The sequence below is a fragment of the Stegostoma tigrinum genome, chromosome 4 (genome assembly GCF_030684315.1).
Source record: "Stegostoma tigrinum isolate sSteTig4 chromosome 4, sSteTig4.hap1, whole genome shotgun sequence".
Classification (NCBI taxonomy): domain Eukaryota; kingdom Metazoa; phylum Chordata; class Chondrichthyes; order Orectolobiformes; family Stegostomatidae; genus Stegostoma; species Stegostoma tigrinum.
Window position 1 is genome coordinate 30,270,369 of NC_081357.1, and position 144,179 is coordinate 30,414,547.

At 41.8% G+C, this 144,179-nt stretch overlaps 1 protein-coding gene across 2 annotated transcripts; it reads left to right on the forward strand.

Annotated features, from left to right (window-relative positions):
- The first annotated feature begins 14,915 nt into the window (after positions 1-14,915).
- Positions 14,916-104,295, forward strand: hace1 (HECT domain and ankyrin repeat containing E3 ubiquitin protein ligase 1). Of its 2 annotated transcripts, XM_048531115.1 has the most exons (25): positions 15,009-15,054; positions 21,460-21,603; positions 30,850-30,904; positions 31,366-31,455; positions 32,151-32,255; positions 33,695-33,770; positions 35,429-35,560; positions 43,539-43,621; positions 50,224-50,320; positions 52,630-52,731; positions 55,886-55,992; positions 56,823-56,973; positions 61,887-62,233; positions 66,912-66,980; positions 67,060-67,147; positions 68,857-68,968; positions 76,009-76,106; positions 77,040-77,127; positions 77,324-77,473; positions 78,374-78,570; positions 84,464-84,595; positions 93,757-93,855; positions 95,132-95,202; positions 101,225-101,338; positions 103,424-104,295. In XM_048531115.1, exons 3-25 carry the CDS (start codon positions 30,876-30,878, stop codon positions 103,524-103,526), a joined length of 2,640 nt encoding a protein of 879 aa, XP_048387072.1. In that variant the 5' UTR covers positions 15,009-15,054; positions 21,460-21,603; positions 30,850-30,875; the 3' UTR covers positions 103,527-104,295. The 2 variants fall into 2 exon arrangements, with proteins under 2 accessions (XP_048387071.1, XP_048387072.1); XM_048531114.1 differs by lacking the exon at positions 21,460-21,603 and having other exon boundaries at positions 14,916-15,054.
- The last annotated feature ends 39,884 nt before the right edge of the window (positions 104,296-144,179 follow it).

The following is a 144,179-nucleotide window of genomic DNA, read 5'->3' on the forward strand; positions in this document are numbered from 1 at the left end:
GAAAATGACATCTTAATCTGGAAGAAATGTTTTGCATATTTGGTGTGGGATTTGGGTTTCCAAGCGTTATGTAATACTCTTGTACCTCTGGAACTTCTTGACTGGAAAGGTCCTCCCATACATTGTCTGGACTAGATAACAATTGAATAACTAACAACAGGAGTGGCGAAGGCAGGCTTACATATTTTCACATGAGGATCCAAGGTAAAATTTCAATATCATGAAGTTTTAACTTGTTTTAAAACTCAAAATGGATATCACCAATTTTAGAAACCATAAGACCATAAGACATAGGAGTGGAAGTAAGGCCATTCAGCCCATCGAGTAACTCTCTGCCATTTAATCATGGCTGATGGGCATTTCAACTCCACTTCCCTGCACTCTCCCCATAGCCCTTGATTCCTTGTGAGATCAAGAATTTATCAATCTCTGCCCTGAAGACATTTAACGTCCCGGCCTCCACTGCGCTCCGTGGCAATGAGCTCCACAGGCGCACCATTCTCTGGCTGAAGAAATGTCTCCTCATTTCTGTTTTAATTTTACCCCCTCTAATTCTAAGGCTGTGCCCACAGGTCCTAGTCTCCCCGCCTAACAGAAACAACTTCCCAGCGTCCACCCTTCATTGTCTCGTAAGTTTCTAATGGATCTCCCCTCAACCTTCTAAACTCTAATGAATACAATCCCAGAATCCTTAGCTGTTCATCGTATGTTAAACCTACCATTCCAGGGATCATCCGTGTGAATCTCCGCTGGACACACTCCAGCACCAGTATGTCCTTCCTGAGGTGTGGGGCCCAAAAATGGACACAGTATTCTAAATGGGGTGTAACTAGAGCTTTATAAAGTCTCAGAAGCACATCACTGCTTTTATATTCCAACCCTCTTGAGATAAACAACAACATTACATTCGCTTTCTTAATCACGGACTCTACCTGCAAGTTAACCTTTAGAAAATCCAGGACCAACACTCCCAGATCCCTTTGTACTTCCACTTTATGAATTTTCACACTGTTTAGAAAATAGTCCATGCCTGTATTCTTTTCTCACCTCCACCTCCTCCTACATCACATCTGAACCACTATTATCTCTTTCTCGTTACCTGTTTAAAAATCTGTCTAACTCAAACTGTTAATCAATCTGCATATATCATTGAAACAGATTTCAGGGTTTCTTTTTGACCCAGTGTGGAATACACACACTTCCACCTAGATAATCTGTTTCATTCACCCAAATTGACGTTGCACAGGCATAGATTTTCAGACCCAGCACCACTGGAAAGCACCAAATAAAACCATGCACCATATCAGGACAGGTCAGTTTTCTGTTGCTTGTACAGATAGGAACACTTATTCTTTACAGAGATATCTGAAACCACATAGGAAGAATTTCAGCCTTTAACAGTTAGGTCTACATCTGATTGACTTTGAAAAGTAAACACTTTGGGCATATTTTCATGTGTAGAAGACTGAAAACAAACATTTGTTCAAAATTCCATCCCCTATTCCCAATTCCTCCGCCAAAATTCCATCCCCTATTCCCAATTCCTCCGCCTTCGCCGCATCTGCTCCCACGATAAGACATTCCACTCCCGCACATCCCAGATGTCCAAGTTCTTTAAGGACCGCAACTTTCCCCCCACAGTGATCGAGAACGCCCTTGACCGCGTCTCCCGTATTTCCCGCAACACATCCCTCACACCCCGCCCCCGCCACAACCGCCCTAAGAGGATCCCCCTCGTTCTCACACACCACCCTACCAACCTCCGGATACAACGCATCATCCTCCGACACTTCCGCCATTTACAATCCGACCCCATCACCCAAGACATTTTTCCATCCCCTCCCCTGTCTGCTTTCCGGAGAGACCACTCTCTCCGTAACTCCCTTGTTCGCTCCACACTGCCCTCCAACCCCACCACACCCGGCACCTTCCCCTGCAACAGCAGGAAATGCTACACTTGTCCCCACACCTCCTCCCACACCCCTATCCCAGGCCCCAAGATGACATTCCACATTAAGCAGAGGTTCACCTGCACATCTGCCAATGTGGTATACTGCATCCACTGTGCCCGGTGTGGCTTCCTCTACATTGGGGAAACCAAGCGGAGGCTTGGGGACCGCTTTGCAGAACACCTCCGCTCAGTTCGCAACAAACAACTGCACCTCCCAGTCGCAAACCATTTCCACTCCCCCTCCCATTCTCTGGATGACATGTCCATCATGGGCCTCCTGCAGTGCCACAATGATGCCACCCGAAGGTTGCAGGAACAGCAACTCATATTCCGCCTGGGAACCCTGCAGCCATATGGTATCAATGTGGACTTCACCAGTTTCAAAATCTCCCCTTCCCCTACTGCATCCCTAAACCAGCCTAGTTCGTCCCCTCCCCCCACTGCACCACACAACCAGCCCAGCTCTTCCCCCCCACCCACTGCATCCCAAAACCAGTCCAACCTGTTTCTGCCTCCCTAACCGGTTCTTCCTCTCACCCATCCTTTCCTCCCACCCCAAGCCGCACCCCCATCTACCTACTAACCTCATCCCGCCTCCCTGATCTGTCAGTCTTCCCTGGACTGACCTATCCCCTCCCTACCTCCCCACCTATACTCTCCTCTCAACCTATCTTCTTTACTCTCCATCTTCGGTCCGCCTCCCCCTCTCTCCCTATTTATTCCAGAACCCTCACCCCATCCCCCTCTTTGATGAAGGGTCTAGGCCCGAAACGTCAGCTTTTGTGCTCCTGAGATGCTGCTGGGCCTGCTCTGTTCATCCAGCCTCACATTTTATTATCTATTTCCTTGGACTGTGAACCCTGCTTCCAGATATCCCTGTCATCGGACAGATCCTTACTATGATATCGCCCTCATTTGTCTCGACAACAGCAAATATAATCCTAACTGATTTAACCTTTCATAATACATAAGTCCTGCTATCCCAGAAATCAGTTTTGTCCACCTTTGCTGCACTCCCTTGATAGTAAGAATATCCTTCCTCGGATAAGGAGGCCAAAACTGTACGCAGTATTCCAGATGTGGCTTCACTATGACCTTGTTTGTTTTTTCTCATCCATTGAATGTGGGCATCACTGGCTCGGCCCATCCCTGAGAGCCAATTAAAAGTCAAGCACATTGCTGTAGGTCTGGAGTCATGTAGGCCCCATCAGGATAAGGGCAGCAGTTTCCTTCCCTAAAGTGACATCAATGAACCACATGGGCTTTTCCCAGCAACTGACAGTGGCTTCATGATCATCATTATAATCTCAATTTCACATTTTTGTTGAATTTAAATTTCACCTTCGGTCATGCTGTGATTTGAACACAAGTCCCTAGTACATTACCTGGCTCTCTGTCAATAATACCACTAGGCCATCACCTCCCTATATAATTGCAGCATGACATCCCTGCTCCTGTGCTCAAATCGTCTTGCCATGAGGTCAACATATGATTTGCCTTTCGACTGCTTGTTGCACCTGCATGCTTACCTTCAGTGACCAGTGTACAAGGTTACTCAACTTGTGATCATTCAGATAATAATCTGCCTTCTTGTTTTTGCTACCAAAGTGGATAACCTCACATTTATCCACATTATATTACTTCTGCCTTGCATTTTTCCACTAAATAAGCTTGCCCAAATCACACTGAAGCATCTCTGCATCCTCCCCACAGCTTACTCTCAAACCGAGCTTTGTGTCTTCTGCAAATTTGGAGATATTACACTTAGTTCCCTCATCTGAATCATTCATATGTGTTGTGAATAGCAGGGGGCCTAGCAACTGTTAAAGTGTGTTTTATGTTCCCCACAAGCTTATTCTTGCACTCTATTTCCCCTTTCCTCATCAATTTCTTTGTCATCCTTCGCTGAACACTGACTTATGCACGCTCTCCAGGTCTCTGGTGTTTCCTGGATAATTTGTATGCTTCTTTCTTTCTCATGCTATCTCTGAGTTCTCTATGTTTTGCCACTTTTCCTCTTTTGCTTTTGCATCAGACAGGAACAGATAATTGTTGCAGTTCACCCTTGTGCTCTTTGATTATTGGCCGTTGCCTTCTGGTGATCATTACTGAAAAGACTGACACTTAAAAGAAAGTCCACCAATCTATCAATGCCAATGTGTGCCTCATATCATTGTAATTTTCTTTATTTAGATTCAAGGTTCCAGTCTCAGCATCAACTATGTCACTGTCCTTTATTTACATATTTTTAATTTCTCATTTAATGCCATTCCCAACATCACCCCTACAGTTTGGGCATTTATATACAACTCCCATTTTTTTTTTGCCCTTGGTGTTTCTCAGTTGTATGGATTTCCCTTTGTTGGGGCTAATATCCTTCCTCACTATTGCATTAATTTCCTTTTTAACTTGCAATGAAACTCCACCATCTTTTCCTTTTGGTATGTCCTTCCTAAATGCTAATTACTCATGGAAATTCAGTTCCTATCCCTGACATTCTGTAGCCATGACTCCCTAGTCCCAACCATATCAAATCTGTTTTCATCTATCTGTGCAATTAATTCATCTGCAGTATAGTCCATGCATTCAGCACAAAACCTTAAAGCTCATCTTTTTAATGCTTTTTGTCCCATTCTTTTTTTGTTTACTACAGCCCTATTTGATCCAGGCTCTTGATTTCTCTGCCTATCATCTCTTTTTAAATTCCCGTTTTTATATATTTTTTCTTGCCTTTGATCCACTTCGTCTAACTCCCTGCATAGGTTTAAATCCCCTTTCTATTTTAGTTTAAAGCCTCTCCATCCATTGTAGTAAATACTCCCCTGAGGACATCAGTCTTGTTGTACTTTACAATTTTCAAACATATCAGTTTAATGTTTCTTTTGGATGAGATGTTATGCTGTACTTCCAAATCTATAAAGTGTGGTCCCATTGAACAAAAGTTGCACTTTAAATTGCATTTTTCCCCAACTCCTTACCACAATTTGAAATATTCAGTATGCTTGACCATATGAATTAGAAGCAGGAATAGGTCACATAGCCCTTCAGGCCTGCTCTGCCAACTAATATGGCCATGGCTGATCTAAGCAAACCTCATGCCTGCCTACCTCCAAAAACATTTCACCTTCTTATCAAGAATTTATCAACCTTTTCCTTAAATTATTCAAAGATTGCTTACACTAAATTTTGAAGAAGATTTTCACAGACTCATGACTCACCACTTAACGCAATTGGTATGACAGGTCGGCACAACATCGAGGGCCAAAGGGCCTGTACTCTGCTGTAATGTTCTATGTTCTACGTAAGCGAGCAGGTGCAGCAGGTGGTAAAGAAAGCAAATGATATGTTGGCCTTCATTGCAAGAGGTTTCCAGCACAGGAGCAGGGACGTGTTGTCGCAATTATGCAGCGCCAAGGTGAGGCCACAGCTGGAATGTTGTGTGCAGTTTTGGACTCCTTTTCTGAGGAAGAATGCTCTTGCTCTCGACAGAGTGCAGCAAAGGTTTACCAGGCTGATTCTGGAGATGTCAGGTCTGACATATGAGGAAAGATTATCTAGGTTGGGATTTCGCTACAGTTCAGATGAATGAGGGGGGACCTCGTAGAGACTTATAAAATTCTAACAGGACTGGACAGAGTAGATACAGGAAGGATGTTCCCAATGGTAGGTGTGTTCAGATCCAGGATTCGGGGTAAATGATTTAGGACGGAAATGAGGAGACATTTTTTCATCAAAAGAGTGGTGAGCCGGTGGAATTCATTACTACAGGAAGTAGTTGATGCCAAAACAATGAATGTGTTGAAGAGGCAACTAGATATAGCATTTGGGGTGAATGTGATCAAAGGTTATGGGGAGAAAGCAGGATTAGCTATTGAGTTAGATGATCAGCCATGGTTGTGAAGAATGGTGGAGCAGGCTCGAAAGGAAAAATCACCTCCTCCTGCTCCTATCTTCTTTGTTTTTACAAGAAAAAAATTTCTAATTTCGGCCTTAAATAGCAACCCTTTATTTTTAAACAATGACCCCTAGTTCTAGAATTTCCCATAACAGAAAACATCTACTGAGTCAGTATCCTTCCGAATTTTTTAAAAAAATATTCATTTAGTGGGATGTGGGCATCTCTGGCTGGCCAGCATTTATTGCATATCCCTAGTTGCGCTTTAGAAGGTGGTGATGAGCTGCCTTCTCGAACCGCTGCAGTCTACCTGCTGTGGGTTGACCCACATTGCTATGAGGGAGACAATTCCAGGATTTTGATCCAGTGACAGTGAAGGAACAGGGATATATTTTCAAGTCAGGATGGTGAGTGTCTTGGAGGGGAAGTTGGATGTGATGGTGCTCCCATATATCTGCTGTCCTTGTCCTTCTAGATGAAAGTGATCATGGGCTTGGAAGGTGTGGTCTGAGGAGCTTTGGTGAATTTCTGCTGTGCATCTTGGAGATAGTACACATGCTGCTGCTGAGCGTTGGTGGTGGAGGGAGTGGATGCTTGTGGGTGCAGTGTCAATCAAGCAGAGTTGGTGTCAAGTTCCTTGACTGTTGTTGGGGCTACACTCAGCCAGGCAAGTGGGGAATATTTCATCACTCTCCCAATTTGTACGTTGCAGATGGTGGACAGGCTTTGGGGAGTCAGAAAGTACTTGACACAGTATTTCTAACTCTGACCTGCCCTTGTAGCCATTGCAACTATGTGGCGATTCTAGTTATGTTTCTGATCAATGACAACTCCCAGGTTGATAGTAGGGTATTCAGTGATGGCAACACCATTGAATGTCAAGGGGCAGTGGTGAGACAATCTCTTGTTGGTGATGGTCATTGCCTGGCATTTGCGTGCGCGAACGTCACTTGCCACTTGTCAGCCCAAACGTGGATATTATCTGATCTTTATGCATTCGGACACAGACTGCTTCAATGTCTGATGAGTCATGAATGGTGCTGAACATTGTGCAATTATCAGGAAACATCCCCCCTTCTGACCTTATGATGGAGGAAAGGCAATTGACGAAGTAGCTGAAGATGGTTGGGCTTACAATATTACATTCAGGAACTCCTGCAAGGATGTCTTGAAACTGAGATGACTGATCTCCAACAACCATGAACACCTTGCTACCTGTCAGGTGTGACTCTAAGTACCATAGAGTTTTCCCTCTGATCCCCACTGCTTCCAGTTTTTCTAGGGCACCTTGATGTCACACTTGATGTCAAGGGCTGTCACTCTAACCTCAGCTCTGGAATTCCACTTTTTTGTCCATGTTTGAACTAAGGCTGTAATGAGGTCAGGAGCTGAGTGGTCCTTGTGGAACCCAAACTGGGTGTCACTGAGCAGCTTATTTCTGAGCAGGTGCTACTTGATAGTACCATTGATGACACCTTCCATTACTTTACTGATGATCGACAGCAGACTGATGGGGCGGTAAGTGGCCAGGTTGGATTTGTCCTGCTTTTTATTTACAGGACATACTTGGGCAATTTTCCACATTGCTGGGGAGAAGCCAATGTTGTAACTGTACTGGAACAGCTCAGAATAGGAGAGCCGCAAGTTCTGGAGCACAACTGTTCGGTCTTTTGGCTGGAATGTTATCAAGCTTTTGCAGTATCCAATGCAAACAACCATTTCTTGATATCATGTGGAGTGAATTGAATTGGCTGAAGACTAGCATCTGTAATACCGGGGACCACTGGAGGAAGCCGAGATGGATCATCTGCTCGGCACTTCTGGCTGAAAAATGTTGCAAAAGCTTCAGCCTTATCTTTTGCACAAATGTGCTGGGCTCTTCCATCATTGATGATGGGGATATTTGTAGAGTCTCCTCCTCCAGTGAATTGTTTAATCATCCACCACTATTCACGACTGGATGTGGCAGTACTGCAGAATTTAGATCTGATCTGTTGGTTGTAGGCCACTTAATATTGCTTCATAAAAACCGAAAGAACTGCAGATGATGTAAATCAGGAAGAAAAACAGAAGTCGCTGGAAAAGCTCAGCAGGTCTGGCAGCATTTGAGAAGAAAATATCAGAGTCCTGAGGAAGGCAAATCTGCCAATCCTGCTGAGTTTTTCCAGAAACTTCTATCTATCACTTGCTGCTTTTGTTGTTTGGCTTGTAAGTAGTCCTGTTTCGCCAGGTTGAATGCCTGGTGCTGCTCCTGGCATGCCCTCCTACACTCTCTATTGAACCAGTGTTGATCCCCTGGCTGGATGATAATGGTTGCGCCGGGGATATGCCATGTCATGAGGTTATAGATTGTGCTGGAGTGCAGTCGTGCTGTTATTGATGGCCCACAGTGTCTCATGGTGTCCAGTCTTGAATTGCTAGATCTGTTTTGAAGTCTGTCCCATTGAGTATGGCAATACTGCCATACAAAATGATGGAAGTTATTTTCAATGTGAAGTCCTTCTTTGTCTCCACAAGGACTGTGTGCTCTTACCGATACTGTGGTGGACAGATGCATCTGCAGCTGGCAGATTGGAAAGGATGAGGTCAAGTATGTTTATCCCTCTTGCTAATTCCCTCACCACCTGCCGCAGACCCAGGCTAGCAACTATGTCTCTTCGGACCCAACCAGCTTTATCAGTAGAACGGCTGCTGAGCCACTGTTGGTAGTGGACATTGAAATCCCCCATCCAGAGGACATCTTGTGCCCTTGCCATCCTCAGTGCTTCCTCCAAGTGCTGTTCAACGTGGAACAGTACCGATTCCTCAGCGGCGGGAGGATGGTACATGGTAATCAGCAGGAGGTTTCCTTGCCTGAAACCTGAAGCCATGAGACTCATGGTGTCCAGAGTCAATGTTCAGGACTCCCGGGCCAACTCCCTTCTGACTGTATACCACTGTGCCGCCACCTCTGCTGGGTCTGTCCTGCCAGTGTAACAGGACATATCCAGGGATGATGTGAAGGTGCTGGTGTTAGACTGGGGTGGACAAGGTCAGAAATCAACAACACCAGGTCATTATCCAACAGGTTTGTTTGAAAACACAAGCTTTTGCATGAGTCCGAAAGCTTGTGTTTTCGAATAAACCTGTTCGACTATAACCTGGTGTCGTATGATTTCTGATCCTGTCCAGGGATGGTGATGGTGGTGGCTGCGCATTGTCTACAAGGTATGATTCTTTGAGTATGACTACGTCAGGCTGTTTCTTGACTAGTCTGTGAGACAGCTCTCCTGATTTTGGCACTAGCCCTCAGATATTTGTCAGGAGGACTTTGCAGGATCATCAGGGCTCTTTCTGGTGTTGTCTTTTCCAGTGCCTAGTTCGATGCCTGGTGATCCATCCGGTCTCAATTCTTTGAGACTTTGTAGTGACTGGTATAACTGAATGGCTTGCCGGGCCATTTCAGAGGGCAATTGAGATTAACACATTGCTGTAGGTCTCGAGTCATGTGTTGGCCAGACCACACAAGGACAACAGATTTCATTCCTTGAAGTTCATTCGTGAACCAGTTAGGTTTTTCTAACAGTTGACAATGGTTTCATGGTCATCAGCAGATTCTTAATTCCAAATTTTAAAAATTGAATTCAAATTCTACCATCTGCTGTGGCGGATTCGGACCTGGGTTCCCAGAACATTATCTGGGTCTCTGAACCAGTACTCTGGCAATAATACCACTAGGTCATCGCCTTCCCTTATATTTCAACAATCTGCCTCTAATTCTTCTAAATTCCATCAGGAACAAGGCTACCTCTTTGAATCTTTTTCCTCAGGAAGACACCTCCCCCATTCAGACATTAGTCTATTAAACAATCTATGAACTGCTTCCATACTTAAGTAAGGAAGCCAATACTATATACACTACTCCAGGTGTGGCCTCATCAATGCCATATAAATGAAGAATAACTTTTGTCCTCAATTCAGTCTGATAACAGAAATAACATTCTATTAGCTTTCCTAATTGCATTCTGTACTCGATACTAACCAATGCTTGTGATTCATGCACTAAGATGCCCTGATCCCTCTGAATCTCAGAGCTCTATAATCTTTTTCCATTTAGATAACATGCTTTTTTTTACTCTTCCTGCCAAAATGGAAAATTTCACATTTTACATTTCATTTTCCCGATCTTTGTCCACTCATTTAAGCTACCTGTGTTCCTTAGTAGTTTCCTTCAATCCTCTTCACAATTTATTTCCTGACTAAGATAACAAAGTGTGGAGCTGGATAAGCACAGCAGGCCAAGCAGCATCTCAGGAGCACAAAAGCTGACGTTTCAGGCCCAGACCCTTCATCGGAGAGGGGGATGGGGAGAGAGGGCGAGGCGGACCGAAGATGGAGAGAAAAGAAGATAGGTGGAGAGGAGAGGATAGGTGGGGAGGTAGGGAGGGGTTAGGTCAGTCCAGGGAAGATGGACAGGTCAAGGAGGTGGGATGAGGTTAGTAGGTAGGAAATGGAGGTGCGGCTTGAGGTGGGAGGAAGGGATGCGTGAGAGGAAGAACAGGTTAGGGAGGCAGAGACAGGCTGGGCTGGTTTTGGGATGCAGTGGGGGGAGGGGACGAACTGGGCTGGTTTTGGGATGCGGTGGGGGAAGGGGAGATTTTGAAGCTGGTGAAGTCCACATTGATACCATTGGGCTGCAGGGTTCCCAAGCGGAACATTAGTTTCTGTTCCTGCAACCTTCGGGTGGCATCATTGTGGCACTGCAGGAGGCCCATGATGGACATGCCATCTGAAGAATGGGAGGGGGAGTTAAAATGGTTTGCGACTGGGAGGTGCAGTTGTTTGTTGCAAACCGAGTGGAGGTGTTCTGCAAAGCGGTCCCCTAGCCTCCGTTTGGTTTCCCCAATGTAGAGGAAGCCACACCAGGTACAATGGATACAGTCTACCACATTGGCAGATGTGCAGGTGAACCTCTGCTTAATGTGGAAAGTCATCTTGGGGCCTGGAATGGGGGTGAGGGAGGAGGTGTGGGGGCAAGTTTAGCACTTCCTGCAGTTGCAGGGCAAGGTGCCGGGTGTGGTGGGGTTGGAGGGCAGTGTGGAGCAGACAAGGGAGTCACGGAGAGAGTGGTCTCTCTGGAAGGCAGACAAGGGTGGGGATGGAAAAATGTCTTGGGTGGTGGGGTCAGATTGTAGATGGCGGAAGTGTCGGAGCATGATGCGTTGTCTCCGGAGGTTGGTGGGGTGGTGTGTGAGAACGAGGGGGATCCTCTTTGGGCGGTTGTGGCGGGGGCGGGGTGTGAGGGATGTGTTGCGGGAAATGCAGGAGACGTGGTCAAGGGTGTTCTCGACCACTGTGGGGGGAAAGTTGCGGTCCTTGAAGAACTTGGACATCTGGGACACCACCTCCTACCGTCCCCTCGATCATGACCCCACACCCGAGCACCAAACCATTATCTCCAACACCGTTCATGACCTCATCACCTCAGGGGACCTCCCACCCACAGCCTCCAGCCTCATTGTTCCCCAACGCCACATGGCCCATTTCTATCTCCTTCCCAAAATCCACAAACCTGCCTGCCCTGGTCGACCCATCGTCTCAGCCTGCTCCTGCCCCACCGAACTCATCTCCACCTATCTGGACTCCATTTTCTCCCCTTTGGTCCAGGCACTCCCTACCTACGTCCGTGACACCCACGCCCTCCACCTCCTCCAGGACTTCCAATTCCCTGACCCCCAACACCTCATTTTCACCATGGTCATCCAGTCCCTATACACCTGTATTCCGCATGCAGATGGCCTCAAGGCCCTCCGCTTCTTCCTGTCCCGCAGGCCCGACCAGTCCCCCTCCACCGACACCCTCATCCACATAGCCGAACTCGTCCTCACCCTCAACAACTTCTCTTTTGATTCCTCCCACTTCCTACAGACTAAGGGGGTTGCCATGGGCACCCGCATGGGCCCCAGCTATGCCTGCCTCTTTTTAAGTTACATGGAACAGTCCCTCTTCCGCACCTACACAGGCCCCAAACCCCACCTCTTCCTCCGTTACATTGATGACTGTATCAGCGCCGCCTCTTGCTCCCCAGAGGAGCTCGAACAGTTCATCCACTTCACCAACACCTTCACCCCAACCTTCAGTTCACCTGGGCCATCTCCAGCACATCCCTCACCTTCCTGGACCTCTCAGTCTCCATCTCAGGCAACCAGCTTGTAACTGATGTCCATTTCAAGCCCACCGACTCCCACAGCTACCTAGAATACACCTCCTCCCACCCACCCTCCTGCAAAAATTCCATCCCTTATTCCCAATACCTCCGCCTCCACTGCATCTGCTCCCACGATGAGGCATTCCACTCCCGCACATCCCAGATGTCCAAGTTCTTCAAGGACCGCAACTTGCCCCCCACAGTGGTCGAGAATGCCCTTGACCGCGTCTCCCGCATTTCCCGCAACACATCCCTCACACCCCGCCCCCGCCACAACCGCCCAAAGAGGATCCCCCTCGTTCACACACACCACCCCACCAACCTCCGGATACAACGCATCATCCTCCGAAATTTCCGCCATCTACAATCCGACCCCACCACCCAAGACATTTTTCCATCCCCACCCCTGTCTGCTTTCCGGAGAGACCACTCTCTCCGTGACTCCCTTGTTCGCTCCACACTGCCCTCCAACCCCACCACACCTGGCACCTTCCCCTGCAACCGCAGGAAATGCTACACTTGCCCCCACACCTCCTCCCTCACCCCTATCCCAGGCCCCAAGATGACTTTCCACATTAAGCAGAGGTTCACCTGCCCATCTGCTAATATGGTATACTGCATCCACTGTACCCAGTGTGGCTTCCTCTACATTGGGGAAACCAAGCGGAGGCTTGGGGACCGCTTTGCAGAACACCTCCGCTCGGTTCGCAACAAACAACTGCACCTCTCAGTCGCAAACCATTTCCACTCCCCCTCCCATTCTTTAGATGACATGTCCATCATGGGCCTCCTGCAGTGCCACAATGATGCCACCCGAAGGTTGCAGGAACAGCAACTCATATTCCGCTTGGGAACCCTGCAGCCCAATGGTATCAATGTGGACTTCACCAGCTTCAAAATCTCCCCTTCCCCCACCGCATCCCAAAACCAGCCCAGTTCGTCCCCTCCCCCCACTGCACCACACAATCAGCCCAGCTCTCCCCCTCCACCCACTGCATCCCAAAACCAGTCCAACCTGTCTCTGCCTCCCTAACCTGTTCTTCCTCTCACCCATCCCTTCCTCCCAACCCAAGCCACACCCCCATCTCCTACCTCCTAACCTCATCCCACCTCCTTGACCTGTCCGTCTTCCCTGGACTGACCTATCCCCTCCCTACCTCCCCACCTATACTCTCCTCTCCACCTATCTTCTTTTCTCTCCATCTTCGGTCCGCCTCCCCCTCTCTCCCTATTTATTCCAGGACCCTCACCCCATCCCCCTCTAAGATGAAGTGTCTAGGCCCGAAACGTCAGCTTTTGTGCTCCTGAGATGCTGCTGGGCCTGCTGTGTTCATCCAGCCTCACAGTTCATTATTTTGGATTCTCCAGCATCGGCAGTTCCCCTTATCACTGACATTTGCTGAGGTTGCAGCTCCTCCCCTTCTAGGTCCCCTTTCATACTTCATTCAGTCACGTCCTCCTGTCTGTGACCACCGGCCAATTCAGAGGACCCTATTCTGTGAAGCATGATTGCTTCCAGGAATAGTGCCCCAGGTAACTTCCCTTACCTAATGTGTTGGTGCTCCCATATCCCCCTATTGAAGCACATCATCTGTGTTGACACACTTAGTGTTAATTCATTTACTTTCTTTTTACTACCCCCAATACATTTTAATCCAAGAAATCCAGACGCCCAAGGTACTCCTATAAGCAAAAGGCTTCCACTTCTATGGCTTTTGATGGGAATTTAAATCCTATTTAAATTTCCAGAAGGTACAACTAGACCCACAGTTACCATTATTAAAGTTATCACTTACTACTGTAAATCCTATCTGGGTCACTAAATTCCTTCAGGGAAGGAAATCTGCCATCCTTACCTAGTCTGGACCTACTTTTGACTCCCTGCCATCCTCTAGTTTGCAAGGGTATTTGGGGGTGACAAAATAAAAGCTAGTTTAAATGAATTCCATAGCCCTTGAATGAATAACGAAAAACACAACTGACACTGCAGTTCAGTAATGGGCGAGTACTGCACTGTTGGAGGTACCGTTCATCAGATGGATTTTTTAAAAACTGAAACCTAGTTTCAGGCCACTTTTTATTTTGAAGAGGGATTCTCCTTGATCTGCTGGTCGATATTTCTCTGTCGATCAACAGCACGTCAAACAGATCACTTGGATTTATTGCATTGCTCCATATCAGATCTTGCTACGTGTATACTAGCTGTTGTTGCAATTCCATATTACAGCAGTAGGTATATTTTCCAAAGTAGATAATTGCCTATAATTTGCTTGAAGACTTCCCAAAGTTGTAGAAGAGGCGAAATGCAAACTGTTCCTTTTTTAAAAATCACATCTTCAACAAAGCATTTTCTCACCTATTCTGAAATCCCTTCTGCGGCAGTGCCAACTTTTGCTAATGTTCTCGTGAAGTGCCTTGGGATACATTACAATTTTTTTTTAAAAGAGCTTCAGAAACGTCATTTGAAAGTCTGTTTAATTGCAAGCCCGGCTTTTTATCATCTTTCAAAATCCCTGCTGCTTTCCTTCGGCAAAAGACGAAGTCAACGACGTAACATCGCCCTTGCGGGCGGGACATCGCAATGGAACCTGCAGGGGACTACAACGTCCAAGATGCCATTTGGCCCGCTTCCGGGTATTCCCGACGGACCAATTGGACGCGCCGCTCAGCCGGAAGTGGTGTGGAAGAGGGTGACGGTTTAACGGCAAAGGGGGTTCGGATTACCCTTTGTACGTGGGGAGGGAAGCGCGGGAGGGGTCCAGCCAATCGAAGCCACGCGATGTGGATGGTTGAGGGGCCAGGGCGTGCGGACGTTTGGCAGCCTCGGTGGTGAAAGTGGGAAGCAAGCGGAGAGGAGGAGGAGGGGGTCGGGCCGGGGGGGCCGGGCTGGGCCTGTGCGCTGACCTCAGTCCTCTTCCCCTGCTGAGTAGCTGCGGCTCTAGATGATGGAACGGGCGATGGAGCAGCTGAACCGACTGACCCGCTCCCTCAGGCGGGCGCGGACTGTGGAACTACCCGAAGGTGAGTCCGGGCTTTTATTTGGAGCGTGGATCAGTCTAATTTTATGTTGTGTAATCTCATCTCACTTCGATTCGAAGTGGAAAGTTTAACAGAGGCCACCTTTGATAATTTCTTCAAAACATCTCGTCAAGCAGCTTACTCTATCTGATCCATTTCTTTGCATTTTTATGTAAATAAACTTAACTGTGCTGTATATTGCCAGATGAGAGAGGGTTAGTTCTTTGTCCCTTGTCAAATCAAATCAAATCAAACCATGCTGTCGTATCCTTCTAACTTTCAGTCATGATCTTGCAGTAAGGAATACATTTCTGAATGTGAACTCAATAATTTGCAGTTTCACGCGCCAAGGTCATATTTCCAGTATCCGATATATTGCAGTTAGTGGAAGTATCAAATCATTTGAGCCTGTATTCGCCATGTTTAAGGCTGCTGTACACTTACTTTGCTGTCCTGTCAACCAAAGTGTTGAATTTTTTTTGTCTTGTGCTGAATTTTATTGATTAGTACTCATCTGTTTGTTTGGCTTCCCTATTGTACTACGTACAGGTACTTAATGTTGGCTTTGTTTTTCATTTTTAATTTGGCAATTTGACCTCATCAGCTGTTAATTGCTTTAATCCTACTGTAATTGAAAATGTACAACTTTTTTAAACCTGTATTTTCACTTCCTTACTAACATTTTTTTCTGATTTTGTGTGCTTGGTTGTACTAATAAATGTTATCCCACTATCTCCTTTGATTCTGCTTGTTAAATAATTTCATTGACCACCATCTTTGTTATATTTTGTACTGCATTTAAGCCTTTCTTATGTGTGATGTTGTACAAGATGTCTTGCAGTCCTAATAAGGTTCCTTCAACTGTCAGGTTCGTTTTCGGAGACCTTCACGGACTTGGTGTAATAGCAAGACACTGACCTGGCTACAAAAACACAAGCCTTTATTATTTAGCAAGTACAAGCTGTGGAGGATCACTGTATTCGCTGTTCCCGGCACAGAGCGCTGAGTTTCATAAGCGAATCTCCCCAAACAGCGGACAGTCCCTGCTTTTTATACTCTGTGTATGAATTGGCTAATACACAAAAAAAACTGCATTCGGAACTTAAAGAGAACAGGATACAGCATTGATCGTTCGCGAAGTGACTGATAATGGCAGGATGCGTTTTCAAGTTGCCAAGTGACAGAATGCGATTTCAAGCCACCGAAGTGTCTGGCTTGAATGAAAGGTCACTGACCTGGCCACTTCAGTATGAACAGAAGTTTCATCTCCTTTTACAGAAATTTCATCCCCTTACAGAATTACAGATGTCTCGCACCTTTTATAAACGTTTCCCACCCAATCCTATTCAGGCAGGAAGTTTAAGACAGTTTCCACATACACCTGTGTCGCAAGATAAGGAGAATAAATATCACTGGGATGTTATCCAAGTAACATCTCACAACCACAGTCTGTAACATCTTCAAAAAATAGTAGTTTTGTTGAACGTGACCTGCTTGATGGTCTGAACACAGCAGGCCAGGCAGCATCTTAGGAGCACAAAAGCTGACGTTTCAGGCCTAGACCCTTCATCAGAGAGCTCTGATGAAGGGTCTAGGCCCGAAACATCAGCTTTTGTGCTCCTAAGATGCTGCTTGGCCTGCTGTGTTCATCAGCTCCACACTTCGTTATCTCTGCTTGATGGTCTTCATGGTTTTAGTTGCTTTTGAAAGTCTGTGAGATCATTGGTAAAGTTTTATCCATGACGGACATTGCAATCATGAGCTTTTTCTTCTAAATCTGTTTATTGCTTTGTTATTGGTAGGTGGTATGTTCTTTCTCTTTTGTCCTTTGCAGTTACTAATTGTAATACCGCCATAAAGATTCCTGCTGAAAGCTGATTAATATTATAGAGTTATACAGCATGGAAACAGACCCTTCAGATCAACCAGTCCATGCTGACCATAATCCTGAACCAGTCCCATTTGCCAGTCCTTGGCGTATATCCCTTTAAACATTTACTCATGTAGTCTTTTAAACTGTACCCGCAGTTCATTCCTCACACACAAACCACTCTGTGTCATAAAAAACCTACGCCTCATGTCTCTTCTATATCTTTCTTACACCTTAAAAATATGTCCCCTACTCTTGAAAACTCCTACTGTAGGGGAGACCTGGATAGGGAGACCAGAACTGGACGCAGTACTCCAGAAGAGGCCTCACCAACATCCTGTACAACCTTAGCATAACGTCCTAAATTCTATCCTCGACAGTGTGAGCAACGATAGCAACTGTCCTAAATGCCGCCTTAACCACAGTGATGTCAACAATATTGTTAACAGTTAATGTTCAGACTGTCTTCTCTTTGCCCGATATCTTCAATGATGTAATCAATGGGAAGTTATTAATTAGTCTATGGTATAATGTTTACAATGAATAGAGGCTGCCTCTGACTGCAAAGAGATATCTAAGTGAGAAGAACTGGCTTTTGTAGTTTGAAATATTTTCCTATCAGTTTTGAGCATAATCTGGGCACATTATGAATATTGTATTGATGTTCCTTGCTCCTCTTTGATAACTTCCCTTCCACTGTATTCTCAATAAGCAACACCATGGGAGATGTTTGTTATATCTCAAACCTATATGATTTTTCTGTACTGATTTGACTTTGGTGCTTCATAATGATAAGTATAAAACATCAATTGTTCTAAAACTTAATCTGGTTCACTCACTTCATTTAGGAAAGAAAATCTGTCATCCTTACCTATGAGAGATGATGGGAACTGCAGATGCTGGAGAATTCCAAGATAATAAAATGTGAGGCTGGATGAACACAGCAGGCCAAGCAGCATCTCAGGAGCACAAAAGCTGACGTTTCGGGCCTAGACCCTTCTTCAGAGAGGGGGATGGGGAGAGGGAACTGGAATAAATAGGGAGAGAGGGGGAGGCAGACCGAAGATGGAGAGTAAAGAAGATAGGTGGAGAGAGTGTAGGTGGGGAGGTAGGGAGGGGATAGGTCAGTCCAGGGAAGACGGACAGGTCAAGGAGGTGGGATGAGGTTAGTAGGTAGCTGGGGGTGCGGCTTGGGGTGGGAGGAAGGGATGGGTGAGAGGAAGAACCGGTTAGGGAGGCAGAGACAGGTTGGACTGGTTTTGGGATGCAGTGGGTGGGGGGGGAAGAGCTGGGCTGGTTGTGTGGTGCAGTGGGGGGAGGGGACGAACTGGGCTGGTTTAGGGATGCAGTAGGGGAAGGGGAGATTTTGAAACTGGTGAAGTCCACATTGATACCATATGGCTGCAGGGTTCCCAGGCGGAATATGAGTTGCTGTTCCTGCAACCTTCGGGTAGCATCATTGTGGCACTGCAGGAGGCCCATGATGGACATGTCATCTAGAGAATGGGAGGGGGAGTGGAAATGGTTTGCGACTGGGAGGTGTAGTTGTTTGTTGCGAACTGAGCGGAGGTGTTCTGCAAAGCGGTCCCCAAGCCTCCGCTTGGTTTCCCCAATGTAGAGGTAGCCGCACCGGGTACAGTCGATGCAGTATACCACATTGGCAGATGTGCAGGTGAACCTCTGCTTAATGTGGAATGTCATCTTGGGGCCTGGGATGGGGGTGAGGGAGGAGGTGTGGGGACAAGTGTAGCATTTCCTGCGGTTGCAGGGGAAGGTGCCGGGTGTGGTGGGGTTGGAGGGCAGTGTGGAGCGAACAAGGGAGTCACGGAGAGAGTGGTCTCTCCGGAAAGCTGACAGGGGAGGGGATGGAAAAATGTCTTGGGTGGTGGGGTCGGATTGTAAATGGCGGAAGTGTCGGAGGATGATGCGTTGTATCCGGAGGTTGGTAGGGTGGTGTGTGAGAACGAGGGGGATCCTCTTGGGGCAGTTGTGGCAGGGGCGGGATGGGTTCATTCCCAATTCCGCCGCATCTGCTCCCACGATAAGACATTCCACTCCCGCACATCCCAGATGCCCAAGTTCTTTAAGGACCGCAACTTTCCCCCCACAGTGATCGAGAACGCCCTTGACCGCGTCTCCCGTATTTCCCGCAACACATCCCTCACATCCCGCCCCCGCCACAACCGCCCCAAGAGGATCCCTTTCGTTCTCACACACCACCCTACCAACCTCCGGATACAACGCATTATCCTCCGACGCTTCCGCCATTTACAATCCGACCCCACCACCCAAGACATTTTTCCATCCCCTCCCCTGTCAGCTTTCCGGAGAGACCACTCTCTCCGTGACTCCCTTGTTCGCTCCACACTGCCCTCCAACCCCACCACACCCGGCACATTCCCCTGCAACCGCAGGAAATGCTGCACTTGTCCCCACACCTCCTCCCTCACCCCCATCCCAGGCCCCAAGATGACATTCCACATTAAGCAGAAGTTCACCTGCACATCTGCCAATGTGGTATACTGCATCGACTGTACCCGGTGCGGCTACCTCTACATTGGGGAAACCAAGCTGAGGCTTGGGGACCGCTTTGCAGAACACCTCCGCTCAGTTCGCAACAAACAACTACACCTCCCAGTCGCAAACCGTTTCCACTCCCCCTCCCATTCTCTAGATGACATGTCCATCATGGGCCTCCTGCAGTGCCACAGTGATGCCACCCGAAGGTTGCAGGAACAGCAACTCATATTCCGCCTGGGAACCCTGCAGCCATATGGTATCAATGTGGACTTCACCAGTTTCAAAATCTCCCCTTCCCCTACTGCATCCCTAAACCAGCCTAGTTCGTCCCCTCCCCCCACTGCACCACACAACCAGCCCAGCTCTTCCCCCCCCCACCCACTGCATCCCAAAACCAGTCCAACCTGTCTCTGCCTCCCTAACCGGTTCTTCCTCTCACCCATCCCTTCCTCCCACCCCAAGCCGCACCCCCAGCTACCTACTAACCTCATCCCACCTCCTTGACCTGTCCGTCTTCCCTGGACTGACCTATCCCCTCCCTACCTCCCCACCTACACTCTCTCCACCTATCTTCTTTACTCTCCATCTTCAGTCCGCCTCCCCCTCTCTCCCTATTTATTCCAGTTCCCTCTCCCCATCCCCCTCTCTGATGAAGGGTCTAGGCCCGAAACGTCAGCTTTTGTGCTCCTGAGATGCTGCTTGGCCTGCTGTGTTCATCCAGCCTCACATTTTATTATCCTTACCTATGACCTTGGATTCCAAACCCACAGCAATGTGGCTGACTCTTAAGTGGCTTATGAGGCCAGTTCATTCATGGGCAATAAAACTGGCCTTGTTAGTAACACCTACGTTTCATGAAAAAATTTAAAAAAAAAACTTGAATTTTTTTTGCCCGTCAGACACTCATAATTTTCTGAAGTGTTTCACAACCAATTAATTACTTTTGAAGAGAAGTAAACATTCTTTTAATCATTTTGGACCATCTGACCGGAACAGTTTTCATTGTGGGAACAAATGTCATCCTGACATCTTGCGAACTTACTGCATTGTCACATGTTGTGGTTGCACTTGGAAGACCGCTGTTTTTCCAAAACTTTGCTTTGCGTTCTAAACGCTGTTGATGTGCTTTTTGAGCTATATTGACTCTCACCAGAGCCTCCTTCATTGTCTCTGTCTCCTCCTTCATGCCTAGATCTCTCCAAGATGTCCGCTTTCAATACTGCCATCTTGCATATGCCTAATTTTAAAATTTATTTTGAACAGTAGAATCCAATGCCTCTGCTCTCCCTGTTACCACTGTCAAGAAGTATGTATGTGCCTGCAACAGTAATGTTAAATGCTTGATATCAGAGAATTGAAGGTGAAACTTTATTTTGAATGAAGTGGTGTGCCCTTATTATAAAAATAATAATCAAAGCTTTCCTTTCTGAAAAAATGGTGATTGGAAATAAAGAAGACCTAGAGGTCTAGTAATTCACGAGAAGCATGAAAACCTTTGAGTTCAGTTGAAACATTCTTTATCACAGTGAACCTTGAATCCATTAGTAATGAGATGCAACAACAGTAATGGTGCACATAATTGCAGCCTTCAGAGATAAGTCATATAAAATTGACTCTTAAATACTATACTTTGGTGTTCTCAACATATCCCTATTTTATTGCTGTTTCAAGAATTGTGCATGTAAGTGTTGAGCAGTTGATATTCTATGACTGAACCTGTAGGCAAAGTCCTTCCCCAAACCATTTTAAATGTTTAGAGAGTATTTACGATATTTACCATGTTAGCATCTTTCCTCATCATTTTAAAATACTAAAATTGAAAGTTATCAGCAGAATTTGTTCTGATTATTTTGAAGTTGCTTCATACTCATAGAAATTTTGCATTTAATGAATAATCATAGCACTGCCATTTATTTGTTGATCTGTTGATTTTAACTAGGTGATTGAAGGTGCATTGTAGAAAGAAACAGTTTGGCCCACTGTCTCAAATTCCAATCTTGTCTTTTTTCTCTTTGCAGTGATTGGGTCCACCAGGTGGCTATCAGAGAATGAGTTCCTTCATTGAATCTGGTTACAGCCCTAATCAGCAGGTCCTGGTTGACAGATATAAACAGGAGTATAAGAGTTCAGTTCACACTCAGAGCTGGCTCAGAATTAGCTGGGTCAGTGTCTTGTACTGTTAAGTGTATAAGTAAAGGGTGACTTAGTGATGGGATACTGGCATCCATGGAGTTATTTTAGTAGTGACGAGCGAAAAACATGCCACTTAAGAGATTCGCTCACAGCAGTTGTCTTTGAGTTGAATTAAGCATTTCTAGCATCATGCTACTGTTTGGGAACCTCGACTTGTTTAATCCTGCCATTGAAAACTGGGCCTCGTACGTTGTAAGAATGTGTTAGTTTTTCCAGGCACAATGTCATGTGGGCAGATGCAAAGCAAAAATTAAATCTTGTCAGCTTGTGGGCCCCCAGCTTTTTCAGTTATTAGAAGCCTAACATTCCCAGAGGCACCAGATACTAAAACTTCTTAAGAGTTGACAGATTTAGCTGAGGAATACTACAAGCCCAAGCCTCTTCAAATTCTGAGGTGTGATCAATTTTATTCATCAGTTTTAGAACTAGGGAAGCTGTATCAGGATTTTTGATGAGGTTAAGAGAATTGGCAGAGGCATGTGATTTTGGTCTAACCCCTAAATGAGATGCTGAGAGATCTTTTGTTATGTGGGATTAATGATGTGACCGTGCAAAAATGCCTAGTAACTGAAGCCCGACTGGCTTTGTCATCAGAAAATGTGGCAAGTGGAGCTTATGAGTTAGAGTATTCCAACTGAAATGGACACCCTTGTCAGACAAACTGAGCCGGGGGAACACTATTTGAGTGAAGACAATTGCATAGTCTCACCTAAGACATCCTGAATGATCCAAATCAGCCCAAAGCAAAACTGTAAACAAAGCCAAGCCTCAGCCAAATGGTTAAAATTTTCTGGGGCCAGGGCCAGCAGACCCTTATAGTTGCTGCTGGTACACGGTGAGAGACAGCAGAAGAGTCCCAATAGGCCAGTATCCAGGTGAGTACATACCCTGGAAAGTCCATTTGTAGCTGGTCTGCTTCATCTTTTTGTTTTTAAATCCCTCTGGACCCTCAACAAAGACATATGTTGTGCCTTTGACAGTATTAAACCTCTTGAAGCATTTCACGGCACTGGTATAAAGAAGATTGACTGTGAAGTCAAGTGGTGATAACTGGAGTTAGGACCAAAAGATTTGTCATGGATGTAGATTCTAACAACCAATTATGAGATGTAGACAGGAGAGCAATAAGGAGGCAACTTAAGGCATATCTGCTAGTGCTGCAGCAGTTAGGAATTGCTCAGCAGCATCCAAATCAGAACCAATCAAAACGAACGTCTGGTTAAATGGTCACCTGGTTCTAATGGAGGCTGATGCCAGTGTGGCCATATCAGTGATTGCGGAACTAGTCTTTACCCTGTAGAACTCTGAATATTTGCTCTCGACTGCAACCCTTATATTTGCATATGACCTTGACTAGGCTGAGAACCTATCAGGGAAGACCTACAGATTAAGGATACAAGTTTGGTTGTGGTCTCTTCTAAGAAACAGCTGGTTCAGTTACCACTGATCATAGATGAAGGTTCAGGCCCAAGCTTAATGGGGCAATGTTGGTTGAGAAAGATTCACCTTGATTGGCTCAACATTTTTCAATTAGAAAATGACTCCCTGAGTTTTAACTAAATACCTGGAAATTTTTCAGGAAGGTCTAGGGACTATCAAAGAGGACAAGGTTACATGTTGTCCAAGAAGCAATTCCACAATTTTAAAAAGGTCTGCCCAGAGCCATTCGCTTTACGTGCCAAAGTAGAGACAGAAATCAAAAGGTGAGAAAGCAAAGGACTTGTCAAAGCAGAGGTAGTAGGAACTGCTGATGCTGGAGAATCTGAGATAACACTGAAGCTGGATGAACACAGCAGGCCAAGCAGCATCAGAGGAGCAGGAAAGTTTGATGTTTCAGGTCAAGACCCTTCTTCAGAAATGGGGGAGGGGAAGGGGATTCTGAAATAAATAGGATGACGGGGGAGGTGGATAGGAGATGGATAAAGGAGAAGATAGGGTAAGAGGAGACAGACAGGTCAAAGAGGCGGGGTTAGAGCCAGTGAAGGTAAATATAGGTGGGGAGTTATGGAGGACGAACAGGTCAAGGAGGCGCGATGAGGTTAGTGGGTAGGAGATGGGGATGGGGCTTGAGGTGGGAGGAATGGGGAGGGAGGCGGGGACTAGCTGGGCTAGTTTTGGGATGTGGTCGGGGGAGGGGAGATTTTGAAGCTTGTGAAGTCCACATTGATACCCTTGGGCTGCAGGGCTCCCAAGCAAAATATGAGGTGCTGTTCCTGCATCTTTTCAGGTGGTGTCATTGTGACAATGCAGGAGGCCCAGGATGGACATGCCATCCGAGGAGTTGTGGGGGGGCAGTTGAAATGGTTCATTACTGGGAGGTGTAGTTGTTTGTTGTGAACTGAGCGGAGGTGCTCCGCAAAGCGGTCCCCAAGCCTCCGTTTGGTTTCCCCGATGTAGAGGAGGCCGCAACGGGGACAGCGGATACAGTATATCACACTAACCGATGTGCAGGTGAACATCTGTTTGATGTGAAAAGCCTTCTTAGGGCCTGAGATGAGGGTGAGGGGGTGGTACAGGGACAGGTGTAGCACTTGCTTCGGTTGCAGGGAACAGTGCTGGGGATGGTGGGGCTGGAAGGGAGTGTGGAGCGGACAGGGGAGTCACAGAGAGAGTGGTCTGTCCGGAAAGTGCACAAAAGTGGGGAGGGAAAACGTCTTTGGTAGTGGGGTCGGATTGCAGATAGCGGAAGTGTCAGAGGATGATGCTTTGGATTTGGTGGTTGGTGGGGTGGTACATGAGGACGAGGGGGTTCTGTCTTGGTTATTATTGTGGATAAGGGGGCTGCGGGATGAGTTGCGTGAAATGTGGGAGACACGGTCGAGGGCATTTCGATCACTGTGGAGGGGAAGTTGCGGTTCTTGAAAAAAGAGGACATCTGGGATGTTTGGGAATGGAATGCCTCATCTCGGGAGCAGATGCAGCGGAGGCGAAGGAATTGGGAATAGCGGATGGCCTTTTTGCAGGAAGGTGGGTGAGAGGAGGAATATTCTAGGTAGTTGTGGGAGTCGTTAGGCTTAAAATGGGTATTGGTTTTCGGGTAGATGCCAGAGATGGAGACAGAGAGGTGCAGGAAGGGGAGAGAGGTGCCAGAGATAGCCCAGGTAAACTTAAAAGTTGGGGTGGAATGTGTTGGTGAAGTGGATGAACTGTTCAAGCTCGTCGTGGGGACACGAGGTGATGCCGAAGCAGCCATCAATGTAATGGAGGAAGAGATGGGGGATGGGGCCAGTGTAGCTTTGGAAGAGGGATTGTTCCATGTACCCTGCAAAGAGGCAGGCATAGCTTGGGCCCACGTGGATACCCATGGCCACCCCCTTTGTCTGTAAGAAGTGGGAAGAATTAAAGGAGAAGTTGTTGAGGGTGAGTACGAGTTCGGATGAGGGTGTCGGTGGAGGGGGACTGTTTGGGCCTGCAGGACAGGAAGAAGCAGAGGGCCTTTAGGCCACCTGCATGGGAAATGCAGGTGTATAGGGAAGAGACGTCCATAGTAAAAATGAGGTGGGAATTGGAAGTTCTGGAGGAAGTGGAGAGCATGGGTGGTGTCACGGATGTAGGTAGGGAGTTCCTGGACCAAGGTGGAGAAAATGGAGTCGAGATAAGTTTGGGGCAGGAGCAGGTGGAGACGATGGTCGACCAGGGCAGTCAGATTTGTGGATTTTGGGAAGGAGATAGAAGTGGGTGGTGTGGGGTTGGTGAACGATGCGGTTGGAGGCTGTGGGTGGGAGGTCACCTGAGGTCTTGAGGTTGTTGATGGTTTGGTGCTCAGGGGTGGGATCATGATCCAGGGGATGGTAGGAGGTGGTGTCGGAGAGTTGCTGCCTGGCCTCAGCGGTGTAGAGGTCAGTGCGCCATACTACAACTGCGCCTCCCTTGTCTGCAGGTTTTATGGTGAAGTCGGGAGGGGAGCGGAGGGCTGCACGTTCTGCGGGGGAGAGGTTGGAGTGGGTGAGAGGGGTGGAGAGGTTGAGGTGATTGATGTTTCAACGACAATTAGAGATGAAGAGGTTGAGGGAGAATCGGAGGCCTTGGGGTGGTGTCCAGGAGGAGGGGGTGCATTGGAGGTGGGAGAAGGGGTCAGTAGAGGGAGGGTTAGGCTCACGGTTAAAGAAATAAGCGTGGAGGCGGCGGAAAGACTGCTCAATGTGCAAATTAGAGTTATATTCATCGATGTCCAAATGAGACTTGTCAAAGCAACATAGTTTGTAAAGGCAGCTCCAGTCATTCTGATTTTGAAACCTGACTGGTAGGTTTACCTTTGTGGTGGATTTCAAACAAACGGTAAATAGCTTTTTGCAGCTGAATAAATACCCAGTCTCCTGAATTTGTACGCAGAACCGCTGTGGGTTGGGGAGTTGGCCTTCATGAAGCTGGATGTGAGCCATGTGTACCTGCAATTATGATTAAGCGAAGATTCTATTACGAATGACAAATAATACCTTGGGGGTTTTTACCAATATACAAGACTGCCGTTTGGGGTACCATCAGCTTATGCCATTTTCCGGCAGGCAATGGAGAACGTTTTACAAGGTCTACCCTGGGTTGCCATTTATCTGGATGATGTGCTAATAACCAGGCAGGCTAATGAAGAGCAGTTGGAGAACTTGGACGTAGCATACACGTGCCTAGGAGAAACATTTGAGTACTGCGAAGGGCGAAATTTGCAATCCAGGCACTCCAAGTGACCCACTTGGTCAACAGAGTCATCAGGACTAGGTTACATCCACTGAATGATAGTGAGGGTGATCAAAGGTGCTCTGACTCTCGAATCTATCGGACCTTGGGCCTTTTCTTGAGTTGGTGAATTCCTCTGGGAAATTCATACTTAACCTGGCCTCCATCCTGGCACCCTTACATCTGTTGAAAAGGGGTCAGCTTTGGAAATAGTTTTGTAACCAAGATACTTCTCCTTTCGCGAAGTGAAGAAACGAGCTGAAATCATCTAAGGTGTTGTTGCACTATAATGCCAAGTGAGAAGTTGACCTGACGTGTGATGTCTCCCCGTACTGTATTAGCTCCCAGATGGCCCCATGGAGCATATGCTTCCCAGACTTGGGTTGATGCTGAATGAAGATATGCCAAATAGGGAAGGAAGGTTTGGTGGTGATCTTTGGTGTGAGAAAATGCCACCAGTACATTTTACTGATGTAAATTTGTAATTGTAAAGGACCACAAACATCATAAGCGATGAGGTCTGGTGCTGTGATGTACTGAATTCGGGTAGGAGAGGCAGTCCTAAACAAGCATGTGGACTACGTGAATGCTGCCACCTCAAACTGAGCAGGAGCAAAATTTACTCGGCCCCTCGGAGCATTTGGCAAGGCAATCGGAACCCATGGGTTATCCCTCTACCTAAACTCAAAAAAACCTCTGAGGATGAGATGGACATGGCAGACGTCATAGTCTCGACACCATAACTGCCTGAAGCAGACAAATTTTCGGCTGAGATGTTCCACGCATAAGAGGCAGGCTGCGGTCTGGTATATGCTGCCAGTGTCCTGGTGCAAAAAAGCCTCCAGAGAAGCTACAGGACAAAGAACAGGCCTACGTCTCAGGACTTGGAGGAAGAGAAGTGGTGATTGGAATGAGGTCAGCTTGGTGGTTCTCTTTCATTGGGGTTGTTAACCTGGTCCAATCCAAGAGTCCTGCCTGGCTGATTTATAAACAGGAGAGTCGGGTTCAGTTCACTGTAGGAGCCAGCTCTGAGCCAGCTGGGTCAGTGCCATGTACTGTACACACGTGATTAAAGGCTAACCTGGAGGAAGGATACCAGCCTTCGAGGAGTTTTTTTTAAAATATGATCTTACATTCTTGTTTTTATATTCCCACTTAATTGATGTCATTAGTTCAGATTTTGAGATGAAAGTATTTGTATTCAGTAGCTAACACGGTGTGAAGCTGGATGAACACAGCAGGCCAAGCAGCATCAGAGGAGCAGGAAAGTTTGACGTTTTTTTCCTGAAGAAGGGTCTCGGCCAGAAACGACAAACTTTCCTTCTCTGCTGCTTGGCCTGCTGTGTTCATCCAGCATCACACCGTATTATCTCAGATTCTCCAGCATCGGCAGTTCCTACTATCTCTGTATTCAGTAGCTAATCTGTTAGATTCATTAGAGTGCGAGATCAAAGTTTCCAAAAATAACTGGTCCGTTGCCAGAGTTGAGGAGTGAGTTCATTAACAATCTATTGCTCCTTTCTTCAATGAACGATGTTGACTCCTAGTTGAGCAGGTTCTTGTGATTTTAAAATTTTCATCTTTGTTTGTAAATCCTTCTTTAGCCTCAACAATGACATATATAATATATCTTTTGACAGAATTAAGCCTCTCAAGGCATTACACAGCCCAGTTATCAAGCAAAGAGTGACTGCGAAGTCCAGTGGTGATATTTGGAGTTAGGACCAAAAGATTATCACAGAGGTAGATTTTAACGAGCAGCAGTGAGATGTAAATGGCAGAGCAGTAGGGAGGGAATTTGAGAGCTAAGGCAGCATGTCTAACAGTGCTGGACCAATAAGGATCAGGAATGCTCATAATCAAAAGAACACCAGATAACTGTGAAGATGGTGGAATTGGAAATTTTGGAGGTGAAGACTGGTTGAAACCAAGGAGAAATTTTAAAAACATGGATTATTTTAAAATCAGTGCTTAACTGCGAGTCATTATCCCTGTCTGGCTGACCAAGAATGAATGAATGGGACATTGTCCAAATAAAAACGTGGACAGTACTGTGTTGTGAGACCTCTGAATTTCTGGAAGGTTTAGTGTGGAGGGTTGGCCAGGAGTGGGCTGGGGTAGGCATATTTGGAATAAATAAGACTTAATGTGGATTTATAGCTGCAGAACAGTGGAATTAAGTTGTGTTTCAGAGGTGGAAGTAGGTAGCTTTAATGAAGACATGTATGTGGTCAAAAATCCCACATGATTAATGTATTTTCTTTTTCACATGCCCGCTTTGCCTCCCCAGGAGGAGACAATAACCTGGTGGCGTTATCACTAGAATATGGAGTAGGTGATGGTCTAGTGGTATTTGTGAAAGACACCCAGGTTCAAATTCGGCCATGGCAGATGGTGGAGTTTGAATTAAATAATAATAAAAGTCTGCAATTACGAGTCTAATGATGAATGTGAATCCATTGTTGATTGTGTTTTTAACAAAAACCCACCTGATTTACATATGATCTTTAGGAAAGGAAACTACCATCTTACCGGGTTTGGCCTACATGTGACTGAAGACCTGCAGTTAAAAAATTAATCTTGGCTCTGTAGAATGGCCCTCGTTCAGGGTCCTACAGACTTGCTTTGTTGTAACTCACGCCCATTCATCATCTTATCCAAGATAGTTTCTTGCTATATTACTTCTTCTATCTCATACTAACTTTGCTACCTCACCACCCACTTCTTCCTACGTATTCAGGTGTACATGACTTTCAAAAGAATATTTTAATTCCCAACTTTGATCTCCTTTTAACCATGTTTCTGTAGTTACGAAAAGATCATATGCATTTACCTGTGATTGTGCCAGGAATTCATTTTATTTTATTTAAATACTGTGCGTGTTCAAATAAACAGCCATTAATTTTGGCTTTTCACCATTTTCTCTCTTCCTCTCCCCCCCCACCCCACCCCCAAAATCTCCTTACTGTTTTTGTTTGTCCCTTCCAGCCCCATTCTGGGTGTTGCTATCCAAATAGCTGCCCTGTAATGCTGCTACATTCTTTGTTTTGTAAGCCTGCATTTCTCTGCTCCCTTCCCCCTCCCAATTATTTTAAAGCACTCTCTACAGCTCTAATTATTCAATTGGTCCCGTTAGTAGTCCTAGCAGAGTTCAAATGAGGCCTCTCCCGCCAAGAAAACTCCTTTCCACTCTCGTATTGGTGTGAGTACTCCACAAACTGAAACCCATTCCACCTGCGTTAATCTTAAAGCCACACATTTAACTCCTTGCCTATATTTACTATCTATGCTAGTTTGTTTGCAGTTCAGGTAGTAATCTAGAGATTATTACTTTGGAGGTTCTACTTTATAATTTAGCTCTAATATGTTCAAAATCTTTCATCAGAACTTCTTTTCTAGACCAAGCAATGTTATTCGTACCATTAGTAGGGCAGCACTGGATCCTTTTCCTCTCACTCAAAGTTCTTTTTTAACCAGGCAGATAACACAGCTTTCAGAGCTCCCACCCATGGCTGCAGAGAACGGTATCTATCACTCTATTTATATTGCCCCTTACCACTACTACACTGCCATTTCCTACGCCCATTCAAATGGCTTCCCGTACCAAGATGCCATGGTCTGTTCACTCATCCTCCCATCCCCACTGTTGCCTACGCAGCCTATAAGAGCCTCGTAGCTGTGGGACAATTGCTGTGGCTCAATTGCAACCCCCAAGTTCTCATATCTCCCTCATCTGCACTGCAGTGGTTTGAAGAATACCGAAATGTTCAGAAGAAATACTTTTTCAGTTTCAATATCGATCTTGGTAGCCAGTATCTTGAAAGATTTATTACTGACTTAACACATTCGAAATTTAGTGGAGAAATAACTCCCTTTCAACCTGCTTCCTACTCTGAAATTTGGGATCCAGTTTATTCCTCCAAAATGTTTTCATGGATTGAACAAGAAAGAAATCCTTCTGCTTAATATCAATGCAATAATTCTATGAGCTGCTATGCAAAGTAATTGTTTCCAATACTGTGGAAAAGTGATAAAAGAAAATAATGAAGAATATGTGCAAATCGTGGAGTTATGGAACAACTTGCCATCGCCTTCACCAGGGCAATTAGAAATGGGCAAAAATGCTAGACCCACTTCTCTTGGACAAGTTAAAAATAAAGTAGCAGGTAAGTTTGCATTTGTAAAGAGGAAAGTTAGGATATGAATCTGATGAAGGCTGTATGACCAAAACACCATAACCTTGTCTTTTCGCTTTTGATAAAGCTGACCTGACTGTGTGCATTTCCAGTTTTTCTTTTATGTTTAGCAGGAGTGGAAAGATATTGGGAATCAAGGAATATTGTGTGGTTGAGTGCCTTTTTTGCTTAGTCTGTTGAGCTGTGCCACATACCTGTAAGCAATGGTTTTTCAATCTTGCTGTCTTATTTAACTGTCTCTCAGTTTTGAAAAAATGAAAACAAGCAAGTATTAGATTGCTGCTTTAGGGATGCTCCGTGGATCATCACACGCAGGCTGACAAACCTTTTTTTCACTTCACCACACAGATAATGAAACTGCAGTGTATACGTTGATGCCGATGGTAATGGCTGATCAGCACAGGTGAGCTTTGTTTATTCTCCCATATTCATAAAGAAGTGTTGAACATGAGGTTGTTTCTGATAATAGAATAATCTAATGGCAGGGATTCATAATGCAGTTGGGTGTAAGCCAGTGCTTGGAGCATTTTATACTTTTTTTCAGACACAGTAATTCAGATTTAAAACTGCCATTGAGAAAGGGAAATTCCGTGTCACAGTGATACTTTGTGTTTGACTTTCTTTGAAGTAGAGTGAGTGCAGTTGCTTTGCTGCTGACTGCAAAATCAGCCCATTGTGTATAAACTAGTTCTATTAATTTTATTATAGATCCTGTTTTCCTAAGTTTAAGTCCTTTAAGGATATATGCACTGCTTGTATTCATATGCTGTTTGTTACTTCGGTAATGCGAGGTTTCTTCGTGACAAATGGAATTAATCTGCAAAGTCATTCCCTAACACAATGTATAACATATTTCTTCCTAAGGTCTGTTTCGGAGTTGCTGACAAATTCCAAGTTTGACGTCAATTACGCTTTTGGTCGTGTCAAGAGAAGCTTATTGCATATAGCGGCAAAGTAAGATTTTGTATTACTAGTAAATTGACTGAATTATGTACTACAGGAATGAACATTTATTTAAATGATATAACCATGGGTCATGTGCACAAAGTAAATGTTGGTTAGGGCACTTTGACTAAGTATGGAATGATGCTATGGAGTTATCATTATCTGTCTGAGTGGAGGGCACCTGGGCATAAGGTTTTACTTGAAAGATGGCACTTTGGGTCATGCAGCAAATTCTTCAATAGATTAGTCTGTAAAATGTTTGATTTCTGAGATGAAGTATTGTGCCAAACTGTCAGTTACAATACAGTTTAGCACAGCAACTTGAAGAAGGATGTATCTTGAATTTTAGTTTTTGACATTGATGCCAACAGTTTTGTATCTGTTTATTATTTACTTTGTGCTGTTTCCTTTAGAGTTTATTGCAGAAATGTCATTGTATTTGACCAAAGCGAATCACACTTTTGTTTACAAACTTGAGTGTGCTTTGATGATAGTAAAGCTTTATTTAATGCTATTATTTAGTTGCTGTTTTGTATGAAAGTAGAAGCCCTTTTGACATGTTAAAGTCAACAGATTTAGTTGAAATTTAATGCAAGTGAATTGAACATTAGTTGTTGTAAATTCTTTTTGTTATTTCGGTGATAAAATTCAAGCAAAGACCCAAGTTTTCCTGATTTGATTTGTTTTGTAAATGTCTGGTACAGTTGTGGCTCTGTTGAATGCCTTATTCTACTACTGAAGAAAGGAGCAAATCCAAATTACCAGGACATTTCTGGGTGTACACCCCTTCACTTAGCAGCGAGGAATGGGTGAGTTTGCTAAATATTGTCAATCCTTTGAGTTATTTAAGAAATAATTAGTATTCCCTCTTCATTGAATATTAAAAAGATTAGTACAACTTCCAGGTAGTTTTGCAATGCTGAAGATTGTGTTTATGTTTGGGTAAAACAGATGAAAATATTAGTGTTGTGCAACATGTTTACTCATTTAGATATTTCCACACTCATGGTTAGTGCAGAGGAGTTTATAATTGGTGAAACAACTAATTAATAGTTTAAAATGTTGAAGGAAGATACTAAATACTGTAAGGTAAAGAATTGAGCATTGAACAAGAGAGAAAGAGGAAGAAGTGTAAAATTTCAAATATGTGAATAAAAGCATAGTCAAACAGGAAGTTTCGTGTTCCTTTTAAAGACTGAAAGTTAGCCATTGAGGCAAGGAGAGAGGCGGTCCCAAGGACTGACTTAAATTCTTCAGAGCTGAGGAGCCAGTTATTGTGAGTAAAATAGAATTTGCATCCAAGTGCACATCACTGATAAGATTGGGGAAAGAGTTTGAATGTTAGGTAACAAAATAGAATTAATTCAGTGGAACAGGTAGGTGTTGTCAACTACAACATCACTGGAATAAGTTTGGTAAGGGCATGGGCTGCAGCATTCTCAAAGAATGGCAATTTTTTAAAGATAGATGCTAACTAAATGGCCATTTGAGAAAATGGTTTGCCAATATTATCGGTGTGTATTAGAAATTCTGTAGCCTGAGGATTATGTAGCGGGACATTGTTCTAAGGGGGTCAGAGAGTGATTTTTCTCTTTGTTGTTGCAATCACTCAGTAGTTACAAAACCAACATTCAACTCTTTGGATCTGCACTGGCTCACTGAATGAATGCTTCATTTAGTGCCATGCTCTGTCCTACTCAACCCTGCAATTTCTTTCTTTTCAGGTAACAGCCTAATTCTCTGTTGTACCAACTGAACTTGCCTACACCACATGTTCAGGCAGTGTATTCTAGATCTTAAAACTCACTGTGTGATTAAACCTTTCCTCCTATCGCTTTTGCTTCTTTTACCAATTACTTTAAACCTGTGCCATTTGATTCTGGATCCTGATGTGCAGGAACATTTCTTCGTATTTGCTCTGTCCAAACCTCTTGTAGTTTTGAATGTAAATGACAATGGACTTTGATTATCAAGCAGAATGCAGAGTCTGGACTTGAAGACTGTCTGTCTGAGCAACCAGTTTGGTGACATTGAGATTAGTTGCATGTAGGTGCAAGAAGGAGGTCAGGATGGTAGGATTCACTTGACTGTCTTTTGAATTAATTTGGGTTAGGTAAATAGATGGAATCATGGCCTTTGAAGGAAACATTGATTAAATTTTGAATGTGTGAAAGTCAACATCATGTGCCAAGTGCAATGTAACTTCTAATAATAGGTATGGATGACAAAATTTATGTCCTGTTTGTAGGCAGAAGAAATGTATGGGAAAACTGTTAGAGTATAGTGCTGATGTGAATATCTGCAACAATGAAGGACTGACTGCGGTAAGGCTGTATACTTCAGGATTGTTGGTTTTCCCTGCTTGTTTGTTTTGGGGGTCGTGATATTCAATTTGGAATGGTGTAAGTTTAATTATCTGTATTTAGTCAGTTTCACTATCAAGTTTGTTTCATTTTCACGCCATCCGAATAGCACAACGTGCTTTATAGCCCAAATGATTACTTTTGATATTTGTTTTGTCACTGCTATAAGAGTCTTATTTTATGTAAGAGATTCCAGTTAACCCCCTTGTTTCACTCTGCATTTCTTATGGCAACCTAAAATAAGGTTGATCATTTTAAATATACTTCAATTCTTCTTGCCTTTTCTTTCATGATGTACACAGTTTTCTATTTGAGTAAATTGGTTTTAAGCTTTGAGACTTCTTCCAAAATAGCTTCTGAGGGTATAATATTATAAAATTGGAAAAATGAGAGTAATACTTTTAAATAAGAAATTTTCAAATGTAACACATCTGGACTTTGAAGGGACAGAAGCTTTAGAAACTATTTCACTACTCAGATGGACTTCTAATGACTCAGCACACTTTATACCAATAGAAATTCCCCCACTTCAACCTAATTGGCTAAGGAAACTTAATTCAGCTACAGGACTAGGAGAAATGTTCCCCCCAGATCTCTAACAAACAACCGAACACCAATCATTCCTTATAAAAGGATATCAAGGAGTCGTTGTGAAGCTACCTAATTCCAGGAAAATGTATTGAAGTTGCAATTCCTGGTGAAAAAGCAAAATATTGCAGATGATAGAAAGTGAAAACAAAATTCAACAAAACTAGAAACGCTGAGTGAAACTCTGTCAATGGTGAACACGGTCAATCCTCAGGGATAATGTTAAACCTGAAATATACTGATTTAAGAATTGGGGGGTGGGGGAGTGGTTCTTAGCAATCTATAAAATTCTAACAAGACTAGACAAGGTAAATGCAGGATCTTCCCAATGGCCAGTGAATCCAGGACTAAGGTTCACAGAAAATGAATAAGGCTAAAACATTGAATAGTGTTAGATATAGCTCTTGAGACTGAAGGGTGCTGAATTGGATGACCACCCATGATCATTTTAAATGGCAGAGTAGGCACAGAGGGCCAGATAATGTACTCCTGCAGTATCTCTTTGTTATTTATTAGTTGGATGATTGGTTAATTTGGTGGTTGGATTTATCTATTTTGAAAAGAGCTGGTTTCTTCTAGTGTTGCGGTGCATTATTTTCCCCCTCTGTAGCCCTGCCAACACAGCTTTCCTTTAAGTTTTTTTTAAACAATCTGGTCAGAGATGTCATGACTAACCTCTCAAGCAGGGGGACTTGTCCCCAGACCTTCTGGCCCACAGATAAGGAGGCTACCACCACAAGGCAAGAGCCCCAGTCTTTCTTTATTTTTCTTTTGTTTTTGGGTTATTGTTCACTGGTCAGTGTTAGTAATTTATTGATTTGTTACTGTTTGTGATTGGGTTTATTTTTACAACGAGCTGAGTTCTCCCTCCGTGAGATGTGGTGTTCTGGACAGGGCAAGAGTCAAACGGAGGGGAGTGGTTGTTGTAATAGCTTTAAAGTAGAATGAGAATAATTATTTCAACTGAATACCTTGCTGTTTAAAGAATAACTACAGCTTCGTCATGGCATGAAACACATCTTTTGCCACAGATTCATTGGTTGGCTGTAAATGGACGCACTGAGCTTCTTCACGACCTGGTGCAACATGTTACTAATGTGGATGTCGAAGATGCAATGGGTCAGACTGCTTTACATGTAGCCTGTCAAAATGGCCATAAGACGGTGAGTATACATGTCTTGACAGAAATTACTATCAGGCATTTAGAATTTTTGTGTGAACATGATAAATTTTATAGTGTTTGATTAAATTTGGTTTGGAATAATTTGAGTTTCTTTTGCAACATCAAAGAGCATGAAAGTGTTGATTTTAGCATTTTTTCAAATGTTAAGCTGAAATCCTTGCCCTGCAATCTTTTTTGATACTTTGAATAAACGGCAGCATAGCCATGTCAGTTGAACGTTTGTGTACATCAAGAATATGGTCTCAATTATTTTAGCTTGCTAAACTATATTGCAATTACTAGTCCATATGTGTTATAAGGGATGAATTTTCTCAATCCTGTTGGGGATGGGACAAAAAACATTTCTTGATCCTTACTGTTGTGCTCTTACTCAATTGTGATACAGTATGTTTTAGTTGTTGATATATTCTTCAACCTAAATGGGAAGGTCTCATTTGCTATTCTCTGCATTTCTTTGTCATTGCCTATTGTAATGTATGGTGTGACTGTAGGTCTTGTACTTTAAGTAGGCTGCAAAATGATGCTCAGGATTGAATGTGAACTGACTTGATACCATGAATTTTTAAAAAAATTCATTCACAGGATATGGGTGTTGTTGACTGGGCAGAATTTATGACCCATCTGTAATTGACCAGAGGGCAGTTAAGAGTCAATCACATTGCCATGGGTGTGGAGTCACATGGTGGCCAGACTGGATAAGGATGGCACTTTCCTTCCCTAAAGGACATTAGTGAACCAGATGTGTTTCCAGCACAGATAGCAAGCCAAAGTAACTGTTTGCTTGCTGCACTGTTCAGTGTTCTATATAGAATGAAATCTAGTGTTGGACCCTTTTGCAAGTATGGGCTGGTTTGGTGCAGTCAATACCTTGCTTTTGTAAACAGTGGAAGAGACATACTCTTTGATATTCTCCGTCAGCCTTTGGGACATTTGACCCACGTACCTGGCATCATACCGGCACCAAAATTCATGTACTGCATTATATATTTGTTTGGCCTTTTAGGTTTGACGACAACATTCTGTTAGTGGCAAGCGTCATTTTGTGATGTTAACATCAAACTGCGAACTTCACCTGTTGCTCAGTCTTTTTGAGATATCTTGTCTCCCATGATATCTGAAGTAATTGCCTACTCCTGTTCTTGTTTCTTAGGCTCTCTGTGTCAATCTGTTTAAGTCACGTTTCTCATGAAATCTAGCAAAACCGTTTGTGAATGCTGGACTTTGTGGGGGTCTCATGATAGACGTGTTGTTAAAACAGAACTGAAAGTGAGTTTTGAGAAGATTTGTAGTTCAGGTTGAGGTTCTGGATGTGCGTTTGCTCGCTGAGCTGGAAGGTTAATTTTCAGACGTTTCGTCACCATTCTAGGTAACATCATCAGTGAGCCTCCGATGAAGCGCTGGTGTTATGTCCCACTTTCTATTTATCTATTTACCTTGACTGTTGGGGCTGCACACATCCAGGCAAGTGGGGAGTATTCCATCGTACTCCTGACTTGTGCCTTGTAGATGTTGAACAGGCTTTGAGGAGTCGGAGGTGCGTCACTTGCCACAAAGTTCTAGCTGATGGCCTGCTCTTGTGGCCACTCAGTTGATGTGGTGAGCACAGTTGAATTTCTGGTCAGTGATAACACACAGGATGTTGACAGTGCGGGATTCTGTGATGGTAACACCATTGAATGTCAGGTGACAGTGGTTAGATTGTCCCTTATTGGTGATGGTCATAGCCTGGCATTTGTGTGGTGCGAATGCTATTTGCCACTTATCGGCCCAAGCTTGGATATTGTCTAGATCTTGTTGCATGTGACCATGGACCGCTTCAGTATCTGAGGAGTCATGAATGGTGCTGAACATTATGTAATCATCGGCACACATCCCCACTTCTGACCGTATGATGGAGGGAGGTCATTTGAAGCAGCTGAAGATGGTTTGGCCTAGACACTACCCTGAGGAACCCCTGCTGAGATGATTATTGGCCTCCAACAACCAAGGCCATCTTTTGATTGTGTCAGGTATGAGGCCAACTACTGGAGAGATTTCCCCCGATACCCATTGATTCCAGTTTTGCCAGGGCTCCTTGATGCCACAGGTCTTCAGCACTATTGCCGGAATGTTGTCAAAGCCCATAGCCTTTGCAGTGTCCAGTGTCTCCAACGGTTTTTTGGTATCACGTGGAGTGAATCAAATTGGCTGAAGACTGGTATTTGTAATGCTGGGCACTGCTGGAGGATGCTTAGATAGATCATCCACTCAGTACTTCTGGCTGAAGATTTTCTGCGAATGCTTCAGCCTTATCTTTTGCATAATGTGCTGGGCTCTTCCATCATTTGGGATGGAGCCGCCTCCCTCGGTGAGTTGTTTAATTGTCCACCACCGTTCATGACTGGATGTGGTCAGATCTAAACTCTGCAGTCCAACCGGTTTGGTTACGGGAACGCTTGGCTCTGTCTATCACTTGCTGCTTTCGCTGTTTTGGTACATGTAGTACTGGCTTCACCAGGTTGATATCTCATCTTCAGTATGCCTGGTGCTGTTCCTGGCCTCCCCTCCTGCACTGTCTGTTGAACCAGGTTTGATCCCGTGGCTTGATGGTAATGGTTGAGTGGGGGATATGTTGGGCCATGAAGTTATAGATTTTGTTGAAGTTCAATTCTGCTGCTATTGATGGCCCACAGCGCCTCACGGATGTCCAGTCTTGAGTTGCTAGATCTGTGCAAAGTCTGTCCGATTTAGTATGGTGATAGTACCACACAACATGATGGAAGTTACTTTCAGTGTGAAGGTGGGGCTTCATCTCCACAGGGACTGCACCAGGGTCACTCTTACTGACACTGTTGTGGACAGATGCAGCTGCAGCTGGCAGATTAGTAAGGATGAGTTCAAATATGTTTTTTCCTCTTGTTGGCCCCCTCACCACCTGCTGCAAACCCAGTCTAGCAGCTGTGTCCTTTTGGACCTGACCAGCTCACTCAGTACTGCTGCTGAGCCACTCTTGGTGGACGTTGAATCCCCCACCTAGAGTACATTTTGTGCCCTTGCTATCCTCAGTGCTTCCTCTAAGCCTTGCTCGACAGTGAGGAGTACCGATTTATCAGCTGAGGGAGGACAGTATGTAGTCACCAGCAGGACGTTTCCTTGCCCATGTTTAACCTGGAAGCCATGAGAATTCATGGGATTCAGAGTCAATCTTGGGTACTCCCAGAGCAACATCCTCTTGAATTTATACCACTGTGCCGCCACCTCTGCTGAGTCTGTCCTGCCGCTGGGGCGACATGTCCAGAGATGGTGATGGTTGTGTCTGGGACATTGTCTGTAAGGTCTGATTCTGTGAGTATGACTATATCAGACTGTTGTTTAACTAGCCTGTGAGACAGCTCTCCCAGTTTTGGCTCCAACCCGCAGATGTTAGTGAGCAGGACTCTGCAGGGTCGACAGGGCTGTTTTTACCTATTGTCCATTTTGGTGCTTAGGTCGATGCCATTTCTTTGAGGCTTTGTAGCGATTTGTATAACTGAAAGGCTTGCCATTTCACAGGGCAGTTGAGTCAATCACATTGCTTTTGGTCTGGCGTCACATGTAGACCAGACTCAATGAGGGGTAGCAGATTTTCTCCCCTGAAGAACATTAGTGTACCAGATGGTTGTTGGAAAAACCTGGCACTGATTTTATGGTGATCAGTAGATCCCTGATTCCAGATTTTTTTTCCTAAGTATTGAGTTCAAGTCCACCATCTACCATGGTGGGATTTGAGCCCCTGGTCCCCAGAACATTAGCTAGGTTTCTGGATTAGTACCACGAGACCATCGCCTTGGTATTATCAGTTTTCACTTTGCCTTCACTGCGAAACCATAGAATAATGAAATGCAGAGGGTGACCATTTAAACGTATTGTGCAAGTGAAAGAGATATGCTATTAGTTCAATTCCCTGTACTTCCCAGTATCCTGCAAATCTTTATCCTTCAAGAAGTTAACTAATTCCTTTTTGAAGTTAACTATTGAATCTGCTCCACCATTCTTTTAAGCTGTGCTTTCCAAATTATGGTGTGCAAATTTATTTTCCCTCATCCCACCTCTGGTTCTTTTCTCAATATCCTTAAATCTGTGTCCTCTAGGTACTTACCACTGCTATTGCAAACAAATTCTGTTTATTTACTCAATGGCATTTCTTCTTGATTGTGAAGACCTCAAATAAATCAGAAATTATTTTTAGGTGAAATGCTACATCGACTACTAGCCCACTTTCTCCAGTGGGGATAAAGTATTCTGTGTTTTATGAAGAAAAGGGAATTCTCTCAATCTTTTGGCTAATATTTATCCTTCAACAAGCATTGACTGATGACAGTCAGTTTTATTTCCTCGTGGAACTTGTGGTTGTCTGTTCTCTGCCGCGTTTAACTACATTACCAAAGTGATAGCTCTTCAAAGGTATTTCATTGTCTGCAAAACAACTTATTTTATTGGTGCTGAGGAAGTGTGTATTGCAGGCAAGGCCAGCCCTCATTGTGCATTCTGAATTGCCCTTGAAGTCACTGGTGCACTACCTTCTTGAGCTGCTGCAATCCGTGGGCAAGTTGTAGCCACAATTCTGTGAAGCAGGGATCCTTTTGAACCAGCAACAATGAAGGACAGTGTGGTCAGAATAGTGTATGACTTGGAACAAAGACAAAGGATTAAAAATCCAAGCAGGCCCAGCAACATCTGTGGAGAGAAACATTAATGTTTTGAGGCTAATATGACTCTCCTTTGAAAACTGAAGAGAGATGTGGGGGTGGGGGCGAAGAGGAGGTGTGGGAAATAACAAGAATAGGAGCAGGAGTAGGCCATTCAGCCCTTTGAACCTGCTGCGCCATTCAGTAGAATTATGGCTGATTATCCAACTCTGTATCCTGTTCCTCCTTTCTCCCTGTACCCTTTGATCTCTTCAGCCTTAAAAGCTTTTCCTAACTCCTTCCAGAAAGCATTCAGTGTTCAGGCTCAACCACTTTCTGAACTTCTAAAGATTCCCCACTTTCTAGATGAAGAGATTTCTCCCCTCAATCCTAAATGGTCCACCCCGTATCCTTAGACTCTAACCCCTGATTTTGTACTCACTGGTCATCATGAGCATCTCGGTATATTAATGCTGTTCTAGTCCTGTTAGAATTGAATAGGTGTGTGAGATATCACCCCCAAACAGCCTTTTTTTTTCAAACTACATTGAATATGGTCTTAATCAATCTAGCCTATCTTTGTAGGTTAATGCTGTCGTCTCAGGACTTAGCCCGGTACACTTGACTTGATTTTACACTTGAAGTTCGGGAGGAGAGACTAGAAGTAAAGGCAAGGGCAGAAAAACGTTAAGAGGGCAGAGATAATTAGAGGCACAAGTGCCACAAATGAAAAAGGAAAGGGAGTAGTAATGTTATAAAGAAAAGAGAGATATAGAGAAGATGCTAATAGGTTTTCAGTTTGATGGTAGGGACTGAAGGTTGTGTAAGGTGGGGCAAAACAAAATGGAGGAATGAGGCCATGGTTTGACATTATTCAGTTAAATGTTGAATCCAGAAAGCCACATAGTGCCAAAATGGAAAATGAGTTGGTGTTCCCACAGCTTGGGTTGGTCTTTGGGAAATTGAGGCTAACCTAGGATAGAAAATGGGAGCACAAAAGCAAGCTGGTGCAATAAGATGACAAGTGCCTAAAGGTTGGAATCGTACTTGCAGACTGAGTGGAGAGGACTTGTAAAGTAATCAAGACTGTACTTGATTTCTAGGCACATGCCTTATGAGTGGCACATACTAAATCAATAAGGTTGCCTGCAAAGTATTGAGCTTGGAAGGACAATCAGATGGGAGTCTTGAATACATGAGCTAAACCTCTTTAAACAGCAGGTTTGACCAGCAGAAGAGAGAGAGAGAGACATGTTTGTTTGTAACAGCAAGGACTGAAAGTCTCTGTCAAATTGGAAAAATTTCATTGAGAGAGCTAAAAGATACCTACAGATTTTGGTACTGCTGTAGATACAGGTTGATCATTAAACAAATCTACAACCCATGAACTCTGAAAGTTGCTGACAAGGGTGATGCTGTTGTTGTCTGCCGGACTGATGCCTACATTGCAGAGGCTGAGCGTCAGCTCTCGGGCACCACTTTCTGCCTTCTAGGACTGAGACCCCATCGTGCCATTATGCCCACTATGGTCACTAACCTCATTGCATTTAGAAGTCTGTCTGTCCCCACAACCGCCCACGTTGTCTCCAAGTTCATAATCTCCCAACTCTGCACAGCTTGCTCGTACTTCTGACCTCCTTCCCAAAATCCACTAACAGGATAGCCGGAGCAAATCCATTACTTCTGCCTCCTCTTGCCCCACAGAACTCGTCTCTTCCTACATTAGCTCTTTTTTTTTGTCCTCCTCTTGTGCAGTTCCTTCCCACTTACACCTGCGATTCAGTTGAGGCTTTATGTCAGTCTCAGAATTTTCAGTTTGCAAGCTCTAGCCACATCCTCAAGGTGGACTCGGGGCTCCCCACTTCATTCTGGTGGGGGGGAGAAAAGGCTTGAACCGTCCCTATTCATCATCACCCTCCACCGCCTGGTTGAGCATATCTTCACTCTGAACAACTTCTCTTTTAACTCCTCTTGCTTTCTTCAAGTCAGGGGTGGCCATGAGTTCTCGCGTGGGCCCCAGTTACGCTTGTCTTTTTGTGGAGTATGTGGAACATTCCTTGTTCCACTCCTATTCCAGCCTGCACCCTCAATCTTTCTCTGGTATATCAACGATATTGTCTGTGCTGCTTCCCCATTTCATCTGGAATTGGAAAAGTTTATCAATTTTGTTTCCAATTACCACCCTGCTGTCACCTTCACCTGGTCCATCCCTGACTCTTCCCTCCTTTTCCCTGACATCTCGGTTTCCATTTCTGGGGATAGGCAGGCCACTAATATCCACTTAAAAATCTACCAACTTTCCCCAGTTACCTTGACTATATGTCCTCACTCCCTGCTTCCTGTAAAGACACTATTCCATTCTCTCAGATCCCTGTCTCCGTTGCACCTGTTCTGATGATGCCACTTCGACCAGGGCCTCTTTGAAATGTTCACCTTCTTCCTCAACTGAGGATTCCCCAGGACTGTCGTTGACAGGGGCCTCTGCCAGGTCTGAGCTATCTCCTGCACTTCAATCCTCACCCCCTCATTTTCCCCCCTCACAACAGAGATGGAGTCCGCCTATACTCACCAACCATCCCACCAGCATCCATATCCAGAGGTACATTAACCCCATTTCTGCCCATTCCGGTGGGATGCCACCACCAGGCACACATTCCCTTCCTCTCCCTTTTCAGGCTTCTGCAAGGACCATTCCCTCCGGGACAGTGGTCCACTCCTCCTCCTTCACTCCCAATATTGTGTTCAACAGGGCTTGAGATACCTTGCCGTCATCCCCACACACCAGGCCCTTGTAACCACATGGTCTGCTGTTACACCCAACCCATTGTTAGCCACTAATTTTCCACATTTGTAGCTGTTCATTCTGATAGCCTGATCGTTATCCATTCCTTTGTCGTCCAACAGTTCTTCTGTCTCTTTGGGCGCCATCTCCACCTATCATTAACTCCCTATCCGCATACCCCAACCCATCTTCTGCATTTAAAAAAGCACTTTTTCCTAGCTACCATCGGTTCTGAGGAAGGGTGACTGGACCTGAAATTTTAACTTTTTGATTTTTTTTTTCCACAGGTGCTGCCAGACCTACTGAGCTTTTCCAGCATTTTCTGTTTTTGTCTGAGGTTTCTGGTTACTTGTGACTCCCAATTACTGTTACTGTGGGATCCAACAATGTTAATACCATTTGAAAGTTATGCGGAGGTGCTTAATTTCTCTACTGTCTGGCTCTTACGTGAGCGTAGTTTTCGATGTCTGTTGAGGTCTGCTTAGTCATTTTTTTTTTCTCTTCTCTCCCCCCCCCCCCCCTCTCCACAGACAGTTCTTTGCCTTCTTGAAAGTGGTGCAGATATCAACCGGCCTAATGTTTCTGGAGCTACCCCTTTGTACTTTGCTTGCAGGTATTGTGGATTGTCTTTTTGAATTCAACTTCCAACAAGCTTATTTAAACGTGTTAACAATTTCTGTCCAGCTGGGTTTGAGAACATTTAAACCCAAATCAAAATTCCTTCAGTTCATTTTCATTGAAATGGAATAAATGCTTGAAGAGGAACAATTGGAGTTGTGAATAATTCCAATTACTGATTGTATGGTTGAGTTGGAGTATCTATCTGTATATTAGGTATGAGTTCTGATTGTTGAGTGAGAGCTGTGAATTAAGCATTGTGAGATATTACAGATGGTGTCATGAGAAATTGCAGTGGCAAATCTTAATTATCTGAAAGAGTTTGTTCATCTTTACTTTTCTGCACTGCAGCCAGGTCTTTAAATGGAGTCTCCAGGAGCCCAACCACCACCTGTCAAGCTGTTTCTCGTAGAGTCCATGAAAAATCTTTCAGCTCCCTGTGGAAGATGAGCACCTCTCTTGCCATCTCCACCACCGCCAACAACAACATCCCTGTCATCAAGCCTGAGATTCCTCCCTTCCTTGTTGTTCTATTCACTGTACTTTTTCTTCCTGCCTAACTATTGAGAGATGGTTGCTGCCCTTCCTCTTGTAATAGTGCAGTGAGGGAAAGCTACCTTGAGGTCCAGTTTAGATGCATGACATGCAAGCCTCACAGACTGCTAGCCACCCAATCAATCAGCAACAATTCAGTTCCACATTGAAATCATTTAGATGATTGGGTTGCATATTGTTTGTATGTAGCCTTCTTTAACAGGATAATCATGTCACAACTCCAATGCTTTAAAATTGACTTAGTCATTCTTTTCTCAGTTTTCTGAACAAATGTTTCTAGCTGTCCTAGTGGAGTACCAAACTAATTCAGTTAAAAGCTGTTTCACACAGAGCAGAAAGAATTCTTTTTTTTGGTCCCTGTCTCTGAATTAATGAGTTGGTGTGGATTTAGCACCATTATTGGTCAAAGGCTCCTGTTTCAAGTTTGGAACCAGTCATCATTTCTGCTCTCCCTCTGTGCGCCTCAGCAGAGGTCACCGGAAAATGAACTGAGCCTGAATAAGGCTTTGACATGGTAGTGTAGATGAGCAGAGACATCTCGGTGTCCATGTACTTGAAAGTTGCCAGCCAGGTTGACAGGGCTGTTAAGAAGGCATACAGTGTTTTAGCTTTTATTAATCGAGGGATCGAGTTCCGGAACCAAGAGTTATGGTGAAGCTGTACAAAACTCTGGTGCGGCCGCACTTGGAGTATTGTGTACAGTTCTGGTCACCGCATTATAAGAAGGATGTGGAAGCTTTGGAAGGGGTGCAGAGGAGATTTACTAGGATGTTGCCTGGTGTGGAGGGAAGGTCTTACGAGGAAAGGCTGAGGGACTTGAGGCTATTTTCATTAGAGAGAAGAAGGTTGAGAGGTGATTTAATTGAAACATATAAAATAATCAGAGGGTTAGATAGGGTGGATAGGGAGAGCCTTTTTTCTAGGATGGTGACGGTGAGCACAAGGGGGCATAGCTTTAAATTGAGGGGTGAAAGATATAGGACAGATGTCAGAGGTAGTTTCTTTACTCGGAGAGTAGTAAGGGAATGGAATGCTTTGCCTGCAACGGTAGTAGATTCGCCAACTTTAGGTACGTTTAAGTCGTCATTGGACAAGCATATGGACGTACATGGAATAGTGTAGGTTAGATGGGCTTGAGATTGGCATGACAGGTCGGCACAACATCGAGGGCCGAAGGGCCTGTACTGTGCTGTTATGTTCTATGTTCTATGTTCTGTGTTCTGTGTTCTAGATCTGTGAAGACTGTGGCAGAAAGTAGCCGAGAAGAGATCAAAATGTTACGACCATCAGTCACTGGGAGAGAGAGAGGGAGGAAATGTGATGTAGTATCACAAGTAGTGGTGACGGGACTGCTACAAGACAAGGTGAAAGGGTGCAGTGATGAGAGACTAGAACACAGGAATTGGAAGATGAATGGAAAATTAAAGGAGGGGATTGAGGTGGAAACATGGTATTATGATGACCCTAGGAAAATGGGACAGGTTGAAGTAAGAGGATTGCATTTTCTTTTTAAAGTTGAGCATGCATTTTACCGGTGACACATAATGAACCAAATTATGATAACAGTGCTGAAGAGTAATTTAGCTTTCTTTTTGTTTTGAAAAATCGGGGTTTAGTTGTCTCATCAACTGGCACAAATAACAATAAAGAACAAAAGGGAAAGAAAATTTAAGCGACTGCTGGACATGCACATGGACAGCAGTGAATTGAGGGGAATGTAGGTTAGGTTATTTTATTTTTGGATTAGGATTATTCCACGGCACAACATTGTGGGCCGAAGGGCCTGTACAGTGCTGTACTTTTCTATGTTCTATGTTCTAAAATTTTGAAACCTCTGCCAGATAATGTCCCCTCAATGTTAATCAGCCTTTGTTCTTCAGAAGCTTGACTAGAGAAACTGGTGTTGTTTTTCTTGGAGCAGGGAGACTCCAAGGAGACCAAATGGAAACCTTCGAGGTCATGAAGGGTTTTGATATTGTAAATGAATTGTTTCCAGTGGTAGAAGTGCCAGTAATCAGAGGACATAAATTTTCAGACGAGACAGACATGAGATTAAGTCTTTATGCAACAACTTGTGATCAGGAACACGTTACCTGAAAGAAGGACAAAAGTAGATTTGATCATTTTCAAAAGGTAACTCGACAAATATTTGGAAGGGTTTGAATTTCGTGGAATCATGTCGTGCTGAAGAAGCCCTTCAGCCCATTCAACCTGTACCACTTAAACTACGCTAAATGGACATTAGTCCCATTTTCCAGCGCAAGGCTTGGAATATTATGACATTTGAAGTGCTCATTCAAGAACATTACTTAAAAAAAAAAGTGTGAAGTTACCTGCCTCAACTACCCTCCCAGGCAGAACATGCCTGACTTCCTCCACTCTCAGGGTGAAAATCTTTCTGGTTGAAAACCCCCTCTAAATGTCCTGCCTTCCACTTTTTAAAAAGTGTGTCCATTGTTACTGACCCTTCAACTAAGGGGAACAGCTGCTTTCTATCCTTTCTGCCAATGTTTCTCATAATCTCATTCACCTGTATCAGGTGTCCCCTCAAATTTCTAGGCTCCAGAGAAGAAAACGTGCTTATCCAGCCTCTCTTCAAAGCCAAACTATTCTATCCCAGGCAAGATCCTGTTATATCTTCTGTGATCCCCCTCAAGTGAAATCCCATCTCTTCAATAGTGTGGTGACTAGAACTACACACGGCACTCTAGTGGTGGCCTAACTAAAGTTGTGTACTGGGCTTTGAAGGCCAGTGTCTTATGTGCCACTTAAGTACACGTGCATTAATAGTGTAATTATTATCAACATCCCACCCCAGAGCCCCCTCGCCCCCTCTCTTTGTCACTCTTTTGCTCACACTCTGCCTAACTCTACTCATACTTGCTCTCTGTTGTCTGCCCCTCACTGGTGCTCTTTGTCCCCCCGACAGTTCCCTTCAGCCACTTCCACCCCACCTTCCTTGTTCACACCCACTTGCTCAGCTCATCTCCCTTTCTCCCTCTTCCCTCCATGACAACTGAAACAGAATTGAAGACTATAGGCAAATTCTTCTATTTAAGATCAACAGTCTCAAATGAAATTAAACTGGAAAAAAGATGTACCCTGGTTGAGTGCTACAACATTTGGAGAGCTGGTGGAAAAACCCTTCCCTCTCAATTGCCCCATGGCTGTGAATTTATACTGCCTCCATAGCAAGTAGACTTGAATTATATCCGAAGCAGGAAGGCAGGTTGGATTTATTTCATGTGACATCAGAAACAGTCTTCAGAGCCATTGGCAACATACTGTCCTCACTGCAACTTTCTAACTCTGTTATGGCAGTGTTTAACTGGTGTTGTCTTCATTGGCTAGTGCATGGATTTAAGTCATGAAAGGCCATAATTGCTCAGTACTGGTGGACCAGGCCTCAATCATTAAAGATCACCAACCTGTGAAATGTTATAATTTTATTTCCTAAAAACACACATCTGTAATTCTATGCTGCCTAATTCTGAAGTGAGCTGGCATCATCATGTCTCATCTGTATGGAGACAGTTTTGCTGACCTGTGGTGTCCTGAGTAGCCTGCTAAACTTTGAACTGAGCTGATTTGCAGAGTTCCATTTCAGACACAGGAAGGTCTGCTATAACACTTGTTTCGATAACACAAGCTTTTTTTTTCTCTTTAATGATTTCCCTATAGCACAAGGTCACATAAGAATGCAGCTGAGATAATGGGAACAGCTATTGTGTTATAGGAGAACTACCTGTATCTGGTAATGATCTCAATTTAGACATTCTGCCTGATTTTCTCTTGCCCTCCTGTCCCAAAACACAAGATATTTAGGGTTAGAGTATTGCAGTAACCAAGGGCACTCTTTGTGTTTTATTATATCTAAATCCTGGATTTATTTATTTGTTTGAGAGAGGACTTATGCTCCAAAACCAAAAAACGTTCCATTCATATTCTCAGTTCTATTTTGTTCTCCAAAGTATGAATTAAGAGCAGCAGTTGGCTTTTTACCTCCTTAGACTGCTCTATTAGATGAGATTATGGTTGATTTCTTCAAATTCTCTGTTCCTGTCACCTGATAACTTTTTTGATTTTCTTATCTTACAAGTGTCTATGATTCACCGCCTTGAAAATGTTCAATTATCCAATTCTGCTGCCTTCTAAGGCAGAGGGTTCCAAAGTTTCATAACTCAAAATTCTCCTTATCTCTGCTGCAAAAAGGCGACCATTAACTTTCAAATAGTTTCCCCAAATTCTGGATTTCTCCACAGGAGAAAACATTTTTCCCATGATCACCTCGTCCACACCATTCAGGACCTTGTATACTTCCACTGAAGTTATCACTTGCTCTTCCAAATTTCAACCTCTCCAACATATCCTCAAAAACACTGGCTAATTCCGGCAATCAATCTCTTAAACCTCCTCTGAACCGCCTCCAGTGTATTTACAAGTTTTAAATAAGGAGACCAAAACTACAGTGTTTGAGATGAGGACCCACCATTCTGACATCATCTTGTAAAGTTATACATGTAAGCATGACAGGATATTGAAGGTATTGAATCTGAGTATGCATGACATTTGTAACAGAATTACTGAGTTGTTAGCACTGTTAGAAATAACGATATATGACCAGGGAATTACTAGAGATGTGGTGGAAGATGACCACAACTGAAATATTAAAGATCATTTGACATTCAGAAATGAAGCTAGGAATAGCTGATGCGAGCTTTTAAATGTGGTGTCCTTGAATTTTGATATAACATTTTGGTAACATGCCACATCGTGCATTGTTGCACAAAGCAAGAACTTCAGGTGTAGGGGGTCATCTATTAGCATGGATAAAGGTCAACAGGAAGTACAGAGTACGGATAAGTGTCTTTTTTTTTCAGATTTACTGGCAGTGAGATGCCACAAGGATCAGTCCTAGGGTCACAACTACTTACAATTTATGTATATAACTTAGATGTGAAGGCCCAAATGTATGGTAACTATGTTCAATGATGATATCAAGGTGGTTAGGAGAGAAAATTATCAAGAGGAGCTAGAAGGTTCACAAAGGGATACAGATTAAGTGAATGGACAAAAGTAAGGGAGGTGGGTTTATAATGTGGGAAAATGTGTATTTGTTTACTTTGGCAGGCAGAATCTTACAATTGAATAGGTTATGCCTATACCCGTTGGACTTTAGAAGGGCATGGGACAATCTTATTGAAGCATAACGTCCTGCAGGGTCTTGATAAGATAGAAACATAAAGAAAAGGAGCAGCAGTAGGCCATTTGGCATTTTGAAAAGCAGAGCAGGCTCAATACGTGGAACAGCTTCACGCTTCCCTCCGAGCCACTCACCATCCTGACCTGGAAATATATCACTGTTCCTTCTCTTGCTGGGTCACAATCCTGGAATTCCCTTGCTAATGACATTGGGAGTCAACCTAAAGCAGGTAGATTGCAGCGGTTCAAGAAGGCAGCTTACCACCACCTTCTCAAGGGCAAGAAGGGATAGGCAAATAAATGCTGACCAGCTAATGATGCCCAGATCCCACAAATGAATTTTAAAAAAAACTGAGTATCCTGTACCTGCTTTTCCCCCAGAACCTTTGATTCCTTTAGCTGTAAGAACTAAGAAGATAAACATTAAACAGACCTTTCCTGTTATGGCGAGATTAGAACCTGGGAACACATTTTAATAATATGAGATTTGCTTTTTAAGATGGGTGAACAAAGGGTTTTTTTTTGGGATTATTAGTAAGTAGAATTTTCTTGTCCCAGAAAGTGACAGAGGCAAGATTATTGAATTTATTTAAGGTCGAGTTAGGTTTTTGATGTTGAGATTGAGGCTTTTAAGAGACAGGCAGAGCGTAAATTTGAGATAACAACCAGATGTGGATTATTCTTACAGAATGATGAAGCAGGCTTGAAGAGCTGAATGACCTATCCCTACTCGCTCGTTTGTTCCTTGGGGAAAAGAGCAGAGTTAATTTGAAACATTAAGAGCGCAGTTATTGGATATACATTTTCGAATTGACTAATTCTAATTTTTTATTATTGCAGTCATGGTCAAAGGGATACTGCTCAAATTCTGATTTCAAGGGGAGCCAAATACTTACCTGACAAAAATGGTGTTACTCCACTGGATCTCTGTGTACAGGTGCAAACTTTTTGGTTCTGGTATTGTAACTCAGAAAATGTACTTGCTGCTTTTCTTTTGAATCCAAAGGAGGAATAAAAACTTTTTTTCTAGATTTAACAAAGTTTTTAGTTTTCAGGAGTAGAATAAATTCTATTATGTAGATTTGTAATGAATTTGGAATCTGAAATGATCGATTAAGGTATTTTCAATTTTATTTGTCCATCTTTCGCCAGCAATTTCACATTACCTATTGGAATAAATTATTTATGTACAGTTTGTTCTGGGTAGACCAAGTAACCTTATTTTGATTTCATTTTCTGCACTTCACAGTGGAACATTTTCTTTGAAAGTGCTTCACCTTGCTCTTCCCTATAGTACTCCTCTAGTCACTGCCTGCTGTTCAGAAAAATGTACGTTTATTCCTACTCTGTTTCTTGTCTGCTAACCAATGGTCTATCTATCTCTGAGTGAAAGGAAATATTGCTATTAATATGCCTTAAACCAGCCTCTTGAATATCCCTGATAACAAAATGTGAAGCTGGATGAACACAGCAGGCCAAGCAGCATCTCAGGAGCACAAAAGCTGATGTTTCGGGCCTAGACCCTTCTTCGGAGAGGGTTCTGAAATAAATAGGGAGAGAGGGGGATGTGGACTGAACATGGATAGAGGAGGAGACAGATGAGGAGTTGGGGAGGGAATAGGTCAGTCTGGGGAGGACGGACAGGTCAAGGGGGTCGGATGTGGTTAGTAGGTAGGAAATGGAGGTGCGGCTTGAGGTGGGAGGAGAGGAAGAACAGGTTAGGGAGGTGGGGACCAGCTGGGCTGATTTTGGGATGCAGTGGGGGAAGGGGAGATTTTGAAACTTGTGAAATGCACATTGATACCATTGGGCTGCAGGGTTCCCAAGCAGAATGAGTTGCTGTTCCTGCAACCTTTGGGTGGCAGCATTATGGCACTGCAGGAGGCCCAGGATGGACATTTCATCTAAGGAATGGGAGGGGGAGTTGAAATGGCTTGTGACTGGGAGGTGCAGTTGTTTATTGCAAACCGAGTGGAGGTGTTCTGCAAAGGAGTCCCCAAGCCTCTGCTTGGTTTCCCCAATGTAGAGGTGGCCACAACGGGTACATCCTCCAACACTTCCGCCATCTACAGTCCGACCCCACCGTCCAAGACATTTTTTCCATCTCCACCCTTGTCTGCCTTCCGGAGAGACCACTCTCTCTGTGACTCCCTTTGTCCTCTCCACGCTCCCCTCCAATCCCACCACACCCGGCATGTTCCCCTGCAACCGCAGGAAGTGCTACACTCGCCCCCACACCTCCTCCCTCACCCCCATCCCAGGCCCCAAGATGATTTTCCATATCAAGCAGATCTTCAACTGCACATCTGCCAGTGTGGTATACTGCATCCACTGTACCCATTATGGCTACCTCTACATTGGGGAAACCAAGCGGAGGTTTGGGGACCACTTTGCAGAACGCCTCTGCTCGGTTTGCAACAAACAACTGCACCTTCCAGTTGCAAACCATTTTAACTCTCCCTCCCAGTCCTTACACGACATGACTTAAATGGCGGAGTGGACTTGATGGGCCAAATGGCCTTACTTCCACTCCTATGTCTTATGGTCTTATGGTCCACCCTGGGCCTCCTGCAGTGCCATAATGATGCCACCCGAAGGCTGCTGGAACAGCAACTCATATTCTGCTTGGGAACCCTGCAGCCCGATGGTATCAATGTGGCTTTCACAAGCTTCAAAATCTACCCCCCCCCCCCCCATCCCAAAACCAGCCCAGCTCGTCCCCGCCTCCCTAACCTGTTCTTCCTCTCACCTATCCCCTCCTCCCACCTCAAGCCGCACCTCCATTTCCTACCTACTAAACTCATCCTGCCCCCTTGACCTGTCCGCCCGTCCTCCCCGGCCTGACCTATCCACTCTCTACCTCCCCACCTATGCTCTCCTCTCCACCTATCTTCTCCTCTGTCCATCTTCAATCCACCTCCCCCCCTCTCCCTATTTATTTCAGAACATCCTCACCACCTCTTCCTGATGAAGGGTCTAGGCCCGAAATGTCAGCTTTTGTGCTCCTAAGATGCTGCTTGGCACAAGATTCAGCTTCACACTTTGTTATCTTGGATTCTCCATCATCTGCAGTTCCCATTATCTTGAATGTCCCTGCCAGATCTTAACAGGTGATGATGAGGGAAGATGATGAGCATGGTAGTAGGGGCTGTGATTTGATGGGTGGTGGTCTGGAAACATTACTGCTGTGCGGTAGTAATGTTCATGAATCAAATGTAATTTCTTATGATTATTTTGCTTGTTTAGGGAGGGTATGGGGAAACATGTGAAGTTTTGATCCAGCACCATCCCAGACTCTTCCAAACACTGATTCAGATGACACAGAATGAAGATATCAAAGAGAACATGGTAAGGTTCTTTCAACTTGATTCACAAGATCAGTTATGAATTTTAAGAGTACTTGTGTATAGCTTTTTTTTTATACAACAGTATAGCATAAAGTGTATGAATTTTGAACAATGGTGGAAAAAGCCCATCTGTCAGGTCCCATATATTATCGCCTATACATTTACAATACACATGATTTGATTACCTGATGGGGACACAAAAACAAATGTAAAGCTCAGGACAAAATTGGAAATTGCTAGAAAAATTCAGCAGGTCTGGTAACATTTGAAGTTGGTCTGAAGCAGGCTTACTGGACTTGAAACATTAACTCTGCTTTCTCTCCACAGATGCTGCCCTACCTGCTGAGATTTACCAACAGTTCCTGATTTTGTTTCTGATTTCCATCATTCACAGTTCTTTGTTGTATTTTTGAAACTTGGTGGGGTAAATAGGACATTCTTTTTGCTGCAAAACAAAAATGGTGATGTAATATTGACTACAAAATCATTCTGGCCTCCTCAGTCTTTTGTATTATGTGCCTTTTTACTTTGCCAGCCTGCCAAGTTCAATTGTTTCTGAAGAAATACAACAAAATTGATGCCAGCTGAACAAGGCAGTAGTCTATTTTAGGAGTCTACTTTTACAAAAATTTAACTATGCCTTGACATTTGAACCTAAATCTGGGTTAATCAACTGAGGATTGCAATTCCTTCGTCCTCGCTAACCTACTAGCGTGTAACAAAAACTACTTCTCAACTTAAGTGCCAATGTTGTCACCGTCTTCATCCTATAAACATCACTCATCTCACTATCATTTTTTTTTTAAAAACTGTTTTAGTTTCTGTTCTGGATTAGTTTGCTAGTCTGTTTTTAACCCTCCGCTTCAGACACCATATAGGGAGACTATTGTAGTTTTCCAATGGAGCCCTGACCAAGATCTTGTGCAGAAATAAATTCTTGTAATAGAGCTTTATAACGTTGACACTTGCCCAGGTGGTTTGCAGAGCAATTATCAAATATAATTGAACACTGACAAATTGTAGTCCTTGAAGTAGGTTTGAAGGAGCAGCGTAAAGAATTAAGGAAGAAAAGGAGGGTATTGCAGAGCTTATGGCCCAGCAGAATCTGTGACCAGCAGTGATGGAGTGATTAAAATCAGGGACATTTGGGCCAGAATGGAAAGCAACATATTGAGGAATATAGGGCTGAGAGACATTGCATAAGTTAGAGAAGCATGACGCTGTGGAAGGATATGAAAATCAGATCAGAATTTTGACATTGTAGGCCAGTGAGTCATGGAGGTCAGTAGATGAATGGAACTTGGTACAAGTTAGGTTGTGGGCAACGGAGATTTGAATGAGTTTAACTTCTATAAAAGATGCAAGGCAGAAGGCATAGGAATACTCAAATGAAAAGAAAATTTTGAGTTGGAAGATCTGGATGATTGTTCAACCAGGAAATTTGCGAAGGTAGCATATAAAATGGGCGGTGTTAGAGGTAGAAGTAGGTGGTCTTAGTAGTGGGCAGTTGTGTGGTCAGAAGCACCCCTTAGGATAAAGCATAATGCCAAGGTTAAGGCATAGCTTGTTCATCTTTGGACTGTCGCCAGGGAGGCGAGTTAATGCTGGCGTTTGAAAACGTGACTTCAGTCTTCCTAATGTACAGTTTGACAATATTTCTGCTCAGACATCTTGGACAAACAATTGGAAAATATACAGACAGTGGCTAAGTCAAGCAGGTTGTGCTGGGGTTGAATTGGATGTCTTGCATATGTATGTCGAATTTGCTTCTGAAGAAAATTAGAGGGCAAAATAGTATGCTTTGTCTTATTCAAGTATCCTTTAAATAAATATTCTGAAACATGCTGTGCTTTAATTATCACGTTATGACACTGTTTGTGAATCTTCAGAAATCTATTTTCTAGAACATCCAGATCTCTCTCTCCGCTTCCTTTAGTGCTAAAATGTATATGCAAATTGAGCATTTGTCCTTCCTTGGGCTGAAAATAGCATGTTTTCAATCTAAACATCATTTCACAGTCAAAGAGTCCAAATTCCCCCAAAATATTTGGCCTGTCTGAAGAAGCTGAACATTGTTTACATTCTAATACTTGCAGAAAGATTGCATCATTAACATATTTGTCAATCATGTTTCCTTTGATTACATACAGTTCATGACTAAAATCAGGAAAGAATGATAGTTTTTCAAAACAAATGCCTGTGGGTCACCACTGGTAACCAGTCCCAAACTGGTGCAAATCCATTTGTAATTACTTCCTGCCTACATGCTTCCAAACAGACTTCAGTCCAGTTCAGTCCTTATGAGTAATGTAATGTAAGAGGCTTCTACCTTGAGTGTAAAAGCTTCTTATTTGTCGAAAGCTTAGACAAATGCAGTAGATCTCTTGGCAATATGTTGTTGTAATGGCATTGCTTAATATATTGAGGCTTCATACAAACTATAAATTTATATTATTGATCTATGTAATTTTTCAGCTTTCATTGCGATTGCACATTTTTAAAGTCTTTAGATATGAAAATAACCAATTTAGCTGTGTCTGCTGAAATCGTTAATAACGTTTATAATCCTTTTGAAATTAACATGAAAAATGTAAACTGTAATTAATAGCATTGAAAGTTAAATTTCTTGAAAATGGAGACATCAGTGAAGGTGGTTATCTTAATGTGGAGGTACCGGTGTTGGACTGGGGTGGACAAGGTCAGAAATCTCTCAACACCCAGGTTATAGCCCCACAAGTTTATTTGAAAACACAAGCTTTCGGAGCCTCACTGTAACACCTGAAGGAAGAGTGAGGCTCTGAAAGCTTGTGGTTATCTTGACAGTCATCCATCCCTTTTAATGCAATTACAAATTAAGATAAGCCTCACAGTAACTTAACGGTACTGCTGCCACGACATTTTAGGTTACTGCGGCTATCTTATGTTTTACTGTAGGGTGGACACTTCTCTTGAATTAAGAGAAGAATAAATCTGCTTCCTAACAGTATGAAATTTATAAAAATGACAAACGCATCAGCATGAAAACTTGCAAGCTAATTTTAATTTTGTGCTACCTGCCACCTTGTAGATAGCTCCATTATATGTCATTCATGTTGTGTGTTTTATAGGCTTTTGAATAAGCACTTAAGGTTAGATCTGGTTTATTTCACATTTAGTTGCGGCAAGTTCTTGAGCACCTATGTCCTCAGAATGAAAGTCTGTATCAGAAGATCCTGACCAGTCTTGCTGAAGTTGCTACAACAAATGGTCACAAGTTGCTTAGGTAAGTTGGGGTCTGAACCAAGTGTGGACTGTAATTTCAGTCCCTTCAGCACATTTTAAGATCAGTTAAAGGGAATTTGTGTAAAGTTAAATATCAGCATTAATTATTTATATTCCCTCATTGGGAAGTAGCAATTTTTTTCTCATTTGTTCAAGCCTCATGCACAAGTCTGGAGCACTAATTCTCAAAATGTACTTCTGTGCTGGATGATCAAACAACCATCCATTCAACAGAGTAATGAAGAATCAATGTTGGTTCACTTACCCTTCTGGCTGAAATGATTGTGATATGTGAAGTTATGGTGTTGGGCTTTAATAGAATATTAGTAAATATTTACGATAGAGTTGTCTGTAAATTATTGAATATTAAGGCTAACATTGAGCATGAAAGTGCCTTTTGTTTCATTGCCATGCCCTCCATCAGGTAAAAATGACAGCAGCAGTATTGTCACATTATTATAATGAGCGGTTTATAGACTATAAACTTGTTTTCATGCCAAATTATCTTTCAGATATGAATAAAATGGTCAACCCGTGTGATTAATACAGATACTGTTCAGTGATATTTACATGAAATGAATAATGATGGAAAAAGTCAGCAGGTTTGACAACATCTGTCGAAAGAATTCAGAGTTAAGGGACACTGAACCTGAAGTGAACACTCTCTGACTTCTCGCCACAGATGCTGCCAGACCTGTCGACTGTTTCCAGTTACTTTTTTTTCTGATTTTCAGCATCTGCAGTTCTTTTTCTAATTGAAAAATGTTACTGTCTTGCAAAATAACAGTTGCTGGTCAAAATATTAGATTTCACTTTTTCCTCTGTCCTCAGTATATCAAGTAACTATGAAGCTCAGATGAAGAGTTTGTTGAAAATAGTGCGTATATTCTGTCATGTATTTCGCATCGGCCCAACCTCACCCAGTAACGGAAATGATATGGCTTACAATGGGAATAAAACACCAAGAAGCCAAGTCTTCAAGGTCAGAAAAATATGATATAATAAGGAAGATTGAAGTAAAAGAGATATATTTAATAAAGCACTCAAACATTAACCAGACAGCTCTTGAAAGAGAAGTTTGGTTGACAGAGTATATACACAGTCACAAAATTTGTTGCTTGGTATTTCATAACTAGGTTATGGTTGAAATGAGAAACGCTTTTCATCTTGCATTCTTCATGATAAATGTTAAAACCGAATTTCAAATAATCACAGCACTTTATGTTGAAGAGAGAGGGATGGTGATTGTTGGGCATGTCAAGCCTGATTTGCCAAAGCATTGCCGTGGTGAAAGAAATGTTGAAGTTATAGACTCCCAAGTTTCCAGGCAATGCAGGAATAACGATACTTGATCCTTTTGTTTGGCGAAAAAAATGGATCCTGTGTAAAGAACTAGCATGAATGCATGCTGCTTCTAGGAGACATAATTGAGCACTGTTATGACTATTTTAAATTGATTATTAGTTTAGCTGTTACCACACTTGGAATTGTTCAGCGTGTACTGCCAAGGTAGGAATTATGATATAGCAAAGATATTTTGCTTTGGGCTTAGCAAGCCTGCGCTGGTTGATTATAGCCTATGCTCTGTTATGAACAGCCAAAGGAGAATCATGTTTGATTTTAATCAGAGCAAAGTCATGTCAAATTTGAAACATTAACTCTGTTTCTCTGTACGCAAATGCAGCCAGACTTGCTGAGTTTCTCAGCATTTTCAGTGATGTTTGATTTGATTAGCTAATCGTTAGGACATATATATTCCATCTTATTCGCACTAAATTCACAGACAAATTGTTTAATTTGTCAGCAGAATATCATTTTGGGCAGATGGCAGTATTCGGAGAGTGCAAAATGTCTCCTTGTTTTATTTTATCCATAGCAAAGCTCTTTGCCAATCAGTGTCCACCTGTCAGCCATTAGTACCATGTTATCAAACGTGAATGTTTGTGATCGTTCTTGTGTTTGTCCTGATGAGTGCAAGGTGAATTACTTCAGCTTGAATTCATTAAGTTAACATTTTTATTTTTGCTCAGCTTTGAACTAAAAATTCCCAAATCAGTTTATTGATTTTTGTAAGTGTTTTACTTTTTTGTTAATGGATACATGCCCAATTCTGTTCATTTTTTCAATTAAATTCCCTTGGATTTCTTGAATAAGGCAGAGAGAAAATTTTGAAGAAATTTCTTTTCTTTAAGGCTTTCTAATAACACCTTTGACAGAATAAGAATTTCTTTCATAGCGTTGTATTACACAGCTCTTCTGTGGCATAATACATGGTTTTCCCATTTTGTTTTGATATGGAAGCATAGAAAACCCTTTTGAGCTTTGTTTTAATTTTAGTCAGGATTTAACACTACAGTTTGAGATTTTGTTCAGATCTGTCAGTCTTGCCTCTGAGGCAAACTCATTTTACCCAGGCCCAAAGCTTGCCACTTCACAGTTTTGAAGGAATGTGGCAATGTCTGAGATCGGTTTTTTCAGATAGTCTTAGAGATGCACAGCACAGAAGTGGACACTTTGATCCAACTTGTCCATACTGACCAGATATCCAAAATTAATCTAGCCCCATTTGTCAGCATTTGCCTCATTCCTATAAATTCTTCCTATTCATATACCCATCTCGATGCCTTTTAAATGTTGTAATTGTTTAAGCCTCCACCACTCCTGTGGCAGTTTATTCTGTGGACGCACCACTCCCTGAATGGAAAAAGTTGCTCCTTGAGTCCCTTTTTTAATCTTTTCCCCTTTCACATTAAACCTATTCCCTGTAGTTTTGGGCTCCCTTGGGGAAAAGACCTTGGTTATTCAGTATATCCATGCTCCTCTTAAGTTTGTAAACCTCTAAAAGGTCACCCCTCAGCTGCTGCTGCTCCAGGGAAAATAACTCCACCCTTCTCCCAAAAGCTCAAACCTTCCAATCTCAGCATCCTTGTGAATCTTTTTGGAGCCTGTTCAAATTTAACAACATTCTTCCTATAGTAGGAAAACCAGAACTGAACTTAGTATTCCAAACGTGGCCTCACCAATTTCCTCTACAGCCACATGACCTCTGAACTCCTATACTTGGCTCACTGACTAATGAAGGCAAAAATACCAAATGCTGCCTTCATTACCCTGTCCATCTGTGACTCCACTTTTAAGGAACTACGAAACTGCATTCCAAGGTTTAGTTGTTCAGTAACACTCCCCAGGATCCTACCATTAAGTGTATAAGAATCACCAAAATGATATCCTCTACGAAAATGTGATCCTCCCATTTATCTAGATTAAACTCCATCTGACACTCCTCGGCAAATCTGATCAAGGTCCCATTGTACTTTGGGGTAGCCTTTTCTTTGCTTTAGAGTAGATTTGTAGCCCAGGTTGTGGATATTGTGGTTGATTGGCTCACCGAGCTGTTTCATTGTTCTGCAGACATCTCGTTACTCTGCTGGGTAACATCATCACTATAGCCTTTTTTGCTGTCCACTGCACCACTAATTTTGGTGTCATCTGCAAATTTATTAACCATACCTCTTGTATTCACATCCAAATCATTTATATAAGTGACAAAAAGCAGTGGACCCATCACTGATCTCTGCAGCACACTGCTGGTCACACGGGAGATTAAGCTGAAACCCCACCCGTCTTTTCAGGTGAACATATTTGCATCACTATTTTAATTTTAAAAAAAGCTAGGAAAATTCTTTTGGTGCTCTTGCTCATATTTATTTCTAAACCAATATCACTAAAACAGATTAACTGATCAGTATTTCATTTCTCTGTTGGAACCTTGTCTGCATGTTTGCTGCTTTTTTTTTTCAAAGTAATTAACTAAACTTTAGAAGTACTAAACTATATAAAACACGTTTGGACTCTTAAGGTCATGAAAGCTTTGCCATAAATGCAATTATATTTTTACTGCAAAGCTTGAATTTAGTGATAGAGAAAAAGGAAGTCTTGTCTTTATATTGTGCTTTACTCATCAGCTGCACATCCAGTGAAATACTTTTAAAGAATAATATTTGCAAAGTAGGTAATGCTGCAGCCAAACTGCACAACAAATTTCCACAAAAGAATTATTTTAATGATCTGCTTCTTTTTATGATGTTTGGGGGATAACTATTGACCAGGACTCTGAGGATCACTCAACTGCTGATCTTCAGAAGTGTGGAATGTGATCTTTACATTGAGGAGTAGGCAGATGATTACAGGAGAGGTTTAACCCTCACTCAAAATGGCACTGCACGTGCCCTCCGTAATGTACTGGAGTGTCAACCTTGATTTTTATGTTCAAGCCCTGCAAGTTCCCCTCTAAGTCACTCTCAGTCCTGATTTGACGATATATTGTTGTTCCTTCAGTGTCATTAGGTCAAAATTTTGGAACTCCCTCACTTTTTCGGGTGTACCTACACAGGTGGATTACAGTTGTTCAAGAAGGAAATTTGCCATTACTTTCTGAGGGCATCGTGGAAAATAAATGCTGGCCCCCATAGCAGCACCCACATTCTATGACTGTATAAAGAAAAGATGATAATTCTCATTTGTTTCTGATTGAAGCTATCTAATGCAGCATCATACAGCATTGGGGCAAGGACCAAGAATTGGCCATGTAATCGTAATATCACTAGACTGGTAATTTAGAGGCTGTAGACCAATGTTCTATGGACACTGGTTCAGATCTCACTGTGTGTCAGCTGGTGGTATTCAAATTTGGAATTCAGATGTGGAACTGGAAGCTAGTCTCTGTAAGAGTGGTGATTTTTTTTTGAAAGGTTCTTCTGGTTTGCTAATGTTCTGTCACCAGAGTTTTCAGTTGTATAGAACATCTTTGTTTTGGTACTTGTATCATTTGTACCTTCATGTTATCTTCCAATGACTTGTGGTCAAGAATGCCAGGTCCATTTGGGTATCAATGCTCATCAATATCAAACGATTTAAGAAACAGCCTTCACTTCCATTCTTCCTACCAGTGAGGTTGAGCACGCTACATTCCATCTGCTATGTTCTTGTCCACAGACTCAGCCTATCCTAAAGCCTCTTTGTGACCTCACCAGACCTATTTCCATCAGTTTTGTGTCAATCACAAACTGGGAAATATTACATTTGTTTCCCCAAGTCCAAATCTTTACTATAAATTGCGAACAGCTGAAGTCTGAATCCTGATTTTAGATTAGACTAGATTCCCTACAGTGTGAAAACAGGCCCTTTGGCCCAGCAAGTTCACGCTGCCCCTTGAAGCATCCCACCCAGACCCATCCCCCTATAACTCACGCACCCTTGAACGCTGCAGGAAATTTAGCCTGGCCAATCCACCTAGCCTGCACATCTTTGGATTGTGGGAGGAAACCGGAGCACCTGGAGGAAAGCCACGCAGACACGGGGAGAATGTGCAAGCTCCACACAGTCACCCTAGGCTGGAATCGAACCCCGGTCCCTGGCGCTGTGAGGCTGCAGTGCTAACCACTGAGCCACCGTGCCGATCCTTGTGCTACCCCATAACTTATAAGTTGGATCTGTGCTGCCTTTGGCCCACCTGGCTAGGATCTACATTTACTAAGTAATATTGAAAAATTCAATATTTTCATGTTTCCTGGTAATTGTCATTGTGATTAGTTCTATGCATTCTTCTAAACCTACTTTGCTGAAAACCAATTCAATGTTGAGGTTTTAATCCTGGCCAACTAAAGAGGTGCAGGCTTTTCAATTATTTCTCCCCATTGCATTACTTGCATGATTTCAATTGCTCTGTTCTGTACTTGCTAAGATTGAAGCAATACAAGCAAATGGAATCCAGTGTAGTACATAAACTGATTGGTATTCCTTGTATTTTGCAAAGCAATTTTTCAGATGATGGTTCGGTAATAAAATGAGCTAATTACAATTTTGTTACTATTTGCTTTCTCTTTGTTTTAACAGCCTTTAGAACTACTGTGGCATTCACTGGATGAGTGGTTAGTTCTTATTGCTACAGAATTGAAAAAAAGTAAAGAGGACTCTGAAATGGATGCCAAGAACATCACTTCAATTTTACTGAAACAAAGAGCCCAAGAACAGCAAGACGTTGTCACTACTCGAGTGTTTAAGACCGTTAGCAAAGAGATCTTGGAAGACCAACATGCCAGCTTAGAGAATGTTGAAGATGGTGACAACATGACACAAGATGCCAGTTCAGATTGTCTAGATGTAATTTCTATGACAGCAAACCGACTGAGTGCAGTAATCCAGGCTTTTTATATGTGTTGTTCCTGTCAGATGCCTCAGGGGTGAGAAAAATTGCAACTTTGGCTTGATTTTTGCCAAAACCTTTCTATTGTCCTCATTGCCTGTCTGTCAGATAAATTTGTTTGATTGTGGAAATCTCAACTGGTTTGCACTGGAGCTATTATGCTATTAAGTGGATTTCCTTTTTCCAGATAAGAAGCACAAGTTGTCCAGGTGCAAATATCTCTCATTTTTGACATTAAAACTACAATTCAGTATACTACTTATATTCTTTCTATCTCCTCTTTTTGTGATGTGTAGGAACATGAACCTCTCTATACCAAAATAGAAAAATTAAAGAACATTTGCATTTTAAATGAACAATATAATGTTCCTAGTGACTGATGGCTTGAGAATCTTGGGAACATTTTAAAAGTATAAGTACAACAGGAGGGAGTTTGAACATGTGCAGCTTAAACAGAAGTGAATGAGAGATGTCACATATTGTGCGTTCTACTGCTCCCATCTCATCATTCTGCATGTCCTCCTATGCAGTCTGACAGCCTGCTGAGCCTACTCAACCTTTCAATATGATCATGGCTGTTTGAGGGCTCAACTCCTTTCTGTTCCATTCCTATATCATTCTATTCCCTCAGAGATCAAATAACCCTCTTTGTCTCAGCGAGAATTGCATTAATTGAAGTTGTCCATTCTGATGCTGCATTCCAGTTTCCTCCCTGCCTATGCAACACCCACCTATTTTGCTGGCCTAACGCTGCAAACCTTCTGTACTTTATGGCTCAGAGATAGCAAGAACTACAGATGCTTGCGTCAGACACAATGCAGTGTGCAGCTGGAGGAAGACAACAATAGAGGCAGCATCATAGGAGCAGGAAAGTTGTCATTTCAGTTTCGTTTGGCTGGCTCAGAAATGGGGAGGGGGAAGGGACCTGGGAACTAAATAGATTGAGGAGGGGTGGGGCTGGGGAAAAGTAGGTGGCGTGGGGATTGGTCAGTGAGATGGGTGGGGTGGATAGGTGGGAGAGAAGATGGACAGATTTTGTTGGATCAAGGAGGTGGGAGGGAGGATGGGCAGGGCTGGGGAAAGGTAGGTGGCGTGGTGATAGGTTGGATGCACTAGATGGTAATGGGGATTGGTCAGCTGGAAGGGTAGAGCAGATAGGTGGGGAAGGTGATGTGCAGGTAGAGAGTATTTGCATGCTATTCACAGTTGCAAGAGTGCATAAGAAGATTGCAACTCAAGTGCTGCGGGAGCCATTTCTGACTTCTTGATTGAATTGAGGCTGATGTCAGATTTGTAGTCTAGCTGTCCTTTTTTCCCCTGTTTATTAATGGTATGTGAATGCCAGTGTTAAACTAGCAACTGTTGCTCAATCCTGATTCCCTAGAAAAGGTGGTGTGAGCTGTTCACTTGAACCAATGTGGTTAAGTTGGTGTTAGTATGCCAATAGTACTATTAGAAAGGGAGATCAGATTTTTGACCAAATTATTATGGTTCCAAGTCAGTATAAGAACCATAAGAAATAAGAATAGGAGCAGGCACTTGGCCCCTTGAGTTGATATGGTTTGAAAGTTGAAAGAAAACCTGTGATGGTGGAGTCCGTATATATTTACTGCCCTTTGCCCTTCTATATGGTAGTGGTCATGGGCTTATTGAATTTCTGCATTCTAGATGGTAGGCATTGCTGCTATGGAGTATTGGTGGTGGACCGAGTGGATGTTTGTGGATGCGGTGCCAATTAAACAATTTACTTTGACATACATGGTGTCAAGCATCTTGAATGTTGTTGAAACTGCACTCGTCAGGCAAGTGTAGTCAAATAGCCTCCTTTTGCACTGTAGTAATTGTGTAATTTTTTGATGTGCGAAGTATTCTATCACCTTCCTGACTTGTGCCTTGTACATGCTGGACAGGCTTCGAGTCAGCGGATGAATTACTGGCTCAGGATTCCTAGCCTCTAGCCGCTGTTGTAGCCACTGTATTTATGTCGCTAGTCTGAATAATTTTCACTTAATGGTAACCCATATGATGTTGGTAGTGGAGGATTCACTGATGGGAATGCCATTGAATGAAAAGTGATGATGTTTAGATTCAATGTTAGAGATGGTCAGTGCTTGGCACCTCTGTGGTATGAATGTTTCAACCACTTTCAGCTCAAGTTTGGATGTCATCCAGATTTTGCTCCGTTTGGACATTGTAGTATCTGAGCAGTTCTGAATGGTCTTGAACATAGGGCAGTCATCAACAAACATCTCTTAGGAGTTTGGACAGAATGTCATTGAAGCAGCTGAAGATGAGGAACTTCTGCAGAGATGGCCTTGAACCAAGATGACCAACATACAATAACTACAACCATTTTCCTTTGATTCATATTTGAGTCCAAGCAGAGTTTCCTCTGTTTTCCATTGAATGCAGTTTTGCAAGGACTCATTGATGCCACTCTGTACTGTTGTCAGAATTTTGTCAGGGTCCGTAGACTTGGCAGTATTGAGTGCCTTAAACATTTTTTGATACTAAGTGGAATGAATGAAATTGTTTGAGGACTAGCACCTGTGATTTTGGGGACCTCCTGGAGGTGTCGCAGATGGACCACCTGCTAGCTGAAGATTGTAAGTGCTTCAGTTTTGTTTTCTTTGCACTGCTATGCTGGGTTTTCCCACTGTTGAGGATGGGGATATTTATAGAGCCTCCTGCTCCTGTGAGTTGTTCAGTTGTTCATCATCTGCCAAATCCAGTCATTATTTGTGGACTGCTGAGCTTGGGTCTGATTCCTTGGCAGTGGAATTGCTTACTTCTATCACTTCTGCTTAGGCTGTTTTGATGTGCAAGTGGTCCTGGTCCTGTAGCTTTACTAGATTGACATCTCGCACTTTTTTAAATATGCTTGGTTCTGCTCCTTACATGTTCTGCTGCACACACCATTGAACCATTTTAAAGGAGATGTGGTGAGTTACTGGAATGCATTTTGTGATTGGTACACATTACTGCCACTGTGTGGGTGATGAAGGGAGTTAATTTTTAAGGTGGATGAATGAGGTGCTGAGCAAAAGGACTGTTTAATTGTTTGGTGTTGAACTTCTTGAGTACTGTTGCAGCTCTACCCAACACTCCTCACATAGGGTGAACAGGGAGTCAGAATGTGAGTTTGCAAAAATCCCTGTTTCTGACCTTTGTCTCATTATCACAGTAGCATTCTTGATTTCACAGTAAGATTGCTGGGATATTGAGGGGAAATACAGGAACTAATGGTCTGATAGAATAAATGTGGCCAAGTTTGTAATTCATCGATGATAGCTATTAATGCTAATCTTATTGGAATATGTAATGCTTATGATCTTCTGGAAACCATGAAAGTTAAATGCTATGTTGGTACTTCAGAAGGAGTGCATAGCAATTAAACTCACTATTAATTCTTAACCCAACTTTAAATTTAATACAGTGAGTAGAACTTGCCCTTTTTTTTTAGTTTTATTGTGGTTAGAGATGTGTTGTCCTGCATTTGCAGCAATTTTGCTGGTTGTGCTGATTGGAATCAGTTGTGCATTCAGGATGACCACTTTTTTTCTCCCCTTGAAATGGACAGACTGTTTTGTTGGTTACTGCAGAATAGTTCTGATATTTCTGTATAGACCAAGTCCAGTTTTCAAATACTCATCTAAAAATCATGTGAACATGCATGAAATGGAAGGTGTTTCACATTATTGTGTGTATGGCTGGAGGTGGGTTTTGTGCAACAGTGACCATTGACACTGGGTGTTGTTATTATCCTAGATGTAAAAAGTTTAAACCCCGTGCTGGAACTTTGAGTATAGCCGCCTTAAACTGTGCTGTAGACTTGTACAATGACATACCTTAAAGTATGAGATTATGCGAGTGTTCAGAGGACTTATTTTCATCCAGGAACTCCAATTTTGATATGCATCATGTTCAGCCTTTGCATGGTGCTAAGACTGGCCAATTATTTTACACCATGCTCTTTTTTGATCCTAAGTAGTTAGGATGTTAGTTTAGTTATTCAACTGGATGTATGGTGTTCTTCACTCGGGCCTAGACACAGGGAATGAGTTTGAACTGTGTATACATGCCAGATAGTTTCAGTACAGAGTTGGCATTTGCATGAGCTGCACTTGAATGTCTAAATAAATTTCAAGGTGACAAACTGAAAGTTACACTCAACTGCATAGTTTGGTTAATGGGTTGTGGTTGGGATATACTTATAATGGGATGTATTCTCTTTTGAGCGCATTCAGTGTTCATATGGTGCTAACATTTAGGCTTTTACATTTAAGACAAATCCTAGCAAGATAAATAATTTGACCACAGAGCCATTATATTGATTACAAAAAAAAAGTTTAATGTGTGAAACTGCTTTATTTTAAGTACATAGATTTGAGACTTGAGAGTTCTGTAACGTAGACTTCCATTGTGCATGTATGACCAGCTTTTCAATTGGAACCATAATCGTAACCGTATAGAAGAGCAGGTTATTTGGCCCATTTGAGTCCATGCCATCTTTGAAGACCCCTGCTGTATCACTCCAGCCTTGCAAATTTTTCTTCCTCCATTCTCCCACCCAATTTCTTTTTAAAACCATTGCCTACAATGGTGAAGGGGAGACAATGAGTTACAGGCCGTTATCATTTATGTTAAAGTAAAACTCTTCCTCGCATCCCACATGGAATGCATGAAAAGGAATGTATGTTGTTTTTCTTTTACAGAATAACATCACCTCGCTTTATAGAATTTGTATGCAAGCATGACGAAGTGCTGAAGTGTTTTGTAACAAGGTGAGCATGTGTGCTTTTAGATGCTTCTTCACTGTCACATTATTGAGTGCCATTTTTAAAAAAATATATTTTGTTACAGAAACCCTATAATAATATTTGACCACTTTCACTTTCTCCTGGAATGTCCTGAGCTGATGTCAAGATTCATGCATATCATCAAAGCACAGGTACACATTTGTTAAAACTTATAAATTTAGCTTTTCAAGATCTCAGTGAATTGAAATCATGAATTTGCAGGTCAGTGATGTATCATGTTTAGTTTTGATCATTGACCAGTAGATGTCATTTGAGATGGCTGTTATAGTTCATCACTCCATTATTTGTTTGCAAGGCGAAGATTAACTGAGGTCATACTAATAAAAGCCCAGTGATTTTCTGCTAGAAGTGATTGTGTGTCTGGTGAAGGCAAGATTGTGCAGTGCTGACAATACGCATTAATGATCTTGTAAAACACTGGAAGACAGCCTCTGCTTGTGAAACTGTACCGTTGCCATGAGCCTGTGCTGAGAACCCTGCCTAGTTTATGTGCCTACAATTGCCCTAACTGAAGTTAACTTTGATACTGAGTGATCAAACATTCATTCTTCTTTGTATGTGGCTGGCTCCTGATTGCCTTAGCCAAAGTTATATTGGTTGATCTTATTGATAAGCTCTTATCACTAACAGGCATTGTTGTATTAAGTTACAACAGGAAGTTATTTTTACATGTGATTGCAGATCGTGGTCACATTGTATTGCTATTGCATTTGTCTGTGGCAGTGGTTGGGGGTTGGTGTTGGTTACGGGGTGGAGAAGAGAAGTAGGCTAGAAATCTGGTTTCTAAAAAAGCCCTTACTCCAAAATGATTTATTGCCCACTGTGTATCACAAGTACACTCAAATGGGCCTCAGGTTGCCACTTTGGGTCTAAAAAAGTCTCTATTGTATCTCAAGTTGCTCTGGAAAAGTAAGTTTTCTCAAAATAAAGAAAGACGTGGTATTTTCCGATAATAGGATGCTGCTGGCAAGACGCAAAGTCATTCTGCATACCACATAAATGAGTAATGGTATATGAATTTTAGTCCCAGTATGATGTTAAATGTGCACAATGTGTACCCAGCAATTAGTGAGTTGTATAAAATAACACATCTCTTTGGCAGTTTGCAATAGGAAGATATTTACTCTTTACAATCCTGTGCATGCAAAACTCAGTACCTAATGCCTTATTTTAGAATCAAGTCCACAATTGGGCAGCGTTTGCTGAATTGTTAAGAATTACAAGTATAACAAAAAAACCTATTGCCAGTTGGGTGTGCAACTCAGATCACTTAAGCATATTTCCCTTTAAATATATCCGTACACAGGTACCTGTCCTGTGCAAGAAACAAACAGCACGACTAAACATTGAGTTTTGATTTGAATTAAACGAAGTCTTAAATCACTTGCATATTCTTTCAGGCAGTACTTGGCGTTGCCTTGCCCTTTGCCATTTTTTTAATGAGAAAGAGAGTTTTTCCTGCCTTTGAAATTTGGCTTTTTTGAATTTGTCCTGATGAATGCAAGACCGAAATCTTTGACAGCATGTCTGTGTAATTTTTAAACAATATCTTTGTTAAGAACACCTTTGCCTCTATTGGTGTTCTTACTTCCACTGCTTCAGAATCTTGCTATTATTTCCCCATGATATGAAACTTTACTCTTCTGTAACTTTATTCTGAGTGATCAGGGATAAGGGCTATTGATTGAGAACTGGTATTACATGATGATGGGGCCGTCAACGTTTCATACTTCACTGCTATTTCAGTAGTTTATGTTCATAATTTTCTTTTGAAAATTATGTGGAAAAGATATTAATTAGGTTCTTCTCTCTCTCTCTCTCTCTCTCTCTCTCTTTTAAGCCCTTCAAGGATAGATGTGAGTGGTTCTATGAACATCTTCATGCTAATCATCCTGACTCTGATATGGTGCACAGGCCAGTTCATGAAAATGATATTCTCCTTGTTCACCGAGGTACAGTTTGAGTTATGTTTACTGTATAAAAGTATTTCAATTAAAAACTTCATCTTGTCACAGATGTCATTTATTTTTCCCTTTTTGAATGAAGTGTGCTTTGAACAAAGTGACTAATCATTTTTCTTTATTTTAGAAGTCTTGTCAGATTAACATTGGATTTGAACCTTTGTAGAAGTGTCATGATTGCAATCAAAAGTGTACTATTACAAATTACCCTTCAGTGCGATGTCAGGATGCTTTCTTCAAGTGTAAATTGCAAAATAGTGAACAGCAAGAAAGCCATTGATCTTCAAAGAAATTATGTAATTTGATCCTTCTCAGTATTGTTTGACTTTAACCCTAGTTAAAATATTTCTAATTGTTTTATTGTTCCTATTATAAAGAGTGAAATTATTGAATTTTCAATTAGATTTGGTTAACCACCAGAGCATGGCTGAGGGAGGAGTTCCTGGTTTTTGTGATAATGAACCATTTCCTGTACAGGTAGTTTCCCCCAGGAGAGAGTCACTTGGATGGAGAGAGCACACGACTGCTGTCAAAGGAAACATGGGATCTCCAAGCAGGTATCCAGCTATGTAAAGGCCCTTAGTAAACAGGCTCAGGACAAGCCAGAGTCCCTGTAAAACAGACCTCCAATGCTGGGCCTTCAGTACAAATGCCTTGTGTATTAACGGAGAGACGTCAACAATGCTTCGCGTTACCAAGTAATATCCCCTCTGCAGTATAAGTAATTGGCTAATTGTGTATATCTCAGCAAAATAAAGGGACAGTTGCTTGGCTCCAATGATTTGCACTCAGTAAATAAGTAGGAATTGATGCTAAAGCCAAAATTGCGTACCTTTGGACATTTTAACACCTGGAGAAACCGATGTCAATCATTGTGATAGAGATCTACAGTACAGAGAAAGGTTTTTAGGTTGATTTGAGCCTGTGCTCGTCAAAGATAACTACCTAACTTTTCTATTCCATTTCTAAGCATTTTCCTATAGCCTTGTATACCTTGCAATTGCAAGTGTACATTTGAATACTACCACCCTAACAGGCATTAGTTCCAGATTCCAACTACTCTCTGGATGGGGGGGGAAAAGAATTCCTCCATATCCTGTTATCTTAAATCTATGCCTTTTGGTCATTGATTCTTCAACCAAGGGGCAAAGTTTTCACTCTACCTCGCTTTACGCCTCATTTTTATCTACATCTCAATCAGGTCTCTTCTCAATATCCTCTGTTCCAAGATGTGAGGAGGTGCCGATATTGGACTATGGTGGACAAAGTCAGAAGTCCTATGACATCAGGTTATAGTCCAATGGGTTTATGAAATCACAAACTTTCAGAGCATAGCCCGTTTGTCAGGTGAAGTGATAGGGAAGCATACAGACACAGCATTTATAGGCAGAGAGATCAAAAGATCATACAAATGGTTTGAATAGGGTGGCAGATAATAAGTCTCTGCAGGTGATCAAAAATGTCAGATGGCATGAGTATAGTGTCAACAGCTGAAGAACCATGAAAGGATGACCAATAATCTGATTGATTAAGGCAGAGAGATAATTACTAAAAAATTAAAAATAAGGTGGTGCTGGAGACAAACCAAATGACTGGAATAACATGATAGGTATAAGAGTCGCATGCTGAGGGTCTAACCAAAGTAAGTAATCCAAAACTACAAACTAGTGAAGGTAGAGAGAGCATAAAAATTTATCAAGGTGATGGTGTCAAAACAGGACAGTAAGGGTGATTTTACAGATACAGAACAGTGTAGTAGTCACATGTAGCGTGACATGAGCCCAAGATCACAATTGAAGCTGTCTTCATGGGTATGGAATTTGGCTATCAGTTTCTGCTCGGCACTTCAGCATTTGTTGTTTATCTCGGAGCCATAGTTTATCATTGTGGCCAATTCTGATATGCCACGGTGACAAACCACAAGGACCTCCTCTGAAGAACCAGTTCTGACTTGCTACAGCCAAAAACCGCAACGACCCCCTTAGAAGATAGACAAGATACAACCGATAGAGTACCCTTCATTGTCCAGTACTACTTCTAGAGCAGAGAGACTATGCCATGTTCATCACAGCCGTCAACATGTCATTGACGGCAATGAGCGTCTCACCAAGATCTTCCCTACAAGTCCACTTCTCACCTTAAAACAAACACCAAACCTTAAATAGGCCATCTTTTGCAGCAAGCTACCCCGCCTTCAGGACAACATTGACCACAACACCACACAGCCCTGCCATAGCAACCTCTGCAAGACATGTCAGATCATCCATCTGGATACTACCCGCCAAGTGCACTGGAGATACTCCTGTGACTTGGCTAATGATACTTATCTCATATGCTACAGGCAGGGATGCCCTGAAGAATGGTGTATTGGCGAAACTGCAGATGCTACGCCAATGAATGAATGGACACCACTCCACAATTGCCAGACAGGAATGCTCCTTTCCATTAGAGGATATTCAGTCTTAGTTCTTCGGGTAAGCAACCTCCAAGGTGGCCTTCAAGAGAAGCAACAACGTAGAGTCGCTGAGCAGAAACTGTTACGCAAATTCCTGTGAAGATGGCCTCAACAGTGATCTTGGGTTCATGTCAGGCTGCATGTGACCCCACCACACTGGTTCTGTATCTGCAAAGTCTTCCTTACTGCCCTGTTTTGACTCCAGTACCTTGATTAAATCTTTATGATCTCTCCACCTTTAATTAGCTTACACAGTTTTGGATTAATTATTTCTTTTGTTAGACCTTAGGCATGCGACTCTTATACCTATCATGTTGTACCTGTCATTTTGGTTTGTTTCCAGCACCACCTTATTTTTAATTCTTTGCCTCATTTAATCGGATTTTAGGTCATCCCTTTTCTTGTTGTTCAGCTGTAGACAATTTACTCACACTGTCTGAAACTTCTTGATCGCCCACAGAGCCTTATTCGACACTCCAGCCACACCATTTGTACAATCTTTTGAGCTCTCTGCCTATAAATTCTGTGTTGTGTTCTTCTGCCTTACTTCACCTGATGAAGGGACTATGATCTGAAAACTTGATTGATTTCAGATAAACCTGTTGGGCTATAACCTGGTGTTGTGTGACTTTTGACTTTGTCCTCTGTTCCAAGGGAAACAACACCAATGTCTCCAATATCTCTTTGTAACAAAAACTCTCTAGCCCAATGCAACCTTCTGGTAAATCTCCCCTGCACCCTCTCCAGTGCAATCACATCCATCCTATAATTTGAAGTCTAAAACTGGAAACTGTGGCTTGATTAACATTTCAGATGGTCCTGGCTTAACCTCCCTGCTCTTAAATTCTATGCCTTGATGAATAAAGGCAAGTATTCCATATGCCGCCTTAACTACTTTATCCACTTGCCCTGACACCTGGAGGAACCAGTGGACATACACATCAAGGACCCTCTGATCTGACCGTCAGTGTTTCCCAGGATCCAAACATTTTCACATTTCTGTTTCGTTTGTCCTGCCCAAGTGCATCACCTCACACTTATCTGGATTGAATTCAGTTGAATGTATGAGTACAAATCCCATACAATCCACATGCAGCACTTTGTATCCCCAGTTGAAATAACTTAGTAAATTAAATAAATCGCACATTATATAAGAAACACAATGTAAAGCAGAACACACTGGATATGAATTACTTGCCTACAGTGCAGAATATATAGATTAAGCAGGTGGATGCAGTAGCAATGTATGCATCCGCTGGACAAGGTGTGGAGGTGCTAGTATTGGACTGGGGTGGACAGTCAGAAGTCACATTCCAACAGCTTATATGAAATTACAAGCTTTCTGAGCATTGCCCCTGAGTGACGAAGGGGCTACGTTCCGAAAGTTTGCGATTTCAAATAAACCTGTTGGACGATAACCTAGTGTCATGTGACTTCAGCTGGCCAAGACTATATGCACCAACCCATGTATGCCACAAGGTGGACCCCAGGAGTCCAGTTTAGAATGTTGACAGGGCCAGCTGCAGAGCAGCTCAAGAACAGACCTGGCTCTTTGTTCATGGTGAGAATGGAGGGTCAGAGTTGGTGCTAGGGCTGTCTTGGATGTACGTTTAACATCCCCAATTTTTGCAATGGACTCTGGGCACCTTAAAAGTAAGAATATTTAGAATTAGAATCCCTACAGTGTGGAAACAGGCCCTTCGGCCCAACAAGTCCACACTGGATCGCAGTGCACCCCACCCAGATCTATTCCCCCTGTAACCCACCTAAGCTATACACCCTGAACATTACGAGCAATTTAGCTTGGCCAATCCACCTAGTCTGCACATTTTTGGACTGTGGGAGGAAACCTATGCAGATGTGGGGAGAATGTGCAAACTCCGCACAGACAGGCACCCAAGGCCGGAATCAAACCTGGGTCCCTGGTGCAGTGCAGCAGCAGTACTAACCACTGTACCACCGTGCCGCCCCATGCTGCGAATGGAGGATGAGCATCTGAACCAGGGTGATGACAAACTCAGGACTGGGGAATTCGGAATGAAATCACCGGGGAAGGGATAATTTATAATTTCAGGCCACAGGTTGGTCTGTGATGTACTACGCTGAAGAGAAATTCATGATATTAAATGGATGTATTGACACTTGTATTTGCTTCAACATTATCACCAACATTAAATGAGTTGATGTTAAGCAGGGACTTATTGGAATAAACCATTCTTAGGCACTTCATGGATACTTCGGTAGTAAACTGAGACACTGAGCCACATAAGAAAATGTTAGTCAGAAGTTTTGTCAGAGGTTTTTAAGGAACCTCTTAAAAGAGGAAAGAGACGGGTGTAGGAAGGGAGTTCTAAAGCTTGGATCTAGGCAGATGAGAACATAATCTACCAATGGTGCAGTGATTAAGATGGCAGAGTTTTGAGGCTAGAAATAGGTGAATGCATTTAGTTTGGAGGATTGTGGTGTTGAAGTGGATTAGACATGGGCATGGGTGCAGCCATAGATGAATTTGAAAACAAGGATTTAAAAATTTAAAATCAAGCCATTGCTTGACTCACAGTTGATGTGGATTAGCAAATGCATGCTTATCGGGAACAGGCTTGGAGTGAGAAAGGTCAGTGACAGCAGCATTTTGGCTGACCTCGAATTTATTGTGGGTAGAATGTGGAAGATCCACCACGGGTGTGTTGGAATAGTTGTGTTTCGAGGTGACAAACGCTTGAATTGAAACTCAGTGGCCAGTGAATTTGAGGCAGAACAGAATCCGCCAGTGATAATGAAGATGGAAATAGACAGTCTGAGTGACAATGCAAATGTGTGGCTAGTGCTCTTTTCAGCCAAATATGAGACCAGATTGTGAATAGTCTAGTTTACTCAAGTTGTCAACTTCACCTTCACCATTTATCAGTAATATTATTGCCTTGTTTTATTTATCCACCCTCTGTAGATTTTGTTTTCTTGAATCTATCAACAGTAGAAAGACTTTCTCTTGTCTTCTGTACATTTTGAAGCGAGCTCCCTAAATCTAAAATTCATAGCACTTTCATAGAGGGCATCTGAGACTTGTGTGAATAACACAAACAATTAGATTGAAAGTCACTGCTGAATAGAGGACTCTGAACTAACAAATACCAGTGAAAATATTGAATTCAATGTCAAATCAGGTACAGAGAATTGAACTGGGGGGGGAAAGGCAGATGAGAGACTTATTTTCTTTTGAAAAGTATCAAGCAATAACTGATGGTATTCTACAGTTAAGATTAATTTTCAATGCTGGAGGCGTTGTTTGGCAAAAATAAGGACTTAACATGCTGTTAAGAGCATACTTGGACTTTAATGAAAAAATCTGATTTTGGTGCGTTTATTCTGTATCTGTTAGGTATATGCGCTGTTTGCATGCCATTGAGTTTGCATGGTGAGTCAGATGGCAATGAACAATAGTACATTTTTGAGGAGTAGGGAATCTCTGACAACAGCTGCCTGAATTTCCATGCTTAACAGCAGAAATACATTTGCTGGAAGTTCCCACACAAATAATGATTAGGTTAGCAGTAGAGATTTTGCTGCATTGTTGATTGTTATACTAGTGAAAGCTGACTTCTTCCCTAGAAAATTGTAGTTGAAACTGGGGATTTCTCTTGTTCCTTTAAGGTTTTTGAGTAGATTTGTAGCTTGGGTGGCGAATTTGTGGTTGGTTGGCTCGCTGAGCTGGTTTGTTTTTCTGCAGGCGTTTCATTACCCTGCTGGGTAACATCATCAGTGTGGCCTCCGATGAAGTGCTGTTGTGTTTTCCCGCCTGTTATTTAAACTCTGTCTGTTGAGCTGGATTACCTCACTTCCTGTTTTCCTTCGCAGTGGAGTATATATGGGGTCTAGCTCTGTTTGTTGATGTAAGACAATAAAGTAGCGGAGAACTAGGCCTCTAGGAATTCCTGTGCGTGTCTCTGCTTGGACTGACCCTTGATCCTGGACTCTGGGGTTGTCCCAATCAAACTATTGGTTTTTCTTATCCACGTGGATGGAGATGATTGAGTATACTCACTTCTCTATACAGTTGGTTGGGATAACCCCAGGACCTTGGGACAGGCCAAGCAGAGACAAGCTCAGGAATTCCTAGTGGCCTGGTTCCCCACTGAGAAAGCTATCAATAAACACATAGAGCTGGACCCCGCATACACGCCATTGCGAAGGAAACCAGAAGGGAGGTAATCAGGCTCAACGGACACCAGATTTTAATAATAGGCGGGAAAACACAACAGGGCTTCATCAGAGGCTGCACTGATGGTGTTACCTGGCAGGGTAATGAAACGCTATTAGAACAATGAACCAGCTCGTCGAGCCAAACAACGACAGCATCTCTTGCTGCTTGTCTGCTACTTTGAATTGACTGAGTGAGATTGCTGAAATGATGATAACGTTTTGCATTACTTTTATAAGACCTGGCTTGAATATCAAAAAGAAGGGTGAAAACAGTATGAGAGCTATGAAAACGCACCCTAAAATGCTTTATGTGAATTGTATTGTGTGCGTTGTCTATTGATGAACAGCTTTAATAATGCAGAGTTTCTGCTTGCAGATTCAGTTTTCCAGAGCAGCTGTGAAGTTGTGTCAAAAACAAGCTATGAAAAATTGAAGCAAGGCGTTGCTGTGCGTTTTCATGGTGAAGAAGGCATGGTATGTTACTGTACGTATTTTTAAATAAACTTGAAAAAAATACGTAGTTGTTCTGAAGAAATAAATACACGACTGATTCAGATCATGTCAGTAGCAATATAGAAATATTTAAATCAATATTGTGATTATTTGGTAATGCTAAAAAACTCAAAGGTTATTCTCTAAAGAGACATCCTTGAATGAGTTTCGTTCTGTAATACTTGAAAGCATGAATTGTGTTTTGTCCCAGGTCCATTTGCTGATTCATTTCAACATTATCAGTGAACTAACACATATTTTGGTTGAGCAAATTATTTTGTTTTGTATTGGTATATTACATTCCACTTGAATCCTGTGAGGAGATTTTCTTAAAGTTGACCATGTCAAAATATCAAACGGAAGTATGAATGCGCACTATGTGGTGGTCGAGAATGGGAGATAGACAATAGTGAAAAGAAATTTTGAAATCAGATGGAATTGTTTGAAATCTATCTGCATGTTTAACCATGTTTATTAGTTTCTTTTGACTATTGTCACTGCAGACCTATAAAATATTGTTTTATTTTCATTCCCAATGAATCCACTTTAGATTTGTAGTAAAGTTTGCAATTTCTGTAGCAGTTTGTTTCTAGTTCTCACAACGTGGTGTGGAGAAGTGCTGCGTGGATTCCTGGTGCCCTAGATGTGTATATTCCCTCATGGTCAGTGCAAGGGAGGAGAGTGCATGTAAACCAAGATACAAAATAATTGGGAGAATTAGTTATTGTCATTCGCATCTAAAGTGACCAGCTCTAAATGATATTGAGAGAGGCTTGCAATAAATTTGGTTGAGAGACACTTTTTGGCATATAGTCGGGAGAGATAGGGGAATGGACAGCTAAAATTCAGTATCTGTATACTTTAAAAATGATTAATATGGTATGTTTTCAGTTTTATTCCTTTTTCTATATTCAGGGTCAAGGTGTGGTACGTGAATGGTTCGACATCCTTTCCAGTGAGATAATTAATCCAGACTATGCGCTTTTCACTCAGTCAGCTGATGGTATGTGACCCCTGTGGATTTGCAAGGAAGTGGTTTTATGTACAGAATCAAATTGAGACCCTTAAAATACAAAACAGGAATTTTTCCACTTTGCTTTCAGTTCAAATTGTTGATTTTATTGTGCAATGCAGACTGAATTTTTAAAATACTACCTCTTAATATGTATATGGCATAAGGGACATCTCTGTTCTTACAGGAACCACCTTCCAGCCCAACAGTAATTCTTCTGTGAATCCAGATCACCTAAATTATTTTCGGTTTGCAGGGCAAATTCTAGGTTTGGCACTTTATCACCGACAGTTGGTTAACATCTATTTTACGCGGTCATTCTACAAACATATCCTTGGTAAGAATTGTTTAAGTCACAACTTTATATTTTGATTAATGCAATTTGTCTTTGGTTTCCTATAATAACATTGAACTGGGAGAAAGCTGTACATTAGCTACACTGTGAATAGTTCATTTTTGAGACTTTGATCTAGAGGGATGCTGGACAGAGGAGGGAAATGTATTAATGAAGGGGATGCAAGATAATTGCATTTGAAATCAGAAGGGAGAAAGAAAAAGTTCTGACTAAATATAAAATAGGATCAGGAGGAGAACCTATGGATCCCAGAGCTTACTCCCCAGTCCCAATATCCCTCGATCCAGAACCCTTGGCTGGATGAATCCAAAAATTCACAAACCCCTGAGTTTCCCCTCATTTAAATTCTAAATTATCGAATTCCTATTCTGAGACTGTGCCCAATTTCAGATTATAATCTTTCTTTCGTTCTCCCCTTTTTTTTTTCCTCCCTTTTTTTTCCTCCCTTTTTTTTCCTCCCTTTTTTTTCCTCCCTTTTTTTTTCCTCCCCTTTTTTTCCTCCCCTTTTTTTCCTCCCTCCCTTTTTTTTCCTCCCATACGCTCTCCACTCCCACTTTGTTTCCTTTTCTTTGCATGGAAACAGGTGAACAAAGGATAAAGACAATGAAAATAAAATGAGGTGCGTTATAGCTAGCAAGATAAAAATCAAAAAGCATCTATTTCTCTACAGGATCTAGTATTGGAAAAAATCAGAAATCATCAGTTAACTTTGAACGTAGTCTCCATAATGGCTGAAGGTGTGGTCATTTTGCTTGTGTATACAGGGTTTTGATTTTTGTTATATATTTTAATATATTTCTTGTTTGGTCTTTCAAATATTTGCCTTAAGTTGCTGCAGCACTTGCGCTATGGATTTTTCTCATGTCTGTACATGTTTTTCAGGTATCCCTGTAAACTACCAAGATGTAGCCTCCATTGACCCTGAGTATGCTAAAAATCTTCAGTGGATTCTGGACAATGATATTAGTGACCTTGGCCTAGAACTTACATTTTCTGTTGAGACTGATGTATTTGGTGCAATGGAAGAGGTGCCTTTGAAACCTGGTGGAATAAGTATACTTGTCACCCAGGAAAATAAGGTAAGTTAGTCTTTAATCTTTTCCCTGCTATGTTATTTAAGCAGCCCCTTTTTATGTGAGAGTTTGGCACTGCGCTCCAATGACTATTTCATTACAAAGTGGGATTAGAATTCTAGCTGAGCAAACCTTTTTGTGGGACAGCATACATGGTTTCAGAAGTTTTGATGTCAACTGCATACTGACATGAGTCAGCATTTTAATATGCTGTTTCAATTAAGAGTTTTGTTATTTTTTAAATGTTGCCTGCCTGATTGCTCATCAACAGTTAGATTTAATGCTATCCGTCGTATGGCAACAGAACCATTGTTTCTGTATACTGATTTCACAGTTGCTCGATATAAAATATATTAAATACTGTACCTTTTTAACATGATTCTTCATGCATCTGGAATTTTTTTAGCAGAACTATGCATTATACCTAGTTGTGATTAACAGTACTTTTGGACAAACACATTTTGGTGCAGGAATTGTGATTACTGTAAAGAAGTAATATTCATTATAAGACTCAGCTGAATGACCTTTCTTGTCAAAAACTTCATCCTTCAGATACGTTGCTCTCTATCTGTGCTTGTAAGTTGGATCTAATTTAGTTGACTAACATTAACTTGCAAGAAAATACAATTTATAAAGAGGGCTTTAACTTTGTGATCTTGACTGAACAGCCAGCTAACTGATTGGAAAAAGTAATTTCATCATAATGCCTTTTGTATAAAATTTTGAAGATGATAGATTTTTAAAAAATTTATTTTGCCCAATTGACTTTCGTTCGTTGAAGTAAATCTGAAACCTTTGTGAATATCTCCTAGGTAACTCCTCCCATGTGAACTAACTTTAAAAAAAAATCAGGTCACGTTTCAAACTGGATTCTGACTTGTTGAATAGTGCCTTTTGGTTGGGACCATAAAAGTATAAACTGAGGAAAGAAAAGTTAATAGTCGGTACAAAATTTTAATCTCTGACGAATTCTAAACACAACATGTTGATGTGTTTTTTCTGATGAATGATGATTCTCTGATGAAGGGTCTAGGCCCGAAACGTCAGCTTTTGTGCTCCTGAGACACTGCTTGACCTGCTGTGTTCATCCAGCTCCACACTTTGTTATGTTGATATTGATATAATGTTGGGTCACTTCTGAAACATTGATATCAATTAGATGTGTGATAGATTTCAGTAGTTTCTTTTTGTGTGTAAATGTAGTTTAACACTGCCTAAGGAACTGGTATTAAATTCAGGAAACCTATATATTCTATATACTGACTTCAAGGCAATTGATGGCTGCAGAACAGCTAATGAAGTGTCAGGATTTCTAAAACTTCTCTCCGATTTTCTTCTCTCCAAACCCCAGGACCATGAACACAAATCACCTTCATTCTGCTTCATCGTACTGATATATAAACTTGTTGCATGTCATGTTGGAGGCATGAAATGCAATGTGTCTCTGCTCTGTCATGTTTTGTACAGATTTGCCACTTTTCTGTCTACTTGTTTGAAGTCTTTTAACAAAGATTTGGATAGTCATTATAACATGCTCATTCTATAAAGTACTTATTGTGAATTTTCTAAATTAGGAGAGTTTGGACATCTGCAGGCTATGAGAACCGAGTTTAGGCATTCAAATTTGAGGAATATTCATTAGCAGACTTGGAAAGGACTTATTGAATTGTTCTCTCAGACCACATCATCGCATTCTGAAATTCATTGACTTACTACCATTTACATTTGTGATATAACACGGTGTAGAGCTGGGGTCCAGACCCGAAAAATCAGCTTTCCTGCTCCTCTGATGCTGCTTGGCCTGCTGTGTTCATCCAGCTCTACACTTTGTTATCTCAGATTCTCCAGCATCGGCAATTACCACTATCTCTACATATGTGATCTTAGTTTTACGTCAAGTGGTGCTTTAACAAGTTCAGTTTATGAGCATCCCCTGGTTCAGAAACTTGAATATTCATCACTAAGAATGGGTTGGTGGTACCACAACTGATCAAGTTGGCTGAGTCCTAAAGTAGAGCCGCTAAGCTGTGCCTGGGACACGATGCAGGAACCAGAGGGAAACAGGTCTACTTGCCACTGTCCTCGTTGCAAATGCATCCATTGCTGACAGGATCAATAGCAGTGACCACCACACAGTCCTTGTGGAGGTTAAGTCCTTTCTTCTCATTGTGAACATTTTGGAAGGTATCTTCAATGACAGGATCACTGAATTGTTATGGCACAGAATGAGAGAGTTTGGCCCATTGTTTCTACACAAGCTTTCTGAATCTCAGAATTGTGGAATTGTTATGGTGCAGAAGGAGGCCATTTGGCCAAACATGTCTGCAGTGGCTCTTTAAACAAGCATCATTACCTAATGCCAAACTCCTGCTTTTACTCTATACACTTGCACACTATTTCTGTCCAAATAACCATTCAACATCGTCTTGAATGCCTCAGTTGAACCTGCCTTTATCACATTTCCAGGTAGTGATTCCATACTGTAACAAGTCGCTGAGTGGCAATATTTTTTCCTCACATCACCTGTACTTTTGCACATCACTTTAAATCTATACCCCCTCGTTCATATTCCTTTTGAGTGGAGTCAGCTTCCCCTATCCACATTTGCGAAACCACTCATGATTTTGAAAATTTCTATTAAATCTCCCTTTTTTTTCCCAAGAATATTCCCAATTTATTCAATGTATCCTCTTAACTGAAGTTTCTCATTTCTGGAACTATTCTTGAAAATTGCTTATGCACTTTGTCCTTCTCCATTTCTGTGTAATTTTTCTGCAGATTTTCTCCTCAAAATTCTTTCCTGCAGTTGGTGAGCAATGCATTTGTACCATTTTTAATCCTGAGATTGAGCCAGTTGACTGTCTTTGAACCCTCTGAGACATCCACAAGATGGATGAGGTGGATTGGCCAGGGTAAGTGCAGAGTTACAGGGATTATAGGGTAGGGCAGTGGGTCTAGGTCGGGTACACTTTGGAGCGTTGATGTGGATCTGTTGGGTTGAATGGTCTGCAGAGTGAAGAATCAGTGGAACATTGAATGGCACTGCCATCAGTGAATTCCCCCATTGTCATCACTTAGGGTAACCATTAACCAGAAACTGAACTAAACCAGCCAAATAAATTCTGTGGCTAGAAGAGCATTTCACTGTGACTAGTTTGTATCCTATCTCCAAATGGCTTTCCATTATCAGACACAAGTGAGTAGTATGATGGAATTTTCTCTGCTTGCCTGGAAGAGTGCAGCTCCAGCAATGCTTAAGCTTTGACATGTAGGACAAGACAGTCCACTTGATTGGCATCACCTCTACCGTCTTCAGTATTCAATTACTTCACCACAGATGTGCGGTGACAGCAGTGCGTACCATCTACATGACTCACTGCAGTAGCTCACTACGTCTCCTCTGGCAGCACCTTCCAAACCTGTGATCTCTACCATAGAAGGACAAGTGCAGCAGACGCATGGGAGCACCACCGCTTCTAAGTTTCGAGCCATATATGACCCTCACTTAGAACTATATCACTACTCCTTCACTCCAGCAAGATCAAAATCCTGAAACACTCTTTGTTTACAGCACTGCACCTTGAGGACTCCAGCAGTTCAAAAGAAGACAGCTCACCAGTACCATCTCTAGAGCAGTTAGGACTGCGTCGTTCTAACTAGTGCTGCCCACACCCCTGAACAGATTGAATAAGGCATTTTGATGTCAAGTTTCCCAAGGAGATATTAGGCCATGGGCAGGTAGTAGCCTTGTTATATTATCACTAGACCAGTAATCCAGACATCCAGGTAATGTTCCAGGGACCAGGTTCGAATCCTGCTGTAGCTCAAAGTAGAATTCGAATTCTGTAAAAATCTGAAATGAAGAGTCTAACGAAACTGTTTTTGTTTGTTGGAAAAACCCATCTGGTTCACTAATATCCTATACTGAAGGAAATCTGCCATTCTTACCTGGTCTAGCCTGCATGTGACTCCAGACCCACAGCAATGTGGTTGACTCTTAACAATCCTTCAGCCATCTACGGATGGACAATAAATGCTGGTGTAGCCAGCAATGTCCACATGCCATGAAAGAATTGAAAAAAGTGACCAAAGCTTGTTGGAAAGTACTTTTCAAGGAGCATTCTAAGGAGAAAAAGATGGGGCAAAGAGATTTACGAAGAGCGTTTCAGGGCTTTGGCAGCTAAAGGCATGGCTGCTGTTGATGGAACAATTAAAATCCAGAAATCGTAAGTTATCAAATTGGAGTGCAGAGAAATCAATGGTGTTTTAATTGTTAAAGTGAGGACTGCATATCCAAAAGTGAGGTGTTTGGCAAATGTCGTAAGAATTTCTATTGTTTTTTTTCTCCAAAAAAGATGTGCTTTTAAGAAGGTTTCTTGCGTTTGCTGTTTCTAGTAAAGTCTAAATTTGTTCTTTTTAAATACTATTTCTGGTATGAGTGATACCGAGCACAAGGAATTTTCATAGACATATTGACGATGATCCTTGACTGACGACAGCCCTCTCCTCCAGTCTCACACCGCACCCCCCCAAAAAAAAATCAAATCCTGTCCCTTTTTCCACCACCTCTGCCACTCCAAAGTATGTATCTCGGTGTATAATTTGGTAATATCTGTACTTCATCCATTTCTGAACTATTATTGGGTGCCCTTTTAATTCATTCCTACCATTTGAATCTTACTGTTCTGATGCAGGATTTATGTATAAATTTAAATCACCGGTACCATAAGCAATAGGAATAGGAGTACACCATTTGGCCCTTCATACATGATCCAACATTTTTCACGCCCACTTTCCTGCCTTCTCACCCTTGATTCCCCCACTGACCAAGAAATTATCGATCACAGCTTTAAATATACAGCGATCTGTGACATGGAATTTCAAAGATTCTTAACCCTCAGAAAAATAATTCCTCCTCACCTCAGTCTTAAATTGGGCACCCCTTAATCTGAGACCATGCCCCCAGTCCGAGACGCTCCCATGAGGGGCAACTCCCTCTCAGCATTTACCCTATCAAGGCCCTCAAGAATCTTTTCAATAAGATCATCTCTTATTCTTCTAATCTCTCTTGAGTAGGGCCCCAGCCTGTTGACTACCAGCACTCATCCTAGTGAACCTTCTTTGAACTGCCTCAAGTGAAACAACATATCCCCTTAAATAAGGGGACCAGAACGGCTCAGCTTTCCATAATATAAAATGGCAATAAGACTTCCCCCCCCCCCTTTATAATCCAAACCCCTTGAAATAAGAGCTAACATTCCATTAACTTTTCTGACTATCTGCTGTATCTGTGTGCTAGCTTTGTGTTTCATGCGTAATTATCCTAAAGTGCCTTTGTGTGCAGCTTTTTGCAGTTTGCCTCCATTTAAATACTACTGTTCTTTTGTTCTTCCTTTTAAAAGGAACAACTTTTCATTTTCCCCTATTAAACTCCGTTTCCTAAGTTTGATAACTAACTTAACCTGTACTTAATCTGTAAAGTGTCTCTTATACAAGCTGCCTTTATAACTATTTTAACATCATCGCAAATTCAGCTACAGTACATTTACTTCCTCCTACTACCTCATAACAGAATGAACTAGCAGCTATAGAAGTGTGCAGATTTTCCAAAACTTTGAGGTCTCCATGCTAAGATTTCGATAAGACCTAGTCATGTGAAAGGGATTTAATAGCTCAGAATATTTTTAGTAGGTGCCATCTTTAAAAGTGCTTTTCCAATAAAGCTTTTGGTAAATTGTTTCTCTACCTTTCCAGAAGTGTTGTTAAATGAATTGCAAGGAGTTTGTATTTAAATGTGTTAACTAGATAGTTGGCAGTCTGCAACAATCATTTATTTCACTTAACTGTTTTTCTAAAATAGTGTATTTTTTGAACATTAAATGGCTAACTTTCTCTTCAGGATGAATATGTCCAGCTTGTTACTGAATTACGAATGACTCGTGCTATTCAGCCTCAGATAAATGCATTTCTTCAAGGCTTCCATCTATTCATTCCACCCTCCCTCATTCAGCTTTTTGATGAATATGAGCTGGTAAGAACTCTAGTAAATACTGAACACTGAATGTTGGTGCTGGTTAATACTGTGTCTGTGACTGTAGAGATGGAAAATTGTAGAAATGGGGAATTATCAGATTTGAGCTGCTTTCTCAAGATGATTTGCAGAATTCCTATGATTTTGTTAGAAATAAGAAAAGTATTTTATAGTTAGGTCAGAATGCATGATAATACTGAACTTGCACTTTTTTTTTCTGATCTATATTGTGATCATTGGGATGATCAATATAATGTTGTTTCAGCTAATGTGGAAAGCAACAAATAAAGCCGCCTTGTAATTGCTCTCTGAAGAAACTAAACAGTTAAACACAATGTTATTAACGATATTGCATGGTAAAGTAGCACAACAATTAAATTACTGGGCGAGTAATCATAGGTCTGGGCTAATGAACCTAGGTTCTGAGCTGAGATTCCACATGGCCAGCTGAAAATTTCAAATTCTGTTGATGAAATAGATTTGGAGCAAAAAGCTGGTAATAATACAGGTGTCCACGAAACAAGTAGTTGTGTTTAAAAACTATTAGATTTGACAGTAGGCTGTCTTTGTTTATGCTGCAACATGAGGAGCAAGATTTCCTGCATGTTTACAGCATTAGTCAACACCTGCTTCAAGAAAACCACCATCATCTCAGTATCCAAGAAAGCACATGCAGTGTGCCTTAATGACTACTGCCCAGTGTCTGTGACCTCAATAACCATGAAATGCTTCGAGAGGCTGGTCATGACTCACATCAATTCCAGTCTCCCAGCCTGCCTCGATCCCCTACAATTTGACTGCTGACGTAACAGGTCCACAGTGGATGCCATATCCCTCACACTGCAGTCATCCCTGGAACATCTGGACAACAAGGACACCGACATCAGACCCTTGCTCATTGACTACAGCTCTGCTTTCAACACCATTGTCCCCTCTGATCTCAAAACTCCAAGACATTGGCCTCGGCTCCACCCCCTACAACTGGATCCTCAGCTTTCTAACCCACAGACTGCAATCAGTGAAGATTGGTAATTGCACCTACTCCACAGTAACAGTCAACACTGTAGCTCCCTCTCAAGGATGTGTTCTCAGCCCCAAACTGTATTCCCTGTGTGATGCAGAGATTGGTAATTTCTTAATCTTGCAAGAATTAAGGGCTATGGGGAGAGGGCAGGTAAGTGGAGTTGAAATGCCCATCAGCCAAGATTAAATGGCACAGTGGACTCGATGGGCCGAATGGCCTTACTTCCACTCCTATGTCTTATGGTCTGTACACCCACGACTGCGTTGCTAAATTCTGAATGAATGCCCTTGGCAAGTTCATTGATGACACCACCATGGTAGGACAGATATTCAACAATGAAGAGTCAAAATACAGAAGAGAGATAGAGGGCTTGGTGATGCGGTGTGATGAGAACAACATCTTTCTTGATGTTGGCAAAACTAAAGAACTGATCATTGACTTCAGAAAGAAGTGATGAGGCCATGCCTCTATCTACATCAATGGAACTGAGGTTGAGAGGGTGGATTGTGTCAAGTTCCTTGGTGTGATGATAACTGACAACTTGTCTTGGACTTCCCCAATAGATGTGATGGCCAAGAAGGCACATCAAACGCCTCTTCTTCCTCAGGAAATTTGGCATGTCCATAGGGACCCTCACCAACTTCTACAGATGCTCCATTCTGTCTGGGTGCATGATAGCCTGGTATGGCAACTGCTCTGCCCAGGACTGTACAAAACTACAAATGGTTGTGTACCTAGCCCAGAACATGACGGAAGCCAAACTTCCTTCCGTGGGCTCCATTTATACGGCTCATTGATGTTGGCAGCTTTTCCACAGCAAAGAACCATTGGGTCCTGATAATGATCTCCTATAACCTCTTCTGTCAGGCAGAGCATAGAACATAGAAAAGTACAGCACAGTACAGGCCCTTTGGCCCATGATGTGCCATGGATTAATCCTAATCCAAAAATAAAATAACCTAACCTACATTCCCCTCAATTTACAGCTGTCCATGTGCATGTTCAGCAGTCGCTTAAATGTCACTAATGACTGCTTCCACGACTACCACTGGCAAAGTATTCATGCGCTCACAGCTCGCTGGGTGAAGAACCTCCCTCTGACGTCTCCACTATACCTTCCTCCTAACACCGTAGAACTATGACCCCTCGTGGCAGTCAATCCTGCCCTGGGAAAAAGTCTCTGGTTATCAACTCTATCCATGCACCTCATTACCTTGTACACCTCGATTTAGGTCACCTCTCTTCCTCCTTCTCCCCAGAGAGAAAAGTCCGAGCTCAGTCAACCTCTCCTCATAAGACAAGCCCCCCAGTCCAGGCAACATCCTGGTAAACCTCCTTTGCACCCTCTCCAAAGCCTCCATCTTTCCTATAATAGGGCGACCAGAACTGGACACCATATTCCAAGTGTGGTCTCACCAGGGTTTTATAGAGCTGTAGCAAAACCTCGCAGCTCTTAAACTCGATCCCCCTGTTAATGAAAGCCAAAACACCATATGCATTCTTAACAATCTTATACACTTGGGTGGCGACTTTGAGGGAGTTATGCCCTTGAACACCAAGATTCCGCTGTTCCTCCACACAGCCGAGAATCCTGCCTTTCATCCTATATTCAGCATTTAAGTTCGACCTTCCAGAATGCATCACTTCGCATTTGTCCAAGTTGAACGCCATCTGCCATTTCTCAGCCCAGCTCTGCATGCTGTCAATGTCTCTCTGAAGACTGCAATAGCCCTCGATACTATCAACGGCACCTCCAACCTTTGTGTCATCAACAAACATACTAACCCACCCCTCGACCTCCTCATCCAAGTCATTTATAAAAACTACAAAGAGCAGAGCCCAAGAACAGAGCCCTGTGGGACACCACTCAGCACTGACCTCCAGGCAGAATACTCACCTTCTACAACCACTCTCTGCCTCCTGTCAGCCAACCAATTCTGAATGCAGACAGCCAAATCAGCCTGTATCCTATACCTCCTGACTTTATGAATGAGCCTGCCATGGGGAACCTTATCAAATGCCTTGCTGAAGTCCATCTACACCACATCCACTGCTCGACCCTCATCAAACTGTCTCATGACCTCCTCAAAACACTCTAAGATTTGTGGGGCATGACCTGCCCCTCTCAAAGCCATGCTGACTCTCTTTAATCATGCTATGCTTTTCCAAATAGTCATAAATCCAATCCCTCAGAATTCTTTCCAAAACCTTGCTGACCACAGACGTAAGACTGACTGGTCTGTAATTTCCAGGGATTTCCCTATTCCCTTTCTTGAAAAGAGGAACAACATTTGCCTCCCTCCAATCTTCCGGTACAACTCCCGTGGAGAGTGCGGAAGCAAAGATCTTTGCCAGCGGCTTAGCAACCTCCTTTCTCACTTCCTGGAGCAACCTAGGATAAATCTGGTCTGGCCCTGGGGACTTATCAATCTCAACGTTTGCCAAAATTTCCAGCACATAACTTCCTCAATCTTGATCTGTTCAAGCCTGTTTCCCTGCTCCTCAAAGTTCTCATTCACAACAAGGTCCCTTTCCTTAGTGAAAACTGAAGCGCAAAACTCATTTCGGGCTTCCCCTATCTGCTCAGACTCCACGCACTAGTTCCCTACGCTATCCGTGATCGGTCCTACCTTCTCCCTGATCATTCTCTTATTCCTCACGTGAGTAAAATGCCTTCGGGTTCTCCCTAATCCTTCCCGCCAAGCCTTTATCGTGCCCCCTCCTGGCCCTCCTCAGTCCACTTTTGAGCTGCTTCCAAGCAAGCCTGTAAGCCTCTAAAGCTGTGCTAGACCCTTGCTTCCTCCACCTTACGTAAGCTGCCTTTCTCTTTTTGACGAGAAGCACCTCTGTTCCCGTCGTCCAAGGCTCCTTAATCTTACCCCTTCTTACCTGTCTCGGAGGAACAAATTTTATGCATCACTCGCAACAACTGCTCCTTAAACCGTCTCCACATGTCTGTTGTGCCCTATCTGTGGAACAATTGCTCCCAATCTGTACTTCCCAACTCCTGCCTGATAGTGGCCCCGTGAGTTTCCTTTTCCCCAGTTAAATATCTTCCCCTGGTAACTGCTCCTTTCCCTCTCCATGGCTATGGTAAATGTGAGGCGGTTATGGTCACTGTCCCCAAAGTGTTCTCCCACCGCTAGATCTGACGCCTGTCCTGGCTCATTGCCGAGCACCAAATCCAAAATGGCCTCTCCCCTCGTCGGCCTGTCCACATACTGAGTAAGGAAACCCTCCTGAACACACCTGACAAAAACGGCTCCATCCAAACCATCTGCACTAAGGAGGTTCCAATCAATATTGGGAAAGTTGAAGTCACCCATAACAACAACCCTATTTCACTTTTCAACAATCTCCCAGCCTGTGAGCTCTTCGATCTCCCTACTGCTATTTGGGGATCTGTAGAAAACCCCCAATGAGGTGACTGCTCCCTTGCTGTTCCTAACTTCCACCCATACTGACTCAGTCGACAAAGCTCCCTCAGCAACCTTCAAGATAGAGAAGCTTGAACACATGCACCAGCAGGTTCAGGAACAGCTTCTTCCCAGCTGTTACACTGATGAATGGATTCCTTGGCCTTAATGCTGATATCACTAATGTTGATCTCACCTCGTGCCACGCCTTGTGCAATATAGCATGTATGCTTCTAAGTTTTTTTTGAGAACTTTTTGATCTTTACTTCTTTGCTTACTATGATTTGCCTGTACTGCTCATAAACAAAGCTTTTTCACTGTACTGTGATGCTCATGATAAATTTGTCAATCAATTGTTTGCTGGCTGCAGCAAAATCAACAAGTTGCCCTACGAAAGAATGTAAACAAAAGAACAGTGGAGCAATAGACCGTTCAGCCTTCTGAACATACTTCACAAGTTAATGAAACCGTTGCTGATCTTCTACTTGAACATTATTTTCTTTACTATCCCTGTTCCCCTTGATGTATCCACCATGCAAAAATCTATCAATCTTGGTCTTGAACATACTCAACAACTGAGCCTCCACAGTTCTTTGGGGTAGAAATCTCCAAAGTTCAGCTATCCCCAAGGATAAAAATTCCTCCCTTCTCTTGGTTCTAAATGGCCTCCTTATTTTAAGATTGTCTTCCCTGATTCTGAACTTTTCTGAGGTTACTTTTGATCTATATCACCCCCATGAGTCTTCCTAAATCTGCCTTGTTAATCCCCAGAAGAATTTTATATATTTAAATGAGATCTCTTCTCAGTGAATAACCGCCAAGTCGGCTTTATCCTTCACCCCTCCATCCATGGAATTCGTAATTTGCAACCTTGTTGCACTCCCCCTCTGGCAAGTATTTCTACTGTTGAGTAAAGATGCACCAAAACTGGACGCTGTTCTCCATTTGTCTAAACAAGGTTTTCTGTAATTGCAGTGAGATTTTTATGCTGCTTCAATCAAACCCTCTTTTATTAAAGGCAAGCATTCCATTGCCGCCTTAATTGGTTCACAGTACCTGCTTGACAACTTGCAGTAACTCATGACCCTCAAGGGATTCCAGTCCCTTTGAAATCCAGCGCCTTCCGATCTCACTTAAACTGTTCACTATGATTTTGTTTTTCCTATCAAAGTGGATAATGTCATATTACTCCGCATTGTGTTCCATCTGTCAAATTTTTTCCCATTCATTTAGGCTTGAAGCCTCCTTGCATCTCCTCAACTCCTACTGCCATCTAGTTTGTCATATCATACTTTGGACATACCATGCTTGATTTTTTTCCCCCCCATTTAAATCATTGATATTGATTGTGCCCAGGCATTCATCTTAATGGTACACCACTAGTTACGCCTGCCAACCTTAACATTACCCATTTATTCCTGCTGTATCTTTTGTACATTAACCACTTCTCAATCCATGCTTGTAATTCCTCCTATCTATTCTGCTAGTTACATCCTCCAGCAAGATTGTCAGATGTGATTTCCCATTCATAAATCCATGTTGATTTTGCCCAATCCTGCCATTATTTCCTAAGGTTCTGTAATATGACTTATGAAATGTTGGCGTTTTCTGTATGCCTGTTACATTAACAGTTAAGGTCTGCAGTCCTCTATTGACTCAGTCTCTCCTTAACTCAGTCTTATCTTCTACCTTCCAAACTACAGGAACTATTCCAAAGTTTGGAAAGTGCATCCACTGTTTCTACAGCTAATTCTTTATTGGGCTGAAAAGCGGGACATAACATTTATGCCACACCAAATATCAGATGATGCCCATCCCTGAGAATAATCTAACCATGATTTCTTGACACTCAATGATTTTGCCCTAAATATGGTGACTACAAAGGCAGGCCAGAGGTCAGGAACAAAAACAGAAGTTGCTGGAAAAGCTGAGCAGGTCTGACAGCATCTGTGAAGAAAATGCCAGAGTTAACCTTTCGAGTCTGGTGACCTTCCTCGGAACTGATGGTAGCTGGGAAAACATTAGTTTATATGCAGAAATAGGGAGGGGTATGGGGTAGAAGAGAGCTGTTAGATAGACAAAGGAGTTGTTAACTATCTGGCTAGAAGGGTGAATAGCTGTTGATGGGGACTGTGAGTGATTAATAATGGGTATTGTGTAATGGCAGGCTGTGTGATAACAAGGCTTGGAATGTAGGGTAGGGGACTAAGACACGGGAGAGTTTAGGCCCTAAAATTATTGAACAGGATTTTGAGTCCGGAGGCCTGCGGGGTACCTGAGCGGAAAATGAGGTGCTGCTCTTCCAGCTTGTGTTGAACTTCGCTGGAACATTGCAACAAGCCAGGGACAGAGATGTTGGCCAGGGAATGGAGTGTTGCATTAAAGTGGCAGGCAACAGGTAGCTCAAGATAACAAAGTGTGGAGCTGGATGAACACAGCAGGCCAAGCAGCATCTCGGGCACCTTTCGGGCCTAGATCCTTCATCAGAGAGGGGGATGGGGAGAGGGTTCTGGAATAAAATAGGGAGGGGGGGGGGTGGAGGCAGACTGAAGATGGTGAGAAAAGAAGATAGGTGGTGCAGTGGGAGAGAGATTCCCTGAGGTTGGTCCGGAGGGAGGAGGGTAACTTCTTCAGGTTAGGCATCCCTGTATCCCATTACCTCTGATACAATTTTAACCTATCAGAGGTAATGGGATACAGGGATGCCTAACCTGAAGAAGTTACCCTCCTCCCTCCGGACTAACCTCCAGGGAATCTCTCTCCCACTGCACCACCTATCTTCTTTTCTCACCATCTTCGGTCCGCCTCCACCACCCCCCTCCCTATTTTATTCCAGAACCCTCTCCCCATCCCCCTCTCTGAAGGGTCTAGGCCTGAAAGGTCAGCTTTGTGCTCCTGAGATGCTGCTTGGCAGGCCGTGTTCATCCAGCTTCACACTTTGTTATCATATATTTCCTGTGGCTGGGTCAAAAGCATTAACAGCGCTGTGGGAAATACCTACAACATATGGACTACAGCAGTTCAAGAAGGCTGCTCACGATCACCTTCTCAGTGACATCTAGGGATGGGCAATAAATGCTGGCCGACCAGCAGCTCCCATGTCCCTGAAGTGAATAACAAGAACATTGTCTGAAATGCAGAGTATCCGGTCTATGGATTTAAGTCCCATCAAATTTCTCTAGTACCTTCTTAAAAAAAAATCGCTAATACTTTGCAGCTTTTCATCCACACTCGACCATTTTTTATTTCTGATTTTTTTTAGCGTTTTCCCATAGTTTTTCTGCCACTTCCTTATTCCCCATTATAAACTGTCATAACGGACCCAAATTTGTTTCTGCTAGTTGTGCTAAGTTTGAAGCATGCTAATCATTTGAAATTCAAGTTTAATGTTTTCAGATCTCTGCAATTCAATTACAAGTTCTTGTATCTAGTTTATTTAGAACTTTTTATTAATGTATTATCTGCTCCCTGTGCAAAACATGCTTTTGACAATTCATAATCAAGGAATTTGAATAAATGAGTATCTCAACTTCCATTGAACTCTCACTTTGTTTGAATTATTGTCGTTTTTAAAAAAAACTAATAAAGGGATTTTAATAAAATGTTTCCCTACATTCACTATTTCCTGTAGGATTGGAAATGTCTATGCTGAAGGAGAAAATAGCAATCTTAACATTTAAATAACCCCATTTATTTTTCTAATTGGATTGGTGTATGTTGATTTGTGTTCTGTTGTTCTGGAGAATGGCTCCACATTTGAGTCCTCTGTAGATACATCTGTTTCTTTCAAACCCTTTTCTAGAGAGGAATGGTGAGGGATGATGAAGTGTCTGCTTATCTTCTGTTTGTAGTTAAATGATCTCAAAATCAAAGTCGTGTCTGTGAGAATTGATTTAAAAAAAAATCATTCTTCCGCTGCCTGGAGAGGAGGAAGGAACGGTTTTTGATTTCTGGCAAAAATGTGACTTCATATACAGAGTAACATGATTGATTCTTAACTGTATTATCAACACATTAGCTCCTGCATGCAATAAATTGGGATAAAACAAGGTTTTCATCTTTCTAGCACTAGATTAACAAATACAGGCACAGTGAAAGCTGTAGATGCGGATAATCTAGTTAGCCTCTAATTGAAATTAACTTTATTTTGCAACTAAATAAGTGTAGGTGAGCTTTTTGAATAGTGTTTAATTTTGGAACTTGTAGTTTGGCTGTTGAGCTCTTCACAATTTAATGAAACCGTTGCTGATCTGCTACTTGAACATTATTTTCTTTACTATCCCTGTTCCCCTTGATGTATCCACCGTGCAAAAATCTATCATTTGTGTACATTTAGGCTGTTAGGACTTTGAAATTGAAAACCCAATTTTCCTAATAATTAATTCATGTGAGTGTGCCGGCCTGTGGACAATTTTACCCCGATTAACTAAGATTAAAGGCTTTTCAGGACAATTGCAGTGGATCAAAACATTTGATGCAGATTCCTGGAGAACAGTGATACTGGAGACTCAAGAAAGAATGTCAGTTTGTAGTCAGTCTTAGATTTAAGTTAGAGTGACAAAAAAAAGATGAATAGCTTTGGGGATTTGATTGAACCAGGTGTGAAGAAGGGCTAGATGAATAGAAATAAAGCTATAATTGAAACAAAATAATAATTTCAATTGGAAATAAAATTGATATGCTTTTAAAAGTATTTATACTATCCATCTCTTTATCTATAGGAGTTGTTACTCTCTGGGATGCCAGAGATTGACGTGGCTGACTGGAAACGGAATACTGAATACACAAGTGGCTATGAAAAAGATGACCCAGTTATACAGGTATCATTAGTATCAGATAGAAAAATGGAAAACCTAAAAATCGAATCCAGTTGATGTATTCTTTAATTCTTAGGCATCAGTTTTATAACAATGCTAGAGCTTAGTCCTGATGGAAATAGCAGGACAAATTTATTCAAAGGATGTACACAATGCAAAACAAAATCTTTTCAATAACAAACAATCAATAAAACGCAAAAGTTTAGTTCACTGCTTAAAAAATAATCAAAATTTAATTCCAGAAGCCTTGCAAATCTTAGTTAACATTGTAATCGTACTTTGCCCTGCTGATTCGTGACATCAACTGAAGTTTTTTTGTCTCGTACATTGTCGCTCACTTGAGAAATAATTTAAGATGTTATTAGTTTTAGAAGAACCAAAGATAACTTTGGATATAGAAATGCATGAACAAATAACTTAACCATGCAATGGTATTTCTGATTTGTTGTAGATTATAGTGAAGTAATGTAGTGTTTACTATTATGTATAAATCACTAGAGGTAAAGGAATAATTTGACTATATTATAATATTGCAGCCTTGGTTGAATTCTAGTCAACAGTAGTCTGAATATTCAGTGTTCTGGGTTACAACATAATATGGTTTAGAACAGAATTAGAGTTAAAAAATTTAGTACTTACCCTGATTTCCAAGTATCTGAAAGCACTTTATGGGTAATGAACTACTTTCGAATTGTAGTCACTGTTTAGCAAAGTAGAATTCTCAATCTGTATTCGAAATATCAAAAATAGGTTTTGTGGTTAGACGATCTGTCAAATGGCCATGCACAACTTTGTGCTCTTCTGTAGACAGGCTGTTCTCATTTGTACGTACTCATGTGGTGTACTACTGTAGTGTCAACAGTAAATACTGCTGTCCAGCATCTGTTAGGACAAACAGATTAATGTTTCAGTCCTGCAGCTTTTTATGAAATCTGGAAAGCATTACAGTTCCAACAGTTGAAAGTGACAAACGAAAGGGAAGGCCTGTGATTGGATGGAAGACAGGTGTGATTTCAGCCAAAAGCAGAATGTGGTCTATTTGCAACATTTTGGGTCGTATTTCCACATTCGTGGTACTTTGCCTTTTTGGTATTATGGTGGTGCCCTGGTTGTAGTACTGGACTGCTAATCTAGAGGACACCAGTTTGAATACCACAACGGTCACTTGAGAATTTGAATATGAAAGCACATTATAGTATTAGTAAAAATGAGCATGTGAATAATGAGAAATTCTGCGCACAAATAATATTTTATCGTTGTTAATCTTCTGTTTTTCAAGTGGTTCTGGGACGTTGTTGAAGCACTAACTCAAGAAGAATGTGTTTTATTATTGCAGTTTGTTACAGGCAGGTAAGATGGGTCTCCGACCTGAAGGTTATAATGTATTTGAACATCTGCAGATTTGATTTGTATTGTTGGTGCAAAATACTACATTGGATTTATTCCTAATGTAATTATTTAAATTGCTGCAAATTAGACTTTGATACGGTGTTTTGTGTTTTACAATTTCACTAACTGCATCAGAAATTAATTTTAACAGGATAAAGAGATAGAGATTTGGAGCAGAGGAATATTTAGTTGGAGAGAACAGAGCAGTGAGATTGATTTTTGGACTGCTGTAGTAAAGAACTGATATGGAAATGATGGGATGAATGGTTTCCTCTTGTGCTGTAAATGTCTGCATTTCTCCCCTGCAGAATAGAATATCCTTTATTGTGACAAGTACCCGAGTACAGGAGTACAGTGAAAAGTTGACAGTATCCGCCATCTTAGGTACAAAGTACTGAGGTAGAGATCATTGATACAAAATTCAGAAATAAAGGGAAAAGAAAGGAACAAAAGTTACATAGCTGTCATTGTATAAGTTAGAAAAATGAGAACAAAATTGAAACGATAAGCATTAATCTTTCAGTAGATCTGTGCAAGGGCTTCCACATGTGGTCTGCCCATGCTTGCAAGCTGCTGACTGCTTGCATCAGTCCCCAGTCCCACGACAGTCCCACTCCGTACGGACCTCCTGCCCACTGGCTCTCCCAGCTCTGCTCTTGCCTCCAGCCCCCTCTACCTCAGGAGAGAAAACCATGTGGGGAAAAACAGGTAAAAAAAGAGAATAAAATGGAAAATAAACAGAAGGAGCAGAGGAGAACTCTGATTTGGAGCATTCTACTCTGTTGCCATCTTGACCAGTAGGTCTATTATATAGCTCTTACTGTATTTCTCCAGTTGTGTACATCTGGAGATTTGGTACAGGACACTAGGTGAAATGCGGGAATGGGGAATGAAACATAGAACTGTACAGCCCAGGAACAGGCCCTTCATCTCATGATATTGTCGCAAACATGATGCCAAATTAAACTAATCCCTTCTGCCTGCCCTTGATTCATATCCCTCCATTGTTTGCATATTCACATGCGTAGCTAAAAGTCTCTTAAATGCCCCTGCTGTAATTGCCTCCACCACCCCACCCCAAACAGCCTGCTCCACCCTTCTACCACACTCGGGAAAAAGACACAAACTTGCCTGTCACTTTGAACTTTCCCCCTACACCTGAAGCGCTTGCCCACCTAGTTTTAGACATTTCAACTCTTGGGGGAAAGGAATTCTGACTGTCACCCCTACTTAGTGTTAGTGATTTCTATCAAGTCTCCCCTCAGCCTCCACTGCTCCAGGAAAAAAAAGCACAAGTTTTTCTAGCCTCTCCTCATAGTTTATACCCTCTAATCCAGACAGCATTCTGGGGGAAACCTCTTCTGCACCCTCTCCAAGGCCTCCTCATCCTTCCAGTAATGTGGCAACCAAAATTGAATGCAGACCTCTAAACATGGCCTAACTAAAGTCTTTTAAATCTGTGACATGACATCCTGACTCTTGTACTCCATTCCCTTACCAATAAACGCAAGCATGTCATACACCACCTTTACCATCTTACCTACTTGCATGGTCACTTTTCAGGATCTGTGGACTTGAACCCCATGATCCCTCTGCGTACCAGTACTATTCAGGGTCAACCTTCTACACTATCCACAACTCCACCGATCTTTGTATTGTCTGCAAACTTACTAACCCACACGTCTACATTTTCATCCAAGTTATTTACAAATATCACAAACAGCAGAGGTCCCAGTATGGATCCCTGTGGAACATATCTAGTCATGGACCTCCAGCCTAAAAAAAATTCCCCACTGCCTCTCTGCCTTCTATGGGCAAGCCAATTCTGAACCCACTCAGCCAAGTCACCATGGATCCTACCCATCTGAATCTTTTGGATGAGCCTGCCATGAGGAACCTTGTCGAAAACCTTATTAACTTCCATATAGACAACATTCACTGCTCCACCCTCATTGATCACCTCTGTCATCTTGAAAGGTTCAGTCATTGGTAAGATGTGACCTGCCCTGCACAAAGCCATGCTGTCTGACCCTAAATTAGGCCATGTTTTACCAAATATGCATAAACCCTGTTCTGAAGAATTCACTCCCAATAGCTTCCTAACCACCGATATGAGACTCGTTAGTCTATATCTCCCCGGATTATCCCTATTTCCCCTCTTGAATAGAGGAACAACATTAGCTACTCGCCAGCCCTCTGGGACCTGTCCAGTGGCTAATAAGGATAGAAAGATCTTGGTGAAGGCCTCACTAATCTCGTCTCTTGCCTCTCTCCATACCCTATGGTAGATAGCTTTGGGACCTGGGGACTTATCCACCTTAATACTTTTCAAGAGACCCAGTACCACTTCTTTCTTAATCTCAAAATGCCCAAGCATATTAGCATGTTCACACAAATCTCCTCATTCTCCATATCCTTTTCCTGGGTGGATACTGACACAAAGTACTCATTTAGAATTTCATCCACATCCTCTGCTTCCAGGCACAAGTTCCATCCTTTATCCTTGAATGTTCCTGTTTTTTCCTGACTCATCCTGTTGTTTTTAATATATCGAGAGAAAGTCTTGGGATTCTATTGAACCTTACTTGCCAAATTCATTTCATGACCCCTTATTGCTTTCTTACTTCCCTGCTTGAGCTGTTAGCTGCTTTCTTTATATTCCTCACGAGCCCTATTCAGCTTCCTAAACCTTATGTATGCTTTTTTTTCCCCCTCTTGACTAAATTCATAACCTCTCATCAAGGGCTCCCTTACCTTGACGTCCTTATCCTTCCTCCTTACTGGTACGTGCTGGTCCTGAACACTCATTAGCAGGTCTTTAAACAATTCCCACATGTTAAATAAAAGCCAAACGAACTGTGGATGCTGTAAATCAGGAACAAAAACAGAAGTTGCTGGAAAAGCTCAGCAGAGGAAGGGTCACCAGACATGCTGCCAGACCTGCTGAGCTTTTCCAGCAGCTTCTGTTTTGGTTTCCTAACGTCAAATGTGGACTTGCCTGACAACTGCTCCTCCTAATTAACAGTCCCTAGCTCCTGCCTAACACTGATGCAATTTACCCACCATCAATTTAGTACCTTGCCACAAAGTCTTGACTTATCCTTCTTCATAGCCGTCTTAAAATTTAAGGAGTTAGAGACAAAAAACAAATCTGCAGCTGCTGGAATCCACAGTACACAAACGACAGCCTGGTAGAACATGGCAGGCCAGACAACATCTGGAGGAAAGGAGAAGACAACTTAAGGAGCAGTGATCACTATTTCCAAAATGCTCTCCCACTGAAAGGTCAGTCACCTGGCCAGGTTCATTAGCCAGTACAAGGTCCAATATGTCTTCCCCCCGCCCTAGTTGGGCTATCCTCATACCGTTTCACGAAGCCCTCTTGGATGCTCATAATAAATTCTGTCCTGTTTAAGCCTCATGCTTTAAGGGAGCCCCAGTCAATATTGGGGAAGTTCAAGCCACCCAAAATGACAACCCTGTGTTAATGTATCTTTCTATAATCTACATATTTGTTCCTCAATGTCTTGGTGGCTGTTGTGAGGCCTGTAGTATAATGCTATCAGTGATTGCACCCTTCTTATTTTTGAGCTCTGCTCATATTATCTCAGTGGGTGAGCCCTCTAGTTTGTCTGGTTGCAGACGTCATGTGTTTATTTACCTGTCTCTTGCCTGTCCCTGCTTTCTGATTTACTGGTCCTGACATGTACCTTCCCCTCAATTCCTCCACTTGCTGACCTATTGCTGTGGTTCCCAGCCCCTGCTGCTCTAGTTTACACTCTCCCGAATAGCACTAGCGTACCTCGCTGTGAGGTTATTGGTTCCCCGCCCAGTTTACTTGCAACCCATTCCTCTTGTACAGGTCACCCCTGCCCTCTGCACTAGATCCTTAGCCATGCATTAATTTCTCCGCTGTTTCTATTCCTTGCCTCACCAGCACATGGTACTGGTAGTGACCCAGAGATGACTACCTTCCAGGTCCTTTTTTTTTAACCTCTTTATTAACTCCCTATGCTCACTCCACAGGACCTCATCCCTCTTGCTACCAACAACATAGGTAGAAATGTGCACCACTGCCTTGAGCTGCTCACCCTCCCTCTTAAGAATTTTCTGCAATTGCTCAGAGATATCCTTGACCCTGGCACCAGAGAGGCAACACACCATCCTGGAGTCTCGAACACAGCCACAGAAATGCCTGTCCGTACCCTTAACTAGTGAGTTTCCTACCACTGTCACTCTCTTGGATCTTACCTGGCCTGCTCCAAAGCAGAGTCCATTGTAGAGCCACAGCCCTGGCTGCTGTTGCTATACTCCCCTGTGTCCCAGCAGTATCCAAAATAGTATACCTGTTAAAGGGGAATAGCCAGAGGAGACTCCTGCAGTACCTGCCTCCCTCCCATGGCAGCCGCCCATCTGCCTGACTGAACCTGTGGTGTCACCATTTCTCTGTAACTAGTGTCTGTCACACTGTGTCTCTCTGTCTGCCCCCTGTGTGCTCCCTTGTGTGTCTAACAACCACTCCAACTGAATGACATGGTCTAAGGAACTGCAACCAGTCACACTTCCTGCAGGCATAGTAGCCAGGGACACTAGACTGCTCCCTAATCTCCCACATCTGGCAGGAAGAGCAGACCACTGCCCTAAGTGCTATCACTGCCCCTTTACAGTAAGGAAGATTTTTTAAAAAATTACCTTGCTTGCCTTACTCACTACAGCCCAGTATTCAACTAAGCCCACCCTCGTATCAACCAGCAGCACTAACTGGTTACTTAAATTTCAGTGCAATTTTTACAAACAGATCAAACATCCTCTAGGCTACAACAAACTTCCTATCAGCTTGTCTCAATCTCTGTCACCTCCTGTGTTTTGGTTAGAGGAGGTGGGAAGGATGGAAACACTACAGTGATGTAATGCTTGGGGGCTCACCGTTCCTTGACACCTGCTTCTTCTTCCTCACTCCGCTGATCAGTCATGGTGACTGAGCCGACTTCTCCCAGAATGCTCCCTGGCAAAGTCTCCCTGCCATTCTCCATTGGATGTTCACTTGTATCATTATAGTTGGATTAAATTTAGCATTTTTATTTATGTATGTAGCACCTTTTTAACACAGTAAAACTACCCAAAGTATATCACTGGAGTGTTAATAATCAAAATTTTGCTGCTGAGGATCATGAGATTGTAAGATGGAAGACCAGAAGCTGGCACAAAGTGATTAGTTTCAAGGAGCACCATAAAGGAAGAAATGGTGGAGAGATTTAGGAAAATAATTCTAGGGCTTCAGGCCTAGACAGCTAAACACAAGATAGCAATGGCACAGTGATCAAGAATCAGTAATTTCTTTGCCTAGTAAGGGGAAGAAGTCTTGTTGAAGCTGATTTATTATGAGTAACAGCATTAGAAGTCCATTTTGTTATGAAGCTTTAACTGGGAAAGATGATGTTCGAATTATCAGGATTGTTTTATAATTTCAGAAGGCTGTCACTTAACATCTTTTCGGTGCCCGTTAATATTTCTGTTGGAGTGAAAAGCTATTGTCCTATCTGTTGGTATTGACTTTGAGATAACAGCATGGAGCTGGAGGAACGCACCAGGCCGGGCAGCATCTGAGGAGCAGGAAAGTTGCCGTTTTCAAGTTGGGATCCTTCTGCAGAAGAAACAAAGAAGGGTCCTGACGCAAAATGTCAACTTTTCAGCACTTCTGATGCTGCCTGGCCTGCTATCTTCCTCCAGCTCCACACTGTTATTTCTGACTCCAGCATTGATAGTTCTTGCTATTGCTATTGACTTTGAAACCTATATTTGGAAATTGAAAGAATAGAGCTCATCACTGTTCATCAGTAATCAGGATAATGAAATTTGACACTCTAAATTGAAGTGACAAGTTTATATTAATTTATTGTATACTTGAATGCTCTGTTATGACAGCGTTAGGCATTTATTTACTGAAAATATTGATGGATTTCTATCTTTGTATTCTCCAAAGCTCTAGGGTCCCACATGGTGGCTTCGCATATCTCATGGGTGGCAGTGGATTGCAGAAATTCACAATAGCTGCTGTACCGTACACTTCAAACCTCTTACCAACATCCAGTACCTGGTATGTAAACTCACATGTAAGACAAAACCTAGCAAGCATTTATGTAAACTGAGGTGAGGCAAAGCAAAGACTTTCTTTAATTCCATCTGTTATAAAATGAAATAACAGAAATACCTCATGCAGTTTCATCCAATGTTTTGACTTTCATAAGATTTCAGCCTTTAAAATACAATGAAGGAAGATAAATGCAAACAACAGAACTAATGCAAATATGGTAGATCCACATCACAAAGTAGTGGATAATATACTGGAAGTTCTCTGGTCATGCAGCAGTGTCTGCAGCTAAACTACCTTCCAAGTTCCATCAGGAAATGAAACATTCAACTGTATTTTCATTTAGTTGGCAGCTTTAGCATCCTTTAAACATGTTTCTATCTACTTTGAGTAATCTAAGTATTTTATTGGCCACGTCAACTGTCACATGGTCAAAGAAGTCAATATTACTTATACTTATGGTATCTGTAGAATGCAGATTATTTAAATATCTTCAGATCAGGTTAACAAATATTGCATGATATGCAAGTCTTGAGGTTTATTTTGGTTCAGGGTAGAATGTTTTAGGGTATTTAGATCATGCCATTCAGTCAGTTCTTACAAGTTTAAGTTGGAATCCTGAACTCTCTCGAGATATTTCAGGGAACTATGGACACCTTTACAACTTTGAATATCTCACCAAGTGAGGATCATGTACAGAGAGAAATTCTGGAACTGAAAGTAGAAAATAAGCATTTGGAGAGCATGAACAGAATTTCTTTTATACATATTTAGTTATTTAAATAATATATCTATAAATTATTTTATATAGTAAAATATTAGTACTTCATGGATGTGGGTTTGCTCGCTGAGCTGGAAGGTTAGTTTTCAGACGTTTCGTCACCATTCTCAGTAACATCATCAGTGAACCTACGACGCGCTAGTGTTATGTCCCGCTTTCTATTTATCTGGTTAGGTTTCCTTGGGTTGGTGATGTCATTTCCTGTTCTTTTTCTCAGGGGTTGGTAGATTGGCTCCAAATCAATGTGTTTGTTGATGGAGTTCCAGTTGGAATGCCATGCTTCTAGGAATTCTCGTGCATGTCTCTGTTTGGCTTGTCCCAGGATGGATGTGTTGTCCCAATCAAAGTGGTGTCCTTCCTTATCTGTATGTAAGGATACGAGTGATAGTGGGTCATGTCGTTTTGTGGCTAGTCACCAGAATACATGAACATCAACTAGCCACAAAACAACATGACCCATTATCACTCGTATCCTTACATACAGATAAGGAAGGACACCACTTGATTGGGACAACACATCCATCCTGGGACAAGCCAAACAGAGACATGCACGAGAATTCCTAGAAGCATGGCATTCCAACTGGAACTCCATCAACAAACACATTGATTTGGAGCCAATCTACCAACCCCTGAGAAAAAGAACAGGAAATGACATCACCAATGCAGGAAATGACCACCAACCCAAGGAAAGCTAACCAGATAAATAGAAAGTGGGACATAACACCAGTGCTTTTTTGGAGGCTCACTGATGATGTTACCTAGAATGGTGACGAAACGTCTAAAAACTAACCTTCCAGCTCAGCGAGCAAACTCACACCCAGAACTTCAACCTGAGCTACAAATCTTCTCAAAACTCATTAGTACTTCATATAAAAAAACTAAAGTATTAACATTTTACACTTCTTTAAAATTAATAAACCAGCTTGCCATCTTTGGGCATTTGGATGTATGCAAATTGCAGTCAAAACAATGCAACAATATATTGATCAAACATTGACTTTTTGAGTCAAGGGTATTAGGGATCGTTTTCTAAATTTGCATGACTCTAAGGAGCATCTTCCACCATTTGAGCATTCCATAAATTTTGAGTACTGTGTGCACATTTTTGATAAAAGGTAATGACTAGAGATTTGATTCATTTTGTGACTTGACTTCCTTCATTGTTATGGTATAGCATGACTGAGACCATGCACACGTGCTATAACTTACATGCTGTGTTTTGTTAGATTAATTGGTCTAAATTAGTTCTTTTACAGATTAATGTATTGTGACTGTAATAATGATGCTTACGGTACCTCAATGTTTTTCAGCATCAACATGTTAAAATTGCCAGAATATCCCAGCAAAGAGAACCTGAAGGATCGAATTCTTGTTGCATTACACTGTGGGAGCTATGGTTACACAATGGCATAAAGAAGGCTGAAAGTTGAAAATGGCTCCTGAAGAGACCTTCACTGCTTAAATGTTTTAAGTAATGTTTCTGATTTTGAAGAACTCCCCCTAAATTCATATGCAAATTTCTGTGGTAGCAAATCTGTATATGCATGTTAGTACTCGTGTAAAGCATTATGCCTGTGTGTGTACTTTAGCAATCTACGTTTTTTAAAGATGTTATGTTTTGGTACAATTAATTACGTATTTGTGATGAACTGTAGAAATTTTGCTGCACATTGCCAAACATTTGGCGTTATGAAATTGAAAGTGCCATGCCTGCAGGTGTACTCTGTACGCTTTAATCGGTGGCTGGGGTATACAAGTTCTATTGCCAAGCTTCATGCGTTAATAATAGGGAAGGAAAAATGAGAGAAAGTCAAGATCTCATTGTATTTTTTGTAAGATAGGTATCAGACATTCTATATTTTTTGTGAAGATATAAAGTTTAGTTTATTACTCAGACTTCACAATTTAACATCATTGAAATGAAGGGCATTGTCAGTCAAAATTACAGATTATATTGTATAGTTCACCCTAACAGCCAAATTACTTTGCAGCATTTCCTCTGCAATATCAGCTATTTAGTGACTAAAGTTTCATATTATGTATTTGTACATTGTGAAAATTATGCATTGTATATATTGCTTGAAGTTCTGTATATTTGTATTTGTAGGATATGATGCACCTGCTCATGTATCTTCCTGTTGTGCATGTCTTTTTTAAACTATTAAATTTTTTAAAGAATTAAGTCTTTTTACTTAATGCAAATAAGATAATATTACTGTGATAGTCTAATATATTAGAATAAAGTCGTAAAACCTGTTGTTGAGTGGCTTCTGCTCTGGGGCTCCCTCTCGATTTATTTGCTTCTCCATCTTTTTGTAATTAAGAACACAGGACATAATAGATTTTGCAGTGGGTCAGATTCCAAAATGATTTTTGCTCATTAGATTATTGACTAATCATGATGATTGAATCTGATGTTAAGTTTGGAAAGAGAAATAGAACTGCAAACTACGATTGTAAATTTGGATTAATAGATGACTACACACTGGTCAATTGCAGTGTAGTAAAATCGTAGGTGAACGTTGGAAGTTCAAAAAAAGCCTGAAACTTTAATAGAACTGATATATATCCCTATGGAGTAAAATGTCTCCTCACCAAATAAAACAGCCATGCTTGACAAATGAAGTGTGATGAGGTTAAACTAAAGGAAAAAGCGCAGAGAATAAATCCAGAGACAAGGATAAATGTGAAGAATAGCCTTGGAAGACAAACTGTAAAAAAAAAAAAGGGTATATTATGGGTCACAATGTATGGTTGAAGAACAATAATAGATGTTTTGATGATCTTTTTAAAACATTTGCAGATTACCTTGCAAACGAAAACAAGGAAACAGTAGTTGAAGCCTTCACAGAAGAGGATAAGATAGCAGATATGGTAAGAAAACTAATCACAAAGTAATAAATCCAAAATCCAAGTAAAGAAGGAAAATAATGAGGAAACAATGCCACCAGAGACTGTCAAATCCACAGAACCTGATGGCTTTAAAGGAATGGCAACTTCAATTACTTCACCTGCAGCTTTCCAAAGCATGCTTGATCCCGTAAGGTTGAAAATTTGGAAAATGTGACTGTTATTTAAAGTGACAGCAAGAATCCAGTAAGATGTTTGAATCTATGAGCAAATTGACTAAGCATATGGAGAAATTCGAGTGGATTAGAGAGAGCCAATAAAAATTTCCAAAGAGTAAGGCATGCCTAACAAATAGTAGAGAAATTTTGAGAAAAGTACTAAACCGTAAATAAAAGGACCAAAGTAAGGGTTGAGCTTAAAATGTTTGGGAAGACTTGTAGCCCATGTTGGATGGAGTTGTTGATTTGTTCACTGAGCTGGTAGATGTTTCGTCACCATACTAGGTAACATCATCATCAGTGTGCCTCTGTAGAGGTGTTGTCAGTCTGTCCTGCATGTTATGGTGCAGAGATTTTTTTTTCTGAGAGGGTTATGAACCTTTGCAATTCTATATGGCAGATGCTCAGCCTTAGTGTATGTTTGTTAGAAATTGATTTATAGAATTCAATGATGGAGTAAATTATTGGAATAGGTGAGTCGTTGAAGTGTTTGTCCAGCTGTGAATGAATTAAAGGGCATGATAGACTTGACAGACTGAAATGTCTAATCCTGTTCTGAAAATCCTAGAAGATAAGAGAAAGCTGTTAGGGCTAATTTATGACTTTCAGAAGATACTTACTAAGGCTCCACATTAATAGTTTCTGATGCTTATGAGAAAATTTTTATTCTTAATGTTGAGGAAAGAATATCTAGTTTTTCTTCCCTTTAAGGTTCCAATGATGAGATTATTACTTTATTTCTGTACATTTTTGCCTCATTAATACCCCAACTGACCTCATTTAAATGTCACTCGCAGTTGTCTTCTCTCAAAGTTAGATGATAATTCTCAACTTTGAAGGAGTTGTTAGTGTGGCAGCTCACTACTTGCTTCTCTGGCTTCCATTCACCAGTATCTCATTGTGTATCCCATGGACATTCTCTTCTATCCTGTGTTCACTGAAGTTGGCATCAGCATGTAATCTTCCTCCTCACGTTCGCATTGCTGAGTTCAGTCTGACTCAAAATCCACTTCAGTCCTTCAGAACTTTACTTTGGAGTTCAGTGACCCCTTTTGACTTTAAGGCTCTTGCCACGTTGCATTGCATACTGGGACGCAGCCAACTCATGCATCTTTTGGATCGTGGCTTCATTTCGCAGTGCTGATTTATATCACACTGGGAGGTTAAACACCTCCATGGATTGCATTGCATTTTAGCCAAAAGAGTTGTTGAATAGAATGAGGTGGGTGACAATTTTTGAGTGTAAATGCTGCCTCAAATAAGCAAGTTGATGATTCATGAGTATGGTGAAGTTTGTGTGAGGTAATAGAGAGAACATAGGGGCAGTGCAAAAGATCATTGATTTATTACCTACACTACTGTGCATTCCATCTGGCCCTGGAAGCGGCAGTGACCTGAGCTGCTGTCTGTGGCCAGGTTGGCTGTGTTTGGTGCCTTGTACTTTCTTGTGGTCTGCCAGTTATAGAATTACCTTCTCAACCACTCTGTCCACAGGACTTCTATGATATAGCATCTGCCATCAAAAGTAATATTCTAAAAGTGGGAAAACCCTGTTGCTTACAGTCTTTGCCATCACTGGCAAATTTATGTGGTAAGCAGAAAGTTAGAGTTGAAATAATTGATAATGAACTTGAATGAGAAAGATGTGATTTGTATATCCAATAATGAATGATAGAATTGGGTGTCAAAGATTATATATTTTTAATCAATGGCTTGTGACTGTAGAGTGAACCAGTAAACTGATGTTGCAAGCAGTTGGCAGCATAAAAAGTCGTGCTGGTTTTAGTATAAAATTAAAGACAAAGCTATCAGGGTAGACTTCTGTGCAAGTAAATTTAGGGCCATACCCTTTGAATAATTTTTCAAATGATGAAAATCAAGGAATGGTAGTGGTGCAAAGAGATTTACCGGCATGTGCATATAGGCCATGAAAATCTAAATGACAAGACAAGCTGAAGGAACATGATCCTCATGTTTGGGGAACAGGAGCATAAGGGAGAAAATATGTTTCAGCTGTTTTTTCAAATACAAAACAAATTTGGTGGACCAAATTTGAAAGATTGTGTGCAGTTTTGGGCACTGCACCCTTTTGAAGATGATATCAGCCTTGGTAGGAATGCTGCACCAATTCAACAAAATATTACAAGTGCTATACAAGTTAAATTATATTAAGAAAAGGCTCCACCTTACCTGAAAAATTTCGATTTTTAGAATTTTAAAAGAAATGCTTTCAGTAGTTGGGAGAGCGTAGGATAACATCGGCCTTTCAGGAGAGAAAGATTGGGGAAAATTTCTTTGTAGAAAGGGTGATAAAAATGCATACTCCTTGCACAAAAAATACTGTGCCAGCTTGATAAATAAACTGAACTTGAAGTTGTTCCTAGCCATGAATAATGAAGGATGTAAGCCAAGACAAATAATTGGATTTAGAATACAGATACGTTGCACCCCTATTCCTATGCTCCTAATACTTCTCTCATTCTCCTTTCATCTTTCAGACAACTTTTACCCACACTGTCTTATTTTCTCTATGTTCGTTTTTGTGGCCCCTCAAGGTATTCTTTTATGTTAAAGATGCTATAGAAAGGTGAATTATTTTCAGAAGTTGCATTTGCAAAAGAATGGACAATGTGTAGCTTATAAACATTGAGCTATCACAACAAAGGCACAGATTGTATTCCCGTGCTGTGTTACGAAATCTGGTAATAGATTCACTTTACCAATAAATATGCAACAAAATAGAAAAGACTAGAAATTTACAGAAAACAGTGTCAAAATCAAATCATAGTATCTGTGTTTATTGCATTAAATCTATAATTCACTGTCAGAGAATTCTTTGATAAGCCACAAATATTCACTCGGTGTGTTATGCTTTCTCAGATAATATGTCATGATTCAAAACTTGCTTCCCAAAAAGAAATTTCAGCAATTTATTTGGTTCAGAGTCAATCCTGTTGTAGGATGAGTCGAAATAATTAGAAACCCTGAAGGGACAAAGCTATATGAAGATTGGAATTAATTTCCCAATGCTGGTACCATTTTAACATGAAATATTCATCAGTTGGGATGAAGTTCATTTTGGTGATGCAAATAGAGGATTGGTGGAATTTCTATTTGTTATACACCCTACTTGTTATCATGTTAAAAAATTATACTAAATTTGACCGATATAATTTCTCCTTCACGAAGTCATACTGACTCTACTTGATTGCATTATGTACTTTTAAATGGTTGCCTTCTGCGTGTTCCTGACCAGAACAGCCTTTAGTCTATCCCTAGGTAGCATAACTGCTCTTAATCTCATTTACAGGTGTGAACCTTTTGCACTGCTCCCAATAATTCTCTCAACCCTCCTCTTGCTTTCAATTTACCTTCAAATACACATGGATCCAGATGGGTTAATATTGAAGACTGTCATTAGCAGCAACCATTATGGAGGTGTGATATGGACTTGGTGAGCAGACCAGCTCAGGATCTCGAAAGACAGTGTCCTCACATAGACACTTAGAGACTTTGAGGAGCACTATCAATTTAATGTAGCCTGAAACGAGTTGCTAACATGGAATGTTGTTCAATACAAAAGTATTTTCTGGGAAGTGATTTTCTTCCACCATATTAAACCAAGCTTGGCACTACAAATGTTGCCCACAGAAACAGAGGAAGCATAAGTAGGTCATTTTCTGGTCGGTAAGATATAATGGATGGTGTACCTCAAAGGTCGGATCTATTCACAATCTCAATAACTTTGATGAGACCAAATGAATGGTTATTAAATTTGCTGATTGTACAATGATTTGTTTGAAGCTAAGTTGTGAAGAAGACATGAGCCTGCAACAAGATTTTGATAGGTTAGTTGAGTGGATGAATGATTTGTACAGAATAATGTAAGAAAATGTGATGCTGTTCACTTTGACAGGAAGAATAAAAAGTGGCATATTATTTAAATGGAGGGCGATCACTGGACTCGTAAGAGACTTATGTGACTGTCTAGTATGAAAATCACAGTTTGCATGGAAGCAAATGGAATGTTGATGCTTATTCAAGGAGATGTGGAATATAAAAGTAGCAATGTTTTTCTATAGTTGTGATGGGCATTGGTTAGACCACATCTGGAGTACTGTGTACAGATTTGGTGAAGAAAGAACATATTCACATTCAAAGCAGTTAAGGGAAGGTTCACTTGACTGATTTCTGTAGGAGGATAGACTGAACAGGCCCCCTATTCATTGGAGTTTATTATAGCACCTCAAAGTGCTAAAAGGCCATTCAACTAATCAATTCTGTACCAGTGCTCCAGAGAACATCCCACCCAGACACCCCCCCCCCCCGCCCCACCTAATCCCAATAATCCCACAAAGAGTTTGGACTAATCCACCCACCCTGCACATCATAGGGCAATTTAACATGGCCAATCCACCAACCTCTACATCTTTGGACTATAGCAAGAAACTGGAGCACTCGGAGGAAACCCATGCAGACACGAGGCGAATGTGCAAACTCCATTCAGACTGCCACCCAAGGGTGGAATCAAACCTGGGTCCTTGATGCTGTGAGGCAGCAGTGCGAGCCACTGGGCCACCATGGTGCCCTGTTTACCAGAATAAATGGTCTTATCCTTATCTCATTGAGACTCACAAGATAATGAAAGAACTTGGCAGGGTAGATGCTGAAAAAGGATTTTCCCCTTGGAAGAAAGACTGGAATTTGCTGACACAATTAAGAATAAGGAGCATTGTATTGAAGACAGAAATTAGGAGAATTGTTTTCTCTCAGATGGCTATAAGTCTTTGGAACTCTCCCACTTTAAAGAGGTGGTGGAAGAGCCATTGAATATTTTTGATGCACAGTACGATTTGTTCTTGATTAAATTATCAAGGGAGTCAAATGATATCAGAAGTAGGAGAGACAGTTAAGTTAGGGTGAGACTCACATCTTATCAAACAGTGGAGTAGTCCTGAGGCAATCAAAAAGCCACTTCCGGCTCCTAATAGTTTTAAATAATACTTTGAGCTGTATTTTCATTGTGATATTTTCCTTACGTTCTCCTCTTTACCAGTTTCTTTATGGGTTTGCAAACATTGATCTGGAGTTACTCATCTTTGTGAGACAATTAACAGTCATCAGCTATAATTGCAGTTGCTTTCAACTTAGAAACTTTTCATCTCTTGGTTAGAAACTTATCCTAAAGGAAAGCTATTTTCAAATTTTTCCCAAAATAATACTCATATAAGACTTTGAAAATCTTACTCAATCTTCATAGTCCTTTGGACCTATTTAATAGATTTTGCTTTTCTCTAACAAATTCCATAACAATCTGATACTGTTTCTTTGGATCTAAATGTTTTTGTGTAAGCTTCTGGCGCTGACTCGTACATATTAAAAATAGCATTTTTTACTTTGCCATAATTATTAGACTGCATTCCTGAAAATGGTGAACACATTTCCGATACTTTCCCTGTGCACATGCTTTGCAATAAGAACACCTAACTTTCTCCTAGTTTTTGTAACTGTTGTTTGAGAAATTTGATACATCAAATACATTTTAACTCCCTCCTCATTGAATTTGAGCACCAGGGGAGTCTTTCCGGCCCTTGAATGACATAGACAATGGTGAGAAAGTTCGAAAAAAGTCATGAGAGATCAGGATTTTTGACATCAAGAGCAAGATGTCCCATTCTCTAACTAAGTGAACGGCACGACAGGAATCTTACTTGTAAGCAGCAAGAGGCCTATTTTCATGCATTAACTTCTCTTTGTTAGTTAATCTTGCCTTACTGACAGATGGAGATGTACAATTGCAACTTGGGAATGTGGTAAAGATTGTAATTGACAGGAAGGACAACCAAGAAGGGAAAATGAAAATTTGCGCAGTGGGAATGGGATGGCTGGGGTGGGGGTGGGGAGGGTTTATCAATACTAAGAGTCTGTGACTCATTCTAGGAAGCACAGCCGGTGATACCTTCCATCAAGATGTCAATGCACAATGGGAGTGAAAATGGCTGCCACCACACCTAGAGTAGCACAAGAAATCTTTCAAGGCCTTGCAGGGTGAAACCCTTAATGAAATTCACCAATGTTGACTCTTCTAGTAAAATTCAGCCCTAGGTAAAAATTCCTTACCAAATCATTACCAGGAGTTAAATCTGAATTTTTATCTAGTTTCTCTATGAGAATTCAATTTTGTTATATTCACTGTAGAGACTGATAACCTCTTTAAAAAAGATATTTCAATTCTACCGACTTTTGAAAGAAACGACATGACAAGATTTCAAGTTTAAAAATATTTATTAGAACGACCAAGCTAAAAGCAACATTGACTAAATGTTGCAGTGGCAACTAATGTTATAATGCAATCAATAGTCTTTGTATATTACAGCCACACTCCACAAGATTACAGTATTTATAGGAAACAGTCCACAAGTAATTCACAAATTTCCTGCCTGTTTGAAAAAATGGCTAAAGACTAACTAGCTTGGATTGTTTGGATTGGGGTGAGTTTTAAACAGTTTTTTTTTAAGCTTTTGTAACAAAAAGTTACAACAAAGTCTCTGCATCTACTATGCCAAGTCCTTGAAGAATCTTGTATGTTTTAGAAAGGCAGCCTCTCATGAGTGCAATGTACACAGGCCCATCCTACTAAAGCTCTCCTCATGAGGCAGTATCTCCATACCTGGGATCAACCTAGTAAACCTTCTCTGAGATGTCTCCAACAGCAGTCTATTTTTCCTCAGAAATCCCCAGGCATGTTCTCAATAGTGCCATGAACAGTTTTAGCAGAATGCTATTGCCAAGGTATGCAAGGCTAAGGGCTATGTGCTGGAAAACGGGATTAGAATATTTAGGTAGCTGTTTTTGACCGACACAAAGGTTTTTTTTCTGTACTGTAGATCTCTATGACTCTGTGACTCCCTACCTTTATACTCCATAAGCTTTTGAAATAAAGGCCGACATTCTATTGCCTTCCCTAACACCCTCGGAATTTGGATACTAGCTTTTTGTGATTCATGGATGAGGACTCACAAATCCCTCTGTACTGTAGCCTTCTGCAGATTTTTTCCATTTAAATAATATTCCCATCAAAATGCATAACTTCATAGTTCCCACATTACATTCCATTTGCAAATTTTTTTACCGACCTGCTTAACTTGCCTGTATCCTTTGGTGGATGCTTTGTGCTATCTTCACCCCTTGCCTTCCCATCTAATTTTGTTTCATCCACAAACTTGGTGACAGTACATATACTTTGCTCAGTAAAGTCATTGATATAAATTGTAAATATTTGTGGCATACCACTAGTTACACATTGCCACGCTGAAAATATTTTCCTTATCTTTATCCTTAAATATCCTTAAAATATGGATGGCGCAAACCATTTCAACTCCCCCTCCCATTCCTTAGACGACATGTCCATCCTGGGCCTCCTGCAGTGTCATAATGATGCCACTCGTAGGTTGCAGGAACAGCAACTCATATTCTGCTTGGGAACCCTGCAGCCCAATGGTATCAATGTGGATTTCACCAGCTTCAAAATCTCCCCTCCCCCCACTGCATCCCAAAACCAGCCCAGCTCATCCCCACCTGCCTTACCTGTTCTTCCTCTCACCTATCCCCTCCTCCCACCTCAAGACGCATCTCCATTTCCTACCTACTAACCTCATCCCGCCCTTGACCTGTCCGTCCTCCCTGGACTGACCTATCCCCTCCCTACCTCCCCACCCATACTCTCCTCTGCACCTATCTTCTCTATCTATCTTCAGTCCACCTCCCCCTCTCTCCCTATTTATTTCAGAATCCTCTCCCCATCCCCCTTTTCTGATGAAGGGTCTAGGCCTGAAACGTCAGTATTTTTGCTCCTAAGATGCTGCTTGGCCTGCTGTGTTCATCCAGCCCCACACTTTGTTATCTTGGATTCTCTAGCATCTGCAGTTCCCATATTTTTCTGATATCATACCCATTAACCTGTATGTGTGAAGTTAATTGATTTATCTTGTTTTGACTGCAACACACTTTCAGGTAAATGACCATTATTTTGTCTTTTTACCAATTTTTCCCCCTTTGACGGCATTTAATACTTTTTAAAATGTTTATTTACTGCCTATTTTTGTCCCACACTGGCTCCCATTTATTCAAATAGCTGCCCTGTAATGCACATCCTCTTTCTTTATAAGGCTGCATTTCCCCTGTCCCAAATTCTCCCTCTGCTGTTCTCATTAGTTTAAAACCATGCCTACAGACTAAGTTACTTAATTTTCCAGGACACTGGTCCCAGCATGATCTAAGTGTAGCTTATCCCACAAGAACAGCTCACTCCAATCCCAGTGCTGGTATAATGCCCCACGAATTGAAAGCCATTCCACCTGCATCAATCTTTGCACCATGAATTTCACTCCTTCACTTTGTTTCCCTTGTCCCCCTTGCAAATATCTCGGGTAGCAATCCCAAGATTACTTTGTGGATTTGCACCTTAATGTAGCTCGTAACTGTTCAAAGTCTTTCAGCAGAGCATCCTACCAAGTGTGACATAGTTTAGTGTGTGACAGCATCTGGAAGTCCATGTACACCATATCGACATCCTTCCTATCATCAACGCCCACTGTGACTTCTTCAAAACATTCCAGTAATTTAATTAGACATAGTTTTCAATATACAAATCCATACTGATTCTCCTGAATGAGCCCATGGTTTTTTATGTGGCAATTAATTCTACTCCGAGTAATAGAGGTTTTCCACCCAGCAGATTTGTACTGATAAAGAAGGAAAATACTATGCCTTTGTGAAATCTGAAATAGAAACTAGTTCTGAAGAAGAGTCATTACTGGAATCAAACTGTTAACTCTGTTTCTCTCTCCACAGCTGCTGCCAGACCTGCTATGTCTCTAGCATTTACTCTTTTTATTAGCAAAGTTAAAGCTTAGTTTGTAATTACTGTTTTTACCTTTGTAAAGTTTTTGAACTAGGGCAACCTTTTGTATTACTGAAGTCCTCTAGCATCACCCCAGAATCTAGGAAGATTGATTTTGCCAGTGACTCTGCGGTTTCTACTCCTAATTCCTTCAGAACTCTGGGATGCATCTCACCAGACTTAACAAATTTAAGAATTGACAGGGTGACTTAAGTGACTTCGTTTGCTCCTGTTTTGACAGGGTCTGTGCAGCATCCACCCTGTAGCTAAAGACATAGCAAAGTATTCATTTAGCCCCCCAGCTATACCTCTTGCCACTTGTGAATCTCCTTTTTCTCCCTCGTTTGCCCTGTCCCTCCTTTTAGCATCGTTTTACTGTTGATGTGCTTATTAAAGACTTTGGGATTTCCTTTATGTTGTTTATCAGTTTTTTAAATTATTTCTCTTTGCTTCTTTTATTTGCATTTATGTTGCCCTTCTGAACCATCTGTGTTCAGCTTGCTTCTCCATTTGTAGTTACTAATACCTGTCATAAGCACATTTTCTTCTTTATCATAATCTCTTTCTCCTTTGTCATCCAGGGGCTCTGGATTTGTTTAACCTATCCTTCTCGTTGAGAGAATATGTCTTCATTATACACAAACCAATGTCTCTTTGGAGGTTGTTCAGCTATTTTACCTTCAGCTACAGTTTTCCCCTTAGCTTTTGCTTCCAATTCCATTCTCGCCCCGATGAACTTGGCTCTAGCCGAGTTAATTATTCTTCCTCTGGATTAACCAGTGTCATTTTTCCCCATCATCCTAAGGGTTACAATGATCATCAAATGCTTCCCCCACTGTCATCCAATCTACTTGGCCCAACTTATTCCTAATATTCCCAATAACCACTCTAGTATGCCTTTTTCCTTGTTGAACTTGACAGATAATGCTGTAGGAAATTTTCCTGAACACAGTCTAGGATTACCACTATTCTATATATGGGTCATTAAAGCCCCCCTACCCCGCCCCTTATAATTAAGTTATGAATGTTATTCCTCTGTAATTTCCTTGTAGATTTGTTTCTCTAAAGCCTTCCCACTAGTTGGTGATCAATAGATGACATCAAGCATTGTAATTGTGTTTTTTTATTCCCAACTCCAACCAAATCAATTATGTTCTCAAACCTTCTGAAACATTAACTCTGATTTCTTTCCACAGATGTTGCCAGATCTACTGCACTTTTCCAGCAACTCCTGTGCTTTAATATTCATGCTGTGTAATCCTGATAAAGACATCATTACTTTCTCCTCTACTTTGAATCCAGACCTAGTATTCTCTATTCCAGCACTGAAGCACCCAGTGAAAACCCACGCAGGTAGAAGGAGAATGTGTGAACACCCCACGGACAGTCACTTGAGGCTGGAATCAAACCTGGCTCCTTGAGTCTGTGAGGCAGCAGTGTCAGCCACTGAACCGCTGGGAATTAACGTTACAGTAAAAGTTATATCAGGGCAGCATTGGCCAAATGCAAGGCCCATCCTGTGGCACATGTGGAGTCATGCAGAATATTACCTAGGACAGCCCATAAGCAGGAAACATCACTGGTTTCACAAGCTTGAGTCCCAGGTTTCATAGCTGGAGCAGCAGCTACAGACATTGAGGTATATTCATGAGGCATGGGACAACATAGATATCATGTTCAGAGACATGGTTGCACCACAAGTTAGGGAAAAGCAGGCCAAAACTGAATGGGTGAGTTAAGCAGTCAAAGACAAACAGAAGATAACACAGGCATCTCCAGAGACCCTAATCATTGACCAGTTTTCCATTCTGGATGTTGGTGAGGGGGATGGATCTCTGGAGGATTGGAGCAACTACTTTGAATCCAGACCTAGTATTCTCTATTCCAGTGCTATCTGCTTCTCCCAGCATTTCATGTACCCTAGAAATATTTTCTAATACTCTCTTCTGGTGCTCACAACCTTGCTGAGTTAGTTTATTCCCTCACCAATAGCACTATCAAAGTGCTCTGTGAGAAGCTCAATCCCAATACTGTACAGGAACAACCCATCTGGCTTGTACATGGTGCCATCTCCTCCAAAGCTAATCTCAAAGTCCCAGGAATCTAGAGCTCTTCCTTCTGCTGTCCATTCATCAGCTTTAGCTTCCTATTTCTGTATTGTTTTGCATGTTGCACTAGAGCCAATCTGTAGGTTAGTAATTTGGAGGTCCTGCTTGCTAACCTTTTACCTAGCTCCCTAAATTCCAATTGTAGGACCACATCTCACTTCCTAGCGATATTGTTAGTACCATGACCTCTAACTGTTCGCCAACACCCAGCTGAATTTCCTGCAGCCATTCCATGACATCCTTGATGCTGGCATAAGGAAGGCAACTTACCATCATGGAGTCATGTTGACAGCCACAGCGACACTTATCTACTCCCCTATCTACAGCCTATCAGCTCTGGCCTTGCTCTTCCCTCCCTCCGCTACTACAGAGCTGGGCGACCCATAGTGCCGCAGGCTTGGCTCTTGCTCCAATCCTCCAGAGATCCATCCCCCTCACCAACATCCAGAATGGAAAACTGGTCAATGATTAGGGTCTCTGGAGATGCCTGTGTTATCTTCTGTTTGTCTTTGACTGCTTAACTCACCCATTCAGTTTTGGCCTGCTTTTCCCTAACTTGTGGTGCAACCATGTCTCTGAACATGATATCTATGTTGTCCCATGCCTCATGAATATACCTCAATGTCTGTAGCTGCTGCTCCAGCTATGAAACCTGGGACTCAAGCTTGTGAAACCAGTGATGTTTCCTGCTTATGGGCTGTCCTAGGTAATATTCTGCATGACTCCACATGTGCCACAGGATGGGCCTTGCATTTGGCCAATGCTGCCCTGATATAACTTTTACTGTAACATTAATTCCCAGCGGTTCAGTGGCTGACACTGCTGCCTCACAGACTCAAGGAGCCAGGTTTGATTCCAGCCTCAAGTGACTGTCCGTGGGGTGTTCACACATTCTCCTTCTACCTGCGTGGGTTTTCACTGGGTGCTTCAGTGCTGCAGATTCCTCCCACAGTCTGAAGATGTACAAGTTAAGTGATTGACCATGGGAAAGTGCCCATAGTGTCCAGGGATGAATGTGCAGGCTAGGTGCGTTTTCCCTACTAGATGCAAAGTGATGGGGTAGGTTGGGTAGGCCTGAGCCTGGGTGAGATGTTTTCTGGACGGTCAATGCGAATCAATAGGCTGAATAGCCTCTTTTCACACTGTAGGGATTCTATGACTGTGACATTAGTTACCTTAATGCACTTTTGTTAATTATAAACTGGAGGATGAATAGAAAGTAGAAATTCTTTACCATTACTCACATTCAGCTCCCTCCCCAATGTAACTCTCCCTATGCCAGTTTAGAAACATACTTTTGTCAGAATTATTACAGTTGAACCATAGTTTCTGATAGCTCATTAACCAAGCATGACTTACCTCTGATCTCTGTCTTAGACTTGCTCCTCAGAACTCCTGAAATAAACAGAGGAAAGCTGTATACAGAAAGGTGTGGGAAATGATGTGGCTGGAAGATATAAATGAGCTTCTCAAAGGTCTGTTTGGCACTGCATCTTGTCTTCAATCAGGCCTCAAACCAGCAGAAATGTGAGGATGTGGGTTTCGTTTGAGCTCTACTTCTCCATTCTCTGCCTGAGGGTAAACTAAACTTTGAGCATCTAACTACCTTCCTACCATGTCGAAATCTAACACAAATGATCTGCCATTGCAGAAATATGCGAATAATGGATATCTGATCCAATACTGGGAAACTGCAGTATGATAGAATGATATTTATTTATCAGTAACATTCCCCAAGAGTGTGATTTAGCCTGTGTTTAAAAATAAGTGACCTTGCAGCTTCTCATTCTGGTTAATAGACAACATTTGATTACGCAGATGTGCAAGTTGCCTAAATCCCAAACTACCTGAGGTACTTCTCTTTGATTGGAGATGCAATACAGGACTGATGGAGTCTAGGACTGCTTGCTTCAACTATTCTGGTAAATCTAATCAACATTATACGTGCTACATGTTTTGACGTGTCAATGATCTTTCTCATTATTCTGTTGCCAAGGTTTGCATACTGTTATCTACAATAAGTTACTAAAGAACATCAGAAAGCTGTGTCCCATCAGAAGGGTAAAATTCATGGGAATGAAATATGAAAACGATATACACCCATCTTATTTCACGTGGGTACAACTGAAGTGCAATTCTGACTTTCCAGTTTATTCAACAGAATAAGTAATGGCTTCCATTTATATAAGTGAACTGTCTATTCATTAGACACATTTCTCAGTGCCATTTTCCTACTTTGAAAGTTTTTTTTAGTAACACAGTAAAGGATCACACAAAACATTTATATGTCTGGCTCTGAACTTTTACAATTTACAATTATTCAACCTTTCAGTAAATACTGAGTTGATGTTCGCACTAACTTAAAATAATTTCATCCAGAAATTTCCACCATGGAAAAATGTTTGAATAGAAACATTTTACGATAGGTATGGTTATTCAGTGATGATAGTTCGGAGATCAGAGGAATTTCCATTTTGTTCTAAAAGTGAGCAATGGCTGGTAACTCCTGAGTAATAAGGAAGGATGTATTTTGCATTGCTTCTTATTGCATATTCTGCTAATTGTATTTTAAATAAAATGATGCTTTTTAATTAAGATTTAATGGAGATTATTGCAAGGGCGAAAAATATGTGAACATTTCTCATTATCTCCTGTGAGACGCTTATTTCTCCTTTCCAAATGTAATTGGCTTCCACTTTGAAATTCCCTTGAGCAAGAAGAATTATGCTCATGAGGCATTTCTGTGCCAGATAGGATCATCACTGAGCATAAGTCAATCACTGAGCTGTTATAGATATATACAGTTCCTGTACAGGGACAAAATAACCTAATAGCGGCTTATGAAGTGTACAGTGGGAGGAAGAGCAATTAGTATTCCTCCTTCACATCTACAGTAGCTTTAAGTTTTGCACTGTTCATCCGAGGTGACTCATTTTGTTACAGTACTGCGAGTTACAATTCAAGCAACTTGACAGCATGTTTTATATGCATGGAAGCCAGTGGTAGCAATAATACATTGATGGAATGATGTTTCTTCGAATGCTCTACTGTTTTGGGGCAGGCTGCCTCATCTTGCCCCTGTGTAAAGCATGGTTGCCAAGGTTTGGGTCTAGTCATGATCACTAAATGGAGATTGTAGATCAAGAGTGGAGTCACTGCGTGGCCAAGCCTTCTTTGGCTATAATGGAATGATATTAAAACAAAAAGGGATGAGCATAAAATAGGATGAATTAAATTGAAGACAAGCAAGTACGACAGTTTGGTGGAAAAGACAATGCATTACAGGCTGATGGTACAGAAATGGCTCAAGGAGGTTTTGAAAGCGGTCTGGGGTTAACTGATTCAACAGCCAGTAAGGTACAATTTCACTCCAAGAAGTACTAGGAGGAGAGCTCATGCTGACTATGATTCATGACCAGGTTTTATTTGATTGGTAGCCAGCAAAGTTGCAGACGGTGTGCTAGTGTTCAACATGGGCCCACTAAAGAAAACTTTGATAGAAAATTTACCCAGTTTTGAGTTACCCCAGTGATCCCTCTAGAAGCTTGAGTTGGTTAGGCCTTGAATTGAATCTGATAGGCCTGCTGCCAATGAATTAATCATACACAGGGCTGGGGCCCATTTTAGTATTACAAAATGATACCGGAATCTTACATTTGTCAATGGATTCTCATTGATATAATGCTGTTGAGGGAAAACTCTTGTCCTAATCAGAACAAAACTGTTATAACGTAATTTTGTGATTTTTGGAGGGCAATTGTCTCAGTTCTAGTGTAGGTAGTGGAATGTCCACTTTAAATAAAATAATAGTAATATTATTAGTAATAATAGTAATAATAATAAAAATAGGATGTAGAAAGCAACATTGGACAACAGAATGGCATGCTGGGAAAACTGATCAACTGAAGAGCATGCTGGGAATCGGATCAGGCCAGGCAGACAGGTATGCAAATTGGTTACCTTATGCCATGCCAAGCTCACCTTGAGGTTCATGAAACTGGGAAATCACACTGGAATCACCACAAGACCACGCCAGGCAGAGAGACTATCCCATTCCGTAGGAAGATAATTGTGCCAGGTCATGCGGCCGCCACACTGCACCGGGTGCCTGCCACTACGTCAGTAATTAACCACATCTCATAGTAAACTGCATCTCATTATTAGTGTAAAATGAGTCCCACTAAGCAAACAAGTAGACCAGACCGAACAAAAATGAAGCATACAATGGGGTATCGCTTCAGGAGTTCCTCAGTGTAGTATTCCTGGGCCAACATCTTCAGCTGCTTCATCAATGACCATCTTACCCATCTTACGGTCAGTCAGGATGGTTTCTAGTGTTTGAACAGTCTTCTGTATAATTTAATACTCCTCAGGTAATGGGACAGTCTGAGTCCTCATTCAGAAAGATCCAGACAATATTCAGGCTTGGGCATAAAGGTGGCAACTAACATTTACACCGCACAACTGCTAGAAAATGACCATCTCCAATAAGAGAGAATGTAATTACCTTCTCTTTATGTTCAATGACATTGTCATCATTGAATCACTGTCTAGATACTATTGACAAGAAACTGAATTGGACCCATTATGTACACACTGCAGCCTTAAGAGCAGGTCAGAGGCCAGGAATCCTGCAGTGAGTAACTCACTGCCTGACCCCCCCAGAGCCTTCAAGGCAAAGTCAGGAGTGCGATGGAGTACACTCCACTTGTCTGGATGGGTGCAGCTCCAACAACATTCAACAAGTTTGACACCATCCAGGACAAAGCATCTCATTTGATCAGAACTAAATCCATGGCATTTCATCCCCTTCACTACTGACGCACATTGGCAGTTATATGTTTCATTCTAAATGCATACTGTGTACCCCATAGAAGTATGCAGGAATTGACATGAGATGGCTGAGAGGGGAAATGGTGATACTGTAGATGAGTTAGTAATCCAGAGCTCAGGTTAATTTTCTGGGGATAAATTTTCAAGTCCCGCCATGACATCTGGTAATGTAAGTTCAATTTATAAAGCTGGAATATAAAGCTCGCCTCATTAACAAGGGCCGTGACAGCTATCATTGATTGATGTGAAAAATCCTTCTGGTTCACTAGTGCCGATTAAGGAAAGAAATCTGCCATCATACCAGTTGTGGCCAACATGTGACACCAGATTCACAGGGATGGTTGATTCTTCTCAGTCCTCTGAAATGGCTGAGGAAGCCAGTCAATTCATGCAAATTCATTGTCAGTAATGCCTGCATCCCACAGAAGAATTAAAGGAAAGAAAAGTAAATCATCATTGGCAATTTCCATCCTGACAGTTCCTTCAGTGTCACTGGTTCAGAATTCTCAAACTCCCTTCCTACTAGCTGTGTGGATGTACTTACTCTACATGAACTGCAGCTTCAAGGAATGAACTCACTATCATCTACTCAATTTGGAATGGCCCACACGTGTTGGTACAGCCGGTGTTGCCCAATTTCTATGAAAGCATGTGAATGCCACAATCATTTGCAGTGGTCGTGATTCTTTTTTCCTCATTCTATTGCTATTGCTTTTGTCAGTCTCACCTGGCTTATTAAGCAGTGCTCATTCAATAGTTGTGCAGTTTTTCTGACAAAATTTCAGACTAAATGTATGCACACAATATGAGTGTTCTTAGAGGATCTGGCCTTGTGTTTGGGTAAAACATTCCATCTAATCCAGTTGGATCAATGAACTCGAGTCAGTGTAGAAGCTGCACATTTAACCTGAAATTAAGATTGATACCAAGCTAGAGGAAGTATGTACTGAAGGGATTTGGCTAAGATTCAGCTTTACCAGATGCTGCGATGGAATATGGCAGCTTTGATTCTTGAGAGGCTTTCCAGAGGTAAAGAAAGCAAAGGAAGCATCTTACAGACTAAGTGCACTGAAGTGTTTTGTAATTCTGCATTTCGAATATTATTTCCATTTAAATCTTATGGCAGAAATCTCTCAGCTCAAGGATCAGATAACAAATTGCTGTTAGAGGTAAATTTGAATGTAGGAAACTGGCTTTACTTAACAGAAACGATGTTGAGATGAATGACCTTGGTATTCAGTCTCTGAGTATGTATATACCCTTCACTTGAAATGGAAACAAGAAACAAAAAAAAACAAGTAAGCAATGCATTGAACAATGAGCAAGATTTGTATGGCATCAAATTCCAAATAAAGTGACTCAAGAAACGTCTGATTTAAAGCATATACAAAATCTGTGCACATTGAATCAGAGCTTTCTAAAGCATGCACACAGCAGAATAAACACATTTGTTTTGACAGGATTATCTGAACTTATTGTAAGTGAAACATGTCAATGTCTGAATAAAGTTTCAAGGGGAAGCAGAATTTTGAGCCTTGGCCCAACTTCCATAATGTTTCTTCATTTGGGTCATGCAATCCAGTGGACAAGTTATACATAGAGATTCTCTGATGGCGTTAAAAACATCTTACATACAATTCACAAAAATAAATTAGACAATAGACAATAGGTGCAGGAGTAGGCCATTCGGCCTTTCAAACCAGCACCACCATTCATTATGATCATGGCTGATCATCCACAATCAGTATCCTGTTCCTGCCTTATCCCCATAACCCTTGATTCCACTATCTTTAAGAGCTCTATCCATCTCTTTCTTGAAAGTATCCAGAGACTTGGCCTCCACTGCCTTCTTGGGCAGAGCATTCCATATATCCACCACTCTCTGGGTGAAGAAGTTTCTCTTCAACTCTGTTCTAAATGACCTACCCCTTATTTTTAAACTGTGTCCTCTGGTTCTGGACTCCCCTATCAACAGGAACATGCTTCCTGCCTCCAGAGTGTCCAATCCCTTAATAATCTTATACATCTCAATCAGATCCCCTCTCATCCTCCTAAACTCAAGTGTATACAAGCCCAGTCGCTCCAATCTTTCAACATATGATAGCCCCAGCATTCCGGGAATTGACTTCGTGAACCTATGCTGCACTCCCTCAATAGCCAGAACGTCCTTCCTCAAATTAGGAGACCAAAACTGCCCATAATACTCCAGGTGCGGTCTCACCAGGGCCCTGTACAGCTGCAGAAGGACCTCTTTGCTCCTATACTCAATTCCTCTTGTTATGAAGGCCAGCATGCCATTAACTTTCTTCACTGCCTGCTGTACTTGCACACTTGCTTTCATTGACTGAGGTACAAGAACACCTAGATCTCGTTGAACTTCCCCTTTACCTGGCTTGACTCCATTTAGATAGTAATCTGCCTTCCTGTTCTTGCCACCAAAGTGGATAACCACACATTTATCCACATTAAACTGCATCTGCCATGCATCTGTCCACTCACCTAGCCTGCGAAGTCACCCTGTGTTCTCAACATCCTCCTCACATTTCACACTGCCACCCAGCTTTGTGTCATCAGCAAATTTGCTGATATTATTTTAATGCCTTCATCTATATCATTAATATATATTGTAAATAGCTGTGGTCCCAGCACCGAACCTTGTGGTACCCCACTGGTCACCGCCTGCCATTCTGGAAGGGACCCGTGTATCACTGCTCTTTGCTTCCTGTCAGCCAAAAGGTTTCAATCCAAAATGCAAGAAGAGTCACTGGACCCGCAATGTTAACTCTGATTTCCCTCCACAGGTGCTGGCAGACCTGCTCAGATTTTCCAGCAATTTTTGTTTTCAATTTCAGATTTGCAGCATTTGCAGTTTTTTTGGTTTATTGTTGTTGCTGAAAAAGCTCTTCTTAATTGTTTCATGCAGTGTTTATGACACAAGAACTTCTTCCCATCTGATTTCATTTAATTCTATCAGCATATGCTATTATTCCATTTCCCTATCATGGGTCTCAAATTAGCTTCCCCTTCCATATGTCTTTGCTTTTCACATTAATATTTCATACAGTGCCACAGAGAACAGTTGAGGCGAAAACTCTGAACGTTTTCATGAAGGAGTTAGCCATAAGTTCTCAGAGCTAGAATGATCAAAGTGTATGGAGAGAAAGCAGGAACAAGGTATGAGTTGTATGATCAGCCATGATCAGATTGAACAAAAACAACAAGGCAGTTCTGAGGAAGAGTCACCGGATCCAAAACATTAACTCTGATTTTTACTTCACATGCTGCCAGGCCTGCTGAGCTTATCCAGCAACTTCTGTTTTTGTTCCTGATTTACAGCATCCAAGTTTGTTTTGTTTTTATTTATGATTGTATTGAATGTTGAGTAGCTCGAAGGGCCAAATGGCCTACTCTTGCTCCGATTTTCTATGTATTTATGTTTCATGTCGACCACACCATGCGGTAACAAGTTACATATTTTAACCACTCTCTGGGCAAAGACCATTTTTCCTCAATTCTCTTCACGACTCAATTATGATTATATTATATTTATGCCATCTAGTACTGGCCTTTAGTCACAAGAGGAAACTTTCTTTTGTGTCTACGCTATCAAATCTTTACATAATTGTAAAGACCTCTTCAGGTTACCCGTCTCCCCTTTTCTACAGAAAAGACACATCTTCTTCAGTTTTCCTCAGAATAACGTCCTAGGTACTGTACAATTAATTACTTCAGCAAGACTCTCCTTCATTTACTAGGTTAGAAATGGGAATGTTCGCTGATGTTTGTAACATTCAACTCCAGCTGCAATTATTCACTGAATGACACAGTCCATTCCCACTTGCAGCCAAGCCTGGGCAACAGGCAGACTTGAACTTATCAGTGGCAAGTTACGAGCATCTTCAAAAGAGATTGACATTAAAAGGCATTATAGTGTTGGGTTCCCTGTTAATTGTTTACCTGAGACCCAGTCCACTGTCTTAAACATTCACGGCCTTCATGGCTGACCCACACAGTGATGCCAGTGTGGACCATTTACTGCATTACACTGCAGCAACATGTCAAGTCTTCTTTGATGCCATCCTCCAAACATGTCATCTCTACCACTTAGAAGAAACAAGGGCAGCGAATACTTGAGAGCAGCACCAACTGCAAGTACCCTGCCAAGCCACATCCTATTGAGACTGGAAACTATATTGCTGTTCTTTTACTGTCACTGGATCAAAATCCCAGAACTCACCACTTAATACTGTGGAAGCATCTTCATATAAAAGTTCCCCATGCTCAGTGATACTCAGGGATATGAAGAGTGGCTAATACGTGCTAACCTTGGCAGACATGACCTTGCACTGAGAATGAATTATCTCTATGATTATTTGCCAGAAAACACCTCAGGTTCAATTAGTAGCATATCCACTTTGAGCCAAAAGATTGTAGGTTCAAGTCCCATTTCATAGATTTAAGCAGAAACCATAAGGTGACAATTTGCAACACTCTGGTACTATTGGATAATCAGAGGTGCCATCCTGAAGACAAGGTGTTAAATTGAGGCTCCAGGCGCCCTCTGAGGTGATAAAATTTCCCGAGGTACTATTCTAAGAAGAATAGAGGAGTTATCCACAGATGTTGGGCCATCATTTATCTCTCAAGCAATATCATTAACGACACATATTGTCTGATCATCATTTTGTAGATCCTTGTGGGAGCTTTCTGTGAGAAAGTGGGCTGCAGTGTTTCTTACAAGAGTGGCCACACTTGAACAGGACTTGAATGGCTTTAAAGGACTTTGGGACTTCCTGAGGTCAGGACAGTTGGGTATTGATATTCAGGACCAATGCAACCCCAAGAAACTATAAATCTGCGATGATAAATGTGGAACTTTTATTCATACTGAGGCACAATATCTATTTTCAAGTTTAGTTGAGAACACAAGCGTGAAGACTTGTCTAGGATGCCAACCAACAATCTTGCATTGGCTCTGTTGGTATATAGAAGAACAAGTACACCAGCTGCATTATCTACAACTGTCACTAGATGGTGCAATATGTACACAAAATGTATTCTCAAAAAATTTGTTACGAATAATGGAATGAAATTCTAAAACTTATTTTATCTTACTGCAACCCAACACACAAACTAGCTCTATAGAAGCATATATCAGAGAAAGGTGTGTACACAGGACCAGGAGTAGGCCGTTCATCCCCTTTAGCCTGTGCTGTCATTCAAGGAGATCATGGCATATCCGGGCCTCGGCCCCATATCCCTTAATACCTTTGCTTAACAAAAAATTATCTATCTTTGATTTAAAATTAATAACTGATGTATCATTCACTGCGATTTGTGGAAGAGAGTTCCAAACATCTGGTGGTACCTATGTGCAGTTAAAGACCAAAAATCAGAAGAATTGTGTGAAGTGAACATTATGCATTTGTAATCTGCAATTCATAAGACGTTACTGAAAAGGCTGGATTTGTGGACTATTGTATCCCCACAACATCGTGTTGTAATTTGCTGGTTCTTTCTGCTGCATATGAGGTAACTGTGAGATTTAAAGTTCACTATTCTGCGACATGCAAAAGTATTTGGTAACTTTGGTGGAGTGTAAATTCCTTATTTAATGATTAACTCATTTAACCATGGGGCATAAAATAGAGCAGATACCATGTTTTCTAAGTATAAGGTTATATCACCAGACCAATATTCCTGAGAGTTTAAGGAATAATCCAGAGAACACGAGTGAAATAACTCCATAGAGGCTAATATCTTGTCACCAAGTCACTTTTTATTTACATGTAGAATGCCCTTGACACTGATCCAGCTTCCATGGACACAGCTCACAGAGTGAACAGAACCTTTTACGTTCCTATTTATATCTGTCCCATGATTGGACCAGATTAACAGCCCCAATCAGGGAACTCATATTCTACGAGGTCCACCTGGCTGACCTCGTTACAATCACTACAAGAGCGCTTTGCATTCAGTTTTACAACCAATAAACAACAAAAAGAAAGACATGTTAATTTAGCAGTTTGTGGTTAAAAGCCCAACAGATTCACTGGTGTCCTATGGGAAGGAAATTTGCCAATTTTACCTGCTCTGGCCTATTTGTGGCCCAACATGATTAATACTGCCCTCTGTGAAGTTGTTTAATTGTATTAATCAGAGGTTCAAGAACACCGAATCAATGTTACTCTGCTTTGGATAATTAGAGATGAATAATGGAAGTTGAAACACTAATGAAAGCTGACGTTGTCGATGATCTGGCCATTCTGTCAATTATTCTATTTCTTAAAAATTCATGAAATGGATAAGTGCACATAAAATGTAGCATGTTGTTTTTAAAAAAGACAAACTCCTCAGTTTTCCAGTTGTCCTCTGATTAGATTGTTTTGAAGACTGAAACTTCCATTTTCAACTAATATTTCAATTAATATTCATAAGACATTCTTCTTATGGTTTTTTTGGTTCTTAAGAGCTCAGCTGAGTACAATTGATCCAATATTTTCAATGGGAAATGATATCACTGCACACACAATTTTAAATTGAACCAAACTCCATATTCATTTTCGAATGGACTGTTTCATGCCTTGGTGTAAATCCACAAAAGATACTTCAATCGCACTATTAGTGAAAATAAACAAGTTGAAAACTTTTCAATAGAAAAAAAGCCCAACTGGGGTTTTGTTTCAGATGCTGATGACCATTTTTTTGCATGGTTGCTTCATCTCCCCTCCCATGAGGATAGCAAATGTGCTTCCCCTGTTCAAGAAGGGGAGTAGAGACAACCCTGGTAATTATAGACCAGTGAGCCTTACCTCAGTTGTTGGTAAAGTGTTGGAAAAGGTTATAAGGGATAAGATTTATAATCATCTAGAAAAGAATAAATTGATTAGGGATAGTCAGCACAGTTTTGTGAAGGGAAGGTCGTGCCTCACAAACCTTATTGAGTTCTTTGAGAAGGTGACCAAACAGGTAGATGAGAGTAAACCGGTTGATGTGGTGTATGTGGATTTCAGCAAGGCGTTCGATAAGGTTCCCCACAATAGGCTATTGTACAAAATGCGGAGGAATGGAATTGTGGGAGATATAGCAGTTTGGATCGGAAATTGGCTTTCTGAAAGAAGACAGAGGGTGGTAGTTGATGGGAAATGTTCATCCTGGAGACCAGTTACTAGTGGTGTGCCGCAAGGGTCGGTGTTGGGTCCACTGCTGTTTGTCATTTTTATAAATGACCTGGATGAGGGCATAGAAGGATGGGTTAGTAAATTTGCAGACAACACTAAGGTCGGTGGAGTTGTGGATAGTGACGAAGGATGCTGTAGGTTGCAGAGAGACATAGATAAGCTGCAGAGCTGGGCTGAGAGGTGGCAAATGGAGTGTAATGCAGACAAATGTGAGGTGATGCACTTTGGTAGAAGTAACCAGAATGCAAAGTACAGGGCTAATGGTAAGATTCTTAGTAGTGTAGATGAGCAGAGGGATCTTGGTGTCCATGTACACAGATCCTTGAAAGTTGCCACCCAGGTTGACAGGGCTGTTAAGAAGGCATACAGTGTTTTAGCTTTTATTAATCGAGGGATCGAGTTCCGGATCCAAGAGGTTATGGTGAAGTGTACAAAACTCTGGTGCGGCCGCACTTGGAGTATTGTGTAGGGTGGATAGGGAGAGCCTTTTTCCTAGGATGGTGACGGCGAGCACGAGGGGGCATAGCTTTAAATTGAGGGATGAAAGATATTGGACAGATGTCAGAGGTAGTTTCTTTACTCAGTGAGTAGTAAGGGAATGGAACACTTTGCCTGCAACAGTAGTAGATTCGCCAACTTTAGGTACATTTAAGTCGTCATTGGATAAGCATATGGACGCACATGGAATAGTGTAGGTTAGATGGGCTTGAGATCGGAATGACAGGTCGGCACAACATCGAGGGCCGAAGGGCCTGTACTGTGCTGTAACGTTCTATGTTCTATGAATTTATTCGAGGAAACAGCTTTATTGGTAGAATAATTCTCTCCCACCTTATATATCTCCTTTATCAAATTACTAATGCCAGGCTGGTCTGCATGGTGAGCTCAATCTGTAGGTGAACACATTATTTATAAGCCTCCATCGATCCATTTTAAATCGAGGCCATTGGAAAGACCAGGGCCATTACCTGACGATGAAATATCCACACTTTCCAACAGAGGTCAGTAGATGGCCATAGCAGAAACCCTTCTGACTGAAGAGTTAATTGCCTCCACTCTGAGGGATGCTGTAGTCACCAAATGCAGCAGACAGCAGGAACCAAGAATTGCTTTGCGCAGAGTCATGCCGAGAATTCACCCACCATGCGCAGTTATGCAGACTGGTAATCAATTTTAACAGGAATATTGGAGCAGCGGTAGGCCATTCAGCCCATCGAGCCTTCCCAACCATTCAAGTAGACGATGGCAGATGCCATGCTGTATTATTAAGATATTGGTAAAACAGTGCAATCTTCAGTGTTAGTGTGACTGGGTTAAATTGAAGATCCATACCCAGGTCAGAACATAAGCAAAATACTGCAGATGCTAGAAAAAAATCATCATATGTTGCCAGACTTGAGTTTCTCCAGCATTCTCTGTGTTTGTTACAGGTCAGAACATAACTGAAGCACTATTCTAAGTTAGGACCACAGCCTTAAGGTAAATAAAGTCCCTACCAGAAGGTGAAATGAGATATCACTGAAAAGGAGCATTCAGGAATCATTTGTTTGTGTAAAGTTTCATCATTAATTGCGAACAATTCCCCAGACTGGCTGTGGATCAAAAATCATACATCACCTCACAGGTGCAGTTAGATAATATACGGGAAATGAGGATCTAAGTGTTTAATTGAAGAAGACAGAAGGAAGGCAGGGAAGGTTGTCTCTGTTAAGTGTGTCTAACTCATGTTGTGAGGACCAATAGTTTCATCAGGATCTCCAGCACAGAGAAATCATTGGCGGCATTTCTTGGACGGTGTGGTTTCCTGAACAGCCACCCGATCACAGCCAGGTAATGCCCAGAGGTGTGTTAACCCAGGACTTCTGACTGTCTGTCAGGATGAATAAATCTCACCTTAGACAGTTCGAGGAAGTGCTACACTTGCCCCCACACCTCCTCCCTCACCCCTATCCCAGGACCCAAGATGACTTTCCATATTAAGCAGAGGTTCACCTGCACATCTGCCAATGTGGTATACTGTATCCATTGCGCCCGGAGTGGCTTCCTCTACATTGGGGAAACCAAGCAGAGGCTTGGGGACCGCTTTGCAGAACACCTCCACTCGGTTCACAATAAATAACTGCACCTCCCAGTCGCGAACCATTTCAACTCCCCCTCCCATTCTTTAGATGACATGTCCATCATGGGCCTCCTGCAGTGCCACAATGATGCCACCCGAAGGTTGCAGGAACATCAACTCATATTCCGCCTGGGAACCCTGCAGCCCAATGGTATCAATGTGGACTTCACAAGCTTCAAAATCTCCCCTTCCCCCACCACATCCCAAAACCAGCCCAGTTCGTCCCCTCCCCCCACTGCACCACACAATCAGCCCAGTTCTTCCCCTCTGGCCACTGCATCCCAAAACCAGCCCAGCCTGTCTCTGCCTCCCTAACCTGTTCTTCCTCTCACTCATCCCTTCCTCCCACCCCAAGCCGCACCTCCATTTCCTACCTACTAACCTCATCCCACCTCCTTAACCTGCCCGTCTTCCCTGGACTGACCTATCCCCTCCCTACCTCCCCACCTATACTCTACTCTCCACCTATTTTCTTTTCTCTCCATCTTCGGTCCGCCTCCCCGTCTCTCCCTATTTATTCCAGAACCCTCACCCCATCCCCCTCTCTGATGAAGGGTCTAGGCCCGAAACGTCAGCTTTTGTGCTCCTGAGATGCTGCTTGGCCTGCTGTGTTCATCCAGCTTTACACTTTATTATCTGAGACAATTAAATTGCTTGGCAGCTCTCTATCACAAGAGCATCAGTGGCCGAAACCGGGAATACAAGCAGTTCCCATGACCTAAATCCTGAAGTCACATGCTAGGGTAGTCCTTGTAGGTTGTGGGGTGTGGTGGGGTTTACTGGTGGTCAGGCAGTGCGTGTTGGCGGGAAAATAGGTGTTTGCAAAAGAGGCTAGGGGAAGAGGAGCACTCATGGGTGTCAGAACTTGGTCGAGGGGGTGCCCAATATGGAACGGGAAATGCCTTCCTTTCAACTCTGAAGTCAGAGAGGGGTTGTTTTGTGAGCTCCACCAGCCTCTCCTGTTCCTTATACAAAACAGCCTTCTTTCCACTGACTCCATCTGTACTTCCTGCTGGTTCGGGAAAATAGTCAACATAATCAAGGGCCTGTCCACCCTGGTTACACTCTCTTCCACCCTCTTCTCTGGGGTGGAAGATACAAAAGTGTGAAATCATGCACTAGCAGATTTAAGAACAACTTCTTCCCTGCTAATATCAGATTGAATGGACCTCTTACAAAGTAGCATTGACCTTCCTCTGTGATAACAAAGTGTAGAGCTGGATGAACACAGCATGCCAAGTAGCATCAAAGGAGACGAAAGGCTGACATTTCGGGCCTAGGAGGGTCTAGGGCCTGCTGTGTTCATCCAGCTCTACACTTTGTTATCTCAGACTCTCCAACATCTGAAGTTCCTACTATCTCTTGACCTTTCTCTGCCTCTTTCCTGTAGCTGTGATACTATATTCTACATTCTATTCTATTACCCTATTGTAATTATGCACCATGTGATTTCTCTGGTTCGCATGGAAAACAATATTTTTCACTATAGCTTGGTACATAGAGCCATACAGCATGGAAACAGACCCTTCAGTTAAACCAGTCCATGCTGACTATAACCCCAAACCAAACAAGTCCCCCTGCCTGCACTTGGCCTATATCCCTCCAAACATTTGCTATTCATGTACTTATCTAAATGTATCATAATGTTGCAACTATACCCACATCCATCACTTCCTCTGGAAATTTATTCTACCGATGAACCATTTTCTGTGTATGAAGTTTGTCGTTTTAAAATTTTGTTCCTCTCACCTGAAAAATATACCCTTCAGGTCTCAAAGTCCCCCACCCTATGGAGAAGACACCTGCCATTCACTTTATCAATACCCCTCATGAGTTTATGAACCTCTCAAGTCACCCCGAACCTCATATGTTCCAGTGAAAGAAGTCCTGCCTGCTCCTTAATTTCCTTTATTTCCCTGAGAGATCAAGGGTCAATCTACACCAGTCAACTAAACACAACAATGGAGTAGCAGCAGTCTGTTTGGGTCGAGAATCGTTAAGAATTCCCACCTCTCAAAGTGATTCATCATCCTGGCTGTGAAATCCTGAATTCAGATTCACTGCCTCAGATCAGGGGGATCAGGTAGGGCTCAAATGTAGAGACATTTCTTTGCTCAAAAGACTGTATATCTTTGGAATTCCCAATTCCAGAGGTCTGTGGATACACCATCATTGAGTGCATTCCAGGCTGATGTAGATAGGCTTTTGAACTGTTTGGGAATCAAGGGATATGGAGAACCAGCAGGAGAGCTCATTTGAAGCCAGAGTTCATCTATGATTGTATTGAATGGTTGAGCAGGCTTGACGGGTCTAGTCCTTCTCATTTTAATCATGTTCAGTTTGAAATGATTGATCCTTATGCTGTGACTGGGTCCTTTTGTTCTATATTGCTACCAGAGTGTTGCCCCTAAACAGGATTTGCTCTGAACTGACAGCCAAAATGATGGTGACAGAGCAAGAGCAGCCCAGGGAAAATTGTTAGTGCAGATGATTCTGCAATTTTTATGGCTAGCTAAAAGTATCGGTTAATTTCTTTGGTCAGTGTTTGCTGTTAGTCCTGAAATTTCCCTCGGTTGTTCAGACTTAAGGAACAACATTGAGATGTCAATTACGCAAATACTTCAAGCAACAGCTGTGATGAATTAATGGGCTGCTTTATTAGTTTAAAGTTGGTGAAGTAAAGTTTTTTTCCTAAGAGATTGACCTTGACAACACTTATTGTGGAAGGAATATTGAAATTAAAGTATGATTTGGGTGCTTTCTATTATTTAAGCCATTAGCTCTGGTGTCCTTCAGAAGGAGAATGGACATTATTAATGGACATTATATATTGCTGTCCAATATTTAATGTGCCTTATTCAAAATGGCAGCTCCCAACAGATTTATATGTAATGTTTACTTCAAATAATTGTGTTAAACAACTCAGAAACTGTGGGAGACTGAATTTGTTCACCAGTGATCAAGGTGAGTCATATTCATGTTGGAAACACATTACCACTCTGGCTGCCACAGAGTGTGCATTCCAAACATTCAGGTAACATGAGCCAGGCAGAAAGTAAAACTCATGTTATGCCATCAATGCACTTTAATCTCAAACTCAGTAGCAGGATCCTGATTGGGCAGGGTGGTGGTTAGTATTGCTGCCTCGTGGCATCAGGGACCCAGGTTCAGTTCTAGCCTCAGACAACTGTCTGTGTGGAGTTTGCATGTTCTCCCCGTGTCTGCGTGGGTTTCCTCTGGTGCTCTGGTTTCCTCCCACAGTCTAAAGATGTGGAGAGTAGATGGATTGGCCATGCTAAATTGCCTATAATGTCCAGGGATGTGCAGGCTATGTGGAATAGCCATCAGAAATGCAGATTTAAAAGGATAGGGTAGGGGGCTTGGTCTGGGTGGAATGCTCTTCAGAGGGCCTCAATGGGCCAAATGGCCTGCTTCCACACTGTAGGGATTCTATGATACTATGGCTGAATCAGTAGAGGAATATAAATATTGTAAACATATGTATATACACACAATAGAGGGATGGTGGTGCAAGCATTGTTAATGATGTGCTGGCCCAGGATTGGTGGTCTCTCTTTAAGCTAGATCTTTCCTTTCTTTCTTATTCTGAAAACTATTCAAAGTGGCGCTGGATCACAGCGACAGTGGAAAAGCTGTATTTATTGCTTTTTCACTGTAAAACATTCATGACAATGAAATTATTCATTCATTCACATTACCCATTCTCAAACCAACCTTGGTGTAAGGGAGGACTGTTGTTTCTTTCATCTGAATTGGACCTAACACTGGCCTCAGGTGTAATACAGGGAAAAGGTCTAGCTGACTGCATAATGCCAGGATGTTGCCTGGTATGGAGGGAAGGTCTTATGAGGAAAGGCTGAGGGACTTGAGGCTGAGTTTGTTAGAGGGAAGACGGTTAAGAGGTGACTTAATAGAGACATACAACATGATCAGAGGATTAGATAGGGTGGACAGTGAGAGCCTTTTTCCTTGGATGGTGATGGCCAGCACGAGGGGACATAGCTTTAAATTGAGGGGAGATAGATATAGGACAGATGTCAGAGGTAAGTTCTTTACTCAGAGAGTAGTAAGGGCGTGGAATGCCCAGCCTGCAACAGTAGTAGACTCGCCAACTTTTAAATGGGCATTTAAATGGTCATTGGATAAACATATGGATGATAATGGAATAGTGTAGGTTAGATGGGCTTCAGATTGGTCTCACAGGTTGGCTCAACATCGAGGGCCAAAGACCCTGTACTGCGCTGTAATGTTCTATGTTCTACATTCTATGTTCTAATTCAATCCTCTGCACACAGGTTCTGTGCTGAAGCATCAATCAGTTACAATGCCTTACGAGTTAGCAACGGGACTGGGATGGCACAATCTTAATTTAGATTTAGATTAATTTAAAATGTCAAGCATATAGAGCTAGACCCTATATATACTCCACTGTGAAGGAAAACGGGAAGTGAGGTAACTCAGCTCAGCGGACACTAGAGTTTAAATGACAGGCAGGAAAACACAACAGCGCTTCATCGGAGGCTGCACTGAGGATGCTACCCAGCAGGGTGACGAAACGTCTACGAAACAATGAACCAGCTCGGCGAGCCAACCAACCACAACATCCACAACCCGAGCTACAAATCTACTCCAAAACCTCATATAAAATCTTAATTTGCATTTTGTGGGAGAAAATGATAAATCTGTTCCCATGAACTGATTCCATGGTGAAACAGGCTTAAAAAGTACATTTGAATCTCAGTTTTCCCTCATGTGGCCACAGACAAACTCTTTGCTGTGACTAATGAGGAGTTGTGCAGTGTATCTTAGAAGTTCCCATGACCCACTACTTATATTTTCTGAGTGAATACAGTACGGAGGTGGAGGAACAGAATAGGTCAGGTAACATCAGAGGAGCAGGAAAGTCAATGTTTTGGGTCAGGACCCTTCTTTAGGACTCTGTTTGAATCCAGGATTATGTTTGAATCCATACATCTAGCACTATTGAGTGATAACTCGTGTCTTTTAATGGAAAAACTTATGGCACCAAATAGGTTCAGTTTAATAGATCAAAGGTGACTCAGGCATCCAGTTCATTCTCTATTCTTTCATTACTTGTCTGCATAACGATACTTCAATTCTGAACTAAATTACTCTTCCAGTAATATCATTGTCACTTGTGCAGTAAAATACTTCTCAAAGATTGTGTTTCTATTTATTATCTGATGTGAAGTTGATGACATTTTCAAAGATAATAATGTGTTAGCTGGAATTTTAATGTCAACAGTGAACACACAGAGCTCACTGTTCATTACATTCACACTGACTGTGATGATACTATGGTTTTAAGAGATGTATTTTATCCTTTTATTTTATGAAGACATGTTTTAAGATAGAGCTGAGGAGATGTCCAATTGAACTCTATAATGTAAACAGCTTGTGAGGCCTTGGCTTATTTTATAAGTTGGAACAATAGAAGCAGCCTGAATGGGTGCTCCCCAGTGCCAGATTCTTTCCTTTAGTTTTTTAGTATCAGTTGCTGGGGTCTTGAAGCTGAGTTTAAGAGGCTGCAATATATCTATCCCTGCTACTCTCTCTCTCTCTCTCTCTTTCTCTATCTCTCTCTCAGAGTTTTCTTTTGATTTTATTTTCCTCTCAGACTGGAGAATTGCCTGTGAGACAATCTACTTTTTTGAACTTGCCAAGGGTGGTTTTATGGGATGTTACTATATTGGAACAGTTACTGTTCAGCAGTTAAATAATCTATTATGCTGTTAACTTTTCCAATAGAGTTAATTATTCCAATTTCTCCTTTCTTTTGTTGTATTTTAACTATAGTGTATGAATAAAATGTGTTTTGCTTCATATCTGGTAGTTTGGCCATTGAACTGCATCTGGAACACAACGTTTGGCACTCGCCTTTGAAATAAGAAAAAGTTAGGGTCTAGGCCATCCTCTTGATATACTTTCACAGGGTAGGGTGTATTCTGGTCCATATCATTACCCAGAGAATTTCTGTGAGCTTCTGTACTGTGCTCAGCCAGACAAAATAGCACTGTGACATCTTCTACATGGGAATTTGGATCTGTGTCAACAGGATAATTGATCATGTATTACCAGATGAAATTGAAAAATCCTTACCGAGATATACTGGAGGAGAAATTTGTTTGTGGAACTTCACCTTCTGCAGCACTGCATACGCCTATTTTAATTGTGCAGGGGCAGGCAGAGTCATGGGCTTCTTCCTGATGGCAAACTGATTTCCGACATAGAAATCATTAAGTCGACTATTTCAGGATGTGCGGTTATTGCCTGTATTACTCTTAGGGCCTAGAGAATTGGCTGAAGTCTGTGCTTGTTGTAGCAATTCACAAACACCTTCCTCCACCCCTTCATTTAAGCCAGGAAGTGTAGCATACAATATTGAATGCAATGCCAAACCACGTGCAATAGAACTTTTAAAAAGGAGAATCTGCAATTTAGATTACTTCAAATTAATTGCACGGGCCAAATTAAAAATTTCAAATGAATCTCTTTAAACTATACACCATCAGGTTAGGCTAAGAAACCGAGCTGCCGAATAATATCAAAATTTGTAGAATATAAGCAAACAAACATCATCCGATCTTTCAACTGCCAAAGCTAATTAACTAGCTAATTAAGGCACAGAAGATTTCAGGCAAAGTAAAGGACACTAACAAAATACTTTTCAGATATAGGGCAGAGCTTTGGTTCAACACAGGTTCTCACTCATGTTCAGGAAAACCACATCCTTACCCAAAATAAAACAAACCCGGGTTCCCAGCAACTGACCTCCTGTCTCCTGAAGTTGGCTCTTCAAAACACATCAAATTTCAAACTTAATGGAAATGGAGACCACTTTTAGGCTGGCTTAAATTCCACAGATGCCAGCCAACGTATCATCACCCTCAGTTACATAACATTTACAAACATCTGCCAAACATGGCATTTTTTTCACAGCCACTACGTGAATGACAGGCCCCCTCAATTAAAATTGTATTAGTGATAATGGGAACTGCAGATGCTGGAGAAACCAAGATAATAAAATGTGAGGCTGGATGAACACAGCAGGCCCAGCAGCATCTCAGGAGCACAAAAGCTGACGTTTCGGGCCTAGACCTCCGAAACATCAGCTTTTGTGCTCCTGAGATGCTGCTGGGCCTGCTGTGTTTATCCAGCCTCACATTTTATTACCCCTCAATTAAAAGTTGTTTCTTAAAATCCAATTTTCTAATAATGAGGTATTACTTAGGCAAATTGTCCTTTCTTACCTTCATAAAATACCTTATTGTAGGACGGTTAAATATTTACACCATTTGGCCATATCTCCAAGAAAGACTGGACTCTAATTAATAATTTGTGTATCTAAGACCCAAGGACTGTGATCAGAAGTTGTATTGTCCTCACATTTCAAAGGTTGTCTCTCACAGTGTGGATAAACTCCATTTAAGATTCCTATGTATATGAAGATGTAATTGTAAAAATTAATTAAAAGTCAATGCCTTTATTTACTACTGATTATGAACCACTTATTCTTCAATTTTGGTTGTAATTGATCAACTTCTTCCCCACTATTATTAGACTTCTGAATGGACCTCTCAAATTTTAAATGTGGCGTTGATCTCTCTCTTTGTGCACCTTCTCTGCAGCTGTGACATTGTATTCTTTATTCTGTTCTGTTACTCCAATGCGCTTTGTATGGTATGATCTGCTTGTATTGCATGCAAAACAAAACTTTTCACTGTACCTAGAGTACATGTCATAATAATTAAATCAAATCAAATCACATTGAAGTGCTTGCTCATCAATTTCCTGCCTCATAAATGAGTTTGTCAGTATCCCGGAATTGTTAAGCATGGCTTGTGATAGATACTTTCCCAGGGTAGACCAGCCAAAAACATGCACTTGGAAGAAATTTCAAAAAATATCAGATTAAGAAAACTAAATCTTAAATCTAAAATCTGAAAGCCCAAAACTCAAAGCAGAATGGAGAAAATGAAAGATGGGATGAAGGGAGAGGTAAAAATGGGAAAATAAAAGTAAATTATTTAACTCTTTAAAAACATATTAAGATTTCCAACAATTAATAAAAATATCCAGAGAAGAAATCTAATATTTTCAAGTTAATTCCCAGTGTCATAAATGTTATTGGAAGTTATTAATACTTAGCAGGTTAAAAATCTATGTGCACCTGGATGGACATACCTAACTTATCTTTCTGGTATGCTCAATGGATATTTAGTGGGTAAGTACTATACTTTCATGCCAAAATTTGTATTTCAATGTTGAATGTCTTGTTGAGGTGCCAGAATATCACAGCTTCTGGGCTATCCAGGCAACCTGGGCAGTAACTGCTACATTTATACATTCTCCTGCAGCTGTGTGAATGATGGAAGTTGCCAATGCACTTTCATTCATTTCCATACTAATGGAAGTCATACTATAAAGCCCAGGCTGTTGTAGCAAGCAGAGCAAACTAAAGATTTTGAAGTTCAAGACATTTTGCAGTACTACAAAGGACTGGCCAAACCTTCTTCCTAGATCTCTCATCTTTTCGCAAAACTGCTTGTCTCATTTAAATCTCGAAATAGCTCTGGCCTAGAAGATGATTAGGTATCTTGAGCCAAAACTACTACCTGCATGATATGTTCTGAGAGCTGCTCTATATGTTAGCTCATGCGACATACATTTGGATTCTGCGCCCGAAACGCCAGCTTTTGTGCTCCTGAGATGCTGCTTGGCCTGCTGTGTTCATCCAGCCTCACACTTTGTTATCTCGGATTCTGCGCTTGTTGGTTATTGGTATACGTTGCACCCAGGTAACTGATTTGAATGCACTATACTGACTGAAAGAGTGACTGAAGGCAGGAAGGGCATCTTTATACTCTGTGCTGTTGTATAAGTGTCTTAAAGGTACACTGCTGATTTGGCCTCTATGCAAAAATACAACGGTGAAGGCTAAGGTCCTGACATGAGCACAAACATTTTGAAAGGGTATCAATGAGCTTTTTGAAGTGAAATACTTCTTTCATAATGTAAGACTTTCTGACGCAATTTTTCTTTGGTATGGATCCACATAGTCACTGTCGAAATCTCCTTTGGAGTTATGACCAATCCTATTGATTGTTCAAATATACCCTGTGGCGTCTTTGTGCAGTTAGCACATGCCATGGTCCCAATCAGCCCTCCCTTCCTAACTACTCAGCACATAGGAGAGTGATGGAAGCGAATTTCATATATGGTTTCAAAAGAGAGCTAGATTTATATTTGAAAGTGATAAATTTAGAGGGCTATAGAGATAGGGCTGGAGAATGGGCCTAGCTGAGTAACTCTCTTTGGAACTGGTACATATATGGTGGGTTGAATGGCCCCCTTCTGTACTGTAAAATTGTATGATTCTACACATGTGCAAATTGTGTTAAAACGCATCACTGTTTTATTTGTGTTTGAAACTGCAATGATTGAAAAGGTGCACTTCTCTCTACTGGAGTGGGTATGGAATATGTACAAAGATCTATTATTTGTTTTACTCTCCAGCCTATGGCATTGTTAACAATCAGCAGAGCATCTACCGTGCATTCAGTGCTTTCCCATACCTGCACAAAATGAATGCACATTTGGAAGTGACAGTGCTGCTAATTGTCAATGCAGAAGGAGAGGCACAAAAGAAAGCACAAGTTAAAGGCTGATATCGAAAGTGCAATGAGCTTCACTGAGCCCAGAGCACACTGCTGGATTTATAGGTCAAGTATAAACGAGGTAAGATCTAACATCTGCCACACACAATGTTACGGCTGAGGCCTATCAAGTGATTTCAATTCTGAAGATGCCTTTGCTGAAGAAGAGGTCGATTTCAGAGGTACTTCTCAAGACAATGTTGTAAAGATGAACTGTGCTCTACTTAAAATAAGTGGAACATTTAGAATGACTTGAAAGCAACCACAATTTTCTGTTCATTATGTTTTGCCTATCATAGTTTTAATCACTGGAACAAAATCGTCCATAAATTTCTGTCATTACAGCTACAGAAGCACAATGTAACCAGCACTTTTGGGAAACATTACCAGCCAATGGATAAAGTATATAATTTCAGCAGTTGGATATCTCCACTTGAGAGCATTTACATGGTTCAAAACATTTGTCTGGGAATTGTGATTCTGATTGAATGGAACATAGTTTCATGATTTTTAGTATTATTAAGCAGGCTTGGTTACACTTTGACTTTACTATTTTTTCTTTGGAATCATATTGAGACATGGACTCACTATTCCACAGTGGCCTATCCAGAGAACCAGCAGAATCCATAATCTCAACCACTAATTGTGAACTGTAATTGATGAATAGATATACAGAATTATCATTCATGGAAAGCGAGTGTTGCTGACTAGGCCATCCCTAATTGCCCAACGTCAGTTAAAGGTCAACTATATTGATGCCAGACCAGATAAATGACATCAAATCCAATTTTGAAGAAGGTCGATAGAGCCTGAAATGTTAACTCTGCTTCCTCTCCACAGGTGTTGCCAGACTTGCTGAGGTTTCCTAACCATTTCTGATTTTGTTCCTAAGCAGCCATTAATTATTCATCGGCTCTTAATTGCTGGTCAGTTGAAAAAGCTACCCATGAACCATTTTTCCCAGCATTTAGTTGCAGAGGCAGTGAAAAAGGGTTACATTTCTCCCAGGGCAAACTTAGCTGGTTATTTCCCTTTCTTTCTACCTCTCTCGCCACCTCCAAGGACAGGGCTATTTCACCGTCTGGTTCTTTCTTTTTCCTGTCAATCAGTCAATACAGTATCATGCATTTGCTACACCTACTGTTCTATAGCTTAAAATTTGCTGACAAACCTGTTACGTGGCACTTCATCAAATTCCTTTTGGAGGCCTTTGTAGATCATGTACACTTCATTACACTCATCACTCCTCACTTCTACTTCTTGAAAAATATCTGTTGAATCATTTAAATAAAACTTTCCCTTAACAAATCTGCTGTTCCTTTTTTAAAAATTCATCTACATTTATTCAAGTGACTGTAAATATTGTCTCATATTACCATTTCCAACAACTTTGCCATCACTGAGTTGAAAGCAATTGACCTCTGGTGTTAGATTTATTCTTGCAAACTTCTTTGAGCAAGGGTATGAAACCTATATTCTTCTAGTTCTCTAGCAGCACTGTTATATCCAAGAAGGCATAAAACGTTATTAACAATTCTGAGAACAAGTCACTTGACCCAAAATGTTAACTCTGATTTCTCTCCACATTTGCTGCCAGATCTGCTGAGCTATTTTCAGTAATTTCTGTTTTTGTTTCAGAAAATTATTGCAAACGTTTCCACAACTTCCAATCTTACTTTCCTCAATATCCTTCAGTGTACCAGATCAGCAAACATTAATGGGCAACCTTTCTAATTTCTCCTCTTCAACAATTTTTAGCCAATCCAGAGTGTCAATTACTTCATCTTACACTCTGATTATGTTAGCCATGCCACATTTTAGAACCTTTTATAGGCGTTATTGATTTGGTGAAATGCACATTTAGTGCATACATTGAGGCGGATGGTCGAAGTTTAGAAGTTAGGTTCAGTTCCCTAGCTTCATGCCCTAATTAAGTTTTGCTCCCAAATTTACTGGAAGTGAGGGATGATGTAAGTTATTCTTGTGCTAGCAAAGGTTCAGCCATTTCAATGAGAGTTTGAGTTCTTAAAAAGGTCCCATGATCCAAATCCACAATTTCTGCCTAAGGATTCACTAATCATTCTGTGTGCCTGTAAAACAATGTTGGATTAGAATAACAGCTAAGGAAGGTTGGCGCTGAAATCTTAGTGGTGTGCTTCATTGTATTATTAGTTAGATAGTTATAGCTTTACTTTGGATTGACCTTTTATGATTTATTTTTGCCATACATGTCTTCAGTTCCTACTTCATTTGGAAGCCTCCCTCAAAGTCTTTATTTAGTGGACAATTTTCCTTAAACATGTTTTTGTTAATAGAATGGGACTTCCAATGAGTATTCCCTTATAACATACAGTCTGGATTTAGATGGGGAGGAGGTGAAATAACTCCACAGAGGCTGGCATCCTGTCATCAAGTCTCATTTTATTTACATTTGCAAAGTCCTTGACTGCGATCCAGCTCTCTCAGGGCCGGCTTTCACAGTGAACAGAATCTCTGACACTCTTCATCTTATCTGTCAGCCAGAGCTCCCTGATTGGGCCAGATTAACAGCCCCAATCAGGGAACTCATTCTATGAGGTCTACTGGCTGACTTCATTACAACCATTGCAGGTAAAATCAGAACCTCTTCCGTGTTGTTTCCCCCAACCTCTTCTAGATCGGGAGGGCCCTGGATTTGTTTGGAGAGTCTCGGCTTTAAGATGGTGAACGTTGAGCACGTCGAGGAGAGAGAGCTGAGGAAACCAGGTTAAAGAACACACTGCAAAAGATCTGGCAGCATCAGAGGAGCAGGAAAATTGACATCTTGGGTCAGGACCCTGCTTTTTTAAAGAAGGGTCCTGGCCTGAAACATCAACATTCCTGCTCTTCTGATGCTGCCTGGCCTGCTGTGTTCCTCCAGCTCCACACTGCATTATCTCTGACTCCAGCATTTGCAGTTCTCACTATTTCTCACTGCAAAAGATCTAGTGAGATCTGCAATTGAATGGGAATGAGCTCATAAAATCTTAACTGAATCTTTATCTGGGGTTAGTGATGTAGACATAGCATAAATTGAAAGACTTCAAAGAATTGCAAACTTCTTCAAGAAACAGGGCAGCAATTATTATAGATAGAGATAATGGGAACTGCAGATGCTGGAGATTCCAAGATAATAAAATGTGAGGCTGGATGAACACAGCAGGCCAAGCAGCATCTCAGGAGCACAAAAGCTGACGTTTCGGGCCTAGACCCTTCATCAGAGAGGGGAATGGGGGGAGGGAACTGGAATAAATAGGGAGAGAGGGGGAGGCGGACCGAAGATGGAGAGTAAAGAAGATAGGTGGAGAGAGTGTAGGTGGGGAGGTAGGGAGGGGATAGGTCAGTCCAGGGAAGACGGACAGGTCAAGGAGGTGGGATGAGGTTAGTAGGTAGCGGGGGGTGCGGCTTGGGGTGGGAGGAAGGGATGGGTGAGAGGAAGAACCGGTTAGGGAGGCAGAGACAGGTTGGACTGGTTTTGGGATGTAGTGGGTGGGGGGGAAGAGCTGGGCTGGTTGTGTGGTGCAGTGGGGGGAGGGGATGAACTGGGCTGGTTTAGGGATGCAGTAGGGGAAGGGGAGATTTTGAAACTGGTGAAGTCCACATTGATACCATATGGCTGCAGGGTTCCCAGGCGGAATATGAGTTGCTGTTCCTGCAACCTTCGGGTGGCATCATTGTGGCAGTGCAGGAGGCCCATGATGGACATGTCATCAAGAGAATGGGAGGGGGAGTGGAAATGGTTTGCGACTGGGAGGTGCAGTTGTTTTTTGCGAACTGAGCGGAGGTGTTCTGCAAAGCGGTCCCCAAGCCTCCGCTTGTTTTCCCCAATGTAGAGGAAGCCGCACCGGGTACAGTGGATGCAGTATACCACATTGGCAGATGTGCAGGTGAACCTCTGCTTGATGTGGAATGTCATCTTGGGGCCTGGGATGGGGGTGAGGGAGGAGGTGTGGGGACAAGTGTAGCATTTCCTGCGGTTGCAGGGGAAGGTGCCGGGTGTGGTGGGGTTGGAGGGCAGTGTGGAGCGAACAAGGGAGTCACGGAGAGAGTGGTCTCTCCGGAAAGCAGACAGGGGAGGGGATGGAAAAATGTCTTGGGTGGTGGGGTCGGATTGTAAATGGCGGAAGTGTCGGAGGATA

Excerpts from the sequence above, each read along its gene's own strand:
- hace1 (XM_048531114.1), top strand. The coding sequence starts at position 14,976 with ATGATGGAACGGGCGATGGAGCAGCTGAACCGACTGACCCGCTCCCTC. Across the intron at positions 15,055-30,849 it reads GACTGTGGAACTACCCGAAG|ATAATGAAACTGCAGTGTAT; the intron begins GTGAGTCCGGGC and ends TTCACCACACAG. Across the intron at positions 62,234-66,911 it reads TCCTGTCAGATGCCTCAGGG|AATAACATCACCTCGCTTTA; the intron begins GTGAGAAAAATT and ends TTTCTTTTACAG.